Genomic DNA, 130,078 nt, shown 5'->3' with positions numbered 1-130,078 from the left:
CAGGAATGGCTCATTCCATTGTCTGCTGAATATGCTGATCCTGACTGCGATAGCTCAGGGGAGTATGAAATGCCCTAATGCCCTTGCTCTGTGTGTGTGGCCCTCTCCGGGTGGGAGTGGCACACAAGGCTGCCCTTGTCCTTTACCTCAGGGTTGTTGCAGTTATTAGCAGCTAATTGCCTTTCTTCTTAGGACCTCAGTGTATGTTTTTTACTGTGGTTGCCCTCAGCAGGGGAAGAAAAAATAATGGTTGGGATTTAGGAATATCCGGGGCAAAACTGTGAGTGAATCCTCTGAGGAGGAGAGTGAGCCCAGGCAGTATGCTGGCCTCTGTCCTGGAGTATCCTGGAGTATTCTGCCTCTGTCAGCCAAGCCTCCTCCCATGCCATGTGTGCGCTGAAAAGGAAATGACAAAGAAAGAAAAGGCCGATGTGTCCAAAACCCACACCAGAAAAATTTGCAACCCAGCAATGGGCAAGTAAATAGATTCCTCATGCCAGAAATGGGAGGGAAAAGAGTAAAGCAGTGCCTGAGGCTGCATGGAGGAACATCAGAACAATGCTGACGGCCACCAGCTGCTAAAGTGGATGGCAGCAGCCTGATGTGTCTCTCCATCCTTTCTTGGAGGGTGTGCACACAGAGCTGCTCTCCAGAGTGTGAAGGGGGAGGGTTTGATCTCAGCACTGACAGCAGCAGCACAATTTCTGCTAGAGGGAGGCTTCTGGAGGGAGCCAGGCAGCACACCACACACGTGCCTGTGGTAAGGAATGGGGCTCCCTTGCACTGCCCTTTCCCTTCTGAAGAAGGTAATTGCGGGGGAAATGGACACTGTTATCACTGGTGCCTTGTATGCTTGGATTCAGGGTCCCACCCTGGGCTGAGTTCTTGGGCACTAACACAGAACAACTCAGTCACATTATTAAGGTGTGTGTGTGGTTTTCTCCCCTCACCTTTTAACACTGCCTCAAAGACCACTCCAGAAAGGTAATGGGATTTAATGGGTGAGCTTACCCCATCCATCTGTCTCACCTGGGGTTCTTGGGTGTTACAGAGCTGCAAAAACACAACTCAGGCAAGGCCAAAAGTGTTATGCTGAACTGGATCTCAGCCAAAGTATCCAAGAGGTTCCGTGTGTGGAGCATAAATTATTTCTTGTTCTGGTTTGGGAGTTACATGCTCTAGAGCATTCTGTGCTTGGTGGGTTTGAGAGAGATGAAGGAGAGGAGGAGAGGGAAGTTCTGTTTGGAGAGGTGTATCACACCACGGGGACTGCAGCTCAAAGCTGGAGGACAGGGTGGCATCCTTGTCTGGATCTAGAGCAGCTTTCCCTTCTCTCCAGGACATAGTGCCTTGTGGAGTGACTGTGGACAGAAGGTGATCTGTGTGCTTCCTCACCCGAGGAGTTTGCTCTGGAGCTGGGATGGCCACTGTAAAAGAAATGTACTATCTGTCTGAGAAATCTGCTGGAGTGTGGAGTGTGGAATGTGGATCAGTTGCCTTCCCCAGCCTGTAGGCAGCCTGGCACGGTAGCTGGGACAGAGCTGGATGACCTCATTGTATTCCGGATGAGGTGCTAAGAGTGCCTTCAGTTTTTGTCGTTTTGCTGCCCGGTGATTAGAAGAACCTCACTTTTAGTTTGCTGTTTCTCTGGCCTAATAACATTTTTGAGCCTTTCTCAAATGTCCACTGAAGTCTCCAACAGCCCCTTCTGTGCTCCGAAATCCTACAGTTCCTGCTAGAAAATGAGTTTTCAAATTAAAAAAAAAAAAAAAAAGAAACACAAAACAAAAAAGTGTATGGAAAAACTGAGAACAGAACTGTTAAATCCTGTACAGCATTAACCATCAGGATTGTTCACTACACTATTGATTTCTCCATTTGATTGATTAAAGCTTTATTCTGAAATGCGAATTACTGACTCAGCCCTAGTCTGCTGGTTTTGTTATGTACAGAGAATACAGTCAGGCTACCCCTGGATATATTGAAATGAGAATCTGAGATTTTGCACACAAGTTAGTGAGTGAAGTGTTTGCCAGACACGTCACAGTTCATACCAGACTCTGGCTCAAAATTCTTCTTTGCTGCTACCACTTGTTTTCAAGACAGATTTGAGCATTTGGGCTTTTTTTTTCCCCTTAGCTGCTCAGGAGGAAGCTGCTTCCAAATGTAAGGTACTTGCAGAATGTGAGGTACTTTGAAAAATCAACATGCTAGTGCAGTTGCTGCTCCATGAAGGAAAAGCAGAGACCAGCAGCTCCTGTGAAGCCCCTTTTGCACAGGCATTTCACGCGTGGCTCTGCAGCGAGGTCACTTTGGGCACCTGCACAGCGCTGTGCACATGCCCCAGGCTGGCACAGAGATGCAGGGCTGTGACATGGGCTGCCACGCTGGGGCTGCCATGCATGATGGCTTTCACTGGCTAGACTGCAGTTACGCACACGTGCACATACAGAAATATAATTGGGATTACAGAGGATCAAAAGCAGACTGGGAGCCAAAAAGATCAGACAGTTGGGGGAAATTGGAGCGCAGCAAAAAGGAGGAATGGCTTCAGTGTGTGCATGAGCTGTGTGGTAATCAGTGCACTGTAGTTATTGCTTTTGTCGTGTATCAAGCTCAAGGCTGTACTCAGTGCAGTCACACTGCTGCTTCCAGCATTGTGTTCCAGAAATGAAATCGAGGAAAAATGTTACTAGGAGTGATGAGAACTTCAGGGGACTAAAAGGGAACTGAATAATGGGTTGTGTGAGGTAGATAGGTTTGAGGAGGGGATTGCAGACTGCCCCAGTGAATGAACAAGAAGTGAGATTGAATTTTTTGTAACTGTTACCAGCATCGGGAAGAGGAGTTTGAATTGTGGAAGGAGCAGTGGAGGACAGATTTTAAGGGCGTTCTGCTAGAAATAGCGAGGGTCAGGCAGGGCTTGTTCTTGGTAGGTAAAGCCCACGTTAGATAAATCTCTCTGAGTGCTGTGGGTAGGCATGACCCCCTGCTGGAGCTGTGCTGGGACACGGTGGCGTTTCGCTCTCTCAGTGCTCGCGGATAATCCGCTGCTTTGGCATCTGTTTCGGCTTCGGGATAACTAATTCTTGGGGTGCTGCCTGGGAGGAGCACTGGGTAGCCCCTCGGCAGGCGGTGAGGCGGTCCCTGGAAAGATGCAGCCGAGGGGAAGGGCTGATCCAAAGCACGGCGCCGCTGCCCGGTCCGGCCCGGCCCGGCCGCTCGATCGCCCGCCCGCTGCCCGCGACACGTGGGAGCCCGCGCCGGGGGCGCCATGGCCGCGCGCGCCGCCGGCCACTCAGGAGGCGGTATTCAAATCGCTGCCCCGCATCAGCCAATCAGAGGGTAGGGGGCGGGGCCTCGCGCCCCGCGGTTCCCACGGCCCGCTTCATTGAGGGGGGAGCGCGGCGGGCGGCGAGGCGCTGGGAGCCGAGGGGAAGCCGAGGTACTGGGGATACTGGGAGGTACTGGGAGCACCGAGCACGGCCGGCTGCATGCGTGCCAGAGGCCCTGGGGATCGCAGCATTATCCTGATTATCCTGACAGCCGGCCCCAAGGGATGTGGGGAGTAACGATTTGCCCATCAGGCGCTGGGGTACCAGGGGCTCCAGCCACGGGTGGCAGTCCATGGGCAGTGATGGGCAGCGATGTTGGCGAGTTTTGTGCTGCATCCCTGGCAGGGGAGTGATTAGGCTCCTGAAAAGCCTTTTTTGTGAACAAGTCAAGCAAACATGGCCCAGTGTGAGGAAGGATGCTGCAAGGCTGGCACCTAGTGCAACTTGCTGTACCGAAAATGAGTGCACTGGCAAACAAAAATTCTGGCTTTGTTTTGGCATTGACGTTTGGCCTTGGTTGTTTTGGGGAGCAGCAATAGCCTTGATCAGCTGCTCTGACTCAAATGTCCGTGCTTAGGCCACCGGTGGCATGTTCACATCTCAGATGCTGGTCTGATTTCCTGTCCTTCTGTTGGTGCCTCCTCCAGGCAAATTAGGCAGAACCCTCCCAGCTGAGGTCACATTATTAAATCCGAGGACTCACTCTCAAACCCTGCAGGACAGAGGAGGTGATGGTGATGCTTGCAAGAAAACAGAACAGAAATGTGGATCCCAGCTGTTGTGCTAGCAGTGCTTGTCCCCTTCACAGTTTTGCAGTCCACTGTCCTACAGGTCTCAACATTTTAGCAGGATTAACAAGAGTCTCAATTTCCTAAGCTGCTTAGAGCCATCCTTTTATGACCAACATAATTAAGTTTAGTTTTTGTGCCTTTTAAGAGAGAAAGAACATTTCCATCAAACAAAATAGCAGGACATGAGCATCATTCCCTGCTCATAAGGACTCCCAAACTGAGAGGTGTCAGCAGTTGTTTCAGGGTGCAGTACCCCTTCTAAAAGAGGTCTCTGCTAGAGCACATTCTTTCATTACCTGTATTTGCATGCATCCCCTTGTACCTGAGTTCCCTTTGATTCCAGGATTGACAGCTGGGAGCAGCAAACTTCAGCCTGGAAATAGCATTCCTGCTTCCACAGCTTCTTCTGCTGCTGTTCCTTCCTCCTTTTTCTCCTGGCTGGCCCCTGCCAGTAGTCCATCAGCCAAAGATCTTCGTCCCTGCTGTGCACAATGTCTGCTTCAGTGGATGACGTGCCTTGCATGAACTTTGAAGCCAACATCTTTGCAAAGAGCCTGTGCCAGCACTGTTTCCGAGCCGCAGGGGCTCACCAGCATGCTGTCCAGGTGAGCTCCTCCACCCCACCTGCAGCCTATGGATACTTCCTTAAGGACCTCTTTTTTCTATACTGGGACTCTTACCTGCCTTTTTGGAGATAGAAATCCCTAAGACAAAGGCTCGGCCAGGATTTCTAGATTTCTCGGTGGGGAAAACCTCTATGGCATTCCTTTCCAGGCATAGGAATGCTTAATTTAACTGTGTCAGATCAAAGCTGGGAACCAAGCTGAGCAGGGAAGTGCTGGACACTGGATCTGAGGGGCTTGATAGCCTTTCCCTGGAAGGGAAAGCAGGGGTGTCACAGATGCAAAGCTACAAGGAGGGAATTGGAGACTGGCAGAGCAGGGACCCACCCTGTATTAATCTCTGCTTGCCGCTTGCTGGCATTTGCAGCTTTGCCTCACCTTAAACATGGTCCTGGTCGACCCCCTATGGCCTCAGCTGCTGGCTTGGGGCCAGGGCTCACTTCTGTCCCTGAGGCAGCTTCAGCAAGATGTTTCCAGAGGAGAAGGCAGGAGAGGGGTAAACCTCATGGGGTTTTGGGCTCCAGACACCTTGATCCAACACGATCCTTTGGGACAGGACTGGACACACAAGCTGCTTGGCTGTCTCTGACTGGGCAACAGCTGGTTTCATGTTCACAGAGGGTTTCGTGTTGTTTGACGTCCTCCAGGAGCGACTGGCCAGGGATGATGAAATAGTAATGAGCCTCCCTCTCTCTTTCTCACCCTCTCCCCCTCTCCTCCTGGCCTTGGGCCCTCTAAGGTTACCTCAGCCCTTCACCCTCGATCTGCTCAGAGCTGTCAGCTCTGAGTGAATCGTGGTGCAGGCGAGACGCTGGAGGGAAGCGGCGCAGACAGCCGGCTCCCCGGAGCCTCCCCCACTGCTGCTCATAAGCCCCGCAGGTAACGGGGGCCGGGGAGGATGCTGAGACGCCTGCAAGCCCTGACAGAGCGAGGCAGAGGCTGGGACTACAGCCTTTTCTGCAAAAATCTTCCTTCCTCTTGGCTCCACTGCCTCTCCCTGAGCTATCCCGCTGCTGGGGGAGAGCGGCTACCAGCAGCGTTGGTGCCAGCATGGGGGGGCAGTTTCCCTGAACCCTCATCCACACATGCAGTCTCTGGGATGTCTGCAGCATTCAGCATCAAATAGGAGCGTGCTGGGCCTCCCTGGCCTCTTGATGCAGGAGAAAAATCTCAACGGTGGGCTGGGAGAGATATCAAGAGCCCTGGAGGCCGGGCTGCTCTCGGAGGAGGTAGAAGGAGCAGGCATTTCCAAGGGGCAGCCTTCGTCCTGATCCTTGGCACGCTGACAGCACCATTGCACCCCTTCTCCCTCACAGGATCATGGCACGGCAGTCACGGGGCGCGATGCCTGCAGCGACGCGGCCCCGGGAGAGCCCTGGGACTCCCTGCACATCCTAGCCCCGCAGTGCGAGGTATACGTGTGCGTGGGCCCGGCCGAGGGCGCGGAGCGGTGAGTACCAGTCGGGAGCCCTGCTGCTCCCACCAGCCCTTGGCTGGGGAGGCCCAAGGAGGGGGAGCGGGAAGCCAAGCAGGGGGAAACCAGCTCCCTTTTCCCTAGTGCTCTGCACACTGGTGCCCGGGAAAAAGAACTGAGAAACCCCCATGCCATGCCCTCCAACCATTCCTCTGGGCTGTCCCTGGAGAGGTCAGGGAGCCCCTGAAAGAATCTCCTTCGTCCTTCATCCCTCCAGAGCAAGGCTGGTGGTCTCAGGATGGGCTCTGCCAGCCTCTGCCCATCCAGCAGAGAGTGAGTCAGTGTGGCTTGGGCTGCCCGTGCTGTCACTCGCCCCTGAGCTCTGCTGGCTGTGCTGACCACCAGCTGTCCTCTCTCCCTGCCCCACAGCTGGCACGAGAGCAGGCGATATCCCCCACTCAGCCCCGGAGCTGAGGGTGAGCACAGAGAAACTGGCACCGACCCCAGCGCCTGTGCTGAAGCCAACTCCGCGCTCGCCAGGGTGAGATGGGCATCTCTTTGGTTTGGGTTATTTTGGTCTCCCCAGCTCCCTTGGCCCTTCAATGCCACTTTTGCTGGGCCCATCCAGCCGGTTCCTGGGCACACAGACGTGTTGAATTTGCCCCTCTGGCTCTCCTGCCTTGGGCAGATGGAAGAAAGAGCTCATCATGTGCAGGGAGGTGGATTTGATGATCCTTATGGGTCCCTTAAAACTTGAGATATTCTATGATTCCAAGGTCCTGAGATACAAGGGGGGATCAACTGAGACTCTTAGTCCCCACAAAGGAGGCTCTCCCCCTAAAGAGCTCATGAGATTTGCTCTTGGATACTCCCATGTGGCCTTTTCTGTGTTGTTCCTTGCCGTCGTTGATCTGGCATCATCTTATACTCACACAGCTCCTCTTCTGGTTCCTTTTTACCGACAACTTTGAGCTGAACAGGCTGTAAGTTTTCATATGTACTCTTACCTCCTTGCAGCCCACAGAAGCTACTAGTCCCCATTGCAGAGATCTGCCCTATCCTGTCTCCCAGGAAGGGGAAATGACCCGGTTGTGGGACAACACTTTGGGATCGGGCAAACGGGACATGATGAGCTACTTGGGCCGTAAGGAGGAGGTGCGGTCACGAGCCCCACAGGCAGACAGACCCAGGTGGGCTCAGCCTGTTCCCTCTGGATCCTGGGTGAGAACTGAAGCCCAGGACTTTAGGAAAGAAATCTGTCCATCGAAAGCAGGTACTCTTGGTTTGCTCCTGTGTGAGATCCTGGTTCTGGTTTGCTTTCCACACAGGGGTCTCTGAGGTTCCAGGCAGATCTCTCTTTAGATTTAGCATCTCTTTATCTAATTCTGGTCCCAGGAAGTGTTCAACACGTCCGTGGGCACTATGTGAGAGTCCCTCTTTGTGCGTGCTGACTGTGAACCGTGGGCGTCTCGGGTGCTCTCTATCCGCATGGTTTGGCATGCCCTGGGCTCGAAGTGCTGTGTTCCAGCGCTCCCACCCTGCCTCGAGGGAGTCTGGGTTTTATCTCTGCCCTCCTGGCCCATTTCTAGCTCTCCTCCGAAGACCTGCTTTGCCGTGGACGTGGTGGCATCCCGCGTCGCTCGCGCCTCCCCCAGTAACGGCCTTCTCCCCGTCCCAGAGCGCCGTCCCGCCAGCCAGAAGCCTGAGGAGAGCTGGCCAAAGCACCGAAAAACTGACCCTCCCTGGGCATCCACCGTGCCGCGCGCCGCGGCTGGCTCTCCGCCGGCCCGCAGCGACCGGCTGGGTGCCAGCGGGCACCTGTCTGGCGCGCGGGGCCGGGAGTGCCACGGGCAGCCCGGCGGCGGGGCTGCAGAGGCGCGGCACGGGCTGGAGCGGCAGCAGTACACGGTGCTGGCAGACCTGCCCAAGCCCAAGCGCCTCGGGCAGCGGGACGCTGCTGACCGCTACGGCTCCCGGACACTCAGCCCCGGCCGAGTGGAGGTGGACAGGATATTTGGATGCGAACGCAGGTGAGAAGTAACGGGACCCCACGGTGGTCACAGGCAGGGGATTGCCCTTCCATGCTGTTGGGGGGCCCCCTCTGGGTTGCCGTGCTTCGGGAGGAAGGCAGGGCTAGATGGCAGAGCTCAGCTTTCAGCTGTGCTTAAGTTTCCTCAAAGCAAGGACTGGATCTAGGCTCAGAGCCTCCTCCATTGTGGTACACGGGCTGCTGAGGCTATTGGAAAGGTGGAGCTAAGCTGCACTGCTAGAAGAGAGCAGCCCACCTTCCTCATCCTCACAGTCACCTGGAAGCTGCAGGATATGCTGCAAAGCAGGGCTCCTCATAGTTAAATGGCCAGGAAAGAGGTGTTCCCCAATCCCAGCATCAATAGCTCCCCAGGGATTCCACATTCACTGTAGGAGCCACTCAGGAAATGATAGGCCATGCCAAGAAGTACCCAGAAGCTGTTTAGGCTTTAGCTGGAGGAGCAAGAGCAGCTCCAGGAATGGTAGCACAGGGCGGGAGGGGACATAAAGAGGGACTGGAAAAGTATCCTGGACAAGTGGGTGGGATATAAAGATGGAGGGAAGCCTGAGGAATAGTGTGAAGAAGACATGGGTAAGGCAGCATAAGGTGATATGAAAGCTGAGGTGGTGGGTGGGGGACAGGGAGAGGCTACAGCACACACAGTGTCTGGGGCAGGTGGAGGTCTGTGGGGTCAGGCTAAGGTGGAGCAGCGTTTGCAGGGGCTCTGCTTCCAAGCTGAGCAGGGTGGCAGCTGGACCAACTGTGTGTGCCCACAGGAAATCAGAGACGCTGGAGGCCTTCCAGGCTCTGGAGGAGGGCCGTGTGGATCGGCTTGATGGCAAGACGCCAGTGCCACCCAGCAAAGGCCACCTAACTCGGCGGCGGTCCAGCCCCAACCTGCCCAGGGAGGTAAGGCTTGGCTGCACAGCAGGACCTCATCCCAACTCTGCAAGCTGAGTTACTTTTTCCTGTCACATTTTCCTCTTCTTCTGCCACATGCTTCTCCCTTTCATTCCCCTTCTCCCTCTTCCCTTTAATCCCAGCTCTCCTGTCATAGATTGGGACCCTTGGCTCTTAAAATGCAGCAGCCCTTTCACCCTTTGGGTGCAAGAGGCTTCTCTACAGTATGGACTGGCTCCGTGCACAGGCATGCAAGTGCTCTCTGGGGAACCATTTAACCAAATCACCTGCCAGCCCTAATCCCGTCTTGTTCTGCTCGCTGGCACTCTTTTAAGAGCATCCCTGCTCTCTCTCCCCTGTGACCCAGGGTCAGCGACTCTCCTGGCCGTTCGAGCAGCGCAGCAGAGACCCCAAGGAGCCCCGGCGTTCCCCCAGCCCAGCTCGGCTCCCCGAGAAGGCCAGCAGGCCGCGGGGGGACTCCCCACGCCCGGCCAGCCCCGCCTGGCTGCTGGAGAGAGGCAGCCGCAGCCCGCGCTCCGCAAGCCCGGCCCGCAGGTCGGAGAGGAGGGCAGGGCAGCCCGGGAACCCTCCCTGCCACACTGAGAAAAGCTGGAGAAGCCGAGGGGAGCCTGCCCGCCCCCCAGGCTCAGAGAGGGGCCGAGGCACCTGGCAAGCAGGGGGTATACGGCAAGCCCTGGAGAAGAAGAGCCGGGGGGATACCCTGCACCCCGCAGGGGCTGGGAAGGGCTCAGACAACGTCAGGCTGAGCCGGGCAGGGCCACCACCACGGGCCCTCAGTCCCGGGAGACGCACAGAGAGCACAAGGAAAAGCCAAAAGGAGATCTCCCCTCCCAGCTTGGTGCGGGGCGCAGAGAGGCAGCGAGCGAAGCCTGGGGAGCCGCTGCACCTCGCAGGGCCCAGGAAGCCATCGGAATGCAGCTGGCAGAGCCTCCGGGAAAAGGTGACCTCCTCGCAGCCCTCAAAGGGCACCAGCAGTGACTGCAAAGGCCGAGGCAAGCCCCTGCGCCCCACAAGCCCAACACGACCCCTGGAGCAGGACTGGAGGGGCCGGGGCGATGCCCACCGAGCACAGGTGTGGGAGAAGGACTGGAAGCGCCAAGCGATGCCCGTGTGCCATGCAAATGTGATGCGCCAGCTGGAAAGGGACTGGAAAAGCCCTGCTAGATTTCTGGAAGGAGGACTACGGCCAGACGACAGCTGGAGAAGGCCTGAGAGTCCAACAGAGGATCTGGAGGAGGACTGGAAGGGTCCCGAGCCTGCACGAGATGCGCACAGCCCTGAGAAGCCATTGGAAACTGACTGGGGGAACAAGAGTCTTCTCATTTACCATGTGAGTAGGGCAGGGGCCAGAGGTGATAGGGACCCTGCAAGGCCTAAAACTGGCAAGCACAGGCTGGGTGGGTCCACTGGTTTGCAAGTCTGTGCACCCTGATTCCCACAGATCCTCTGCTTCTCCAGGGAAACTGTACTGCCTGCCTGGCACTGGGAGGAGGGAAGATGCTTTCTTCCCTGCCTCACGCCAGGAGACAGATGCTCGGATATGGGAAACTGAGGTGAGGACTAAACCCCAATGGCTTCAGCTCCTGCTTTCTCCCCTGCAGCCCCAGCTGGGTGGAAGCACCTTCCCACCACAAAGCAGCACTGGCTCCTCAGGAAGCCCGCAGCCACATTTGAATGCCAGTAAGAAGCACAACAAGGTAGGGGCCAGGCCCTGGGAATTGTGAGGAAGGGCAGCTGCCCTCCTCTGGGGGTCACTGAGGGCAGGACTAGGTCTCCAGCACTTGACCTGAGCAGGTCCAGCGTGGTGCTGCCTTCCCATGATGTCCTAAATGCCGTGCTCATGAGCACTCCCCTTCTCTTTGTCCTTCACCCATTTCTCAGGTGGGGAAACTGAAGCACAGAGCCTTTTTGTAAAGCCAGAGAAGGGCATACAGTAGAACTGGGACTAAAATCTCAGTACAGCTGCTTTCCTTTGCTTTATTGTTGGCCAGTGCTGTGAAGGCACCGAGGGTTTTACAGGGATGAAGTGAGCTTTAGTGGTGTGAAAGAAGATACAGTGTATTGTGTTGGCATTCCTGCAAAGTGGCATTGCAGCAGCTACGGGGGGCTGCGGAAAGTGTTCCAGGAGCCCACGTAGCTGGCAGCCGCACACAAGTTCCTGCCTCTGTCCCACTGTGTGCACATCGCTCATCTCAGCCAGGTCATCCTCTGCTAGGACCTGCCTTTGTTCTTTATACAAGGACAAACTGCAGCCAGGAAAGAGGTTGTCAAAGGCCTCTGAAACTCGAAACGGGTGACATCCTCTCCCTCACTTCCCTGCATCAGGCCAGAGAGGAGCCCAGAGCCCTGAACTCACCCTGTACAACCGGGCCAGATCGCCCCACCTGTGCCAGGTTTCTTCAGCACTGAGCTCTGGCACCTTCCCTTTGCCTTGCAGCAAGAAGCATCACCTTGGTGTGATTGCAAAGTAGAGCTTGGCATTTTGTGATGCACAGCCCCTCTCCCCTTTTCCTTTGGGACTCTCTCTAGCAATTCCCTTTCCTGAGGCCAGCTTGCATGGCTTTCCAGGGGCACTAGGAGTTTCCCCATGACCTCCTACCACCCCTGCCACAAGCCCAGAGAGGTTCAGTTGGTTGGATAAAACCGAGCAGCTCCAGGATCCAAGGCGAGGACTCCATTGTGTGTGCACTGCTGAAAATCCCTGCCTTCGAAAAATCCCAGCCCGAGAGCAAATCCTGCCTGGATAAGGGCTGGGCTCCTGGCAGTCCCGTCCCGGGGCAGCAGCGGCTGAACCCGTCCCTCCCAGGGCTTCACCTCTCCCGGGCCAGCGGGGCGGGAAAGGGACACGGCTCGGCCCCAGCATCGCCCCCGTCCCGTCCCGTCCCGTCCCCAGCGCCCGGGGCCACCGCCCCTTTCCGTGCGGACCGGCGGCCTCGCCCGCCCCGGCGGCTCCATTGGCTGCGGGCGGTCGGGGCGGCGGCGGCGGCTGCCATTGGCCTGTCCGGGTCCTCCCAGGAAGTTCTTGGGGGAGGAAAGAAAAGTTTTTTGGGGTGGTTTTCTTTTTCCCCCCTCCTTTCCTTTTCCTTTTCTTTTTTTTTTCTCTTTGGAAAAAAAAAAAAAAAAAGAAAGAAGGAAAGCGGCGGGCGGGATCGCGGGCGGGCGGCGGAGCGGGCATGGTGGGGCCGTGGGAGCCGCCCGGGCGCTGAAGCCGCCCCGCCGCCCTGGCTGCGAGCGCCCGGCCCCGCCGCGACCCCGGCCCCGGCCCCGCCGGCCGCGGCGCCCCCGCCATGACGGTGAGTCGGGACTCGGGTTCGGGCTCGGCGGGCCGGGGTCGCGGGGACTCCTCCGGAGCCCGGGGACAGCCGGGGCTGGGAGGGGCGGGGGACCCCGGCTGTCAGCCGCCGCCTCCGAGGGTCCCTGGAGCCGCAGCTCCCTGGGGCACTCTGGCCCCCCGACTCGAGGCTGGCGGCTCTTCCTTGGTTCCCTTCGCCATCACCGCCGGGGTCCCCCTGAGCTCCCCGTGGCCGCTCCGGCCCCGGTGGGCACCACCCCACGGCGATAAGCGTGAGCGTGGACCGGGCTGAGGCCAGGCCAGCCCACCGCACCTTTGGCCGCAGTGGGATGCGATATCGGTGTCCCCCCGGGCGTGGGGAGCTCCGGCTCCCTGTGGGAAGCAGATGCGGTTTGGGGCAGGGAGCATCCATCCCACCCCTGGGGCGAGCTCTGCTTGGCACAGCGGCTGCGGCCGCCAGCGCGGTAATGGAGGTGACAGGCTGGGCTGTGCCCGCGGCGCTTCGCACGGCGGCGGTGGGAAAGGGAGAGCCCGTCGTCCGCTGGCTCTTCTCACCGCACGTGTAGGTTCGTGCTCCAGGAGCATGTGTGCTCCAGGCTGGGAGTGATTTTGCTTTCACCCAGCTGAGCTGGAGCGGTTTTGCTTTGTGTTTTGGCCTGGGGCCCACGCCTTATGAAGTGGGTTCCCTTTTTAGAGGAGAGGAGACATTGTGTTTTCCGGGAGGCTTGAGAGCCCCTTGCACCATCTCCCGGAGGTGGGAGCAAGCAGTGCCTCAGAACCTGCATTGCTGAGGAGATTTTGGGAGAAGCAGGAGGCAAGGTGGTGACAAAGGCTGGTGATGAAAGGACACACCTGACTATCCTGCTTGGACACTGAGCTTTCTCAGCTTCCCGCAGCCTCTTCTCCTCCACTTCTCCATCCTGGCGCCTCAGTACCACCCGGGAGCAATTCCTTTGCTCCCACCCTGTCCCTTTTCCTTCTTTGGTGTTTACATTCTTCGGATACTTACAGACTGTTATCACCTTCCCTGTAGCCCTTCTTCAACCAGAGCAGGCAGCTGCCGCTCCTTAACCTGCTGTTACAAGCCAGTCTTTCCAGAAATCACTTATGTCCCCAGCTACCTGAGACCCCCTCCAGTGCCTTTACCTGGCCAGCTGTGGAGCTGAAAGTAAAACTCTGATGGGTATGGATGCAACTGCGCAAAATCACTGCCACCACCTCCCAAGCCATCCCCAGCCCCGAGTGCAGGGCCGTGTGTTTTGCCGGGGGTGCATCCTGCCACATCATTGCATCTCTGGCACCCGGATCTCTCCCAGCAGCTCGGCTTTCCTGGATGTTTCCTCCTCCCACTGCTGGGCCATTTCCTCTGGATGAGGGGTTCTATTTGAGCCCCACACTCTTCTCTGAGCTTTTTATGCTGGGGGAGGAAACTGGATTTGCTTGTGGGGAAGGGAAGAAAAGTGGCTTTAAGCACTTTGTGTATCAACTGAGGCCTCTACTTATGGTACTGACCCCGCTGTGACAAGAATAGTTCCAAGACAATTCTATAGAGCTGCAGCTTCGTGTCTAAGGCTGGCAGGGAAAGCAGAAACCCTGTGCAGTTTGTCTGCTTGGGAAAAGCCCTCCAGGGGAATTTTCTGGCCCCAGCACTGCACTGAGGGCAGCAGTTTTGGCAGGACTTTGTGGCAATTTTTCCAGCAGCATGCATCCTGTTAATATTAATTATTTTGGCACCTAATGGTTTGGGATTGTAAATCCTCAATAAGATGAGACCCAGCTGATCTGTACAGCAGCCCCACTGTCTCCCTATATTGTTTTTCTGCCTCCATGGAGCCTGCCCATCTCTCTCTCTTCTGTTGAGTGCACGTGCGTCCCAGGAGGGGGGTGGTTGTACTTTGATGTTTTGTCTCCTTTCCTTCCCTCTCACCACTCTGAATTCAGGGCTGGAGCTTAAGTCACCGGACTGGAGGGAATAACGGGAAAAAGGGTGGAGCTGCTGCCGCAGAGAAAGAATTAATTTTTGGGGTGCTTTCTCAGGGCAGCAGCGGAGCCACCACAAATCTGGGTTGATGGGGGTGCATTAATCCCCCTTGTCTCCTAGGTGCCAGCAGTGCCTGTCACCTCAGCAGGAGGTGAGGTTTGGGAGCCCCCCATGTCCTTTCGCTCTGGTTTCCCTCCCTTCCCAGGGAGCCCAGGACTGCCGGATGCTTCTGGCCAGGCCTGAAGCTGAAGCAGGCGGTGACCTCCCCTTGGCAGGACTCCTTGCTCCTGCTTGAGCCAATAGCCAGAGCGCCAGGGTGGGCCGGCACACACTCTGCTCCTGCCGCCCCATAACCTTGGGTGTAACCCACGAGCAGCAGCTCAGGGAGATGAAAGCAGGGACAGGCTGGGCCTGGCTGGACAGCCAGGGAGCTGGGCTTGTGGGGCAGCTGTGGCTGGCCACTGGGCTTGTTCAGGGCGTGTGGAGCGGCCATCGGCTGCTGAGCCACCTCCTTCTCTCCAGCTCCATCTCAGCTGGTGGTTGTGACATGTGGGGACTGCTGGTGGCTTCCACAGGACTGGCAGGTCTGGTGCTGGACCTCTGGGAAGTCCAGCTCTGGTACCATCACTTCTCCAACACTGTCCTTGCCTGCTTCGGCTGTCTGAGAGAGGGCAGGTTGGCAAACTGACTTCCATGGGAGAAGAGGCGTTTGACTGAATTCTTTGATGGTGCAACTTCCTGGGAGCTGGCAGGGGTGGGAGGAGGGACCAGCTCGAGCCTGTTTGGCTGAGGGCAAAGCTAGGGAGAGAGGTTCCCCTGAGTCAGCTCTCTGGTGCTCCACCTTGGGAAGAAGATAAACTGGTTGGGATGCTGCAGCAGCAACGTGAGGTTAGGAGGAGGCAGAGAGTACATGGAAACTTTGTGGCACAGGGTAATCTGGGTGAAATTCTCTTCATCCTTATCTTCTGTAGCTGTGGCTGGGCAGAGGGCAGACTCTGTAGTGGGAGGGAGCAGACAGCTGGGTAAGAGAAAAACTGTCAGAATCTCAGAAAGGGTTGAACATTGGAGGGAGAGGGGAGAGGATCAGGCACTGACTTCATCTCTACCCTGGGGCACATTGTTTAAAGTCAACGTGTTTTCACAGCTGTTGAATTGCCTCCTATAGGTTTTTGGTGAGAGCTGAGCTACTATGTTTTTAATAAATGATTGGTGGTGAAGTTACCAGAGGGACGTAGCTCTGGGGCATGGACAGCCAGGGTTGGGACAAGGCGTGTCTGGTTCTTTGCGGCTTTGTCTCCATCTCTGAGGCAAGCCTCATTGGTGGTGGTGGAGCACTCCCTTCTGCCCACTCTCTTTGTCCCTGCCTCCCCCTCTCTGAATAAATACCTCTGAGGCACCTTGTGGAAACCTCTTTGCTGCATATTTTCCTTTACTTTTTTTAAACCTCTTCCCTTATCTCCTGCTTCCTCTTACAGGACTGACTGCTGCTGAGAGCTATGCCCAGTTTTCTTTTGCCATAGGGTTGCATAGCCCCATGAGTTTCCTAAAAGGCTATTCCCATTTTTGTTCTGCCACAGGAGACTCACCTTCCACCCCTGGCATGGAAAGCCCTTTTGTGGGTCACTCCAAGACAGTAATTCTCTGGTTTTTTTCCAGCCGGATCTTCTCAATTTCAAGAAGGGATGGATGTCCATCCTGGACGAGTCCGGAGAGGTAAGCCTGAGACGAGAGTCTTCCTCTTCCCCTATCCCCTGCTGCTGGAGAGCCCTGGTGAGCCAGCTGATTTCCTTCCTCCTTGTTTACTGAGGTCTCTCCTGCTGGGAAAGGCAGTGGGAAACATTTGGGAGGTGCCTTGCTCGGTGTGTGGACGCAGAGGTTCATCGAGCACCTCTCTCCCAGCTGAGGGTCACGAGGGGGATCTGGGAGGGAGGAGGGGGAAGAGAAGGCCGAGAGGCCATAGTGCAGAGCGTCCCTCCTTGTTCCTACACTTTCCCTGGTAACTGCCTGTCCATTTCCCTCCTGTCTTTTCCCTTCCCTCCCCCTGCCCGACGCCTGCAGTGGAAGAAACACTGGTTTGTGCTGACCGACTCGAGCCTGAGGTATTACCGGGACTCGAACGCAGAGGAGGTAAGCGTGGCCAGCCTTCACCAGCCCTTTCTTCCTTCCTGGCCAGGGGCAGAGGAGCTCAGCTCTGGCATGACCAGGGACAAGCAGCGGCACCATATCCTCCTGAGGGATGGCTGAGGTGCCAAGCTGCTCTTTGCCAAGGGGTGATGAAGAGGATGAAGGCAGGGTGGCAAAGTCTGGGGGATCTGTCAGTGGTGGGAGGTGGGGAGAAGGGCTGGTCCTGTGGCTGGGTATGTGGGATGCTCTCCATCTATCCATGCTGCTGGCAGCCGTTGGGTTAGAACAGGCCATGCTGTGCTGGGGAACTGAGCTGAGCCTGGCTCCCAGGGAGCTGTGGGGTGAAGGCAGAGGTGGCCTTTCTCAAAGCTGCCTGTGCGCTGATGTCCCAGCGGGTGGCTGTGCTTGCAGGCTGATGACCTTGATGGAGAAATCGACCTGCGCTCCTGCACGGATGTGACGGAGTTCGCGGTGCAGCGCAACTACGGCTTCCAGATCCACGTGAGTGCCGGAGCCGCAGCACCCAGGGGCACGGGGGGACGTGTGCTCCTGCCGGTGCCGCCATGCTGAGAGGCAGTTCGTACAGATCCTGTGCCAGCTTGGTGGCCCAAGGTTGTTTTATTGGCTCATGGGTGACAGTGCTCTGGGGCATCAGGGCTGCCTGCCTGCAAAGGAAGGAAGGAGGAGGAGGCGGCTTTGCAGGACTGGCTGAAGGCTGTACTGGAGGCAGTCCAGGAGCCAAGCTCAATGCCAGGAGTGTCTGAGTGACATGGTGGCCAAGGCAACTTTCCCACAGCTGCAGGGGGGTGGTGAGCACTGCAGATCTCGATGTAACCTGGCTGACCATGCTCTAAGTGACAACCCGTACCCTGGATCCAGCCCCAGTACAGTTCTGTCCTTGGATATTTGTTGTAGCAGCAGGAGATGGCTGCTGAGACAGCATGAGAAATTATATCTCTGTGGGTGTGCAGGGATGGGCACTTCATGGTCTGGGTTTCCCTGTGCCCTGCTGCTGTACACCCGTGCTGGCAGCTGAGCATCTATTGTACAAAGTCTCTGGAAGAGCTGGGAGTCTTCAGCTTGGAGAAAGGATCTTGTGTGTATCTCTCTATCTAAAAATACCCAATGTGGGTTGGGCAAAAAAGAAGGAGCCAGACTTTTCTTAGTGGTCCCCAGCGACAGGGCAAAAGGCAATGGACACCAGCTTGAACACAGGAGATTCCACCTCGAAATCTAAAGAACTTTTTTATCTGTGAGGAAGGTAAAACAGTGACCACAGAGATTGTGGAGATCTCCTTAGAGATATAAAACCCCAGCTGAATACAGGCTAAGACCAAGCTGCTGTAGCTGACCCTGCTTGCAGGAGTGTTGGACTGCTTGGTCTGCAGCTGGATTGAACCAGTGCATGTTTGGCCCAGTATAGTAGATATTTTTGCCCATGACGAAAGAGGAAGAATGATGAGGATGATCATTCTTAAGCCCATCTTATCAGAGGGCTAATTAATTACTTTATTATACTATATTATTCTATACTATATTACGCTATATTACATTACATCTAAACTGAATCTGCCAAGCACTTAATTGCACTCCACTGCACTGAATCTCGTGACTGTCAGTTGACAGTCCCGACACACACACCTGGATTCAGTTGGTCAGTGAATCAAAACACTCACGGCAGAATCTAATTATCAATTCCTTTCAGGTAAACAATTTTCTACTTTGTATTCTACTGGTGAACGACACAGGAGTAGTAAATGAGATAAGAATTGTTTTTTCTTTCTCTGAGGTTCAGAGAATGTGAAACCTAGAAATATTCTTGGGAAGAATTGTGTCTTGCTTTTCTTTGTGAAGAGAAATGTAACTACAGCCCAGTGTGCCAGCAATGTTTCTTTTGCCTTTGCTTGGAGATGGTGTCATGAAGGATCCCCCTCAAGCACCCCTCCCAGCTCTCCTCTCCCATCCCTCCACCTCTCCCCAAGAGCCTGAGACAGAGGGTGGCCTTTCTAAGAGCCCAGCACTGCTGTATGCGAGTGGCTGTGGGTCTCAGGGAGCAGGAGGGAGCTGCTGCACATCCACTGGGTGATGAGAGTGCCTCTGTCACCTCCCTGTTGCAGACAAAGGATGCCGTCTTCACCCTGTCAGCGATGACCTCTGGCATCCGGCGCAACTGGATCGAGGCCCTGCGGAAGAATGTGCGCCCAGTCAGTGCTCCAGACGTCACCAAGTAAGAGCTGTCCAGTGCTGCTTGTCCTCTTCTCCCTTGCTGTCCCTCTACCCTGACTGGCAGGGGCAAGGAAGGCCCCTTTGGAAATGTCACTGCTACCAGAGCAGCCCTGCCCTCTGCTCCTTCTGGAAGTGGTTTGGTTACACCAGCCAGTGACAGGGGTTGAGAACCTGATGGCTCCCTTTCTTGTACCTCCTTTTTGCCTCACCACATAAGTTTAGATTGGTTTCTCCACCAGCCTAGCTGGAGCCAGGGTGGATCCTTGCTGCCTGGTGGAGAAATCCATTTTCCTGGGGGATGGGATGCTACAGGCCCAGCTCTGCACTCAGGGTGAGGTTTTGTAAGGATGGGCTGAGTGAGGGTCTGAGCCTTGAGCAGTTGGCAGTGCCTCTGCTGGCATCCTTTCCCACACGGTGCCTCTCCCTCACCAGTTCCCGCTCTGCTTCCAGGCTCCCTGACTGTGACAAGGAGAACTTCCGTAACTGCGTTCCCCAGAAAGGCTCGCTCCGGACGGAGGAGCAGCAGCGGCCGGGCTCGGGCTCCGAGGGGAACTCCAAGGGCAGTCCCTGGAAGGCGGATGGGCAGCGCCATGCCTTTGACTATGTGGAGCTGTCTCCCTTGCCACAAGAGCCTGGAAGTCAGGGGTCCCTGCAGAGGACGAAAGGGAGCCTGAAGATCTCGGAGCGAGCTCCCAGGTATGAGGAGCTGGAGCGGGATCTGGCCATCCGATCGGAGGAGAGGAGGAGGTGGTTCGAGAGCCCCGATGGCAGGGTCCCCAACAGCAATGGCCCGGCAGGAGACCCTGCCCGCAGGGCCGGGGAGCAGGACCTCCCCACCCCCCCGCTTTCGGAGGAACAACGCATCCGTCTGAACGAGGAGATAGAGAAGAAGTGGCTGGAGCTGGAGCACCTGCCCTTGAAGGACTTGCGGCGGGTGCCCTTGACAACACTGCTGAACCAGAGCAAGGAGGGCCAGGGAGACACCAATGAGGCGCTGAAAAAGGAGGTAAGAGCATCCCTCCTCTCTGAAATCTCTGGGATTCTGGTGGCCCCTAATGCGGTACTTGGCTACAGGAGGCTCTGCAGAAGAGCCTCCTGCAGAGGTACAGGGAGATGTCAGTTCTTTCTGGCTCCTCGAGTGCATGGAAGCTTTTGGAACTTGGTAATGCAAGGCTAGAGGCCTGCTCTCAAGACACCTAGAGCATGTTTTAGTCCAGGATAATTTATTTGGTGGCCCTACTTGTGTGGAATCTATGCTTCCTGTGAGTACATTCACAGCCTTTCTTCTCTGGCTATTCCCAAGCCTTCAAGCTCTTCACCTGCCAGCCTTTGAAAGGAGCCCTGCTGTGGTGGTATTCTCCAGCATGGATCCACCTCTGAAAGCTGGGATGTCTCCTCCCTTCCTTACTGGCACTAACCAGGCTGGGGCTGGCTTTGCCAGTGTGGTCTCTTGGCAGGCTGCTGGGGAAGCAGAGGCCTCCACTGACTGTGTGTTGTCCTCCCCATCCCTAAGCCCAGGGTTTGGATGTGGCACGTTGGTCAGGCCATGGCACTTCTCCACCCTTGGCTGAACATCTTTCTCTGTCCTCCCTGGCACAGATCCAGTCACTGCGGGCACAGCTGGAGTCCTGCCGGGCCAGAAACGAGAGCCTTCGGGAGGCAGCAAAATCCCAGGGGGACAGCCAAGTGCCCCGAGGGTACATCTCACAGGTGAGCAGAGTGCCAGACCCGGGGCTCGGGGGGTCACTCCCAGTACCAAACTGGGAAATTCTGGCACACAGCTTACTGCCGAGCAGGTATCGCTAATCATTGGGTTGCCATGGTGACCCTAACTGGGCCCATTTGTAATCAATGTTAATTACATAAAGGCTGGTGCATGTTGCCTGGCCTTAAAGGGGCCAGGGTTATAAAGGGGGAGAAGGATAATTTGGGGAGAGGTGCAGGATCTGTGTCCCTCTTTGCATGTGAGCACAGTGCTGTCCTGGGCCGTGGGGGTGAGCCATCCCCAGCTCAGGAGTGGGTCAGCAGTTTCCTGATGAGCCTCTGGTGGCTGGTGCTCACCACATGTGGTTCTTGCTAACTGGGGCTCCCACGTGTCTCATTAAAAGCCGTCAGTTCAGTCAGTCCCTGGGGACAGCCCGAGCCCTGAAGGTCACTTTGACAGCACAGTCCATTCGTTTGCTGGGGCAGCACGTGGGAGAGCCAGCAAAGCAGAATTTGCTCATGCTTCATCCTCTCACTTCTCTTTGTTTGTTTATTTTCCCCTCTCAGGGGCTGATCCAAAGCAAGCAGGGTCACATCCCGCAGGGATTTCCTGTGTTCAGGCTGCTGTTTGACCATAGAGTGGGATTTTCAGGATGGGCCTTATGTGTTGGAAGATACCGGGGCAGAGGGGATTGGCAGGGCAGGAAACTGGGGCTGGTGAAATCTGTTCCACAGGGTTGGCTGTACCCAACAGAGATAAAGAAACCCAGAAGCCTTGTAGCACCCAGGCCAGACAGCCCTTACCAGTCTCTGTGTTATCATGATTTAATATTTACAGCTTACAGGCCTCTTTATGGTCAAAAAAAAGAGCAAAACCAGTGGGGAGGAATTTCCTTATCTTCCTAATAACTTGGCTCAAAAAGCCAGCATTTCACATCTGAGGCCAAACTTGGCCTTTCCCCAAAGGATTTGCTCTCTGTCTGCCAAGGGTTGCAGCTGGTCCCTGCAGAGATCACCAAATTGATTCCTCACCTTTTCCTCTGTTGTTCTGTGAAGCTTCCTAGCTTCCCTCATCACAGTAGAGAGGAGTAGCCAGGAAGGGTTTGCATTCACACAACACGTTCCAGCGTCTTTTGTATGAGCCTTAGTCCTCAGTGGGGAAGGAATGGGACAGCAAGGAGTTGTTGGGGGATGTGATGATGTCTTAGCTCTCTGCTGATGTCCTTGAGGCCCAGGCTATTAATCATCATGGCACAGTTTGTTGGTGAGCAAACCCTTCCTGAGAGGCTCAGGGAGACATTGCCAGAATCTAGAGGGGGAGTGAAGGCATAGTGCCAAGGTGGGAACCCCTTTGCTTTGCTCTAACCCGAGTTAATCATAGCACTCAGCATAGAAAGGACCATCCCTTTGGTCTCAGAGCCATCAGAAAGGAGGGAGAGCTGTGTGAGGAGGATCCCTAACCATTAGGCTGTGGGGAGGGCTCTTTGACAGCCTCCATCATGTCACAGGGTAGTGCAGGGTGTCACTTTTCAGGAGAGGAGGCTCGGTTTTCATTGATTCCAGGGGATGTGCTTCATTTAAAAGGCAGATACTGAGATGCAGTTCCCACTGTTGATCTCTTCCAGCCAGGCAGTGCAGCCCTGTGTAGGGTTGGGACTGTGGTGTTGGGCATGTTATACCCAGCTCTTGGACCAAGAGGGATGTTGCTCTCTTGCTGCATTAGTTTTAAGAGCTAGAGGAACATTCTTCCTCTATAAAGCACAAAGGGGTGTTGCAAGATGTGTGTCCCTGTAAAATGGTTGTGTTCATGATTAAAGTGCCACCTCACTTTCAGAAGGAAGAGACCCTCCTGGGAAGTAGTCTCACTTCTTTCACAATGTCCCTGGACTTGCAGCCAGGTGCCTGTCCTTGCCCAAGCCCTTCCTCCTTCTCTCCTGGTCTCTCTCACCTCCTTTCCTCCTCACACCAGGAGGCCTGTGAGCGCAGCCTGGCTGAGATGGAGTCATCCCACCAGCAAGTGATGGAGGAGCTGCAGAGGCACCACCAGCGGGAGCTGGAGCGGCTGCGGCAGGAGAAGGAGCGGCTCCTGGCAGAGGAGGCAGCAGCAACAGCAGCAGGTAGGAGCAGACACCAAGCTGTGCCTCTGCTCAGCTGGGTCCCTCCTGCCTCTCCCCAAATGCCTTTTGCCAGAAGCCAGACATCCCAGTCATCTGCAGCCGCACTGCTGACTGTACTGGAGTGAGGCTGGCGCTCCTTGGAGCACGAGCTCTGGTGCTTCTCGCTCCTGTGGCACTGGTGGAGATGGGGTGGTAAAGAACCTGAAGGAGATGGGGTCATGCCTCTGGATGGGTGGGAGGGGACCAGCACTTTATTGTAGATGGGCAAGGCAGAAGTAGTAGAGAGCTCCCAGAGTGCCCTGTGTTAGTCCTCTTGACAGCATGATTATCCTGGAGTGTGGAGATGGTGAGGATAGCCTGAGGGAAGAAGGGAAGAGGAGGAATCTGCAGAGACAGATCTGGGAACCTGCAGTGGAGAGAGCTTAGCCAGTTCTCCAGTGTGTTTTCCATGAGGCTGGCACAGCCTGATCCCCCATTTCTCACTGTCCCCCCCTGCAGCCATTGAGGCACTGAAGAAAGCCCACCGGGAGGAGATGAATAAGGAGCTGGGCAGGACACGGAGCTTCCAGCAGTGCAGCTCGCTCCCAGAAGCCCTCCAGAAGCAGCACCAGTAAGAAAGCATCTCTCTCACTCCCCTTGGCCGATGATGCCGCCTCGTGCCGCTGTCACCACGCTCCATCTGCAGCTCTAGTCCTGAGCTTTTCCTCCTGCCACTTCCCCAGCTCCCTCCTCAGGGCTAGTGGGTGCCCGGTAGTGGCTGCAGCTGTAGGGAAGGGAAGTTTGTCCCCTGCTTGGCTCTTTTCCCTGTATCACCTCCCTCATACCTATAGTTATTTCCCCTCTATTTTCTTTATGGAAAGCTCCTCCATTTCTTCTGCGTGGCTTGGAGTTCCAAGAAGCACCCCGCTCATGTGCAGGAGTGTGGGAATTGAAGCTCAGGTTCACAGGGAACATTGTCCTGTGAATGACTAATGACTGATGTGGGCAGAGGCTGGCCATGGCAGGGGGGACGGCAGTGCCAGGGGCCAGGAGCTGGCAAGGGGTTTGGGGCAGCAATGAGCTGGTGCCTCTTTGGCAGGTTGGACGTGGAGTCGCTGAAGCGGGAACTGCAGGTGCTTTCTGAGCAGTATTCCCAAAAGTGCCTGGAAATCGGGGAGCTCACCCAGAAGGCAGAAGAGCGGGAGCAGATATTGGAGCGCTGTCAGCGGGAGGGGAAGGACCTCCTCCAGAAAAATCAGGCAAGAGAAGGGCTTTCCTGCCAGCAGAGAGAAGCATTGGAGATGTTCCTCCTTCACACAACACAGCCCCTCTGTTAAAACTCCCCTATTTGTTCATATTTCTTCCCTTCTGAGATTTTATCATCAGAAAGAAAAAGATTAAGAGTTAGAGGCCATCTTAACTGTGGCATTAAATATGGCGAGTGTACTCTGCTGGATGTAGATGCTGCCATTGCCTGTGGTTACAACATGGCCTCCAGGCTGAGCAAGGGCTGCCATGGCGATGGAATGGTCAGGACAGCGAGAGTTCTGTGCCATGGCTGCTCTGACGTCTTTTGGCTTTGCCTGCAGGAGCTGCAGACGCGCCTCTCGGATGAGATCGGGAAGCTGCGAAGCTTTATTTCATCGCGGGGCTCTGGGGACCGCGCCTCGCACAACAACGAGCGCAGCTCCTGCGAGCTGGAGGTGCGGGATCCCCTGGCTGCCCCCTGCCTCCATCCCCGCCTGTCCCGGGGCTCTTCTCCTCTTGACGGCTTTGGCTTGGAGCAAGCGGGAGGGGGTGATGGATGGAGCGGTGCAGGAAGCAGAACGTGGGGCTCCCCTCCGCTGCTCTCTCCGGCTGCTTGCGCCGTTTCCTGCCCCAGCCCTTCTGGCCCTTCCTTCCTCTCCCACCGCTGCGCTTGCGCCGGGGCCTGCCGGCCTTTCCGAGGCGGTGGCTCTTGAGTCACCTCTGGTTCCTCTCCCCCCTCTCTGCCCAGGTGCTGCTGCGGGTGAAGGAGAATGAGCTCCAGTACGTCAAGAAGGAGGTGCAGTGCCTCCGGGAGGAGCTGCAGATGATGCAGAAGGTCGGTGTTTTCTGGGAGCAATTGGGAAAGAGCAGGAGAGGGAAGGCAGGGAAGCAGCAGGGCTGCATATCAGCAGGCTCTGGCTGGGTTTGGTGGGATGCTCGAGACAAACTCTCCTGTTGCCTGTGCTGCTTGTTCTTGCTGACCGCAGAGCACAGAGCAGCTCCAATAGCAGAGACTGGCATAGGCTGACCTTGTACGAGGGAGGAGTCACAGAGCTGCTGGTTTTCCCAGATGTATGCACACATGAGCATGGGCAAGACAGGGGGCCGCCTTCGGCAAGTGGGAAACCTGGATGAAGGCTGCCTGGCATTCTGCTTCCCCTAGTTGTCCCTTCTCTGAGTGGATGGGTTCCCTTGGGCACTGTTACTGGGTATGCTGCTCCCTCCACTGGCAGCAGCTCTTTCAGAGGAATTTTCAAAGGCTCCTGCCAGAGGGGAACCTGAAAGAGGCTTTGGACTTCAGTGATGCTCCAGGAGTTTATAACTTACTCACATAAGTTTTTGGCCATATAAGGAGCTGCACCCACCTCTCTCAGTGGTCTGCATTCCTGGTGGGGCTATGTTTCCCATGTGGCTGCCCCACATGCACACAAGCCATGTTAAAGCCCACATTACCTCCTCGACCTGGTGCTGTACATCCCTGCTGCTGTGGGACCAGTGTCTCTGCGTTCTTCCCTGGCCTGGTGTTTGCAAAGTGGTACCTCCATGCTCCTCTTCTGAATGGTTTTTGCCTGGCCCAAATTGGGATGGGCTTCAAACCCAGAGCTAGCTCTCCCCTCCTCACCTGCTGGCTCTTCTGCTGGGCTCACCTTGCTGCCACCCTCCCTAAAATCAGCCCTGCAACCTGCCTGACCCCTCTCCCTCCCCTGGCAGGACAAGAGATTTGCCTCAGGGAAATACCAAGACGTGTATGCAGAGCTGAATCACATTAAGGTGCGCTCGGAGCGCGAGATCGAGCAGCTGAAGGAGCACCTGCGCCTGGCCATGGCGGCTCTGCAGGAGAAGGAGTCGCTGTGCAACAGCAAGTAACGGTGAGCCTGGGCACGCTCTGGGGGCAGGTGGCTGACACTGGCTGCTGCAGGCACGTGGAAGCTGCCAGTTTCTCCTGCTCCACTCACTTTGGAAATTTTAGGCTTAAACTCATCCTTCTCTGCTTCTCGCATCCTCTTGGCCTGCACTGATGGCCCTCCTGCTGTCCCTGATGCTCTCCCGAGGGCTCCAGCCCCCTTTTCATGGTGCTCTTGATGCAGCCAGCACCAATCACTCCTCAACCAGGATGCCTGTGGGAGCCTGGCCAATGCTGGCCTTCGTCCCGTGGCTTGGGTGACAGCGTGGGTGGTTACTGTGCAGGCACTGTGCAGGCAGTGTTTCTGCTCCCTTCACCTTTGAAGTGGTTTCCCTATCGCAGCACGATAGTTGTAGCTCTGCATCAAAGCAGGCCCGACTAGACCCAGCCCTTCTCCCAGACTCACCTGCAGGCATCTCTGCCACAGATGGGGGGAGCAGTGGGACAGGAATGAGGGCATCCTGTTGTCCAGAGTGCTTCTGCTTCCTGCTTGTACTGGGCTCACCCTGCTCCACCAGCGCTTGCTGATGGGTGCTGAGGTGAGTGGGGATGCAGCAGGACACCAGACAGCCGCCTCCCCAGGGAGCTGAAGGGAGGGCATGTCTGCACTCACTGCACTCTTTCTTAACCATGTCTGCTTTTGTCTCTCTCTAGGTCTGCTCTACATTCGTTATCTGTTATTGTTTTGTATTTGCTCCATTCCTCACTCGTGGGGAGAGGGAGGTTGAATCCCCATCCGTTGCCACCTTGGCGAGGAATCCCACACACCCCCAACCTCCTCACTCCCCTCCCAAAGCTTTTTTGATGAACCCTTTTTGCCTGCATACCTGAGCACGTTGTTTGGACTGGCTCCTTACATGCACCTTCCTCAGGATTTTATATGTGAAAATTATATTTTATAGAGGAATTTTTTTCCCCATGGAAAGGAGGGGAGGAGGAGGAGGAAAACTTTTACTACATCACCGGCATTTTTCTAACCTGAAAAAGAGAGCCTGGTTTTTCCCCCTTTCCTAGCTCCATTTCCCCTGGCCACACACAGCCACCTTTGGCACATATTCCCTCTCTTCCAAACGTCTCCACGGTCCCACCGTGCTCCCCCTCCCCGTGCCGCCCCCGGGACCTGCGGAGAAGGCACACAAGCCATAGGGGGAGCCGCTGGGGCTGTCTGCCGCGGGTGTGCTTGCCCGAGGCGGCTGAAAGAGGACACCTTGGCAAGAGTCCACATGACCGAGCTCTCTCTCCGTGGCTGCCCTTTTGGCTCCTGCAAGAACCTGCATTGACAGGAGCCCGGAGCCGCGGGGCTTCTCCTTTCTGGGGAAGAGGAGCTGTGAGGCTGCTACTGCACCCGCCCGAGCCAACCTCCCCAGGGTGACAGCTGCTGCTGCTCCGCTGTGCCCTTCAACTTTTAACTTAATAAAGTCTTCCCCTTTCGCTGAGAAAAATGTGTTCCTTGAGAAGTCTTGCCATGTGGCCCCAATCCAGTGGTGAGGGCTCTGTGTGTGTGTGCGTGTGTGTGTGTAATTTTCTTTGAGGTTTTAGTGTATAGTGACCAGTTGCTTCCTTTCTTCAGGATTTGGTGAGGGAAAGCAACAGGAGCCCCCCTGGCCAGAGAGTGAGAGGAGCCTTGCAATGCTGTTATCCAGCAGTTTGCCCCATCTTTGGCTTTGAGGGAGAAAATAATGTGCTTCACTGCACTGCTCCCAAAATTCCACATGGACCCTGAGCCTCATGGAGTGAGAGCTAAGCCTAGGCTGCATTAGTAAATCCAGCATTGGAAGGGTACATGGCACTGCAATTGCTGGCAGACTAAACAGTATATAGCGATCCTGGGGAGATGACAGAGATCATAAATGCTTTCCTCCTCCTGTTTTTTGTGTGAAGCGTGTTGCTTTTATGTCAGGATGGAGGAGCTGGTGGTGATTACTACTTATTCAGCCCCATCCCAATATAAATAGGAGCTGTTGTTCTACAAAGAGATCTAATTGTGGTCACATGCTGGGGCTGGAGGCAGCATCTGAAGAAGGAAAGACAAAAGGGGTCAGGAAGGATTCTTGGATGGAGGTGACATTGATGTGTTGGCTGAGAGACTGGAGTACTGTGAGACCTGGGGATGGAAGCAGGGTGTAAGAATGCAGTGGCAGCTGAAATGAGGGGTATTAGGGTGGCACTCTTTTGCTCTTGGTATTGGTATCTCCTAGGGCAAAAGGCTGCAGGCCTGCCCTTCCCTTGGGGAGGGCTGCAGGGACTACTTTCCCTAGGAAAGGCAGATCACTTTGTTAGTCACAAATTCTGGTAAAATTGGGTTGCAGATTTTAGTCATGTGCACAAGACCCTTGGGCAACCCAGTGGATGGTGCAAGAGTCCAAGCAATGAGCTCAGCTCCCTGCTACGCCTGTCAAGCACCAGGGCTTGCTGTTGATGGTTTTTGGCTTCCTGTCTCTGGCCTAGAAACCCTTCTGTCCCTGTGCTGCCCACGGTCCAGGCTTTTCCCTCTGCCTCCCAGCAGGACATGGCCATTGTCATCGAGTTTGGAAAGGGGCGAGCATTTAGGGGATTTGTCCATGGGATGGCAAGAGGTGAACGAACAGCTCAGGGCAGCTGTTTTCAGGCTGCAGAGCTTGGTCTTGCCATGGAGATTTATAGGAGCCAAAAGAGGAGGAGAAAAAAGGGTTCAGGACACAGTGTGTTTTTTAGAAAAAATAGCCACTCAAACAACAGTCTGTGTAGTTGTACCTACTCCTGGGGGAGGAAACTCCCAAAAGTGGGGACTGGGGGCAAGCAGAGGGTAAGCAAGGGGTGAACTGCACACTGCTCTTTGCACAGTGCTCAGCAGCCTGCTGACCCCTCTCTTCCCCGAAGAGTTTGGTATCTTGTGTTTGGGTTGGTTTGTTGGGGTGTTGTGTTGTTTTTTTCTGCCTTTCAGACGAGGGCTGCTCAGCCCGATAAGCGCGTGGCGCAAGCACGGGCGAAATGTGCGTGCCCCTGACATGTGCTGGAGCTGCCCCTCCTTGAGGCTCTGTGGCTGCAGATCAGCCCCAGCAGGGCAGAGCCAGCCCCTCATCCCGGGGCCATGGGGACGCGCCTCCGAAATTGGCATGGCGCTAATCGGGCAGAGCCTGTGTCGCCTGCGTCGGGGCGATACGCTCACCCGGCGTCTCCACAGCCTTATCTCCTGGCAGCAGGGACCTGGCACGGGAAGAGTGGCCAGGAGAGGAGATGACCAACATGCCCGTGGGTGACAGGCATGATGGCTGACAGAGCCCAAACACATCCCAAAGCGATGGCTGTGCCCCTTCCGCTCGCCTGCAGCCGGGCTGTGGCTGTGAGGAACATCCCAGCCTCGAGCACAGGGAAACCCACAGCTGTGCAGCACCGTGGTGGCATGAGAGCCAGCACCCCAGCTCACATAAGGAGCTTGGCCTTAAAAAACAGCCCATAGATCTTTTAAAACAGTAATCAGTCCAGCAGGCAGGGGTGATGCCCCTTTGCCATTTATTTGTGTCCTTCAAGCCCGCTCTGCCCCTAGCAATGGCCAGGCTGAGTGGCTTCATGCTGGGCTGGCCACACTGCATTGCACACCGGGGGCTCAGAGCTGAAACTCTTATGGGCACAGCTGGAACTTCGGCTAGTTTCCCCGTTATGCTCTTAAAAAAGCACAGAATCACTTGGATCTGACTACCACCAAGACCAAGTTCCACTGCTGGGGATTTAGAGTCTCTCTGAAATGGAAACTGGGTAAAATGAAATGTTATCTCTGACATTAATTGCCAGAAGCCCTGGTGCTCCCAAAAGCCTATGAACAGCTGCCCTGCCCCTACAAGGCAGGGGCTATTACCCCATGGATCTGTAGCACAGCCACAGTGGACATGGTTTGACCATTTAAGACGAAATCTGCAGCTGGAAATGTGTAAATCCCCATGAGGTCTGGTTGAACTCAGTGCAGGCAGGGAGGAGAAGGTAAACAGGATTACAGAGAGGATTCTTCTGCCAGGCTCTGTCCTCTGGGATTTGTTGGAGATGTGGGATTTCCCAATTTTTGCAGAATAATGCCAGAAAGGGAAGGCTTGGGAAGTTTGGAGTGGTTGGGTAGCAACCCCTGAGGAGAAAAGAGGATGCAGGGGGTAACCCACCCCATCCTGGTCATGGTGGAAGGTTCCTGTGGCCAAAAATACAGGCATGAGCCCAAGATGGCCTTGGTGGCATGTGTGCCTATGGGAAAAACTCTTCCTTCTGGATGAGTCCCCTGTGCTGCCTGCAGTGGGGTGCCAAAAGCACTGTACCCACTTCCCAGAGGCATCAGGGCTTGCATTGCTTGGCATCTGCCTTCAACCTCCAGGCCTGACATCCTGCCAGGGGCTGGAGAACCCTCTCATCCTCTCAGTCCCAACCAGTTCGTGTTAAAGATGCATTGTCAAAACAGTGCCAAGTTCAAGGGGTGCATTCCAGTATCAGCTGGGGTGCTTGGGGGTTTGCCTTGACCAGGTTACCCCCGTGTGCAAAGCCAGCAGCAGCCTGATGAGCTGTGACCCCCTGTGTGCCTTCCCTCCAGCGAGTTGCCTGGGGGCACGGGATCTTCCCCTTAGTTTGACTGACTGAAAATAGGGATCTAGAGAGTACTAAAGAGCCAGAAGCTCCCTGCACAGGGGAGAGCATGTTTGTTTGCCAGCAGCGGCACCCGCTGGAGGAGGACGAGCAGCCCGGATCAGCAGCAGGAGCTGCCCAGGTGAGCCAGTGAGATTAGACCCCTAAGGTGCCAAAGTTAGGTAAAGCATCTGCCCTGTCCCTCCCCATCCCTGCACTGGATTGATAATTGCTGCCTGGCTTTTAGGGCTGGAGGCTCTGCAGGCAGCCCGTGGTGCTGTGCCAACCCTGGGGCCAGTTCCTAACCCTCCCTAAGCCTCCTGGTATCCCCTCAGATCCTGGCGCGGGCGAGCCACGCGCGACGGTTGCAAACTTGGATGCAAATAAAAGCAGATGTGCCTTATCTGTGTGCCTGGGTTTGCCTACGTGCAGCAGCCAGCGCCCACAGCTCATTCCCAGATAGGAAAAATGAGAGGTCCCTCGGACGGTCAAAGTTTTGCACAGAGGCCACCAGAGCTTCTGCGCTCCATATGGGATGGAAAGCCATTTATTTATTGCATCCTAAACACAAACAAACCCCAAGGGAGGCAGGAGGGTGGTTATTCCTCTCCACAATTAGGAGCAGTTTGCTCCTAATTAAATCAAAAAGGTTGCAGGTGCTGAGAACCTTTCCCACTCCCCACATGGAATAGAGCATGTGAAGAAACTCCATCAGGGAGGAAGGCTCAAGGAGATGCACTTGGTCCTTCCATCTGTGGGAAAGCATCAGGGGCCTGAGTGTCTTCTGCCAGGCTAGGTCTTCACATCAAAGATTCCTATTTCTGTTTAAATGTAGTGATGGGACAAGGGAGAATGGCTCTAAACTGAAAGAGGGCAAGTTTAGATTAGATATTAGGAAGAAATTCTTTACTGTGAGTGTGATGAGGCACTGCAACAGGTTGCCCAGAGAAGTTGTGGATGCTTGAAAATGTTTAAGGCCAGCTTTGATGGGGCTCTGAGCAACTTGGTCTAGTGGAAGGTGTCCTCGCCCATGGCAGGGAAATTGGAACTGGATGATCTTTAAGGTCCCTTCCAACCCAAACAATCCTATGATTCTATAGTTCTATTTCTATTATCTTAATTTCTACTATTTCTATTATTTGAATTTCTGTATTTATATTTGTGTATATATATATATATATATATATATATATGTATTGATGTTTTATTGATGCACACTTCTGTGGAAGTGTGGTGGTGGTTTCCATGGACCTGGACACCCAAGGCACTCAGAGGCTGTTGAGAGGTGTTCACTGTGTATTTTAATGCTAAACTGAAGCACTGGGAGGTTTGGCTCAACTCTGAGCCCAGCATGGCATGTTGGTGGGCACCAGGTGGCTGCACCCGCATGTTTTTAAAAAATAAGGGGAAAACATCATCTAAATCCTACAGGCAAGATGAAGATAGTGGCTATATTTAATCTCCCAGGAACAGCCGACCGCTCACCCAGCGGGGAAAGGATGTCTGGCTGATTGCCACTATGTCCCTGCTCTGTCCCCACACTAGGAGTTGTGTGGGTCTTCCAAAACAAGGAGACAGCCTGTTATTTGTGACCCCTCACCATCCACATGCAAGGGCTGAGCTGGTGTTCCTAAAGCACCTGGTGGAGAGAAAAGGGGCAAAAGAGGGAGTAGTGGCACTTGGCCATGGGGTATTGCTGCTGAGCTGACTTGTGCCCAGTGCTCCCTGTTTTCTCCTTGGTGCTATGTCCAGTGTCTTCTCTAGTGTCCCTTCTTGCTCCCTTAATATGTTCCATAGTGTATTTCCTTGTCTCCTGATATTTTTCCAGCACATCCCTTGTGTTGCCCCTAAATGTCCCTGTGTCTACCCTAAGTGTCCCTCTGCATCTCTTGATGTTGCTCTGAATATCCCTGACATACCAGTGTCCCCAATGTCCCCCCAGTGTGCTTCTATGTCCCTACACGATATCCTTCCAAATGCACCTTGTACCTGAGTGCCCCACTAAATGTCCCTTACAAGTCCTTGTTCATCTCTGTCCCCCGCTGATCCCACCGTTGTCCCTCCTGGTCCCCACCACGTATTCCCCCAAATACTGATGTTTACTGCACCGTGTCCCCGCACTGTCCCTGCGGTGGCTCGGGTCAGGGCGTGGCAGGGGACACGCGGGGACACGGGCGGCGCGCGCGGGGCAGTCCTCCCCGCGGTCCGCACCGCGGCTTTAAAGGGAGCCCGCGGCGGGCGCGGCCGCAGAGGCACCGGCGGGGGCACCGGCGGGGGCAGAGCGGCACCGGCTCTGCTGCGGCTTCGCGCACCCACCGCTCCCTTCCAGCCTCTCCCCGCCAAGGGGCGGGGGTCCCAGGCCGTGCGGGCGTAGCGGGGCATCGCGGGACGAAGCACTCGCCATGAGCGACAGCCCGATCCCACTGCCACCGGCTCCGGCCACCAAGCCCAAGCGGGCTCGCTCAGCCCGGAGGCCAGCAGCCCACCCTGCGTACTCGGACATGATCAAGGCGGCCATCCGGGCCGACAAGAGCCGCGGCGGCGCGTCCCGGCAGTCCATCCAGAAGTACGTGAAGAGCAACTACAAGGTGGGCCAGAACGCCGACGTCCAGATCAGGCTGGCCATTCGGCGCCTGCTGGCCACCGGAGTCCTCAAGCAGACCAAAGGAGTTGGTGCCTCCGGCTCTTTCCGCCTAGCCAAGCGGAAGAGGTCTCCGTCCAGGAAGAGGTCTCCTTCCAGGAAGAGGTCTCCTTCCAGGAAGAGGTCTCCTTCCAGGAAGAGGAAGAAGACAGCCAGGAGATCCACTTCGCCCCGGAAGCCGGCTAGGTCCAGGAAAGCCAGGTCCCCGGCCAAGAAGCCCAAGTCTGGCGCCAGGAAGGCCAGGAAGAAGTCAAGGAGCCCGAAGAAAGCCAAGAAGCCAAAGACTGTTAAGGCCAAGTCCCTGAAGACGTCCAAGCCCAAGAAGGCAAGGCGGTCGAAGTCCAGAGCCAAGTCCGGTGCCCGCAAGTCGCCCAAGAAGAAGTGAGAAGTCTGGAGGCGTTTCGGTACTCTCCCCATTGGTTCTGTAAATAGCTGTTGCCTTTCTCCTGCATTTTATAAAGAATTGCTCTATTCATTAATTAAAATAGCTGAAACAAGGCAGTTGATGAATGAAAAAAAGCAATTTTAAAGTGTTACTGGTCTGGGTTTTTATTCTGCTATCTCAGAAATTTCTTGTGTGTGTCTGTTGGTTTTATTAACGCTGGACTGCTTCTTGTGCGTTGGGAGTGATGGTGACTCTGTGTGCCTGTTGGGGTTGTGCAGGATTTCAATTCCTGGTCCTGCCCCAGCTCCTGGGGGGTTATGTGTTTGTTGGGGCAGGGTGAAGACACGGGTGGGGAAGCCAGAAAAAATGGCTACGAAAGCCCTGGCCTTCCCCGGAGGAGGAAGAGGGGTCTCTGTTCCCTCATCCAGTGCTGCAGCTCCCCACCGTGGGGATGAGGTGAGGAATGTTGGGCTGCTGGGTATGAGGTCAAGCTGGCGCTGGAGATAACCGGGCTGCCTGCCAGCCTGTGGAGCTGCTCAGCACAGCTGGGTGGTGGCAGGGACTTTTGGGGCAGGGATGGGACAGAGGAAATGGAGCGGGGACAGAGTCTGTCCACATTGGCTTTCAAGGAGTTGAAGGTATCCATGAAGTGGGAAGTGGGATCACCGTGGGGAGCAAGGACAAACACAGCCATAACCATCTTTGCTCCCCATGGAGGAGCACCCTGAGGCAGTGGACAGCTCTGCAGGTGGGATGTGGTGGGCAGCCAGGGCAGGGTGAGGCAGAGCTGCTGGGCTCAGCCCTGCTGTGGCCCGAGGGCTCTGGCTTTGTGCCCAGTGGGGGCTGGCACGACTCCAGGGCCTGCCTGTCCCCTGCCAGAGCCCCTCCCTGAGCTGGGCTGGTGATCCTGACAGCCAGGGCTGGCAGGGAGCCTGTGGGCTGGCCTCGCTGCGCAGCGAGGCTCAGGCAGGGGCTGCCTAATCCCTCTTGGCTAGAGACAGATAGACTTGTTGATCATCAGGATCCCAAACCACCTGGACCAGGAAATCCCTGGGGCTCTGGGTGCCCAGGGCCCTTGGACTTGCTGTGCCTAACTCTCATAAGCCCAGGGTCTTCACCCTCTCCTGATGGCTCCCAAATCCTTCAGCCTGTTCTTCCTAAATCACCTGGGCAAATGGTGCCTGAGTCCTTTCGCCATTAAGGATTCAGTACTTCAGGATACTGAAATCGTTGGCCTGGATGCACCTAATCCCTGTGGGCTCTTGCTCCTAAGACCCTTGGATCAAAGGCTACCAGAACACCTAGACTGAAGACCCTGAACACTTTTCAAGAGCCTGGTACCTTAGACCCCTGGAATGAGTGGTCTGGCCACAGAATTCCCCAGTCAGCTGTAGTAGAGGGAGGAGATACCTAATCCAGACAGAAAGGAGAAGTTGTGGATACCCTATCCCTAAAAATACTCAGGCTGAGTTTTGATAGGGCTCTGACCACCTTGGTCTAGTGAAGGTGTCCCAGCCCACGGCACAAGCTTGGAACTAGATGATTTTTAAGGTGCCTTTGAACCCAAACCATTCTATCATTCTATGACCCTTTGTGTCTAAAGCCATTGAGCCTATAGTTGGCAAACACATTTGGCCAGAGGTGCTCAAATCCCTTGGGTCTGGGTATTCTAATTTTCACCTGGTAAATCCTAAACCTTACTGTCCAATGGATTGTTGGTCACCTCAACTGGATACACCCGCATACCACAGACCCGTGGCTCATTATCCCCAGTGGTGGGCACACACAAACCACCTATCTGCAAGGATCCAAGTCAGCTGTGCTGAGGACCCCAAATCCCTAGGCAGAGGCACCTAATGCTCCTGGGCTTGTTGATCCTTGAAGTCCGTGATGCCCGGTTGGTAGGAAATCCCTCAGACCCTAGTATGCGACCCCATTACAGTTCCTAAATCTCACGGATGGCGTTCTCCCAAAATCCCTCAGACTCCGGGCATCACATATCTGACTCTGCGGTGCCTAAACCCCTTGGGACAGATCCTCTTCTCCAAAGAAGACGCCGAACGCCTCCTAGAGAAGGCGCCCAAGCGCTCCGAGCCGCTGCAGCACGGGCGGCGCTCGCCCCGCCCGCGGGGGGCGGTGCCCCGGCGGCCAATGGGCATTGGTCAGTAATTAACCCGTGGTTAATTAGCGGCGGTGGGGCGCGGGGTCCGCCCCTGGGCGTGCGGGGCGGAGCGCCGGGATGTGGCGGGCGGCGGCGGTGCGGGCGCTGCGCGCGCTGCGCGGGGCCGGGGCCCCGGCCCCGGCCCCCCGGGCCGCGTCGGGAGCGGCGGCGGCGCAGCTGCGGCGGCGGCTGGAGAGCGAGCTGGAGGAGATCCGCGGCGCCGGCACCTGGAAGAGCGAGCGCGTCATCGCCTCCCGGCAGGGTCCCCACCTCCGCCTGGCGGGCGGCGGCGCCGGTGCGTGCGGGGGGCGCGGAGGGGAGGAGGAGGCTCCCGGTCCCTTCCCTCGGTGCCATGCCCTTGCTTTCTCTTCTGCTCCCGCAGGGATCATCAACTTCTGCGCCAATAACTACCTGGGGCTCTCCAGCCATCCCGAGGTGATCCGTGCCGCTGTGGAAGCCCTGGAGAAGTTCGGCGCCGGGCTCAGCTCCGTCCGCTTTATCTGCGGTACCCAGGTAGCGGGCAGCATCCCTTCCCCTGCCCCGCGGGCCTTTCGCAGGGTGTCCACGTAGACTCCCCTCTCGGCACGCGTGCGCAGCGCTAACTTACACATGGCCCCGTCAGAAAAGGACCCTGCCAAATCCCCACTAGCCAAGCATCTGGAAATACGCCAATTTAAACCATTACAACACCTGAGAGCAAAGAAACTGAACATCCCTCTGAATTCAGAAAATAAATGTCTTTTTCTCTCTCTTTCGGGTCAAAATTACAGTGAACCTGATTTGAAGGGGCTCCATCAGCCCAGTTTATCCCTGCTGGAGCCTTTTTTGAGTGCTGCGTGGTTAAGCGCAAAGAACAAGCAGAGCTTCTCCCTTGTGCATGGGGAGTTTGGAGTCTCCCTGCTGAGCTTTGGCATCCAAACCCATAATTATACTTTAGGGCTGCATTTGCTGAACACAATTATCTTCTCCCACGCACACACACCTTTTCTGGATAAAACCTGTCTGTGTCCTCCCCTTTCAAGTCAGCATTTAACAGCAGTGGGCAAGCAAGAACTTGTGCTGGCCCGCTGTTGACTCCTGCTCCTCTCTTCTCTTTAGAGCATACACAAGGACCTGGAGGAGAAGATTGCACGTTTCCACCAGCGGGAAGATGCCATTCTCTATGCCAGCTGCTTTGATGCCAATGCTGGTATCTTTGAGGTTCATGAGGCTTCCCTTGTGTTGTGCATGGAGGAGGGAGGTGACAGCAATGTGGCTGCCATGCCTCCAGAGGCTCTGCTGTGAGCTCTGTGCACCAGAAAGGATGGCAGTGGCTGGTTGTGAGGAGCCTGCCTCGGGGCCCTTGCACCAGGGAAGCCATGCAGAGGCATTTAACCACCCTCCCCTCTGCTGGCTCCAGCCTGCTCCAGCTCTTGGGGAGGGCTCCCATTTCTGATGAGGTCTGTACTCCCCATGAAAGTGTAGATGAGGGGCAGGGGTGATCTCACATGTTAGGAAAGGGGGAGGGAGATTTTGAGCTCAGAAGCCACAAGCAAGAGCCTGGCATAAAGAAATATGGATAAGGTGACTAGGGGGGAAATATAAAGTCTAGCAGTGTCAGGAGGGACGTGGCCACTGGAATCAATCACAGCCTTGTTCTCTGTACTGAGGAAGGCTGGGAGATGTCAGTGTGGTGACATCCAGAGCAAAGGATGATCCTTTCTGTTTGGCTCGGCCAGGCCCTGCTGACCCCAGAGGATGCAGTGCTGTCAGATGAGCTGAACCATGCTTCCATCATCGATGGGATCCGCCTGTGCAAGGCCAACAAGTACCGCTACAAGCACATGGACATGCAGGACCTGGAGGCCAAGCTGAAGGAAGCTCAGGTATGGAGTTCTGCTTCCACCCCAGCACCAGGACACTTGTTTAGCTGTGCTGCCTGTGCAGCAGCCAGTCCTGGTGGTGAGCTCTGCCCTTTCCCATGCCATAGGCATTGTTTTTGCCAACAGGCATGGATGGGCAAGGTGGCAAAGCAGCTGGTTGTGATGTCAGTCCCCTCCATCTCAGTTAGGTACATCCTCTCCAAACAGGAGTGCGAGCATGTCCCTTTGCCAGCCCCTCTCCTCAGGGTGACATCTTCACTCCTGGGGATGCCTTTTTCCCTCCAACAGAAGCATCGGCTGCGGCTGGTGGCCACTGACGGAGCCTTCTCCATGGACGGTGACATCGCGCCGCTGAGGGAGATCTGCCAGCTGGCCCACAAGTACGATGCCCTGGTCTTCATCGATGAGTGCCACGCCACGGGGTTCCTGGGACCCAACGGGCGGTGAGTGACTGCCCTGGTTCTTCCTCCTACCCTGACTAGTTCTGAAGCAAGGACCAAGGTGCTGATGGCCAGCATGTTTTTGTGTGGGGACTCCTTGAAGGCTTTGCACCTCACCTTTGGACTGAAAGGAGATCCTTCAGCAGTGATCTATCCCCAAGTGACAGCTGCTTCTCAGTGTGTAACAGATGGTGTGACCATCTCATCTGGGCACCACCTCTCCTGGCAGGTGCTTTGCTTGGATTATTAAACTTCTGTGTGGGAAGTTTGAGCACTTTCCCATCTCTAAGGGATGAAGAACCCATGCTCTTACTTGATGAGGTCCCAGCTTAGGCTTTCTGCAGGAGAGGAAGGTCAACACTTGGGTTGAACTATTCAAGGGGCTGTTCCTCCTTGTCTAGAACGAGGGATGCCAGAGACCTGGCTGGCAGTGCTTTGTTTTCCTTGAGGTATCCAGCAGCTTCCCTGGTGCGTGCTGGCATAGCTGATAATGTGATGTTTCTTTTCCTCCAGGGGTACTGATGAGCTCCTGGGAGTGATGGACAAAGTCACCATCATCAATTCTACCCTGGGAAAAGCTCTTGGAGGAGCTGCAGGTGAAGACATTTTCTTGTCCAACATCCTGCATGCCCTAAAGAGCTCTACAGCATCAGTCTTACATTTCCTTCCTCTGCCTAATGATAGAGTAACAAATGCACGTTATCCTTTTCCACTGGTGGCATAAGGCTTGGTTTGTGATGTTGCTGCAGGATTAAGGGAGATCCTGCCATGTGCCCCTTACACTTTCATCTTTTGCATGCATTTGCCTTTGGTGTCAAGGTGGAAGCTCTTGGTCAAAAGCATCAGCTGTGGTGTTTAGATCTGGTTTGTACCTAAATTCCTGCTATAGGTGTCAGGTTGGCTTTATCAAGAAGCCTCACTCTAAACAGGTCACCCTGGGGTGCCTTGTCCATTTCTCTCTCCTCTGTCTGCAGGTGGGTACACAACAGGTCCCAAACCCCTCATCGATCTGCTCCGCCAGCGCTCCCGCCCGTACCTGTTCTCCAACAGCCTGCCCCCTGCCGTGGTGGGCTGTGCATCCAAGGCCCTGGACCTGCTCATGGAGAGCAATGCCATTGCACAGTCTATGGCTGCCAAAACCCAACGGTGAGGGGGCCATGTGGGGGTGGGAGCAGGGGCAGCTTTGTTAGGCGTGAGCTGTCTGTGATTTATTCACCCCTCCTTTCCCAGTGATTACTGTGAAGACGGTTGGCAAATCAGGGCTCAGGGAAAGCTGCAGGATGTGCCTGCCTGTGTCAGGTAGATGTGTCACATCTGGATGCTCTGTGAGCTGGGGCACGTTGTCCACTCAAGGCTCTTAAGTCCCATTTTGCTGAGCAGGACACAGTAGGTGGTCACTCCAAGAGGAGAGATCTCTTCCCTGCACAGAAGATGAAGAGTGGAGCAAACCTTACCCAGTTCTCAGTGGGCAGGGCTCCCAGGGGAAAGAAAGGCAGGGGTCTCCAAGGACAGGGTTGTTGAGATTTTTACTCATCCTGTTGTTCCCTTCACCAGGTTCAGAAGTAAGATGACGGCGGCTGGCTTCACCATCTCGGGGAAAGACCACCCCATCTGTCCAGTCATGCTGGGGGATGCTCGGCTGGCCTCAGTGATGGCAGAGGACATGCTCAACAGAGGTGATCTGGGGAGGGAGCTCAGTATGCAGACACATTCCCTGAGGAAAGGGGCTGTTGGTGGTGGTGCCCTCCTTCAGAGGATGTTTCTGCGTGAAATCCAGTACTCCTCCACCTTCCAGCTGCAAATGTCCTCATGGTCTCCCCCAGATATTGCTGGCTGCACCTTTTTTCTCTGTTAGGAAGGGGATTTACATTAATGCTCTATGCTGGACTCCATCCCCATTGCTGGCCCTTAGCCTCATTTCCATGCTTGGGAGCAGATGGCACTTGAAAGCCCTGACGGCTGGCAGTGGTCATTGGGAGGGGAGCCTTTCTGTCACCCCGTGCACCTCAGCCTACCTCCATCCCAGCCAGCTCTGACTCTGCCTGCGCTTCCTCCCCAGGCATTTACGTGATTGGCTTCAGCTACCCTGTGGTGCCCAAGGGCAAGGCGCGCATCCGGGTGCAGATCTCGGCCGTGCACAGCGACGAGGACATCGACCGCTGCGTGGAAGCCTTCACCCAGGTGGGACGGAAGCACGGAGCGCTGCCCTGAGGGGCCAGAACCAGGAAACACCTCTTCAGCACCATCCCTGCCCACAACCAAGTGCCTCTGATGGGGAAAAAGGCCTGAGCAGCACACTGCCAACAGCAGGACCGTTCCTCAAGGCATCACAGCCTGCACCATGAGTCAGCCAGCTGCTGTTGCAGTGTGCTGGCAGTAGCACTGGCAACCAGCACGTGAAAGTGTCATTAAAGGTGTCCTGCAGTGCAGCAGATATTTGTCTGGCTCCTATTTCCTCATCCAGGAGCTGCACCCCATCCCCATCGTCTCACTCTCTGCTATGCCTTCTCTGAAGCCTCAGTCCCGATGCTGAAGCGCTGCAGTTCCTGCTGTCTCCTGCTGATGGAAATAACAGCATTGCTGATGTTGCCTGCTTCTTCTGTGCTGTCCTGTGGGTCCAGCAGCATCACCCTGGCAGATCTGACTGCTGCAGTTCCCCACTGAGGCAGGCAGGGGTGTTTCCCAAGCCCTTTGCAACCTGTGCCACCAACAGCTGGTTAGGGGAAGAGGACATGGGCCCACCAAAGCTCCGGTGCTCCTTTCTCTCCTTCTTGCTCTTAGGTGTTAGATGTGAAGCTTGCTTGGTCCCCAGCTACAAGGCTTTGCCAGTTGCTTCAGTGGTCCCAAACCTGTCCTGGAAAAGATATTCTTGCCCCAGAAAGGCCATCAGGCAGTGGGCAAGCTGAGGTGGCAGAGGCTACAGCAGCATGGTGAGAGAATCTGCATCTGACTAAGGCCAGGGGCAGAGTAGGTGACAGAAACCTTTAATTTTCCTCCATATGGTAGGAATCTCTGGAATTGTTCCTCCAAGCTGTGCTGTAGTATTTCAGCCTTCAAAAAGACACAAGTGGCACCTGGGCATCTCTTAGGATTACTTTGCATCGGTTTTGTTCCAGATCAGAAACTGTGTGTCATGCCAGCTGCCCATGTGCTGAATGAGTAGCTGCAGCCAGGGACAGATTCTAGCTGAAATGGAGTGTGCTGTGCCTGAGTGCTGGAGCACTGGGTTGTATCAGCAAAGACCTGCTCTCAAGTCCTTATGTGTCACTGGGTTGTCAGGGAGCAAACCACAGGACAATAATGTCTGACCTGAGCCAGAGCAACTGCAGAAGAATACAGGTGTTAATCCAGGATTGCAGGGCTTTACAAGGATGCAAAGGACAGAGGAGAAGTGTGTCTTGTAGGTTCAACAGGAGTACAACCAAACCATTTTAGAACAGCTGGTAGTGTAACTATGTGCTGATTTTGTTTAATTTTCCATCCCCACAGGCCCTGAGCTCAACCTGCTGATAAACTATGGTATGGAGTTCCCTTTCTGTGGCACCAGGCCCTCACAGTGCTGCAAACCCTTTTCAACAGTAGTATTCAGGCAGTATTTCAGGCAGTATTTTGGCATGGGGAAGGCGGGGAGATTGCTTTCAGGCCTCTTGTGCAACCTGGAAGAGATGAAAGTTCAGCCAGATGGGCTCAGGGAGGTTTGAGACCCTAAACTGAATAATTGCTGGTTTGAGCCCAATGCATGTGCACCCCTTGCTCCCCCTACCTGCACAGCTCCATTGCACACCTGTACCACCCTCCCTCACATTTCTCTCCTGCTGGTCCCCAGCCCTGGTCTCCCTCTCTCCCCTGGCCCTCTGCAGGCATCCCTGCTGATGCCTCTGCTCTACTCAGGGCAGACAACCCAAGCAGTTTAACCCTGCTCCAGCTTTCAAGTCCTCCTCACTGGCAGAGCAGCCCTACAGATGTGTCTCTGCTCATCTGCAGGCTGGAGCAGCAGGAGCAGCCTCCCTCCTGTGATGCTCATTGTTTTTGCATGCATGTGTGGGCTTGCCCTTCTGCTCCTTTTCTTGCCAGAGGCACTGACCTCCCTCTCCCCTCCGTATCTCCCGGGTGCCTCAGCAGCCAGCTCCCTGCTCTCTGCCTGCCTCAAGGCCAAGCTCAGCAGCAGGCTGGGGAGCTGTCTGGGGAGCAGACTGTGTAGTGCTGGAATCCCAGGAAGGCAGGAGTGTCAGATGATGGCACTCTGGTAATGAATAATGCCATACTCATTGACTTGGAGGCATCATGTTAATGTTGAATTGAGGCACGTCCTCCTGCTCTTTATTGCTTCAAGGCCTTCCAGCCTAGGTCTGATCTACAGCTTTTAGCCCAGAAAGCAGAGGATTGTTTTGCTGAGTGGAATGTAGAGGCAGGTGTCACTTTTTGAGGATGCAGTTCCCACCCTGGGCTCCCTGACCTACCCCATATCCTGTATGCTGCTCAGGCAGTCCTGAGTCTGGAGCTGTCAGCCTCTGCACTGTGGGATAGGTGGGGGATCCACATATTTCACCCATTTTACCTCAAAGTAGGGGACTATCCTATCCCATCCCATTTTCATACACACCTAGCCCCAGAAATGCTTCCAGCCCTGGATCGTGTCCCACCTCCCACTTCTACTCTCACTAGGCTGCCTTGTTGCAGTCCCAAAATACCCCACTGCCCCATGATTCCCTCCAGCCCCTCTCCACATTGTTGTTTCCACCCCGAGCAGTCACCCACCTCTATCTTTTGCTGGAATTCTCTGGCCCTGGCTCCCTGCCTGCATCCCCATCCAGGCAGGCAGGGGAGCCCCAGCTTGGACTGAGCCAGCTGGGGTGGTGCAAACGGGGTCTGAACCTGCCGTTCAGTGCCATAATTTCTCCATCCCTCGTCCTTTGCTGGAGATAAAAGCCGCACGAGGGCCTCCGCTGGTGCTAATGCCTCACGGCACTGGTGGGTGAGGGGCGAAGCAGCCGCACCCCCACCCAGGGGTTTTGGTGAGACACAGCAACGACCACAGCCATCCCCGCTTCCTTTCTGGAGGTTTATTTCTGTTTGGGGGATTTTCCCCCAGCTCCGAGGGCTGGTCCAGGCAGATGTTTGCCTTTTCAGGCCTGCAAGAGCAGGCCCCGGGAGGCACCTCCGCGGCCCCCTCAGCGGCAGGAGCACTTGCAGGCGGCCACCACGGGGTAGGGGATGTGCCGCCAGGTGCAGCTGGGGGCCGCGGGGGGCTGCGGGCTCCAGCAGTGCCAGGCCAGCAGCTTGATGCGGGTGAGCTGTGCGGGCCGGCAGGCCATGCCGGGGGGCCAGGAGCAGCCGGCCGGGCCGCTCTCGCACGTGGTGTGCCGCACCCAGCGGGGCCAGAACACGGGGCCCAGGTCCACCCAGGCGGAGGTGAGGCGGCAGGCGGCCCGTTCCACCAGCCAGTGCCGCAGGCCGCGGGCCAGGGCCCCCGCCAGCTCGGGGGGCAGCGCTGGGCCGGGGGGCAGCAGCGCGGGCAGCTCCAGCTCCTCCGCCTCTCGCCACAGCTTGCGGCGATACCGCCCGGCGCTCTCGGCCAGGTCCCTGCTCATGGACTCCAGGTTCTCCTCGAGGATGCTCCCGTTGCGACCGCGGGGCTGCTCGGTCGCCATCCAGAAGGGGTCGAAGGCCGAGCCCAGGAGGCGGCGCAGCCGCCCGGGGCGCAGGTGCCGGGGCCTGGGGGCGTAGCGGTAATCCTCGGGGGACAGCGACAGGCTGTAGGGCCGCACCGGCGCCGAGGGCTGCCCGCGCAGCAGGTGCGCGGCGGGGTCCGCGGGGCTGGACGGCGGCGGCGGCGGCTCCCGAGGCTCCTCCAGAGGCGGCGGTGGGCCTGGGGCGCCCGGCGGTGGGAGCAGGAAGAGGAGGAGGAGGAGGAGGCAGCTGCGGTGTGCTCCCTCCATGGCGAGCAGCGCTGTGACAGGCTGTGCCTGGCTGCAGGCTTGCACTCTGCCGCATCCCCTGGGTTATCACCGCGTCCCGAGGCATGGCCTTCCCCTTTTCCCTGGTTACAGCGGCTGATAGGGAGCTGGCGGGGACACCTCGCTCCTTCCCACCAGAGGGGCAGGTGGGGGGGAGAAACCACATGGTTTCCTCCTGCCACTGAGCCAGTGGGGATAATTTGGGCTGCCGTGGGGGAGAAGGGGCCAGTGCCTCCTTCTCCAAATCCTGCACGTTCTTTGGAAGAGGTACCCACAACATTCCCAATGAAGGGAAGGTGGTGGCCTTTGATCCTTTCTCAGCAAGACTCACCAAGCTGTACGCAGTGCAGCTGGAAGTCCTCAGGGCACGGGTCCTGTCACCAGGATGGACGTGGCAGTAGGACTGCGTGGGTCACTGTCCTCTCCTGGCACCTCAGCCAGCCCCCATGTGTCTCCAGGCAGCTGTGATGAAGCTGGACCTCTGGAGGTGGTCATCCTGGAGGTTTTGTCCTCCCTCCCATACTGTACCACTGATGGAGTGGAGACTGGACTGGATGGAATCCAAAACCGGCTTTCTCCTCCTTCCCTAGGTCAGACATTGTGGGAGAGGCTCAATCTGCTCAGTGCTACTAACAATGAATTAATAAAATCTAGTGAGAGCAATTAATTGCTCATCCTCCAGAGGGTTTATGACCCTATATTGAGTGACAGGGCAGGGGTGAGGCTCACAGTTGTGGGATATTTACGTTCCCTGGAGGTGTTGAAAAACACACCCTGAACACCCAGCACTGAGAGGTGGCTGCTGAGGTCCAAGGGACCCTTTCCCCCTCCAGCCTCCCTTTTCCACTAGAGAGTGGTGAGATTTCTTTCTGCCACCCCCTTCTCAGCAGGAGGAGCTGGGAGCAGCTGAGCCTGCAGGAAAGCTGGGCAGAGAGGAGTTAACTCCAAACCCAACCTCAGGGAGAGGGAAAAAAAACCAACAGAGAACTATGGATCAGCAGCAAGAGCAGAGGGAGGGAAAAGGGGGAGTCAGAGAGAGAGGAGAGGAGCTCCAGAAGCAGAGAGAGCAGAGCTGGTGGCGGGCAGGGGGAGGCAGTGGAGCACCAGGAGGAGTGAGTGGGATAACTGGGCTGCCCAGATAAACTCCTCCGTGGTCTGCGTCCTCCCGCTTCTGCTGCGTGGGCTGCACTGGACGTCTCTCCCTAAGCGTGTGGCAAAGCTGCAGGCCCTTCCTCAAAAAGGTGAGTACCGGCTTCCAAAGCTGAAAGGTGGCCTGAGCAGAGACACCCTGGTGCATTTGGCATGCCCAGAGGAGACTGGGCTCCTCTGCCTCAGTGAGGAGATCCATCCCCCATGGGGCCAGATGGATAAGCGGGAGGGTGGCTATCAGTGGGACAGAGGGGACCAAAGACACAGAGAGGCAGGGACACTCTCTTGGTGTGGTACACAAAGAAGCTGGGAAGCAGAAGTAGCATGAGCTGAGGGATGGGGGAGCATGGAGTGAAGGAGCTTGCATGACCCAAAACCGAGTTAATTGCTTGTCAACAGTAGCTAGATAACAGTGTCTTTCCTTCTCTGTTTTTGCTCACAGAAGGACAATTTGTTCTAATGATAGCATAACAAGGAGAAGGCTTATTCAGAGATAGGCTGTTGGTGTTCCCTGCCTGAGCACAGTGTTACTCAGGGCTGGAGGAAGTTTTGCAGCAAATCACAACACCTTGAGCTGTGATAATAACAGGCTCATCATGTTGTATTTCAGGCAGCTCCAGGGTCTCCTCCCCATCCTCACCTACCTGCCACCATCCAGCCCTTGATCACTTCTCAGCATCAGGAAAAGCTGCATTTAGTTGCCTTTCATCTGTGGAGTGTAGCTACTGCACAGGGAGCAAGGAGCAGCCAGCTCCGGGGTGGAGGGGTCCCAGCTTAAGGAGTTCCCTTGGGGTGGGAATGTGTTGGGGTGCAGTTGCTGTGGGGTGTGATCCAGGCATCAATTCCCTGCTGCAGGAGGTGGCACAGCCCTGGGCTGAGTGTGCTGGCACCACTTAGAGCCCATGGGAGCCTCCTTCCCCCTGGCCCTGTGGCCAGACCCTGTTGAGCACTAGCCAGGGTTTAGACTTGCCAAAGCAAGCAATCCCTAGGGGTTTAGCAGATTTGGAAATGTAGGAGGAAGGTGGGTGAGGCCAGGTGGCAGGGCAGGAGGGCTCCTTTGGGTGCTGGGGGCACAGATGTTCTGATGGCAATGTGAATCTGGGCAGGAGAAAGAGGCTTCAGCTCTGCTCAAGCCAGGCAGATGTGGGCTGACTGACCACAACAGCATTCTTGCCAGTGATGTCACGAGGGTCTTGGTGGCACATTTAACCAGCTGGTTGGGACTGGCATCTCTGGGAGAAATGGGAGTATCAAAGGCTGGGGTCAGGCACCTTGTGGCCTATTATCCCTTTGTCCCAATGCAGGTCCCTGCAGTCTGACAGGAAGATGCCAGGGGGATTGAACATCTCTTCTGACAGCCCGGAGCTACGAGCAGCAGGGATTATTGTGCCCATCGTTTTCTCCCTCATCTTCCTTGTGGGTACGGTGGGAAATGGGCTGGTGCTGGCAGTGCTGCTGTGGAATGGCCAAGTCAAGTATTCCACCACCAACCTCTTCATCCTCAACCTGGCTGTGGCCGACCTGTGCTTCATCATCTGCTGTGTCCCTTTCCAGGCCACCATTTACACCCTGGACGGGTGGCTCTTTGGGGCCTTTGCCTGCAAGGCTGTGCATTTCCTGATCTACCTCACCATGTATGCCAGCAGCTTTACCCTGGCTGCTGTCTCTGTAGACAGGTAAGTGTCCCCTTCCCTTTGAGTTCTGCAGCTCAGGGACACTGTGTTTGTCCCTCTTGAGCTAAGGGTGGGAGAAAGGCCACTACTTACCCTGTTGGGTGTCCTGTAAGAAGCAGGTTGGGTCTCCCCAGAGGTAGGGCCAGCAGAGCCAGTCTCCGCAGCTCCCCATGCCCTCCCCCTCTAACAAGCCAAGCTCTCAGCCTAATTACACAGTGCTCACTTGGGAAGGAGGGGAGTCCACCATGCATAAGCAAGAACAGCAAAACCCCAGGGCAGCAACACAACTCAGAAGGAACAGGAGAGTCCTGTCCTGCTCCTATCCTTCTCTTACCTGGTTCAAAAGATGCACTGCTTGCCCTTCCTGAGGTAGCACAGTAGAGTGGATGATAGAGATCTCAGGCACACAGTTGGAATGACCCTGATAGTTTTGTGAATTCACTGTAACCCTCCCTCCCAAAAGATTTGGGAGGGAAGAGATGGGTGGCTGCATGGGAAGGGGTATGCAGATGGCAGCTCCACAGGGCAGGAGGAATACCTCATCTCATCCATGTTGTGCTTTGTCTCTCCTTCTCCTTCCCCTCCTTGCCAGGTACTTGGCCATTCGCTATCCCCTGAAGTCCCGGGATCTCCGCACATCCCGAAATGCAGGAGTGGCCATTGTGGTGATCTGGTCACTGTCGATGCTCTTCGCAGGGCCTTACCTCAGTTACTACCAGATAATCCATTACCATGGTGTGCCCATCTGTGTCCCCATCTGGGAGGACCAGCGCAGAAAGGTTCTGGACATCCTCACATTTGTGTTTGGGTACCTGCTGCCTGTGACTGTGGTGAGCCTGGCATACTCTAGGACCATCAAGTTCTTGTGGACTTCTGTAGACCCCATAGAAAGAATCTCAGAGTCTCGGAAAGCCAAGCGTAAGGTCACCAAGATGATTGTCACAGTGGCCATCCTGTTCTGCCTCTGCTGGCTGCCCCACCACCTGGTCATCCTCTGCTTCTGGTTTGGCCACTTTCCCTTCAACCGGGCCACTTACGCTTTCCGCCTGGCTTCCCACTGCCTCTCCTACACCAACTCCTGCCTCAACCCCATTGTCTACGCCCTCATCTCCAAGCATTTCCGCAAGCGTTTCAAGCAGGCCTTCACCTGCCTCTTCTTCCAGAACAAGATCAGGAAAAAGAAGAAGAAGAGAGTTGGAAGGAAAGTCCATATGGTCAATGTGGAAGGAGGTTTTGCCAACAGGACAGGAGATTTCTATGGACGCAACACTGAGGTTACCCAAGCCCCAGAAGGGAGCACCAGGAAGAGGGACCATGAAGGTGCCAGTTGTGCCAGAGCATGGACTCAGCAGGTACAAGATGCCATGATCTCTGTTCAGAAGGAGCTACTGGAGGAGGAAATTTTGGCAACAGCTGGCCATTCCCTAGATGTGACCCCTCTAAGAGAAACTGCTGGACAAGACCAAGAAGAAGCCCTAGAAAAGGGCTAGAGATGCAAGAAAGAAGTCGCTATTTGCATCACATTTTCTGACCACATCACAGTGGTTTTGCTTTCCTCTAGGATTCTAGGATCATCATGCCCACGCATTATCCCCGCTGAGATGGTTTTATGTTAGCAGTAAGAGATGAGCTCACACATTCAGACCCATTAAGTCTGAGTTCAAGTCCCCCAGAACTCCTCAAACACCTCCTCCATCATCCTGTAGTCATGTCTGAGACCTGCCATCATCCCAGCTCAATATTCACAGTAAACTTTAAGTGACTGCAACAGCTGTCCTTTTCTTTAATTATGTATGGTGTTTTATTAATGTTGTATGGATCCTGAATATGTAACCCTTAATGTGAGGCAGGTCTGCACCTGTAATTTCTTAACAGGAGGTGAAAATTGGGAAGCTTAGGAGAAAGGGGAAAGCTGTGACGTTGTGGGACAGCCAGACTTCCACACTGAAGCTGGGAAACAATTACAGGCGGTCATGGCACTTATAGGTGTCCTGAGCCCTGTGTGGGCTACAAAATCCTCTGGTGTCCTCACTTGTCCCCATGTATGGTGCTGGAAGTTGTGTCAAAAGTAAAGGAGTTTTGGCCTCATCCAGTGCTGTAGGCATTGTACAGTGGGGCTGGTTGATATCAGGCAGCTTGCAGAGCTGTGATGTGCATGAGCAGAGCCATGATCTCCCCCTTATTTCTCTTTTTCTGTTCCCTACTTCTGTTTGCGTAAATCTTTCCTTTTTGCTTTGTCCTGCCCACTCTTAATTCCCAGCTGACATGGTATTTCTTATGCTCACTGAAGCTGTTGTTCACCTCACTAGAGCTCAGCTCCAAGGACATCCCTTTTTCTGTGTGGAGGCTAACTGAAGAGAAAGGCCAACAGTGCTGGGAATTAGTTTTCTTTTTCCATTCAAGTGCTTGATGTTGCTTTCTGCACTTTGAGCCTCCCTTGCCTCTCTCCCTGTTTCTGATTTTTCCACCTCTCTCCTTTTGTGGTAGCTGCCACTCCTCCATGGTGGATCTCTTTCAGAAACGTGTCCAATGTGCCTTCCTGGGAACAGTGAGTTCTGCAGCCACCCTCTGCACATTGTGCCATGGCTGGTGGCCAGCCCACATAGTCTCATCATTTCTTCAGGTGAAGATCACTCCACAGCCCAAAGTGTTGGAGGGAGAAGGGAACAGCAGTCAGGAGCAATGACGTGGCACAGCTGGACACTGCCTATTCTTGCCTAGAAGCAGCTGGGCTGTTGCTCACCCCTGATCCTGTTCCTCCTGGTCTCAGATTGCAAATGGGGCAGATCAGATCAAGACTGACTGCTGCACATTGAGGTGAAGCCTAAATGAAACAGGACAGAGAGGACAGGGAAGATCTTGGGGAGAAGGTGCATTTAGCATGACAAGTGGCTGCAAGCCCTGGGCCCCTTCACTATGTTCTGCTTGATGCTAAGCCCCAATTTTGGGGAGCACATGAGCAGGAAGGGCAAGTGCTGAGCCTGGGTTGAGAAGGCTCTGGAGCCAGAAGGGAATTCTTGTCTATCCAGTACCAGTTTATGTGCTCCAACTGGCTTCTCAGCTCAAAAGCAGAGGTTAAACAAAGATGTCACATCCTTGATAGAGAGACGGGTTTAATTAAAACTGAAGGAGTTTGATTGCTGCTTTCCACACAGCCTTCCCTCCAGACTGATTGGCATTCTGCAGTCTCTGCTCCCAGCTTCTTGCCTTAATTAATTACTCTTTTCTCTTATTTTCTATCCTACTTTTCATCACTCAGGCTGACAAGCTTGTCTTTAACCCTGCAGGGACTGGTTTGCCACATCAGTAGAGTGCAGCTGTTCCAAGATCTGGAACAGGGTAGATGAAATGGGAGAGGTGTGAGCAGGTCAGGGTTTTGCATCTAGTGGTAAGCATCAGCTCTTCTCTGTGGAGTAACTTAGTCCTGCCAACTGTGTGCTGATTCTGGTGTCTGGCATCTCCCTGGCATGTGTGACAGGAGCCTGACATACTGGGAAGTGCCAGACTCAGTGCCAAGAAGCTCATCCTGCTTATGACCCTGTGTGTAAATCTGGCAGCCCTGGGAGGGAAATTCTTGTTATTTGCTTTTGGGTTTAGCTGCTGGTTGCTAATCTATGACCAGCACTAGCAAGTTGCCAGGTGATTATTTTAATTCTTCCATGTGCTCTCTTCCCCTCTGAGAGATTTCATAAAAAAACCCCAGAGGAACGCTGTTTGCCATACCTCCTTTATTATCTTCCTAATCAAAACTTGCTGATTCCTCCTCTTAGTCACCCCATGGGCCCTGGCCTGCTCAGGGCTGCTCCCCAGGCTGGCCAGGGACAATGCATGAAGAAGGCATCTTTTTGTAACTATATTTTTCTGTGATGGAAGAGACCTTTGCTCACAGAGTGAAAAAAGGAAGTGCATGAAAGGGTGAGAAGTTTGCCAAAGACGCTTCATGGCGCTTCCTTAGCAGCACAGATAATTGCTGTGCTGAATTTGAAGTCTGCTAGAAAGGCAAAGGGGGAGAAAGTAAATGAGTTTAGCTGTTGGAGATTAATTATTTTGGCTGCTGAAGAGCTGAACAAATTCTTGATGTTCACAGACATTGCAGTGTGTGCTTTGCACTCGATTGTGTGGGTGAAGTGACTGCTCCAGAGAAAGGTCATTTGCTTAGTAACATCCATGCAGCTTTGCTGGGAGGCCTTGTCAGAGCTGCTGCTTCTGCTATGGCTCCTCTGTGAGACACAAGCAGGTTCTCAGCTGTTTGCTTGCTCGAGGCAGATCCTCAGTCTGGCTGGTTTTGGCTGCATCTTACAGTACAGCAGCAGCCATAGAGCCAGGGAAGTTGCTGCTGGGTTCAATGGCTGGGAATTCTGCAGATCCCATGCTCTGAATCAGGAGAGGAGATAGAATGTATTTGGAGGTCAGGTAGTGGTGAGGGGGAACTAAAGCCTAAAGCCCCAGTTGATATCATGGTCCTGAGATGGGGACTAATCATTGCCCAGGAAGGGATCTGGGGGATGCATTTGATGGTGTAGCACAAAGAAAATGAGGAGTTTGGACTGATTCTAATGGCAAAAAAAAAAAAAAAAATAGCAGAGCGAAACCTCTGCTGTTGTTTCTATTCTCCATTACTGCAGCAGACATCTCCGAGAGACACAGAGAATTGTCACCAGCCTCACGGGTTGTGCAGGGAAATCTGTGGCACAGGGTGCACGGACAGAGAAAAGCTGCTGGGAGAAGCAGAAGCCTCTACGCCAGAAGCAGAAAGAAAACCAGGCAGTGCCAGTCAACAGCTGCCAGCACAGTGGGAAGCCATGTTTTCTCCTTCCCTGGAACAGCTTCTTTCCTGCCCAGCACCTAATTCTCATTCTGGATACAGCTGCTGAGCATGACAGGGTAGTTAAGGCTCTGGGTATGACTGGCTGATGCAAAGAAACCTAAAACTTTTCTCTATCCAGTGCCAAACACATGATAGGGCTCAGGGCAGCCCACAGCTTCAAGCCCTGAGGCAGGAAAGCAGAACTAACTGTGGTGATTCATAGAACACAATTCCTACGTGATACATTTTTTTTCTCCACTGAAAACCAGATGTGCTTTTCTCTTTCTTACCTGGTGTTACCGCTAAAGCAGTGGCAAAACTTCCTATAGCCATTTGGTTTTTATTGCCTCTCCTGCCATGGTGGGAGCAGTGTGGCAAAAGCAGCAAGACAAATGCTCCTGGCTGGCTGCAGCACCCCCACCTTTCCCCTCTGTCAGGAGCTGTTAAGAAAAAACCCATCACTAGGCAAGAAAAAAAAATGAAGACCTGTCGACAACATCACGTGTGCCGAGACTAAAAGCTTCACTCAGAGTCTCAGCTAGATGTGTTCCTGGGTTTGAGGAAAGCTTGCAAGAGTGTCTACTTAGAGACAACATCAGCAACTGAAGTAACTGCAGGGATAAAGAGCATTTTAGCCACGTGCTCTTCAGGCACCTTAATGGTCTCCTCAGCAACAAGGCTGCTGAGGGCAGAAGCGCTGGCAGCTGGGTGTATGTGGACATCAAGGCTGGGCTGTAAAGATGGGAAGAGACAAGGTCAGTAAAGACTGGGCATGAAGGTCACCTGCTCCTCACACAGGGGCCACGCTGGAAGTTCTCTACCCTGCCCAGATGTCCCTCCCCAGCCCCTCATCCTCGCTGTCTCTTCACAGCACAGCCATTTTATTCAGCACGGGGCAAGGCATGACTTCTGCCACTGGGCAAGGCTGCTTTTCCTCTCTGCAAAATATCTCATCTTGCAGCTTGAAGCACCCCTGCTGAGATTCCCTCTCCTCTGTTTGTACGGTTTCACAGCAACTACCTAGATTTTAAATTTGGATTTCTTGGCTGTGGAAGTCAGGATCAGAAAAGGTCAGCCAGCAACCCTGTACTTCGATCTGCAAACAGAGTGGTGATTGAACTCAAACAACTTTGTGTTGTCACTTCTGATTTGAGGACCAGGTATGACAGTAGCATTTATCAAGTCCAGTGCTGTGCATGGGGCCTGGAACAGACGTAAAGAAAGAGAAATGGGTCGCTTTGGAAAAGAGAACTTGGCCGAGGAGTCACAAAAGGATGACAGGATTTTATTGAAGTTGAAAATACAAAAAGGTCAGATTGTCTCCCACTCTCACGGCATCCTTCCCATCCAGCACATCGTAATGAATATGCACAGTGACAGCTCCAGCCCAGCCATGGGACTGCTGCTCCCAGCTGTGTTCTCCAGCAGCCCACAGATGAACCCATCTAAAAGCCATGCCTATTTCTGGTATCTCAGCTTTGAACAGAAGTCCACTCAGCCTCTTCCTGGACAAGAGGCAGGTATCAGAGAGCATGCTGACCTAAAGATCTCTGAAGAACTCTCCAAACTGTGGTTGCTGCGTATTTAAGGTGAATCTTAATAATAACCTCTTTCAAACCAGTGACTCCCAAGCTGTGGGCTAGGTGTGGCTACCAGCACACCATGGTGTGGTACACAGGTGGGAACTCAGATCACTACTGACATGTTCCTATCACCCTGTTGCTGTTGGTGCCCTATCAACAAGATTTCCTGAATGTCTGCTCCACAACAAAGCAACCTAAATCTTCATTGCTAACCACAGTGGGCAGAAGCCAGAGAGCAGAAGGAGCATCTCCCTGCATCCTTTATAGCTGCATCACTTCAGGCTCCCAGCATAAACCATAATTCGTTTCTCACACTGCACTTAAGGTTCTCCATGACAAGCAAGAGATGCAGAATGGCTGAGCAATGGGTTTGGTGCTGCTGAGGCAGAGGTAAATCCACCTCCATCCTCCTGTCACAACTGGACTCTTGCCTGAGACTGCCAGTAGCAGGAAATGTTAGTTAGGTGGGCCTTTTTTGCAAGACGTAGGTGTCTGACTAGAACTGCGTTAAGATTGTCACCCTCCTGTCCCTATTCTCGCCAACAGGGCAACTCTGACCTGCAAGCTGGGTACTTTTTGGAAGTGTTACACTGTAATATTTTACCACTAACTTGGCAGCAGACTTAAAAAATGGGTCCAGTGAAAGGTGTTAGTCTAGCCATGAAAAACTTTGTATCTTATTTGCAACCAGATACATTCTCTGCTCTCTGATAGCAGGCTCTGGGGAAGGTGAGGATTAAGCCTCAGTGCATGTTTCTTAAGGCAGAATGTTTGCTCAGCTTCTAGCATGCAGAATTAAATGTGTGTTCTTCTCACAGCACAAAGCCTTCTGCTGTTCAAGGCATTCACTTTCTCCCTCATGCAATTGAGCAGTGTGGAGGGGGCAAAAGATGCCTTTTCCAAGCAGGAATGTTCCAAGCTTTTCTGTGATGCTGGCCAGCTGCTGAGTGCACTAGTAAGAGCTGGTAACTGCACATGGCATTGGTCACCACCTACATTGAGCTGATGTACTTAGGAGAAGGCAAAATATCTCTGGAAAGGGTACCCTATTCATTGCCAGCCCCTCTGGTAAAAAGCAGAGCAGCTCTTTTACCCCAAAGTCACAGCTGCAGCATTCTTGTCTGTTGCCTTTGTTGTGCAAAGCCTGCTGCCTTCCTGTGGGGCAGCTGTGGCAGCACTGAACAGTCTGAGCACCACTGGAGAGTCAGTCTGGGCAGGAATGGCTGCTGGCAGCTATGTTTAGTCAGTGATCTGAGAAGCAAACTTCAGCTTCCTTTTCTCTCAGCAGGCTTCTCCTGCTGCTGCAGGAAGATGATTTGGCAGCCCATTACCTGTTGTCCATCTTCTGCATCTGCAGGCTGAGTGACGTGAAGCTGGCCAGGAGGTCTGTAACCTCATCCACCTGACAGAATACAGATGGCCATCAGGGAGGGGAATGCAGCTGTGCAGCCACCCAGCCCCACACAAGAAACCCCCATGCAGCAGGGACCACCCTTGCACTAGAATTGCCAGTAATGCTCATGCTGAACTTATACTAGGACAGGATGCTTTTGGTGCCAAGAATCATGCAGAAGGGCTACTTTCCTCATCATCAAACAAGCCCTAATCTAAGGCAATAGGAGTTTCTCCCCATTCTTCAAGAGGTGATGCTTGATTTCCCTTCTGTATGATTTAGCCAGTCCCTAAAATACCAGCATGTTGCTACATTACCCAAAACTCAAATATGATATCAGGGCTATTTCCTCTAAGCCTGTTTCTAGGGGCCAGTCTTTTGTAGGAAAAAATCCCCAGGCCCTGCAACCCTGTGCAGTTGTGCTGATCCTGGCCTTAAACTGACTGTCCTCAGCCCATCTGATCCTCAGCTTCCCTGCTGCTTGGCACTGTGATGCTTTCTGCATTTTGAAGTTTCACCTAAAGGAGTACCATGAGTCATCATGTAACTTGACCACTTGCCCCAATGTGAGCAATAACCATGTCTGCAATGCCCCATTGCTCATGCAGTCGCATTCTCCCAAATGCAGGAGCCCCAGTGCAAGGAGGTGAGTGAGAGCAGCTCAATGCTGCCTACCTGCTCCTTTGTGCTAGTCATCTGTAGCCTGGAGCAGAGGTCATCCAGCTGTTCCTTTTGCTCGTGCCTCCCCAGACGGTCCAGGTATTCCCGCAACATCTGGATAATCTGAAACAAACAGGCATAAGAGGCAAACATCAGAGAGCTGCACCGGGCTGGAGTGTCTCTACAGGAAAAATTAAATTGCCAAGCACACAGCCTTGAAGCTGCAGAACATGACAGAGTACACGACCCCTAGAGACAAACCCAGGCAAAGCAACTACATGGCACTAATGGCAGCATCAGAGTCCAATGAGTCACCAGTCACAGATGGACTAGCTGTGATCCTTGTGCCTGGTTAAGAACAGGGAAGAGAGATAAGCCCAGCTGAAGCAGCAAAAGGTCTAGCCCTGAAAGCACCAAACTTTTCTTTATGGCTAGTCAGCTCTCCTCACTGTGAGGAGCAGGGACTTCTAATTCCAGCAGGATCTGCTCATGCACAGAGGATAAAAATCCTTGTGTCTATGTGGCTCCTGAAGTGAGGCCCAGGCCCCATGCATTTGCAGGCCCAGGAGTGCTTTCCTATTCCATGCCTCTACATACTAGAGCAGGATAGATTGCGTTAGGAATACAGAGAATGTGTACAGCACAGCTACAGCCTCATGCCTCGTCCCTCTCCTGCCACAAGGCCTCTCTTACATCATGGTGGAAGAAAAGACTATGCTTCATACAGCCCAAGAATCCACTCAATGCATCCTTAGCTTACCAGAGCCAAGGGAGGCCCTGGAAAAAATTAAAGTAGAGGCTGGAAAAAAGGAAGGTCTCTGAAAGTGGAAGTCAAACTCTTCCCACAGCAGTTAAGAGCCTACAGACAGGCATTTAAGTAAAGGGGGCAGGAGGCTGCCAGGGGCTGCACCCCATTACCAGAACATGGGGCTGTTTCTTTTACCTGTTTCACTTCAAGGCGTACAGCCTCCAGGCTGTGGGAGAATCCTTCCTGCAGGATATTCAGCTTTGACTTAGCCAGGTGCAGTGGGGTTCTGCCAGCTCGATCCAAGGCATCAACTCTGGCCCCTGCAAGGTGCACGAGCAGGGACAGTGAGGTCTGTCACCAGGATTTGGTGTCCCTGGAGAGTTTCAACAGGGCAGGAAGGGAACAGGCTGTAACTGTTATAGAGGAAATGTTACCTCCGCGCAGCAGCGTGGTGATGACAGGAACGTGGTTCGTGCAGGCAGCTGGGGAGGGAAAACACAGGACACACAACTCAGAGGTACAAACAAAAATGAGTTTCTGCTCCAGCAAAGAGCTTGCTGCTTCCCAAAGGGCTTCTCTGCCAGAGGAAAGAGGAACGGCCCAAATGCTAAGGTACCCACCCACTCAAGCCTGAGTACTCTATCTGGAACAGACCTTGCACTCCTTGGGGCTGGCAAAGGGAGGGAAATCAATTTTTTCAAACCTTTTCTTTGACTTTAAATCCTTGTGAGGAGTGAATCTAATGAAATGCAGAGTCCCTCCTAGGTCCTTAAATTTGGGGATGCATTCTGTGAGGCACAGGCAAGAGGAAGGTGGAGAGGAAAGGAACAGTAAGGAGGTTCTCACCTCACTTTTCTGCATGCAAAGCTCATCTGTGTGGCACTTACCCAAGTGTAAGGGAGTATTGCCCAGCCCATCTCTCTGGTTTGGGTCAGCCCCATGGTCCAGAAGCAGTTGGACTAGAAACAAGGAAACAGAGACACATCAGTCCCTTCCCTTTGCCCCACAGGTCCACGTGGCAGCCACCAGGCTGCCCTACAGGTGCTTCTGTTCAGCTCATCAGCTTCCTTACTGAGACAGGGACAGAGCTTTGCACAGCAATGCAGAAGGACCCAGCACAAGGCCATGCAGTGCCACTGCTCCTGGGCTCCCTGATGCCAAGAAATGGGAGGAAGGACACCCTTCCCTCTGCACCAGTACAGTCCTAGAACTGGGACTGCTCCCCTTCCAAATCCTGAGTCCAGAGTTGGCAACTTTGACACAAAACGAACAGAAAAGAGCAACCTCTGACAGGTGCTGAAGCAAAATAAAGAGCACCCTTCCAAATTCCCAGCACAGAGAGGCTGGAAGACAGAACTACCCCTCCACTCACCAATGTGATCGTTGCCATTGCAGGAGGCAAAGTGCAGGGCTGTCCGGCCTTTGTCGTCCGCAGCACAGGGGTCAGCTCCATCCTCCAGGAGTTGCTGCACTGACAGAACCAAGGAGAACAAAGCAGGTAAGCTGGAGGGGCACCTGATCAGAGGGGTGATGCTGTCTGCTCTTTTGGGGGTAGAGAAACGTGCTGCCAGCTGCTAAGTCAACTGGACTTGAACCAGTTCCCACCAGTATCCTAGCTCAGCAGAACCAGCAGAACCTCCACCCTCTGATTCAGCCTTCACCACCTTCCACACGTTGCCATGAAAGATAAGCCAACAGCTCTAACGGCTAAAGATCCACCTAGCCACATTTTCAAGCTCCAAGGACAATCAGCAGCAAACACCTAGAGAAGAATACAAAAGGATAGGAAGGACATGGGGCTAACTCTTGGCTTTAGTCAGCTGCCTTTCAGGCACTTCCCAAGCTGGAATTAGCATCCTGTGCTTACTGCTATCCCTCCAAGGGCTTTCCCTGTGGGTTTTCACAGTAATTTTCTGCACCTGTGTAAACTTTTGACGTCAACGTGGAGCAGTGGTCAGAAGTTTCACAGTGTAAACACAGGCAGTGAGAAAAGCCACTTCTTCACACCTGTTGTGATTATGCCCTTTCCTAACCAATGGGGGCTACAGTTTGGGAAGCAGGAAGGGGAATCACCGGCCTGCCAAGAGCTGAGCAAAGAGATCAGTAAAGGGTGGAAAGATTAGGGGCATAAAAATAGCACCTACACAACATGTGTTAGGGGCATCTGTAAGGGCTGTTACTTCTGCTGTTTTGAGATCACCCTGATATACTACCTGGTGTGTACGATAGAGCTCATTCCATAGCTGTTAAAAATGCTGACAGGTTCTCTACATTTTGAGATCTTTAAACAGCATATTCTAGAACAGTCGAGACTGTTTCAGGCCCCTGAAAGTCACCATTCACCTCAGCTTCCAGAAAGTGAATTATAGCGACCTTTGAATCTCTTCCTGTACACATCCTACTTCAAGTGGGGTACAGAACTGAAAAGGACACCTAAAAACATGGAAGTGGTGTTAACATGGAATGTTTGATACTTCAGAAGAAAGAATGGGAAACTGACAGTGCCCCAGTGAGAACCATATAGGAAAAATTTAGCTACTCTTCCCCTGAACCAAGTAGGAATGACATAACCTCTCCACCCAGTGCCACCACAGGAAACAGCAAAGATGTTTACTTGTTGATGAAAAATAAATTAACCATAGCACACTTCCTCAAGTTGCAGAGTAAACAAGAGACAAGAGGACTGCAAACATGGGAACCTGTCTATCAAATCCCATGTAGATTGAAACCAAGACTTCCATAAAACTGCATTCTTTCATCTTCCTGTTGGAAATTATATAACTTTTTAATAATTTTAGTTAGTGATTTTAATTAACTTTTAAATTAATTTATTTAGTTAATCATAATCTATATATGCAAGTATAAAGTGTGTGTGATTCCTAAATTATTCTTAGCCAGTACTTAGCAAAGGTGTCATAACGTACTTTTGTAGGAACACAGCCTGGGGAAACTACCAACTTTAACTTTTGATAAACTGATTCTGATATGCTTCAATGAAAAAAACCAGAGAAAGATGTATGGTTGAGGCCGGACATGTAGAATGTAGAATTCATGGACCACAAGGACTTTGCAGAAACCAGAAGATAAAGAAGGGACTAACAAAGACTCAGTGTATGTGTTGGAAAATCCCTACCAGAGGAAAAAGATAATAAAACAACTGAAAATATGGACTAACTAGCATGAGAAGTGAGAAGTCAATAACCTACAGAGGACAGAGTACTAATTAATAAGAGAGAATTGTGTAATTTATAACCAACAAACGTTAATTTCTTTGTTTGCTAAAAAGTATAAATAAGTGAAGTAGTTTTATATCTGTGTCTAAGTAGATGCCAGAATTTGTGAGCCACACAAATCCCTCCTGGCCAACAACAAAGTAACATCTTACACAGTAACACTAAAAAGAAAGTGTTAGAGGGGTTTATTTACCCCCACAATTTTGAAGGACTGGGTAACAATTTACTGGTGACCCAGGTGAGAACACATTTGATGTTCCACACACTTATAGGAACAAGGACTTTGGTGCACACTGACAGACTTTTTTCAGGGAAATTTTTCAATCCTCTGATCCAGGTGAGTTCAAAGCAAAAAGCCCTGGGACTTTATTAAGACATTACTGAAGGTTTTAAAAAGTATACCTAATCATAAGCTTGCACTCTCTAGCATATTAAGAGTTAAGAAAGTGATGATGTAATTGGCTATTTCCTATTAAAAGTACTCTGTAAATGAATATTAATGGAATTGTGTTTGATCCCCACTGCCTAGCTGGAAAACTGTATTTGTAAAACTATGTAAGTGACTACCAAAAGGTGTGGTTTGAGTCTTCACCCTCTGCTTTGCCCACAAATTAGTCAGACAGTGCTGCTTGCACAAAGAGCCACGCTGTGGAAGGGCTTTGCCCAGATATTGCTGTGTTTGTTGAAGCCTATGGCATCTGTTAGTGCTGGAAAATGCACGTGTGTGGTAATGTGAGTGTGTCATAAATATAAATTGAGTTTGTATGAAAATTCGTTGGCTGTAAGAGTGTTGAACCATTGTATGTGAATTGTAGGATATTTGGTGAGTATTAGGTGTTTGGGAAATGTAAATCGTCAAAGCAAGGATCGTTTGCTCAGAGCCCTCTGCTGGCGCTCCAGTGACCGGAATTGTTTTGGTGTGCACAGAGCGCTCTCTCGTGTCCGTTTCAGTCATTGCTGGAATCCCTATTTACTGTGGGCTTCCCTTCTCCTTCTCGAGCCCAGGAAGAGGGGAATACCCAAATGTTTGCCTTTAGGTTGTACTTTGCAGCACTGGAAAGAATTTAAAAGCAATTCTTTAACTTGGACACAGGTAATAGAATATTGTATTATTTGGTGGCTAGATTATCTATTATATAATCAAGAAAAATGGCCAGTTCATGGTATTTTACACCAAAATGGCATTTTAGAGTTGATGTTATGTTGCCAAAAGAAAGAGAAATGGAATGACATACCACACATAGTACTTTAAGCAGTGATGAGACAAGTAGCCAAAGGTAAACACAGAGAAACACATTGGGGAGCAGAAGCTATTAGAGATAACTTAAAACATCAAGTAATTACTGTGAAAACACCAGGAATCTAAAGTGTAGTCAGCAAGTGTAAAATATGTTTGCAACACAATCCACAGCCCTACACAAGACATCCTTGAGGGACTACAAAAAGAGGAAACCGTCCTGGAGTTTACAGACAAACAGATTTTTTTGAGTTACCTCAACAAGAGGGATACTGATACCTATTGGCTTTAGCTGACACATTTTTTGGATAGCTGCTTGCGCCAACAAAGCAAGAGAAGTTACCAAGGTATTGTTAAAAGAGATAATACCCCAATTTGGAATGAATGATCTGTGATATCTTATTACAAAACACAAATAAAATTTTTCTATTTTAATGGCTTAAGTTTTGCTAGATGCTCAATGATTTAAGTGGAAGTAATCTTAAAGGAAAATTAAGGTCACTTCCAAAGGGGGGAATTGTCAGAAATGTCAGAACTTTTTAGTAATTTTAGTTAATGGTTTTAATTACCTTTTAAGCTGATTTTTTTAGTCATAATCAATAAATATTTATTAATTATAAATAGTGTGTTATTCTTTTATTACTCTTAGCCAGCACCTAGCAAAGTTGTCATTAAGTTATTTTTGTAGGAACACAGATTGCAAAAACTACTAAAACTTTTAAGTTTTGATAAACTAACTCTGATATGTTTCAATTACCGAAGCCTGAGAGAGAAAGGTGTAGTGTTGAGGTTGGACATCAGGAAAGCAGAATTTATGGACCACAAGGGAATTTTACAAAAACCAGAAGAGTCCAGCTCTGGCCCTTGTTCTAATCTACTGGGTCATGCTGCCTCATTATACAGGGTATGGCTTAGATAATTGTAACTTTTCCATCTAAATCAAAACATTATTCTCTTGCTGCTAACAACTGGGCAAAAGAACGTACCAAAACAGCTGGGACAGAGCAGTGCTGGCTTAGCTCCAGGCAGATGGAAAACTAACACCATGAACCAGGCACAGTGAAAAAGTGAACACCATAATCAGCCCCACTCTGCTCAGAGAACAAAAGCTGGGCTTTAAAAAAGCATTTTCTAGATCTGAAGCATCTAAAGCATCCACAAACCATCTGCACTCACTTCCTCCTCTCCAAAAGTAAGAGCCCTAGAGACACTGCCCTTCCAAGAAGAGGTCCCAGGTGGGGCTGACAGAAGCCTTACCTGTGTCCAAATCATTGCTATTGGCAGCTTCCCGCAGCCTTTTCAGAGCTACGGAGGAAAAAAAGCAATTACTGGAAAGCACCGAGGGAAAAGGCACGTTTCCCTACTGAAACATTCCATCCCGCAGGACAAGTGCGGGGCCAAATCCCGCTGCTACCGGCTCCGGAGAACGGGAAGCAGATCAAGGCACCAGGTAAGGATGGCTCTCCCCGTCTCCTCCCGAAGCCGCCCGCTCCTGACGGGCACCCTCCCCTGGCAGCGCCGGGGGGTTCCCCAGCCGCGCACCGAACAGAGCCCGCCTCCCTCCCGCAGCCCGTGCGGAGCCGGCCGCAGCAGGGGCCGTTCCGCCGCTCACCGTGCGCCTCCTTGCCCGTGGGCCCCAGCCGGCGGTGGAGGCGGGCGGCCCTGCGCAGGCGGCGGGCCGGGATCTTGCCCGCGGGCTCCTCCCGCTGCCACAGGACGTGCAGGTAACCGAGGGGTGCGCCCGGTCCCAGTGGCGGCAGCGCGATGCGCGGCTGTGGCTCCGACTCCGGCCCCGGCTCTGACTCCGGTCCCGGTCCCGGTTCGGGCCCCGCGCCGGGCGCCCCGTCAGCCCCATCGCCGCCCTCCATCCCGTCACGGCCCGGGCCGCGGAGAGAGGCGGGGCATCGCCATAGCAACGGGGCGGGCAGCGTCCTCTCGACCAATGAAAGGCGACACAACCCGTGCATGCAGCCAATGGGGAGGAAGGGGATAGGAGTGAGGCGGAGCGGGAAGTGGAGGCTGTGGGCAGGAGAGCCTGACGGGCAGTTGTATTCTCCAATCAGAAAGAGAAGGAGGTCACGGCCGGCCCGTGGCGGCTGAGCAGGCTGAAGACAGGCAGTTGCTTTAGCCAATAGAGAGGCTCATCCTCCTCCCCGCCCGCCCCGCCCCTGTGCCCGCGCCGCGCCAGTCCCGCGTTTCCGGCCGGAGCCCTTTCCGTGCCGCGCCGCCGCCATGGCCTACCCAGGGGAGGACTACGACAACGAGGTGCGGCCGGGGCGCCGGGGGCGCGGGGGTCGGGTCTGGGTCTGGGTCTGGGTCCGGCTGTTCGCGGGGACTCACTGCCGCCCTCTCCCCACAGGCTGCCTACGACCCCTACGCGTACTCCAACGACTATGATATGCACACGGGTGAGTGTGAGGGCCCCACGCGCGTCCCGGGCCCGCCGGCGCCCCCCCGGGTCTGTGGGGCCGGGCCGGGCCGTGCGGCCGCTGCCTCACTGCACCTCCTTCTCCGCAGGAGACCCCAAGCAGGACCTGGCCTACGAGCGCCAGTACGAACAGCAGACCTACCAGGTGATCCCCGAAGTGATCAAAAACTTCATCCAGTATTTTCACAAGACGGTGTCAGATCTCATTGACCAGAAGGTGTACGAGCTCCAGGCCAGCCGTGTTTCCAGTGATGTTATTGACCAGAAGGTGTACGAGATCCAGGACATTTATGAGAACAGGTACAATACTATTCTTCAGCAGATGGAAATCACTATTTTAACTGTGATGCTGTTAAAAGGAAGGGCTCACTACCTTTGCTGTTCCAAACTTGGGCTTTCCCTGAAACAGGTTTGGTTTGGTTACTGGGGGAAAAAAACTCCTAGGTATTTCCAGTCCATGAGGCTAATGTGAGTATACAGGAGTTGTGGTCTGTCTGAAGGGAGATGTCAGGCCTGGCCTAACAGGAAGGGAGGCTGCAGAGAGGGCTCTCAGAGAGGGCTAGTCAGGCAGTTTGCAGAAAGCTGTCAGGTGTAACTTTTGTGTCCCTTCCCAACAGCTACTTGCATTCCTGCTTGTAGCTGTGTCAGCTCGACATAAAGGGAATGTGGAAGTAACATTCATGTCTGTTTTGTGCCTGGGAGATAAATTACAGTCTCACTGCTTAGTTTGTGATTCTCATAATTTGCTTCAACATTGGACCTACTGTCAGGGGTATGTCATGCCTTCAGCTTTCATCAAGTCCAATGCCTTTTTCTGTTGTTATCTCTGACTCCAGCACTGTCATACTGAGTGAGACGTGGCTTTTCATACCACATGTGTGTCTGTTTTTCAGCTGGACAAAACTGACAGAAAGGTTTTTTAAGAACACTCCCTGGCCAGAGGCTGAGGCCATTGCTCCTCAGGTTGGAAATGGTGAGTCTTCCACTTTCCCTCGGGTTCTCAGGGAGAGAAGGAGCTGAATCCCTCCTGATCCTGAGTTAGCAGGTGCACACAGTTGTTGCTGTCTGAGTCAGTCACCTTTGTTCACTCTGGCAGCTCCTTCAGCAGATGCCTGGCAAGAAGTCAGACTTGAGCAAAGTGTCTTTTTGTGCCCCCTTTCATTGTTGTGGCAGGAGGCTCTCAGGCCTTGTGGCTTGCTAATGTGCTCCTCTGTGGTCTTTTCCAGATGCAGTTTTCCTGATCCTATACAAGGAGCTGTACTACAGGCACATCTACGCCAAAGTCAGCGTGAGTGTTGGCCCTGTGTCTTCTTGTGGGTGTCATGCTGCCTTCTCTGTGCCAGCAAACTTGACAAGTCTTGCTGCCACTACAGTATCAGTGGTCCCCTAATCTTTGCAAGGCAAAATTGGATGGGTTAATGAGCTTTAAGTCACCTTGATTTTAGGGAAGCTTAAATTTTTTGCTTTTGTTTAGTAAGGATTCACTGATTGCTGAAAAGCAAGAAAGACTTGACTGTCTATTTGAGGCTCATTAGCTGTCCAAGCTTGGTGGTGGTGAGTGTGCAGGTTTCTCTGCTAGCTCAGATGAATCAGGAGACTGGATCTGAGTGTTCAGGAGGCTCTTTGTTGCTAACAGCAAATGTGATGGTTAGTGAGTAAGGGAAGAAGGGGGTGTTGGAAGGTAACTGAATTTTCCTTTTTATTGCTTATGTGTGGTTCTTTGTGGCTCCTCTTCAAATGAGCAGGCAGTGAGAAGGGGTGTCACAAGAGGAAGGTGCATTATTTGTCATGAAAAACCTCACATGGAATCGGAGTGCCTTGTGAAAAGGGAAATGTGGATACCATAAAGGATGGAGGAGAAGGAAATGAAAGGAATAATGCTCTGTGAAGGAAAACAAACTGCCTTTTTTAAAGCCTCTTCGATCAGTGTGAAAGTCATAGTATTTAGTTCTTAAAGAAAAAAATCTCAATACGTGCATGACTTATGGGTAAATAAGTAATACCTGCAGTTTTACTGTGGACCAGGGGGTGGAGAAATGGGCACTGTTAAAAGGCTGCTGTGTTAGCCCAAGCCAGGCTTCAACAGGAGAAACTGGTTTCTCAGGCTGTGCTGTTCATGGTTCTCAGACTCAGTGTCTCCAGCTGAAACAAGAACCAGTAGGTCAAGTGCTTAGAAATGATGTCCAGAAACAGAATTGTTGATCTATTAGGAATTCTCATGAGCACAGAAGGAAGGAAAGCTGGTGAAGGTAATGGGAAGCTCTTAATCTGAGCAGTAGAGGGGAACAGGGAAGGTTAATGCAGAACATTCACAGGAGGTTTGACATCCTGGGAGAAGCTGTCTGCATAGGAAAAGTCATCCCTGTTTTGTGGGACAACAGTGCTACAATTTCTGGTTTTCTGGGTGATGTTGGTGGGTGTGCTGGTTGAATACTGCCTCTAGCACTCCTGAACTAGATCCTCTACTACTGTGACTGTCCTTCTTATGCTGTTGCCCATGAACTCCCTCCTGCCCTGCTTGATTTGAAGCAGACTCTGCTGACTTCTCTTTGCAGGGGGGGCCCACGCTGGAGCAGAGATTTGAGTCCTATTACAATTACTGCAATCTCTTCAACTACATCCTCAGTGAGTTGCTGCAATTAATTTCTGGTTTGTGACTTTTGGAGAGAAAGATCAGCTGGAGAGGGAAGAGCTGAAGAAAGGGTCAAAAGAACTGCAACGTGTTTGTTTATAAATAATAGAGGGAAAGGTAGTCTGTAAGCTCTCTGCATGTTTGTTGAATGAAGAGCAATTTACATCCATGGATTTAAAATCACAAAAAGCAGAAATAGTTTACAGTGCTTTCTGAAATACTGTAAAGAATAAAACTTACTTAGCTTTCTGTCTTGCTGAGAACTGCTTCACCTATCTTTATTAAAAAGTAAAATGAAACAGTAAGGTAAAGAAAACCTGCAGTGTTTCATGACTGTTAACTGTTGTTCACTCCCCTTGGAGCAAATGTTAATGTTTGTGACTCCCTGCCAAGCCTCATGTGGAGAATGGATCAGTTAGGATAAACCCCTGCAGTCTCTGTGCAGCTTCTGAGAGCTGATGCTGCTGAGCAGTCACACTCCAGAGATTAACCCTGTGCATGTTCATAGTCTTTGAAAGTGAAGGCACTTGAGGTAGTCAAAGCTGCATCTCAGCCCTGCTGAAAGCTTCATTCATCTGCTGCTCCATCTCCCATTTCAGGGAAATTCTGTGTTCTTTAATTTAAAGGGTATTAACCCTCTCATCTGTTCTCCTGCAGATGCTGATGGCCCCGCTCCTCTGGAACTGCCCAACCAGTGGCTCTGGGATATCATTGATGAGTTCATATACCAGGTATGTGATTATAACACTGGGCTATTTTGAGGTGGCCTTGCCTTTATTAGTTGTAGAAATTTTCCATCCCTTCCTTTGGTGTGATTTCCATAGCAAGGGTACCATTGCAGGTGGAAAATCTTTGGAAATCACTGTTACTCTTTTGTTACCAGGTGGATGAAGTAGTTGTAAACATACAGATTTTTAAGTTACAGGATGCTCTTTGGGGAGTCCTGAACTTTTGGGCCTATTTCTCTTTCAGAACAAAATTTCTGTCTTTCTTAGTCAGTAGGGCCTTTATGTGTGCACTGAGAGATTGATGACCTGATTTGGAGTAATTGTCTGAGATCTTGACATTAAGAAATATTTTTCCACTTACTGTTCTGAGTGCAGCAGTACAGATCTCAAATGCTATTGGTTTTTGTCTTTAGAGAATATATTCTCTTCTCTGTAACTTTTTATTGTAGAGCTGCCTGGAATTCCTCAAGTGTTGTCTGGTCAATCTTGAGAACAAAAAGGATGTGTGCATATAAGGGGAAAAGATGCGTGTATGCAAACACGTCTTATAATTTGGTCATTCTCCTTTCTACCAGACAGCAAATTTGTGTTTAGTTGCCTTTCCTAATTGCTTAGGAGATCCTTTTCTGCTTCAGTCTGTCTCCTGGCCTTTACCCTCTGTGCTGTATAATTCTTTTAGGTGCTTTAAAGGTGATATAATCTGCCGTTTTGATTTCCATGTGATCTCATGTGAAACTTCTTTTTTTCCATGCAACTTGTAGTTTCTTGTAATGCATTTGTGTGAGCAATTGTAAGCTTAGTGCACTTACCTGAGCATCTCTAGACAAGCTGCTCATCACTGAATATCTGCTTTTTCCTGTAGTTCCAGTCTTTCAGCCAGTACCGTTGTAAAACAGCCAAGAAGTCTGAAGAGGAAATTGATTTCCTTCGTTCCAACCCCAAGATCTGGAATGTCCACAGTGTCCTTAATGTGCTGCACTCTCTGGTTGACAAATCCAACATTAACCGACAGCTGGAGGTCTATACAAGTGGAGGTGAGCTTTGGGAGGTGCCAAGCAGCATTGGTGTCTGTGCTGCCTTACTTTGATTTGACCCAAGCTGCTTAACTTTGGGAGCTGGATCAAACCCATAATCAGTGGATGGATTGGCTGGGAACTGGTTCTGTTGGCCTTAGGTGTGAAGTACCAGTGATTACATTTCAGGCCTTGCTCCCTTTGTTTTAAACAGAAAATACTGAAAGGGAAGCTTGCTTCCTTGGAGGATGGCATTGTGGTTCCTTTTTTCCCTAGGTGACCCTGAAAGTGTGGCTGGTGAATATGGGCGCCACTCCCTGTACAAGATGCTGGGCTACTTCAGCCTGGTTGGGCTGCTGCGTCTGCACTCTCTGCTGGGAGATTACTACCAAGCCATCAAGGTGCTGGAGAACATTGAGCTCAACAAGAAGGTAATACTACATGTTTTAACTCTTCTTTTACAGTCTTCCAAATGCCTCTGTTGAAGCATGCTGGTGAAAAATTGCTGTACTGAAACTTCTAGCCGAGGAACTGTTTGTATCTGCTGTAGTTGTCAGGAGTTTGTGGCTGGGCAGAGCTAAAGCTTTGGCATTAAATCAAGCCATATGATAATGCCTGATGCTCTTGCAGCACAGTTGCCCAGTTTTTTAGGAGGTTTGCTGTGTTGTGCAATGCAGTGTTGCTACAGAGAATACTGCTGGAACTGCAAGTGGTAGTGTAGTGGTAACTACCTGAACACACCATTCTTACTTTTGCCAGTGACTCTTTCTTGTATTTTTGACTTCTGTTCTCACTGTGCCTGCTCCCACCTGGGCTGTTTTTGCCTTAGAATTGAATGCTGCTTGTGGCTAAGAAAAGTTCAGCTGCAATGGGTTTGGGCCAAGGCTTGGCACAGATCTACGTATGTGCTGTCTGGCACAGGATGTGGAGTGAAACAGGGGGAAAGGGAACTGAGCAGAGCAATGTTAGGCACAAAGCAAGAGTCCTCTCCTTGCAGGAAGCTGAAACTGGAAAACATAGGAAATGGGATGATCTAATAAAACAGTGAGGAAACTGCTGCAGGGATGGGTGGGAGGTGAAGTATACTGAATTAACCCTTTCTTTTCTGTATTTGGGATGGGATTGAAAGCAGAGGTGGCTGAATTGTGGCTAACAAGCAGTGTGGATTGCTTCCCCTAACATAGCATGTTATTTCTTCCTTCTCAGAGCATGTACTCCCGGGTGCCTGAGTGCCAGGTGACCACCTATTACTATGTGGGCTTCGCTTACCTCATGATGCGGCGTTACCAGGATGCCATCCGTGTCTTTGCCAACATCCTCCTCTACATCCAGAGGACAAAGAGCATGTTTCAGAGGACAACCTACAAGTATGAGATGGTAAGAGATAAAATAGACTACACTTCCCCAAAGGAAAAACCACTGTCTTCTTTCCTGTCCCTCCTCTATCACCTGGTAGCTTGTGTCTAACAGTTCAGCTTTATTATCCTGGACTTTGCTGGTGATGATGACTGGGGATCCTCTGAACTCCTTTGCCATGGGTGACAATATTTTCTCTTAGCTATGTTACTTACTTTGGGTGTTTCCTATACTGTTGTCCCAGGTCCATCTGCACTCTAGCTCTAGGCAGCATTGTTAATGAGTATGAGCTGCTGATGATACTCTTGTCGATGCTTCCTTCTTCAGACTTAGTTGTGTTCCTAGTCCAGTGCTGCACTTCAGGTTGCTGCCATTGTCAGATGAATTTCCATTATCTGATAGTCATAAAGATTTGGCTGTAGCAAAGCTCCTTTCTCTTTATCTAAGCTATCTTACCTCCTGATTTTGGTGCCTGTTTTACCTGCTGTCTCCTTTTTATCCTTATGATTAATTCCTAACTCTTTATTTAGCCAAATCCCGACAGTCTTAATTCCACAACACTTCAAAAAGTTGGTTATGTCTGTTTCAGCCACACAGCTGTCCATTTCATCCCACACTCATATAAATCTTCTTTCTCAGTCTTTCCTTCACTGACCTCCCTGACAACTGTCCCTTGCCAAAAGATGGTTGTTAAACTATCTGCCTTCCCTTCTCTGCATGTTCTTGTACCAAAGCAGTCAAACGTATTTCTGGCCCTCTGGGTGCTGTGTGGCTCTGGATGCATTTACTCTGCACCTTCCTCTTGCCCACCCTCTCTTTTATTTCTAAGAGCCTTGGTGTGTCGTTCATCCATTTGCTTTGCCCAGAGGCACTGCTTCTTTGTGCTGTCCCCCTTGAGCATTAGAGCCATCAGTGCTTTGTGTAAAGGATCTTCCTGTACAAAGTGCAGCTGCCAGCTCCCTTGGGCACCCTAAAGCCTGAGCACGCCGTGGCGCTGACAGGGTGTCTCTCCTGTCTGTGTCAGATCAACAAGCAGAACGAGCAGATGCACGCGCTGCTGGCCATCGCGCTCACCATGTACCCCATGCGCATCGATGAGAGCATCCACCTGCAGCTGCGCGAGAAGTACGGGGACAAGATGCTGCGCATGCAGAAGGGCGACGCCCAGGTCTACGAGGAGCTCTTCAGTTACGCTTGCCCCAAGTTCCTCTCCCCTGTGGTGCCCAATTATGACAACGTGCACCCCAACTACCACAAGGAGCCCTTCCTGCAGCAGCTCAAGGTCTTCGCTGATGAAGTTCAGCAGCAGGCCCAGCTCTCAACCATCCGTAGCTTCCTCAAGCTCTACACCACCATGCCTGTGGCGAAGCTGGCCGGCTTCTTAGACCTCACAGAGCAGGAGTTCCGTATCCAGCTGCTCGTCTTCAAGCACAAGATGAAGAACCTGGTATGGACCAGTGGCATATCTGCCCTGGATGGAGAGTTCCAGTCTGCCTCTGAGGTTGACTTCTATATTGACAAGGTTGGTATCTGCCACTTACTGCCTGCAAAATTCTTTGACCCAGGAAATTTTGGAATAGGCAGCACCTAGTTTTGTTCCATTCTGTGGGAGACATTCTTTCATCCTTTGCCATTTATAGAGCTTGCCTGCCCACGATGAAGTTCTAGCCCCGCACGAAAAGAGTGTCAGTGGAAGAAGAGTGATAGAATATCACAGGCAGCTTTGTCAGTCAACATACCTAGAAAACAAACACTTCCCCAGGACACAGGGAGCTGCTTGTCAGTGTTCTGGGAGGTGATAATTGAGTGACAGATAGTGCTGCTATTTGTGTGTCAGGTGGGATTGTCCTTTTGGTGTCCCCCCCATCTCTCCTTTGTTTGACAAAGCAGAGATGTTGCTTGGTCATGTTACAGGTCTGCTTTGCACTGGAACAGCATTTAGTTGTGGCTGCTCTAGGAGGAATCTAAACACAAGGTGTGGAGCTGTTGCCATCTGCCCTGGAGCTCCAGCAGCAGGAGGCATAGCAAGGAGTCTTGTAGGACTGTAGTCAAAGAAGACAGCAGTAACCATTAGGTTTCTTGCTAGGAAGGAGATCAGGTTACTCTGTGTTCTTGGTCCTTGTAGCAGACCTCCTCTTGCAAGGTCTCATGCCGTGTCTCAGCCGAGCTGTCGTGGGCATATAGCATGACTGAAAAGAGGGAAGCATGAACTGGGGTTGGAACTGTCAAACTGCTGGAAGGAAGACAAAACCAGTTTGTAAGAATGTGGGAAGCAAATACAACGTGAATGGGGGACCCATCCCAGACAAAGGTATGAGGGAAGGCAGCCCAAGGAGAGCTGGATGGGTGCTGTGGGACTAGCACAGGTCAGGTATGTGTGGTGCTGAACCATGGCTGGGGTGAAGACCCTTAGGTTGATCTTTTATGTTTGGCAGTTCTTGCTGTCTCCCTGCTAGTAACATGGTCCTTTTCCTAATCTCATCCTGTTCTCTTCCCAGGACATGATCCATATTGCAGACACAAAGGTCGCCCGACGCTACGGGGACTTCTTCATCCGCCAGATCCACAAGTTTGAGGAGGTGAGGCCTGGGCAGGAGAAGCTGTGTGGCTCTGTAGGAAACATGGGGCAGCCACTGGGCTGTGCAGGCCCTCGAGGGTCCACACTTGTGTAAGACAGCTGTGTAATTCCATGCTGGACTTAGCTCTGGCTCTACAAGGCACTAGGCAAAGGCAGGTGTTCCAAGCAGCAGCTGCTGACCTTTGAGGAATGGTATGTTTTTGTGAGAAGTACTCAGTTGAGCCACAGTGGAAAAGGAGGACAGTTTTACTATTCAGGAATGCTGATTCCATTGTCTCTAGATAAATGTGTCCCTGTAAGTAACACAACCAAAACCATATCTCTAACTTCATAACTATAGCTCTAGAAAATGGCCTCAGAGATTTCTGGAGCATAGATGGCTTCAGCACTGAGCTTGGCCAAGAGGTGACATTCTGTCTCCACTCTCCCAGGGGAGGTTGTTCTGCACTGGAAACTCAGAGGGCAAAATTCTGAGATTTGGGGACTTAATAGAGGGTTGTGATACTGCTGCTACAAGTTTGCATCCTCTCTTCTCCCCACATCTTCCTCTGCTAGCTTGGAAAGGAGAGAGTTCTACTCATTCCCCTTTTGCTTGACACACTGTGAGAGCTCGAGAGCTCTCTTGTCAGACAGTTGGAGGGGAAGGAGTTAAGAGCCTTGGATAAGGTCTGCTGAGGGGAGCAGCAATGTGTATCAATCACTGTGTATTTTTCTGACCTTGGCTTTCTCTAATTCCAGCTGAACCGAACATTGAAGAAGATGGGCCAGAGACCCTAATGTGGATGCTCTGCAGGCCTGGGCAGAGAAGTGGGTGGGAGAGATTATTCTCTATGTTGAGGGAGGGGAGCTCAGAGTTCTGGCATTTCTGGAATCTCCTGTGACTCAGAAGGTATTTTGTATTTAAATATGCAGACTTGTTTGGCTCAAACTATCCTACAAAGGACAAGGCATCTAATAAATTAGTGGAATTTTCCTGATGAGCATTTGTACTCATTTATTTTTCCTCTGTATAAGAATATAACTGCATCTAGAGACATGGGCAGCTGCTCTTGGCTTGATGCTCTTGTTGGTCCATGTTGCAGGTAACAATAGAGAGCAGATCTGTTTAGGTGCTCTGTACATTCACCCTGCACAGCAAATGGGAAAGGCTGCAGAACTGATTGACAGGAAAAAATGAGCTGTTCTACAGTGTCTTCACAGGATTTTGGAAAGAGATGTAAGCTAATGCTGTTCCTTCAGCTTTTACCCCATACAGTGAATAGACCTGAGTTGTAGTTACATTCTTAGAAGGTTACTTTTTTGCCTTTCCTCCCCTCTATTTTATTTTAGTTGCTATGGAGTAGAAATGCTCCAAAGTGAATTGTCATGTTTTTAAAGGAGAGGGGAGAATTTTTGTAAACATTGAACCAATATTAACTAGCCATCTGATGAAATGTCCTTGCTGGAGGATGTGTTTTATTTCAGCAGAAGTGATGCCCGAGACCTGGCCCTTAATTTAATTGAGTTCAGTTTCTCTGGAAAACTCCCTAAGGGCCTTTAATTTATTAAAACCCTTTAAATGCAAATTTTCCCTGCTCTCCAGCTGCAAATTTGTAGTGCCTTGAAAAATGGGGAAAAAAGTTGAAAACAAGTCATGTAAAAGGGAATCAAGGACCTGCAAGTATTGTGTAAGAGAATGCAAAGAATGAATCACATCCCTCCCCAGCCTCTCTCCTTTTGCCATCTTTAAATAGTTTGCTGTTTGAGTGGTAGAAACAGGTGCAAGAGGAAAACCTGCATGTGTAATAGAAAGCTACACAAAGTGTGTTTCAGATGCACCATCTGCCTCTTTGTACCTCTCTCTCTCATTCCTTTCCAGAGAGGTGTCCTAGCTGTCCAGTTTGGCTCTGTGTGTGATTCTGTTTAAACAAAGGGAATAATTAGCCTTTGTTGCATTATATTCTGTGTTTGAATGAGGGTCAGGTTTCCAGTGTCCTAGATACTGCTCAAAAGTAAACTCTGTTTCCCATCACAAAGTAACTCGGGCAGTACAGGCAGCACAGTGAGATTAAAAGAGCAATTCCTGTTGGCTGCCTAGCTGCTGGCGTTGGTGTTATGGATGCTAGGAGCTCACTGTCTCCAGTTCTGGAGGATTTGAGGCAGCCATATCATTAAGAAATTAAAGGATTGAGATGCCACTGCATTGCAGCAGCCCATGGGGAGCTGTGTTCATATCAAGCAGAATCTGCTCCTTTTTGATTTTAGGGCTGGCACTTTTCCTTCTGTGTATTTGCTAACAGCAGCACAGTAAGCATATCAGTCAACAGCAACTGCCCTACTTTCTTTCTATCCAAAGCCCAAATCTTTCCCAGGAAGTGCTCAGGTGGATGTGATACACAACATGAGAACCCTGGCAGGTATCTCCATGATCAATTCTAGTTCATAGCATAGCAAAAAAATCCAGCGTGTTGCTGGTATTTTAATATCTGCTTGGCATGTCAGAATTACAGATTTTTTAATGCATATCTGTATCATCTGAAACACTCCAGTGGTTACAGGCTGTTCTCAGGTCTGTGAATATGCTGCTGCTTTGTTTCCATCTGCCAGAGCAGTTTCCAGAGGGTGCACAGAGCCCTTGCACTGATGTCCCTGGCTCGCCTCCCCTGCGGGACTGCCGAAGGTTAACTGAGCAGGACTGGCACTTGGTGGAATGAAGCCAGGAGGAGCTTGCAGCTCTCGCTGGGTGGAAAGATGGGCTCAGTGAGCTGCGGTGCCTGGCACTGCTGGAGGCTGGAGGAATGCAGGGTGTTCAGCAGCATCAACACAGCTCCACTGGTGCGGGGAAGGCATTCCAGAGGGAGGTGGGGGTGGCTAGAGCTCCAGCCTCGCCTGCTGCAGCAGTGTTTGGTGAGTGGAAGTGGTTGTGGACAAAATGGTTTTATCAGAGGGAACCACAGTACAGGGGCATGTGCTCTGTGTCTCTGTTTCTGACCTACAGTTGTGAAGGGGTGAGTGTAATTATGGAACCTGGAAAATTCAAGAAAATCTACCTCATCCTGCTGTCCGTTAGGATACATCAGGAAGATGCTGTCGGGTGGCTTGGGGGATGCTGAATAGCCAGCAGAGTAATTACAAGACTGACACAATGTTTCATTTCCTTTTTTGCTTACAGAGTAGTTTTTATTGTGATTTATGCCACAGCTTATCTTGGGCTGTGGGGAGATTGTACAAACCAGTCAGAGAATTTATTTTTCACTTGTTACAGTTCTGGGACCATAGAATGATAGAATGAACAGCGGAGTAGAAGAAAGAGGGTAGGTACTACTGATGAAATCTGAGTGAAGGAAGGAGTGTAGAGCCAATACAAAATAATTGCAGAGATCGTACTCTTAAAGATTTGGAACTGGCAGCAATAAGCTCAACATCAGTGTGATGGTTTGGTCTTCCACAGAGGTAGCTGTTGGAGGTGAAAAGAAGGCTAAGCCCAATAAAGTAGCCTTTAATAGTGTGCTTCCCCCCCTTGCCAAGCCATCGCCCCGAGCGTGCACACCAGCTCTCGTGACAATCCATCGCCTCGATGTTGTTCCTGAGATTGTATCGCACTCTTCCTCCGCGTCTTCCAGGGCTTCCTGTGAAGCGCTGCCTGTGACTCCAAGTGTCTTGATCTTCAAAGCTCTCCTTGGCCCTGAGCCTACCCTGGGAGCCATCTACGTCCCAGATGTACTCCACTGCTTGTGCCCCTAGGACTGCTGAGAGCTGCTTCTGCCTGGAGCAGCCTCTGTCTAAGCCTGAGAGGGTTTCAGAAATCAGGCTGCCGAGTGGTTTTTAATCTAGCTGAATTTAAGTTGTGTTCAGGCCCAGCTCTTTCCCCGAGGTGGCAGAGGGAGCTCCCCCCCGCAGGCCGCCCTGCTCCCCGGGAAGCGCCGAGCCCGGGGCCGCGGGAGCTTCCGCGGCGTGCCCGGGCCCCGCCCCCGAGCCCCGCCCCGGGAGGCCCCGCCCGGCCCGGGCTGGCGGCGGCGGCGGCGCTGGGAGCGGCCGCCCCGATGTCGGGTCCGCGGGGCGCCCTGCAAGCCTGGTGCCGCCGGCAGTGCGAGGGCTACCGCGGCGTGGAGATCCGCGACCTCAGCACCTCGTTCCGCGACGGACTGGCCTTCTGCGCCATCCTGCACCGCCACCGGCCCGACCTCCTGTGAGTGCAGGCCGCGCCTCGCCGCCGCTCGGACGGGGCGCCGCGGGGCCACGGCTGCCGCCCGCGGGCGCTGCTGGCAGGAGGAGCGGGGGGCGCGGAGGTTTGGGGCGCGGGGCCCCGGGACCCCCCTTTCTGAAGGGGTTAGGCCGCCTGTGCTCAGCAGCGATCACGGGGGGACTCACAGGGGTTTGGGGGGATGGAGGAGCTGTGGGAAGCGGCTCCAGGCTGGCTGGCAGGGAAGCTCCCTGAGCGAGGGGACGTGAGGGGCTCGGGGAGCGGATGTGTCTCTGTTGCGCTGATGTGCTGGTGGGGGATGCACTGAAGAAGATGCTGTCGAGAAATAGTTGGGTACTGGGAATGAAGAATTCCATATTCCCAGGCAGTGCTCAAAGCCAGATTGTATGGAGCTCTGAGCATCTTGGTCCAGTGGAAGGTTTCCCTGCCCATGGCAGCAGGGGTGATCATTCAGGTCCCTTGCAAGCCAAACTATTCTATCACTCTGTGTTTCAGCAAACGACCTTCTGACCTGGTCCTGAAGACCTGTCAAGGTCAGGGTTAGCAGAAGTCGTGCATTATAAGGGTGGTGAGAGCACGGAGGTGGACTAGGTCCATGTGCCCTAATGGGAGCGGTGCCTACCGGAGAAGAGACGTGGTGTTGGTATCTGGGTGTGGGGGTGTTTTGCTTCAGCAAGAGGTGAGCTTTCACACTTCAGGAGGGCCAGAGGCCTGTCCTGCACAGGGACATTCCCACAGGCAGCCACCCTGAAATCTGTAGAGGCCTGGACCAGGTTGCTGCTTGCATTTACTTCTAGCTTGTTTTCTCTGGATGCCACGGTGAAAGCAGGAGGCAGCAAAAGCCAGCAGGGGTGTTGAGCCTCTCTAGCCTCCCCCAGCTTGGGTATCTCTGGGGGGGGAAAGTGATTTTCAGGAGGCAGACAGTGAGTTTGGGATTGCTTGGGGGCGCCGTGTCAGACTGGAGAAACTGGCTGGGCCGCTGGCAGGAATCTGCCCCGACCTGCGCTGTAACCCTGTGTGCCGGCGGTGCTGGTGCTGGGAATGCGGCGCCCATCTGCTCTGATCCCTGCAGGAGCCTTGCAGGGCAGGTAGGCATCGCCCCAGCTCGCTGCGCCTGCGGCGTGCACGCGCTCCTTGGCCTGCCCTAAAGCCGGCCGGGGTGGTGTGTCCTGTCACGTTCTGCTCTGGGGTTGGTGGTTCTTCCTCTGAGGCTGCCCATACTGGCCAAGTTCTCTTTCCTGAGCTGGCCTCAGGAAGGCCTTTTGCCATGACAGCAACCTCTGTCAGGCAGAGGGTTGGCTGTGAGTCCTGTGGAGCTGTGGTGTCCATGAGAGAGTGGAACAGGCCGGTGTCCTTTACGAGCTAAGGCTGAGCAGGTAGGCTGGAAACTGAACTGCTGCCTGCTGTGTTTCAGGTGGTTGCCCCAAAACCCTCAGCATGGTGTTCTGGAATGAGTGAGAGCCAAGACATACGGTGTCTTTGCATCAATCTCTGGGTCTTGAAGGAGCTGTGTGGTCTTGTGTCCTGCAGCTCTTGGATGGTATGGCTCACTCTGACTAGCTAGAATGGAGCCTCTGAAAATGGTCCCAGTGACAAGGCTGTTGGGTGGGAAGAGGCAAATTAAGGACTAGAACACGTGCAATTATTATATTTTTTTGTAAATGGCACAGCAGCTGGGAACTGAAAAGCAGAGGTTCAGTAATAGCTTATGATAAGCACCACTAAAACCACCTGATGGTTTCCCATTAACCACATTTGCCATCCCATTAAGGCAGAGGCTGGTGCTCTTAAGTTGTCAGTGGGCTTAAATCTGCTCCTGGCAGATGTCCTAACTACGTGCTTCACAGGTCCTCTGCACGAGCTGCATTGTGGAGACAAGGCCCAGGGCCTTACAAGGACATGGCATGTTGTGGAAGGATTTTCAGACCGTCAGGAGAGCAGCATCATTTCATCTGATTCCAGCTTCTTCAGCCTGTCCCAATTTGGAAGTGGGAAGATTGGATCAGAGGCAGTAAATCTCCTGACGGCAGAGGAAAAGTGGTTGCCCTTCTTTTCTTCTAAAGTGCTTTCAGTCAGTGCAGTAATGGGACTTGGCAGGGATCTGCAGTGCCTTTCTGACCTGTGTGGAGCCCCCTTTGTGCGGGGCTCTCCTGGCCCGTACAGACAGCTGTGCTGCTCCCCAAGGCTGGGGTTCCTCTGAGCTCCACAGAACTGCCAGTTCCTCTGCTTCCCTGCTTCCTGCTGCCTTCCCCTGGGATTGCAGAGAGGAGCAATGGGCACATCCATAGGAGAGCTGAGCTGAAGCTCTTCTCTGCCTGTGTGACACCACTCCTCTGCCACCCTGATCCCCTGGGCAACGCTGCTGTGGTGGCTGTCAGCCTATCCCTGTTTTCTGACCTTGCCTGGATGCACCCCTGTTGTGCTGCTGTGCTGGGAGGGAGCACATGAGGAAGGGGCTGTCATGAAGGACCACATGGGTAAGTGAGACTGAGGACAGTTTTCTGCATGACTCCTGGTTTGAACACAATTATTGTGGAATAAGGCAAATTGGTGCTGCCCTGGAGAGCTTTGGAGCAGCTACTGCAGAGCTCTTGGAAACACTATAAATTTGGGCTTTTTGAAAGAAGTAGACTGGAATTCCTCAGTGTCTACTGAATAAAGGTATCTTGAAGTGACCAAGAACGAGGTGCACACCTCCAGGACCTGTGTGTTGAACCATGCAGATAAAAATCCCTGACTCCATTGTTGTAGGCACTTCACTTGGCTTTGTTACCTCGCTGTCCCAGTCAGGGAAATGGGAAACTTGGATTTAGCCTCTGACTGTGCTGCTGGCTGTGTGATCTGGAGATGAGACATTTAATCTCTTCTCTTCCCTTTTCAGTTAAGCTGTCAACAGCCAGACCAACTTGACGGTGGACTGTGAGGATTAATGAGTTTGTTTGCTCAGTGCTCTAGAAATCTGAAGCATGAAATTAGTGTTTACAAGGCATTTGCTACAGATTAATGAAGCAAAGAGCATCTTTCAGCATCTCAAGCTGTACAGCCTCCCTGCCATGCAGGGAAGGATCTTGGCATTCGGGGGTTAGAAGAATAAAGGAGTATGGCACATGCCTTTGGAGTGTGGGGAGAGATGGAGGCTTGAGGATAACAGGAGATGAGAGCTGTTTTAGAAACACTGTTTTGTGTCCCTGGAGCCGTGGCTTTGGTTACAGGCAGGATCACAAATCTTGTTTGTTCCTTCCCATGTACTGCCTGCATTTCCCTGACAAGACCTGGAAAGCTGAATGGCTTATTATGTGGCACAGCCTTAAAGTGCTCATGATTTATATTTGAGGAATCCAGGAATTTGCTCTGGTTTTAGCTGTACAGCACACCCTCCCCCCTTCCCTGGATCTGCTGTTCTCCCTGGCAGCTGCCCTAAACCCTGGAGTGCTTAGTGGCTCTGCATGTATCTAATTAGGTAAGTGCTTGGGATGTTATTTGCATAGAAATATTACTCTGGGATATGGTACAACACTGGGGTTTGCTGAGTCAAGGCAGTTGTTCAGCTGGGATAGCCAGAGTCTTGCCTGTTCTTACATCCAGTCCCCTGGATGGGTATGTTGGCAGGAGAGGAGCCTGAGCAGAGCTGGATGAAAGACTGCTGAGATCAGGGCAAGGTGACATGCAGCCACATGTCACAGAGCTGCGAGATGGCAAGTTCTGGGCTCTCTGCAGAGGAGTCAGTTTATAGAGGGGAAAGGGGTGTGTCTGGAGTGACTTTTCCCCATTCCTGAGAGGCCATGCTCCTTGCACATTGGTGCTGGGAGCTTGCCTGGAGCCACAGGGATGGCACGTGACCAAATGGCATACGGGAGTGCTCATGTCAGGAGCAACCCAGGGCAGTGTGGTCCTGCTTGGCTTCTCAGAGAGGGAGCTGGAAAATGCAGTGGAGGGGAACGGAATAAACTGATCCCTGGGGCCATGTACTGATGGACTTCAACGTCTCAGATAAAGCTGAGTCTGCAATCCTACAGTAATGGAAAAGAATCTTCTATTCCCTTGCTGCTTGGTAACCCCTTGATACCTCTTGAGCTTCACATCCTCTCTGCTGGCATCTGCTTTTCCTAATGGAGTTGCCTTGGTATACTAAAACAGCTTTGGTTTGCTGGGGCAGAGTGGAATGGACACGATGTTTTGTCTGTCAGAAAATACTCTCCCAGCCCAGCCCACCAAGGAGTCTTTGAGCTTCCAGCTACACCACTCCCATATCCTGAAAGTGAAGGCATTCAAAATGGAGGTCATGAACGTTTAGAGGGCAGTTGATATATAACTTTGCTGTCATTGCTTCTCCTCTGTTCCAAGTTGACATTTTCTTTAAAAAGAAAAAAAAATACTGCAAGGTTAAAGGACTTCTCTTGGCAAAAACAAAACAAAAACTTAGGGAAAAAACATCTCCCAGTGGAGACTAGTTATAATTACAAAAATGGCAGTGGTTTTGACATTAAAGCATAGGCTGCAGCTGAAACTTTTGCTGACCAGCATGTAGAGAAGAAAAAGTTGTGGTATTTTGAGCAGCCTGAGCTGTGTACATGTATTTGCATGAGCTTTCAGGAAGGTACCAGAGCTGGACATCCAGCTCACCTTTCTGTGTCTCTGCTGCATTTGCTCCTGCAGCAGTGCGTGGCTGCAGCTTCGTTTGTCTGTGAGGAAACGGCACCAGCAGCCTCTTGCTTTTGAAGGGAGGAAGTGTAAGTTTCTGGTGGGGTAGGCAGCCTGGAAAACCTTCCTGAGCTCATCGCACACTTCCTCTGCAGCTTTGGGAAAGCTGCATGAGGGGCTTTGAGCAGGGGCTGGCTGCCCTGCTGTGGGGCACCAGGACAGGTTGTGTTCCAGGAAAAGGCAGTAAAATCCAGAGGAGGATGGAGAAAGGAGGTTCATGCAGCCCCTCTCTGCAGGTGCGTGGTGCCGCCTCACCTGGATCCTGCACACCACCTTCGGGGTGGGGAATGCATTCCCTCCTCTAGTCTGAATTGTCCTTCTGTGTCGGTCTCCCAAGCTTTGGTCTTTGTGGTCCATTGGGGTGGCTTTGCTTGACCCTAGACCTCTCTGGAGTGCATCCTCCCGTGAATCCAGCTAGCAGGCACACCAGGCTGCTGCAGGAGGAGTTTTTTTGTATCAAAGCTGAGGTCCTTGGCAGGAAGGAGCTGTAAGCAGTGCAGCATGATGCTGTTTTCACACATTGTACCCACACACGCACATGCAAAAGGCATAACTAACTCCTTCCTGCATTTCTCCCCCTCTTTTGAAAGCCTGCAGACTGCTTTAACTTTTTGTCCCTCTGCCTCCCTGGTGAAGGCAGCTAATCAGTCCCTATGGCCATGCTGCACCCCCAAAGGGCTCCAGGGGAACAAGTGAAATGGGTTGGAGCAAATGGATCCCCTGGGTTGGAGACTTCTGGGATTCCTCTGTGTGCCCTGAACACCTTGCATTCAGCTCCAAGGGCTGCAGCTGAGGACTGTTTGTTGTGCACTGTGAATGTTTGGGGAAAAGCAAGGACAGAAGTGCAGTTGAAGATCTTCTGTGTCACCCCAGATTCCTTAAGGTGGTGCAGGGAGGTTTATGTAAGGATCCTCATAGAGCCACCTGTATCTGTCCCTTCTTTCTCTTGAGGTGAGGGATCTGTGTCCCCATCCACCACTGTTGTGCCAGTGGCCTTGGAAAAGCAAGTTTGGGGTCATGTCGTGCAGTGTTTGGTGCAGCAGTGTGTGGTGCTAATTGAGACACGGCCCTGGTGTTTCTGCAGCCTTTAATCTCAAGGGCAGAAGTGGGTAACGAGAGACAAGAATGACATTTTAGTTTCCTGGTCACCACCCATTTGGGACTCGCTTTCTTTTTTTAATTGCAATTTCCCTTTGGTTTCCTTGTCCTGTTACAACCTGAAATCTGCTTTGCCAAGGTTTTGTTTATCTAGGATCTTAGGTGTTGAGTTGTTGTAAAGTTGACTGTCCTTGGAATCTACGTGTGATGGCATAGGGGCACTTTTCCTCTGCACTTCATGTGGCTATTTTGTGCTTTCTCATTTCAGAGACTTTGATTCTCTCTCCAAGGATGACGTCTATGAGAATAATCGCTTGGTAAGTTCCTGTTCTGCAGTGCACAGAAGGAAGAAATTATGTGAGAATGACTTGATGGAGGTCATGTAGTGTGGGAGGAATTTGTGACAGTGCTGAGGGTATAAGAAAAATCTGTGTTTGTAAGTAATAGGCAGGAGCTTCTCTGAAAACAAGGGAATCTGAAACATCAGCTTCCAGCCTGTTTATCCTAATAGTTGCCAAGACAACATCTCAGGTGAAGATTTAAATGGTGCAACATCTTGATTTCACTTGTTCCAGATTTGTAAGCAGTGGAAGCAGGAAGCTAGTTTTACTTCAGGCATCAGCAGAGAGAAAGGTCATGCTAGACCCTGGTCTGCAGTGTTCCCTTCCTGCTTGGGACGGCTGGAGCCCATAGCAGGAGCAGGCAGTGTGGAATGGGGAGGTGCCCAGCCCCAGGGGCTAGTGGTAGGACAGAGCAGCAATAGCCCTGCCTTTTTTAAATGACAGAAAGACCTAGTTGCTCCATCTGATAGTCTGTGGAAAGGCATGGCCCATCACCTGCCCAAGATGGGTTATGCTACATACAAATATCTCAAGGGTGGATGTCAAGGATGAGGCCAGACTCTTCAGTGGTGCCCAGCAACAGCAGAAGGGGCAATGGGTACAAACTGAATTACAGGAATTTCTCAGCTGAATTTGAGGAAAAACATTTTTTACTGTGAGGGGGACAGAGCACTGGACTAGGCTGTCCAGAGAGGAGGTGGAGTCTCTTGCTCTGGGGATGTTTAAACCCCAGCTGGATGTGATTTTGTGTCACCTTCTTTAGCAGGGGTTTGGACTGGATGATGTCTGAGGTCTCTTTCAACCCCGGCCATTCTGTAATTCTGTGATTTGGGATTTACAGGATTAGGGCTGTCCAGCTGTGTCCTGGCACGTCCTTTCCTACACCAGTTGGCCCCTTTCAGTCATTAGCAGCTTTTTCCATTCAAGACCCATACAATGGGTATCTTGTCCTATTAGAGACCTCTCAGGTGGGGTCTGTCTTCTCTCCTTGCTCCTTGCTGCCTTGTGTTGAGTAAGACTCAGTCTGGACAACTGACTTAAAGCCAGGCTGAGCAAAGCAGGATGTCCATGGGGGGGCACTTTTATGCCCCTAGTTACTGCAAATATCTATTTTCTTTTGTTTCTCCATTACTTTCCTTTATAACTCACACCCTGCACAGCACCTCATGCCCCAGAGACTAGGCACCTTCAGTCTTTACCCACACCCAGTACCTTTACCTGTGCACCTGGTACCTCATCATTCAGTGCCCAAACCACTCTCATCTCTTCCTGACTTATTTTTCTTCAGTCCCTACCACAGTCTTGCACCCCAGTCCCTAGGAGATCACTGTGGGTACTCTGCCCTTGGCTCGGCAGAGGGATGGTCAGTGTAGAGACAGTAATCCACACACACTGACAAGTGGGAAACTCTCCAAAGCTTTTTTTTCTCTTCCATTCCTTCCTTTTGTAGCTGTGTGTGCAGTTGGAGGAGATGGGTGCTTCTTATCACAGTGTCCTTGTTTCTGCTTGCTCAGACACAGAAAAGTACTGGAAGTATTGGCTTGTGCACGGCAGGGTACTGGATGTTGAGCTGGGATGGCTCTGCTGATCGTGGGAGGGGAAGGTGGGGCACCCCAGAGCATGAAAGGATGGGCAGTCAGTGTTTCTGTGGGGTGAGCATTTGGGGTGGCTGGGGACACTGCTCAGTAGAGCTCAGTGTCACTGCAAGTACCTGCCAGCCCTTGGCCCTTTGTGGTGCCAGCCAAGACTCTGCCAGGCTCTTGCATGAGGGCACTGCTGGTTGAGCTGGAAAAACACTGGGTTTTTTCCGTGAAAACTTGAAGGGAACCTTGCTTCTGTTGCTACTTTCTCTAGTCAGGCAGCATGTCTGGAAGCCTCTGTCCATAAGGGATGGCATAGGCTCAGTATTTAACCTTCCCTGGGGCCCTTCCAATTTGATATTTCTGTTACTTTTCATGAAGCATCAGTTTTCTTCCCTTAGTGCCTCTGTTGTTCCTGCAGGCCTTTGAGCTGGCAGAGCGGGAGCTGGGCATCCCAGCCCTGCTGGATCCCAATGACATGGTCTCCATGAAGGTGCCCGACTGCCTCAGCATCATGACTTATGTGTCTCAGTACTACAACCATTTCAACAGCCCCAGCCAAGGTGAGTGTCCTCCCAACCCTCCAGTTTGCCCCTGTTTGAGTGCGGGAAACCCAGCACAGCCTTGTGCTGCCTCCTTCCTGTGGCAACGGGGAGCTGTGTTTGTGGGGAAGGGGAGAGGAGCAGGTAGTACCTGCCTCTCCTGCATCTTGCTGGTGCCCCTGAGGAGGGCCTGGAAGAGAGAGTGCACTGGGGTGAGGTTTCACAGGAGGTGTGGGGTGATGTAATAGCTCAGGCTGTGGAAAAAGCAACGCCTTTCTCCTCCCTCTGCACTGCATTCCTGCCAACTTGGGTTGGGCCACCACCCCTGGTGCTCGTCAAAACCCTTTGTGATCTGCTCTAACCTACTAAAATAGGAGAAAACGAAGTAGGAGCCCATCTCCCACAGCTAATCTTTATGACATGAGTACGTGTGAAATGACTGGAGAACAGAGGGAGTGGAGCCAGGCTGGAATGTTTCAAATCAGCTCATCTGTCCCTACAACTGCACCCTGAGCTGAGTGCTTTGAGACAGCTCTTCCCAGGCATCCTTTGGCTGGGTGGAGATGAGAGCTCCAGGTCTCCCCTGTTTCAGTCTGTAGCCACAACATCAGATAAATCTCTTCCACTTGTATATGCTTCTCCAGGGATGCTGGTCTCCCAGACAAGGAATCCTGCTGGGGACTGGTGTGTGAGCTCCAGCCCCAACAGCAAGAGATGCTTCACAGACCTGCTGACAGCCTGGGAGCCCTGGGGCCCAGTGGGTCACCACAGTACATCAGCAGCTGCCCCAGCTGCTCTGGCCTTTGAGTGTTGCTTAGGGAGTCAATTACAAGGAAGCCAAGTAGCATGTGATGAGTAAATAAAATCACAGTGAGAGGCTGGCATCCCTGGGCCACAGAAGGGGATCCACAGCAGGCCAGGATCTCTGGCAGCCTCACAGCTGACCCATTATTAGACTGTGTTTGTCTCTTCCACCTAAAATAAGCACTGAAGTTTTGGGAGAGGCAGGTCTCATCCTATGTCACAAGGCTGGATGATTTTATTTTTTTTCCCCTCCCCTTCCCGCACACGGGTGGTGTGAGTCACCGCTGCTCTCCACGCCTGATCCTCCTTCCCTCTTGCCTCCAGCCAGCGTCCCTCCGCCTATGAAGCGACCAAGTGCTGCCTCCTCTCCTCCTCTGCTGTCCCACAAGACCCCTGTGGCTGCCGCTGAGAGTCCTTCAGCACCACAGGTACCTGATTTCTTGGTAAAGTTTCCAAGACAGCCTGAGGCAGTGGTACCCCCTGTGCTGTGGGTGAGGAGATGGGGAAAAGCCTGTCACAGAGCCATGTAGGGGCCTGCCTGTGTATTTTGGGAGGGGTGTTTGGGATTTTGTTTCCTTGTGAGATCTGACTCGGACTGATTTTTCTCAGAGTCTGTGGACACTAGTTTGTCCATAGCAGGCAAGAGGTTGGGCAGATTGGTGCTGGGTGTCCTTCCTATGTGGGGATAACCCTGTAGATGAGGAAAGAGCAGGAATGTAGGACTAGAAGGGCAGAAAAGATGCCTTTTTTTCAGTTTTTAGCAGTTGTCTGGGATGGGACCTTTTTCAATGTTTCGCAGGACCCTGGTACATGGGGTGTAGATTAGTCCCTTCCACAGCGCTTCAGCTGTAGATAGGGCCAAGGCACCTTTGGAAGTGGCCCCTTCTAATTTGGGAAGAGGCAGCCTGCCTGTGCCTGGGCTTGAGGGCAGCTGTTGTGTGCATTGTCAGCCCCTGAGGTCAGCCCCTGAGGCGCGGGCCGTGCCCAGAGAGCAGCTGCTGTGGGGAGCAGGCCGTGGCCCCGCGCTGAGCCCTGTGCTGTGTCCCAGGAGGAAGGCCCCTCGGAGCAGCGGCCCCAGCGCAGCGCACCCAGCAGCACCTGCGCAGCCTGCCAGCAGCACGTCCACCTGGTGCAGCGCTACCTGGCCGAGGGCAAGCTCTACCACCGCCAGTGCTTCAGGTAGGTCGTGGCCAGGCCTGCCGGGGCAGCCTCGCCTCGGCACACGGGGGGTCTGGGGCCTGCTGCACCCCATCTTCGAGTGTCTGCGTCCCTGGGCACCATGGAACATGAACAACAGTGCTTGAAATGAGAGTGAAGGTGTTCCATTTGCCTGCCAGCCCCATGTCTCAGTGCTCTGACTGGCCCCTTGTGTCCCTTTGCTCCATTCCTATCCTGCTCCCTGCCTCCCTTGTTGACTTGTGCTCTCCCACTTCATTTACTTGGAATCCCAGCCTCTTGAGCTTCTCCCACCTCCATAAAAAAGGATGCTCTACCTCTTTGCCACCTCTCTACTCAGGACCACCCCCCATCCCCTTCAATTGAGGTCTGAGCCATGACATCATCCTACAGACCTCCTTCCACCTACACTCCACATCCTCAACTGGATATACAGGCTTCCATGCTGCCTGGGTGGTGCTGAGCTCCCAGGGAGTATGTGGAGAGCTGCAGACTCTTAACAAACTGAGCAGTGAGCAGCTCTCTGGTTACTCCCTGAGTACAGGTTCTTACCTGCAGCACCTGTGAAATAATTTCACTTTGCTTTCCCTGCTGTGATGATGAAGAAATGAGATCTCTCCCATGGGCCACAGGACAGGGGTTGGCATGTGGTCAGAAACATGGAGCCACTGGGTAGATGTGGGAGGCCTCATTCACCTGCCTAAGCCAGTTGGCAATGTGCTGTAGAAACAGTGTCACAGGAGGGCAGCTGAGCTGAGGTCCATCAGGCTTCCCATCTGCAGCTGGGACAAAAGCAGGAGTTTTGGGGTGCAGGTGCAACCTGCACTGTCCTTATGGGCCAGGAAGAGGAGAGGTGCCATGTCTGCCGTGGCACAGCTCATAGCCCTTCAGACTGAGCAGGGAGATCCCTGTAATTTAATCCCAAATATTTTGCCTCCTGATTGTTTTCTTGTCTATTTTCTGTTTTGTTTTGTTTTGTTTTGTTTTGTTTTTTTTTTTCTTCCTGTGCTGATTCATGGACAGTATTTGGTCAGAAATGTCCTGTGGCAGTGGTTCCTGTGGGCTGATGGAGATAAACCCAAAGCAAAGCACTTTCTCCCCTTGTCTGAGCTTTCCACCTCCTCATTTCATCCTACCCCTTCTCTCTAGAGTCCCTATGTCCTCACACTTCTGCTCTCCATTTTAAAGGAAATCCCTGTCAACTGGATGCCCAGAGCAGAATTCCATGCCACAATTATCTGCTGGCAGCGTAGGGCAGCCAGCTGCTGCAAGCACCAGGCATTCAGACAAGAAGGAACAAGCTTGGTTTTCATGGGAGTGCTTGATCAGCCCCTTGCCTTTGGCTGTCTTTCATGTATGCTATCCACCTCCCTTCCCAGGTGGAGGACTCACTTGGTTGCCAGTGCTTTGTATCACGCTTGTGCCTGGAGGGATTCATTAGGAAGCATTCAGAGGCTCAGTGGGGGAAGAGTGGATGATCCAGGGAGATGTGGCAGACAGCAAAGGACAGGGAAGCTACTAGCCCAATTTCAACAGGCAAGGCAGAGTGTAAGAATGGCCCTGCTGCCTAAGGCCCTTGTCCTTCTAGGCAAATGCTGTGGCCCAGCTGGATGCCATGGTCAGCATTACTGAGGCTGAGCATGAGACCAGGCCAGGCTTGTGTGTTCCTTCTCCTGAATGCTCTGGAAGCCTCCAATGCAGGAATTTCCCGAGTAGAAATTGATGTAATTTTATTTAATAATCAGCATTGAGGAGCAGTTGTTTTACAAACAAATGTGGCTGATGGCTCTTTAATGTGCCAGGACCCTTGGGCCCTGCAAGGCAGCCTGTAGCCTCCCTGTGCCAGTTCTGAACCAGTTGCTCCCTAATTCCAGTTGATATTCACTGTTTCATGTCTGAATGGTTGATCCCTCTCCCCATTCCATGTGTGGAAACCACACCATATCCCAATACCAACTGTCACCCTTCCACATCTGTTAAATCCTTTCTGAGATGAAGGAAGAACCCAAATGTGTGCAGCATTTGAGTTGTGAACTTGCCATGGGTTCCTACAGTGGCCCTGGTTACATTTCTCTACTTATTTTCTGAGTTACTTCCCCAAGGGCACTCTAGGATTTAATAGCAGGGGTAAGAACTAACTCCATGTCCCTACAAGGGTCTTCCAGGTGTGTTTCCTTCTGTGAAGGGCAGGATGGCATCCCCATCTCATGGTGCTCTCTCTTCTCCTTGGCAGGTGTAAGGAATGCTCCAGCACGCTGCTCCCGGGGTCATACAAGCCTGGGTCAGAGGCAGGGACTTTTGTCTGCACGCAGCATCGTGGTAAATTGGCCGTGAGCGGGAAGGCAGAGAGGAGACCCAGCCTGGACCGACAGTCACCAGAGCTAAGAACTGAGACTGGGGCTGACAGCATGGGAGAGAATGCCCTCCAGGCAGGAGCAGAGGTGGGGAAGGATGATGCTGTCTCCCAGGAGAGTGTGGCAGAGACCTCTACGCGTGCAGAGGGCCTTGCTGGCCCAGCAGAGAAGGACAGCACAGCCAGTAAAGCAGAGACACCGACAGCCCCTGCTCATGCTAGCAGTGGGGCACCTGTCTCCCAAACTCCCCCCAGGCCTCCAATCCCCAGCAAGCCTGCAGGGCTCACCCAGGACAAAGACAGCTCGCTGGATGGACGGCTCAGAGACTCACGTCCCACCCCAGCCCCAAGGAAGGCCACCGATGCGTCTGCCCTGTCCCTTCCAGCCTCCCACCCTGTCCCCCGGCCCAGGTCCACCCTGCAGGGCGAGGGCAGCGAGTGTGGGCCTGGCATGGTGAACGGTAAGAGGGCAGGGTGGTGCCAGGAGTTACCCTCCACATCTCAGTGCCTGAGGTGCTTGACTGCAGGTTGGCTGAGTTCCCTTACTTCTCTGCACCCTGACACTCTTCTGCCTCCCAATAAATCTTGGGCTCAGACACCAGGTCTTTGATTGTCAACAATTGCCAGCCATCCCCATAGCAAGGAGAGCAGAACTAATTTTCCTGCCTGTCTGCTCCCTTTTACTTCTCCAGAGTTCTCCAAAGGCAGCAAGCCAGAGTGGAGGGAAGTTGGTAGAGCTGGAGGAGTTTGCAGGTGTGGGAACAGAGGGGCATGTCAGTTCTCCAGGTGCAGCTCCCAGGGAGAAGTGGGGAGAAAAAGGCAAAGGGGATGTTTGGGGTTAGCTGGCTACATCAACTGTGGGAGAAATGACATGGGGTCTTTTGGGAATGGGAATAGCCACCTTCCTGTGGGAAGGTATCTAAGGTGCATCCTGTTGGTTTAACCTCTTTCTTCATGTCCTTTTGGTGTTGTGACAGTCTGACTCTTATGTCTTTCTAGGTCGGGTACCTGAAACCAGCCCCCCTGTCCCAAAACCTCGAGGGAGACCCTGCTCCTCTGATCGGTACGTCCCTCTGCTTGCAGGTCACCTGAGAGCTCCATAGCAAGGTGGGGCTGTGGGGACAGCACAGCTGTGCTTTTCTCTCTCACCTCCATCAGCTCCTGCTCTTAGGAGCATGTAGGGTTTGACCAGGTTCCTTTTCCAATAGGAGCTAGCCCAGCATGGCCAGGCTGACAGTGTTCATCCTTACCTCCCAGGCATTCTTCTCTTATTGTAAGGAGTTTGAGAGCTTAGAAAGGTGTTTCTGTGGCACAGGCAGATTGCCAAATGCCTTCTGAAATGGCCCTGCTTGTGGGTGCTGAGAAGGGGACATTTTCTGCTTTGTGGAGAGTTTGTCCTGGGAAAGGTGGGAAGACCAGCTATGCTCATAAAGCTCAGCCTTTACCACTGCTTAGCAGATGGAGACTGTAATATTCAGACACCAAAACACTGGGCCCAGCAGGCAAGTCAGGCAGGCTGTGTTTCCCTAAGGCCTGTGGGTTTGCCCACAGGGAGTGAGACACTGTATCTGGGAAAGCCTAGGGACGTCCTTGGGTGAGAAAGCTGCTTCTGCATGGGAGACATCCTGCTCCATTTTTCCTTTCCCCCAAGGGCAAAGTCTCTCTCCAGTGCCTTGCCACCCCACCTTGTCTCTGCCATGTTGATTTCTCTTTCTCTTCTACTAGTGGTGGAGCTACTGCAAGAGCCAAGGACCCGCCGTGGATGGCCTTGGTGCAAGCAGAGCCCAAGAAGAAGCCAGCTCCCCCTCCTCCCCCAGGCAACAGCCATGAGACTCCAAGTAGGACTTCAGAGGAAGAGGATGGGGAGGAGGTGGGCAAAGCCAGGAGTGAGGAGAGCAGGTCTGATACCACAGAGCCCAAACCCTACAACCCCTTTGAGGAAGAGGATGAGGAGGAAGTGGAAAGTGCTGACACCAAAAAGAGCACACCTGAGCAGGAGCAGAGCGAGACAGCCGCCAAACCTCTCCACCCCTGGTATGGCATCACTCCTACCAGCAGTCCAAAGGCAAAGAAGCGGCCAGCTCCACGGGCCCCCAATGCTTCCCCGCTAGGTGAGCTTCCTCCCACTCCTTTATCCCTCCTCTGCAGCCCCTGTGCATCCCCTTGGAGGTTCCCCCTTCCCAGGTGCCTCTGCATCACCCTGGCAGGCCAGGCCTTTATGCAGTGATGGTTGCATTAGTTTGCATTAGCCATGTCCTCTCTACCCAGTGGAGCACAGCATCTGCAGGCAAGATTTTACGCTGACCCTTGTGTCCAGTGTATGCCACCCTCCCCTTGTGTCCTGGCTGTCCCTTCACTCCTCCCTGAGCTCTCCCTTTGCTTTGCAGCCCACCACCCCATCTCCAGGCTGTCACACTCTGAGCCATCATCCTCCACCCCCTCTCCAGCCCTCAGCCTCGAGAGCATCGACTCTGAGAGTTCAGCCAAGGTGCTGGGAGACACCGAAGAGGCCTCAGTGCCCAAAAGCTCCTCCGAGCCCACTGTGCACATGCCAGCCGCCGCCAAGAGTTCCAGCGCTGAGGCACCGCTGGCCAGCGTCTCCTCCGGGGAAAGCCCTGCTGTCCCAGCCAGCCTCTCCACCAGCTCCCCCTTCTCCTCCTCCAGCGAGCTGGCCAGCCTCAGTGGGGAGACGCAGCCCAGCACCCTGCACAGCAGCAGGAGCATCTCCGCTGGCAGCCTAAAGACCAGCCCCAGCCGGCTGCCCCCCAAGCCTCCAGCTGGGGCTAGCCCTACACCCATCCTCTTGGCTTCAGATGGGGGTGCTGGGAGCCCCAAGACATCTTCCTCACCCAAACCACAGCTGAAGGTGAGATGATGACCTTCTCCCCATCCAGATCACAAGGCTTTTCTTCCCCATCCATCACTCGGTCACAGGGGATCTGTGGGGCCGGGCTTGCCCCTTTGCTTGATGTGTCACCCCCTGAATGCAAGCTTCAGATCTGTGTTAAATGGTGGCTCTGCTTGTACTCTGCCTATCCCATGTGCTAGAGAAGAGGCAGAATGTCATGTAGTCTGAGCAAATAGGAAGGAAAATATTTCAGCATGCTTGTGAGAGAGAGGCTGGGAAACTGATGTCAAACAGGAGCACAGCTATTTTTTTGAGTAGGTGCTTGTGGAGATGAGTGCTGTGTTCCTCCTTTAGGAGGCTGTGGGGCAGGACAAATGCTAGCACTGCCCTGTCTGCTCATTCCCACCTCTTGGGATCCCTTCCCTTCCCTGGATGCTCATGTATCTGCTTTTGTCTGCCCTCTCCAGTCTTCCTGCAAAGAGAACCCCTTCAATCGGAAGCCATCGCCTGCTGCCTCCCCCTCAGCAAAGAAACCTTCCAAGGGCTCCAAGCCTGTGCGTCCTCCTGCGCCAGGCCACGGCTTCCCACTGATCAAACGCAAGGTAAAAGGGCCCTGGGGAGCGAGGAGGGAAAAGCTGGCTCTGTGCTATCCGCCAGGGCTGCAGCAGTCTGCAGGCACCCTGCTGAGGCATGTGTGGGCCGGGATTACAGCAGGTGGCTGGGGCTGGGGAGGAGGGTACACCTTGTTCATGAAAGCACCATCATCTTCCTTTGCTCCAGAGCAGGGTGGGGATTTCAGATCCACACTTGGATGGAATATTCTGTTGTCCCTCTGCCCTTGCTAGTGTTGACCAACCTCTGGATTACCCCTGGAAACTGGAGTCTGGTGGTAATGAAAGTGTCTGATTTATGGTTTGGCAGGTGCAGACAGATCAGTACATCCCTGAGGAAGACATCTATGGAGAGATGGATGCCATTGAGCATCAGCTGGATGAGCTGGAGCACCGTGGGGTGGCCTTGGAGGAAAAACTGCGCAGTGCTGAGAATGGTATGTGGGTTGGGCTGTCTGTGGGTGTGGGGCAGGAGAGATCCTAGGGCTGCCCTCTCTCCAGTCGAGGAAATAGCAACAGTGACTTCTTCCCTGCTGATGCTGGGGTTGAAAGAGCACAAGAGGCTGTGCTGGCCTCCAGGATTGGTCACAACCTTACCCTGAACATGGAGATGTCCCTAGAATGGAAACAGGTAGGAGAAGAGATAGGGTCTCTCTGGGCCTCAGAAATACGCTGAGGTTGGGTTGGCTCCAGCCCAGTGCCTCTTCCCTGTCTAGGCAGAGCCCAGCCTGTTGCAGGGTGATGGGATTCACCAGGGCTGGGAATGGCTCTGAACTGCTCTTTTGCTTGGCAGACAACCCTGAGGACAACCTGCTTGTGGACTGGTTCAAACTCATCCATGAGAAGCACATGCTGGTGCGCCACGAGTCAGAGCTCATCTACATGTAAGTGTGTGCAGGCATGTGGAGAGGCACTGACACTCCCTTGGGGAGCCCTTTCTCAGCCCTCCTGAAATGGTGCTTCCAGGGGAGATCCTGACCTGGCCTTGCCTAAAAAGGGAGGGAGTAAGGGCAAGCAAATCTGTCCAGATGTGCTGAGACCTGACCCACAGTGTGTCACCAGAGCCTCTGCAGCAGCTACCCCTGGAAGACCTTGAGCAGTCAGGGCTGGTCCTTACTGGTCCTTGGTTCCCTGGCTATACAGAACAAGATCAGCATCTTGATGGTTCTTTCGAAGCTCACCCTGTATGTTGGGATGATGTTCCACCTCTCTGGAGCCTTGCAGCGCTTCCCAACATTTCCCCTTTCCTTTGCAGCTTCAAGCAGCAGAACCTGGAGCAGCGGCAGTCAGACGTGGAGTATGAGCTGCGGTGCCTCCTCAACAAGCCAGGTAAAGCTTAAAGCACATACTCTGGGTGTGCTTGCCCCTTTTTCATAGAATCATAGACTATATTGAGTTGGAAGGGACCCACAAGGATCATTTTCCCCCTGGGCATCATCTTCCCTCTCTCTAGGTGGATCTCAGGTGAAGAGAGGCAGATCTGTAGGGATGCCAGTGAAATCAGCTGTCTCTAGATGCTCTGTCCCATCTCAATATATATCCCAGTCTTGTGCAGGGATGTGCTCTTGTTGTCCCCAGGGAATGCTACATGCTCTGTCCCCATAGCACTGCTAGCCCAACTGGCCCCTGTAACATGGCAGGGTAGAGGGGATTGTGCTGAGATCTGTGCCCCAAAGCCCTGAATTTCAGTGCTCCTTCAGCCATGTAACTGCCTGTCCTTCCCTGGGGTTTGGCTGGGTAGAGAAGGACTGGACTGATGAGGACCGAGGGAGGGAGAAGGTGCTGATGCAGGAGCTGGTGACCATCATTGAGCAGAGGAATGCCATTGTGAACTGCCTGGATGAGGACCGGCAGAGGTGAGTGAGGAATGGGGTGAGCTGGGGGAGAGGGGAGAAGCACAGCCTGTCTGATTCAGTGCCACATGAGTGCTGCCTTGTGGGGGTGTCTCAAGATGTCCATGCTGCTCATGTCCTTCCCAGGCTTCCCAATCCTTGTCTCTTTGAATGCTTTGTGTGGGAAAGACAGGACAGCACGTGCAGCCTGTGGGATTTATCCTGCTGGTTGCAAATGCTCACAAGACAGTGACGGATCTGCCCCTCTATGGCTTCTAAGTAGGAAGCTCTCTAGCCTTAAACAATACAGCAGCTGTTTTCAGGGCTGAATTCCTGACCTCTTTCCCATTCTTTCTTTCAGAGAAGAGGAGGAGGATAAAATGTTGGAAGCCATGATTAAAAGGAAAGGTAAGAAACAAATGGAAAGCTTTTTGGAGTGATGTTTTCACTGCTGACCCCAGTAAGGGGCAGCACGAGCCATTTGTGACACTGCGTGCAGGAGAGATTGAATCTATTCTGTGTAGATTGGAGAGACTTTCCTGTAGGGCCAGTAAAGTTAGAGGCTCAGTTGTGCTGCACACCTCTGTTATCAGAGAAAGTGTGCATGCAGTGGAGGGCTTTGATTCATGGCTGTCACCCTTGCTTATTGTCATGAGTGTGTCTGTACAACTGTTGACGTCCCACAGTAACAACCTCCCTTTGCAACCCCAGAATTTCACAAGGAGACGGAGACAGAGAGCAAGAAGAAAGGCAAATTCAAGCCCATGAAGGTGCTTAAGCTGCTGGGCAACAAGCACGACTCCAAGAGCAAGTCACCCAAGGAGAAAAGCTAGAGCAGGGGAACACCAGCAGCTGGGAGGGAACCCCGACTTGCCTCTCCCTGGCCCTGGCTCGCCTCTCCCCCTGCTCCCTCCCCAGGCACCCGAGCTGCTGCCCCAGGGAGATGCCAGCCCTCAGCCCAGGGCGGGTGAGAATGACCAAAGCCCTCCCCTTCCCAGGCTGTAGGGGAGCATGGCCATACCCTCTGTGAAGCCTTGTTAACAAAGTGGGGAGAAGACGGATTTGCTTTTCAGATACGTTACCCAATTGTGTGCTCCTGTCAATAACTGAGATCAAGCAGAGGAGTTTCGTATTTGAGGGTAAATTTGCACTAACTGCACCCCGTCCCTTTTCCCGCTCTAACTGTGACAGTTCCACGTGCCTCTGACTTCTGCCAGGAGGGGACTGGGCCTCCCTGTCCCTCCCTGCCTGACCATTCTTGTCCCTTTTCTGTTCCATTTTTAACTTCAGGAAAAAACTGACATTAGAATCAGGATCCTTTGGGTTTTACTGGCCTAAACTAAAAGGTTAAGAAAATACTCCTGCATCACAAGGCTTTAGAGCCATAGCCAAAAAAACAACTGGTGCCCTATTTATTTGGAGCCATCCCCTCCCTTGAGTGCCAGGGTGGGTGGCTCTGTCCCAAGGCTGAGAGGACCCAAGGGGACGGTGTACAGCTGCTACGATGTAGCTCACGTGCCCTACTCAGGAACCCCACTGCTGCTAAACACTGCTGACTCTGCTGCCTTCCTGGGGAGGGAGGACCTGTTCCTTTTCCAGGCAAGGGCAGAAAAGCTCAAGACAGACTGAGTGCTGGTGAGGGGCACCAAGCTTGTGTCCCTGCTCACCAGTGCCACCCTTGAGCAGCAGGGGAGAGAGGCGCGGTCACAACTGACCTTTACCCAGCTTCAGCTGTGTATACTTTAAAAGTGTGCAGATGTGGCTGGTTGTTTTTTACACCTCCTTTACTAGATGAATTCAAACCTATCCTAAAACTTTAAACCTCTTATTTTATTTGTCGTGTGTGTGCGTGTGTGTACATCAGAGGAGGGAATGTGGGGGGCAGTGTTCTTCCAACCATCCCTTCTTCCTTCCATTTTTGTTTCTTGCCTTCACTTCCAAGATGATAAGTTATTTATTGAATTATTGGATCAGTCTCAATGAGAGTTTAATGGGTGTTTGGTTGGTCAGCTGTTCATCATGCCTTCTCATTAGCAAATTAGACATAACCAGCCCTGAGCCATCTGCTGCAGTCTCTTCTAAAAACCCAACAGGCTTTAGCCAAAATGCTCTTGGAGCAGTGCCTTGCAAGGTGGCTGGTGTAGCATTCTGGAGAGGGATCCTCATTTCCCAAAATCAGAGGGACCTGAGCCCCTCCTCAATCCCAGCATGCCCCCATGGCTGGGAGCTGGCCAGTTCAGCCCTGTGCTGGCAATGCCATCTCACCCTTGCCATACCCAGCAGGCTGATGAGGAACAGTGGTAGGGGAGGGGAGATCCCAAAGCACAACTCTTCTCCAAGGAGAAACAAATCTGCTTTAGAGCCTGCTGTCACATCACTGTTGCCAAAGGCCACTGGGATCACTGCAGCCTGACACCCCTTGGCCCTGTGCCCAGTCAGAAGTTTGATTTGTAAATTATACTGTACTAACCCCATGACTTCCATTCACCTGAACAGAAATAAAAGAAACATTGGATTAAAAAAATGATTGTGGATTAGGTGTCTGATTCCTTTGTGCACTCGTGCTGTCCCAGGGCCAAGGCATGCTGCCTGGCTTTGGAAAGTGACTGAGTATTGCTAAGAAGCAGAGGATGAGATCTTAAGGAAATTGGAAACTGGAGGTTATGCTGGGATTTCCACAGGAAAAGTTGGACATCATGCTTCAGCCTGCTGGAGGACAGAGGGGTGGGTATTTATGAGGTGAGCAAACAACCATTTCCAGTCTCTGTGGGAATAGAGTGGCTATTCTGCATATCATGCTTTCAGCAACCAAAAAAATCACAGCAAAGAGCAGCAGGCACTAGGGTGAAATGCCCTGTCCCTGCTTGGCACAGCTGTGTTCTGAGCCCCTGCCCAGTGGGCTGCCACCAGAGGTTTGCTGACGCTGCAGGTCACAGTCACAGTGACATGCAGCAATGCCAAGGGCTTGTGATTGCACAAGGCTGTGCAGCTGCATTTCCTCCAGAGGCATTCCCAGAGTCACAGGGCCAGGAGCCAGCAGGTTACAGGTGTGCTGGCAGTGTGTGTTACCATCATGCTGTCACAAGAAACCTCCATCTCTGGGTAGATGGGTAGGAATAACATTTCTATGGATGGATTGCTCTACTCTGAGGCACTGCAGAAGAAAAAGAAGGCCCTGCTTTGTCATGTTTTGGGAGCCATTGCTCTGTGTTTTCATGTCTTTAATATTATTGAGCAAGAAGGGATCCAGTGTGTGGGAAGGATTTTACAACTTCTGTCGCTGTGTATGTACAAATTGGTCCTGCCTTCTAGTTTCAGGCAACAGATGGTGCTGCCCCCTCTTTGGAAACAGACAGGGACCAGCCTCCGATGCCCAGTCTGGGAAGAATAGGTGGGAACAAATTGCACCTGTGTTTTGCCCTTGGCTTAGTCTTGGAGACTGGATTTGTTCCCGACAGGGAAGGCTTTTGTCATATTTCTCATTTCCTCACTTCTTTTCTTGTCAATGATCTCCATCTCATGCAATTTCTGCAAAGTAGAAAGGGGGAGAGCTGAGCAGGGAGAAAGCCATCAGCTTTTTTTTTTTTCTCTTGCCAATCTCAAGAATAAAAACTCTGTTTGCCTGATTAAGTTAAATGCAGAAATGGAAAGAAAGCTGGAAAACAGCTATCCACCATTCCCCAAATTCATGCCTGAGCTGTGCCATGAAGGGAAGCAGCTCTTTGCCCCCTTCCCTGCTCAGATACTGGAAAAGACACTGCTTTATGATCCCTGACACACAGGATTCCCTCCATGCACTGTTCAGCCAAGGCCCTTGCATACCTGTGAGATTTCAGTGAGGACGATCCCTTGATACTTCTTGCCCTGTCCTAGAGCTTCCATCTCTGCCAGGAATTCCCTCCTCTCTTGAATTTCATTCATCACTGGTGGATAAGAGAAAAAACTGTGGGCACAGCATCCAGCCAAAAGGCAAGAAACCATGTTTCTGTCTAGATCTGAACCCCCAATTTCCTGGTTCTGCTTGAACAGCAGTCCCATCAAGGCAGGGTGATATCTGCTGTAACACTCACCTTGCACAACATGTCATCACAATACCTCAGCAGTCCCTTACATACTGGGAAATGTTCCCTCTGCCCAACTTCTTACCACTCCCTGACTCCCAGGAACACTAGTTTTGTAGTTTTCTTTATGTAGACAATTCTCTTTTCCTTGTGGGTAATTTAACCAGTCTGTGGATGGAGACAGAACCTGCTGGTGAGGTTCATTAGTTGATATGCATCACCCAGTGACTGCAACCATCCAAGACCAGGCATGGATCATCAGCTACTGCTTTGCAGCACAAACCTGCAGCCAGCTGATCCAAATCCTGTCACAGATGTGTCAAGGACAACATTCAGCCTGTGACAAGTGTTGGAGGCTACCAAACACGTGTAAACTCAGCTGCCCTGGCTCCCTGTAGCACGGCATACCCCTTCTGTACACATAATTCTAGCAATGCCCATCTTTGTGCTGCCCTGGCTGGCAAAGGGCTGGCAGGGCTGTACACAGACACTGAAGATTCAAGCACAGAGAGGTATTAGGCAGGGTTTTGCTATCCCAGTATACACTGCAGGCCAAAGTCTTTCATTGCTTCAAATTCTGCTCAATATTCAGGTTTTGCTAGTATAACAGCTGTGATCCTGGAGTGGAACAGCCCAAACTGTGGTCAGGCTAACAAGTGATCTGGTCTGTGTTGAGTCATGCTTGCTGGGAAAAGGACCAGCAGTACCTGAGCATGCTTCCCAGGTATCCCTGCACATCCCATGGCCATTCCACTGCCAGCAGGGTGCATTTTGTGTGGGCAGCCCAGAGAGCCATCTGCCAGCAAACCTGAGCAGTATAAGCTCTGTGAGGATGGCTGGATCAGAGTGTCACAGCACCGAGTCCTTTCTCTTGGAAACTGGCCTTTGTGGCTCCTCCTGCCATGGCTTCAGGTTACTGGCAACACAGCCTGCCACCCCAGCCCTAGGAGGGAGCTGGCTTCCCAGGAGGCTGCCTGCCACCCCAGCCCCAGGAGGGAGCTGGCTTCCCAGGCTTTCTGGCTGCCTCTCTCCTGGGGATGTGCACACGTACACTCCTCAAACCGGTCAGGCTCAGCTATCTCCTCTTCCTTTTTCTGAACAAACACCTGCTCCACCTTGTCCTCCACCTCCTCCTTCCCTAATGCTAAGATCTTCTGAAGTCGTCTCTTCTCCTTTTCCAAATCTCCTGTGAATGCCAAAGGAAAAAAACATTATTATCAGCATGTCTCCTCATGGAGGAGCCTGACCACACTGCTTCCCTGCTAAGTGTGCCAGAGGAAGTGTTTCATTAATGTCAGTCCGTCCCTGGCCTGTGTGCAAGCACCTTGTACACAGGTGTACAGAGCCCACCAAACCAACACCAGAGGTGTGGTTCACATTTATGTGCTAGAAAATGATGTAGTGCTCCATTCTTACTCAAGGACTGTGCAGGTCCCTATCACCTGTCACCCCAAGCTGGCAGGCAGCAGTCAGCGAGCAGCACTTGCAGCAGATGTTCCCTCAGAGATCCATTTCTGAAGCGTCTGTGCAGACTGAGGGCGTGAGGATGTGGAGCAATTCGGATACACTGCCACTGCTGGGATTGAGGCAGGCGAGGGACAGAAGGGGAAGAGAGGCTCCAGGCATCACCGTGCATTTGTTAGCAATGTTTGCTGACTCACTTGTGGGCTGTGGCTTGAATTTCTCTCGGCTGTAGGCATCTCCTGCCTGGCAGACCTTGGCAGGTCGGAGAAGTGGTCTAGCTGGAAGCCTGCCTGGCTGACAGGCTGCTGCGTGGGGAACGGGCACTGGCTGTTGGCTGGATGGGGGGAATCTCTGAAGGGGCAGGGCATCTCCGCCTGGGGGACGAACCAAAAATAACAGCAAATCAGGCAGAGGGGACTCTGAATGGATGGCTCCGGGCCATTGCCAGCAGATCTACCTGTTCATCACAAACGAAGACCCCAGTGCCCCAGATGTCTCACCCTGGTCATTGGGCACGGCAGACTGCGGTTCAAGTCACACCGTGTCGCCTTGTTTGCTGGCTGACCCGTGGGGACAGCTCACCCCGTTTGTCCCCATGTGTCAGCAGCTGCTGTGCTGCTGCTTTAAAGCACTCGCCCATCCGAGCAGGCTGTGGGCGAATGCCGAGATGCTAAAGCTCCTCCCCAGAGCCCAGCAGCGGGCAGGAGAGCCAGGGGGCCTCACTCACGTGTCACATACGCCATCAGGTATCGCTTCTGGGAATGCGTCATCTGCAACTCCTCCATCATCCCTGAAAAACACAACGTGCCGATGCAGAGGCACCCGAGCCGGGCTGGGGAGCCCGCCCGAGGGTCACCTCCCCTCACAACCCCAGCCCGAAGGGGAAGATGCGGGTTTGGGAGATTCCAGGCGGGGCGGGACCGCGGTGGGACGCTCGGCCTCGGGGCGAGGCACGGTGCGCGGGACCCCGGCGTCCCGAGCAGCTGAGCCCGGCCCCGGCCCGCTCCGCCGTTACCTCTCACTAACTCCCGCGTGCCTGTGCTGTACCGGGCCGGCCTGCCCGCCGCCGAGACCCCGCCGCGGCCCGGGATCCCCGCCGCCTCCATCGCGACGGCGGCGACCGGGCGGGCCGGGGGCGCGGGCCGGGGGAAGCGGCGGCGGTCGCCACGGCAACGGCGCAGGACCAGTTCCGGTGGCGTCACGGCAACGGCCGGAAGTTGCTGCAGGAAGTGCCGGTCAGGAGGCGCCGCCGGGCAACAATGTCCGACAACGAGGACAAGTGAGAGAGAGCGAGAGAGGGAGAGAGGGAGAGAGAGGGAGGGAGAGGGAGGGAGGGGGGCGGCCGAGGGCAGGCAGGGAGGGAAGGCGGCGGCGTGCGGCGCCCCGAGGCGGGTGGGGGCGATCCGGCCACAGGTGCGACGCGTGTGTCTCTCCCGCAGCTTTGACGGGGATGACTTCGATGATGTGGAGGAGGATGAGGGCCTGGAGGACCTGGAGAACGCGGAGGAGGTGGGTGCCCCGTGCGCAGCCTGGCCGGGCGGCTGCTGGGGCTGCGGAGGCCTCAGTGGCGGCTGAGCAGCGGCGCGGGTCTGTTTCCACCAGGAGGGACAGGAGAACGTGGAGATTCTGCCCTCGGGAGAGCGGCAGCAGGCAAACCAGAAGCGCATCACGACCCCCTACATGACCAAGTACGAGCGAGCCAGAGTCCTGGGCACTCGTGCCCTGCAGATAGCGTGAGTATTGGCCGCTGTGCCCCAGCCTTGCTGCAGCCGTGCCTCCCTTTACACTGATTAGTGCTTCCCTCTTCCCTTAGAAACTCCCGGGTCTTCTGAATGCTTTGCATGACTGCTGAGCTTGTGTGTCACCTCCTGGTCAGCCTGAACCGACTCTATTGCACCTGAAGTCTGTGTGTCTCTCCTTGCCTGAAACTGTGCTACTTGTGCATAAAGAGGCAGCTTTTAGTAGCCACAATGAGTTTTCCTAGATCACAGACAAAATTAGGGAATGAGACAAGACAGTTCTGGTTTCTGTCTTTCCTAAGAGAGCCAGCATGGACTTGGATGTTCATAACTGGTTTGTGAAAGGTAATGTTGGAGGGAGAGATGCTTCAAATCAGCTTTAGTTGATACCAGAGGGCTGTAGGAATTGGGAGTGAAGAAACCAACCTGAAATTCATTCTAAATGCAGTTGCACTGTGGGAAGCTATAAGTTTTAAAAAGTATTTGCAATAATAAGGCCTTATTTTTGCTAGACAATAACATTTTGAACTTACTTTAAGTGCTGTCAAGGCTGGCTGCTCTTAATTCATTTGCCTTTTTGGACTTGTTTTAATAATAAATATTAAAAAGTATTGTGCTTTTTGAAAAACTACCTTCTGAGAGAGATTGTTAGACAGTGGCAAGGGTTTGAGTTTCGTCTTGGTTAAATCCATTTTCATAATGAGGCTTCTCTTGTGCATCATTTAGAAGCTCACAGGCAGGCAAGCTGTTCTTTGCACAGCCTGTGAAGATGTTTTGTGCATGTTCTTTCAGCTGGTGAGAGACAAGAAAAATGGGGGTGATGAGAGGGGCCCGTGCCAGGCCTCTGATCCAAAACATTCTGGTTCTGCCTCACTTGCATCTTCTACTTCCAGTGCTGAAGCCAGGCCAGCAGCAGCTCCCATGGCCTCACCCACACACAGTGTGAGCTTTCTGTGCCACCACTGTCCACTGGGTGGGTGTAGTCACAATCCTTGGCAAAATGCTGAATTCTTTTTTCTGAGAGGTAAAATGCTCTGTAAATCCAGCCCCTCTCTTCCCCTGATCAAGGCCTGGAAGAATGAGCAAGTCAGAATGTAAGAGATGTGTTGGAGTTGTAGGAGGCCTGCTTATTTTACAGCAGTTGCACCCTTTTCATTGGATTAATGTAGAACCATTCTTTTTTGCATGTTTAAGTACAGCAGAGGGTGACCAGGAGAGTGTGGATGTGACCAGTCCTTGAGCACCAGCTGGTTAGCAGAGCCCTAGGGATGGGACAAGAAGAGCATTGAAGTAAAAGTTTGGTCTGTAACCATCTGGGGGAATTTTCTTCTTGAAGTGCACAACAGAGCAAATCAGTTTTGCCAGGGTGGTGTCCCACCCTCCTGCTTTGCTGGCTGTTGCAGAGGTGACACAGGTAGGCAGGTGGTGAGCTCTTCCCCCTCTGTGTGTTTGCTCAAGTGGCTGTTGATGTTTTTCCTAGGATGTGTGCCCCTGTGATGGTGGAGCTGGAAGGAGAGACAGACCCCTTGCTCATTGCCATGAAAGAGCTCAAGTAAGTCACAGATTTTGTACTGATTTCCCTAAAGCCAGCAGCCCCCTCCTCATCCCAGCATTTAGCAGTTTGTTCTAACACAGCCTTGTTTTCCCTCAATAACACTGAGCACTACAGTTGCCTTTTCCTTTTTTCACCTTGGAGTTTCTCCACAGCTGCTCTCTCCCAAACTAATTGCTCCTGCAAGTGCTGATGATTAGGAGTGCTCTGGACCTCTTCTACTTCTCATTCCCAGTATTCTTTGTTTCTACGATGGGATCCCAAGGTCCTCCTCTTTCAGAAATTGATTTAATTCCCCAAATGGAATTGTTTCAAAGCAGCCATCTGAACACACCTGTGTTCAAATGAAGTGCTGGCAAAAATTAAAATAAGGGTCAGGCTGGTAAGAATGTTTGTTTCCTGCACCCTTGCATGCTTGGCTTCTTGTGCTTTCCCCTGCTTACAGAAAGGTAAGTCCTTTCTGACAGCAGCAGAGGCAGCTTTTGGATGAGCACTTGCAGACCCACCTTTCCACAGCAGAGCTCCCTGCTGTCCCACAGTTTTCCTGCACAGTCCAGGTCACATGCAGATATCCTTCAAGCAGCTGGACTCTATTACTGATTAAGTCCCTGTCTTTGAACAAAATTGTCCCCCTGCTTCCCCGGTTTCTCAGTGCACAGAAGCTGCTCTTGCAGATTTTTTATCTGTGACAGCTGCCTTTGCCATTGCTGAAAGCTATTTAGGGGATATTCCTGTCAGATCTCCAGGCTCAGACTGAATTGCTTCTGGTCACTGCCTGTGTGTGAGCTCTGGAAACTAAGTCAGGGTGGTGTGTCCTGTTCTGTGCCAAAATTCAGTTGTAGTTCTTGGCATCAGGGAGTTACTTTACTACTGGAAAAACAACCTCCCTGAATGTAAAGAAGTTGTGTTACTTTTCAAGTCTGATACAGTTAAAACCTGATTCCCTGGCTAGATTCCAGACTGTCTGATTATGCTTTGCTGACTTCAATCTACGTTCACGGAGTTAAATTGTATTCAGCATTTTATTGCTCTCTATTCAGAAGCACTGTGAGCAGGTGCTGTGCTCCACCCCAGCTGTAACAGGTTTTGGTACCCGAATAGTCACTGTTGCATGTATCCTTCTTAAAATGTAACTGATGCTCTCAGGGTGCAAATTTCTCTGTAAATACCAGTTTGCCCTGGAAGTTCTCAGAATTCTGCCACCTTTTTAGTATCTTGTGGGGAAAAACCTTCTGTCAAACAAAGAGTGGATTTGTTGTTCAGGTCCCTTGATTTATATTTTCCCCCTATATCAGGGTTAGGTGCTTGGTGTTGTCTCTTAGTGGGTTCAGACTGCCAGGCTCTATTCCTGCAGGAGCATCAGAGGTCTGAGAGTTCTTTGGTGTTTGTAGTCTGAGGGTGCTGAGTGCTTTGCATCTACAAATGAGGAAAGGTTGTTGGGACTTTGCTACATGATATCAAATCACTGGTGCTGCCCTCAGTTAAATCTGATGAGCCTTTTGAAGCCGCCAAGCCCCTCACTTCCATGGCCTACTGAAGTGATACAGTGCAGATTCTGACAATTCTGTTCATCTGTCTCTTCCCTTCAGAGCACGCAAGATCCCCATAATCATCCGTCGTTACCTTCCAGATGGGAGCTATGAAGACTGGGGTGTGGATGAGTTAATTATCACAGACTGATCAGATTCCAGCCATTGGTTTTGGTTTTGCATTTCCAGGGATGTTTCTAATTTTGGTTAGTGTTTGTGTAAATAAATTCTAGATCTCCCTATTTTAAATTAAATGTATTTGGGGTTTTTTGCCCTCTTATTTTCTCTTTGAGTCCTGTATGTCTGAGAGATTACTTTCTTAGCTGTCTCCACTGGTTTGGGTATTATTTTTTTCTCTGTGTGTCATGTACTATATTAGCAAGATTATGGAGCTAAGTGCAATGCTGTCTTTTCAGCTTTCTTGCACTGTTGAAGGCCTCATCTTTTAGCTAGGCCGAAGTCTGCAGTAACTCCCTCCTCTAGCACTGCTCCTCCCTCATTACAGGACTGATACCCAATTAAACTCCTGCTGTACAGAAATGCTCTGGCAGGTACTTTGGCTTCAGAAAGACTCCAGCCTTCCACCACTGTCCCTTCTTAAAGAGGGAGTGCTGAGACACCTCCATTGCTTCCCCCTAGACAGTTGGGCCTTTGTGCCCTGAACAGGTTGCTGTGGAAACCCCCAATTTCCTCTTTGGCCAGTGCTGGCTGTGGGGCTTCTCAGGAGTATCGTAGAGCAGCTCTCATCAAGCCACCTATTGTTTCCCTGCTCCCTTGCTGCTTATCAGAAGTGGGGATCCCCTTTCAGTGGCACTGCCCCAGCCGGAAGCGTGGCCGCCCCTCGCTGTCCCAGCAGCTCGGCAGGTGTGGGTTGTTGTTGCACTTGCTCCTGGTACAGCTGTTCTCTGACACAGTGGAACTGAGGTCCTGGGGATGGACAAGCCATCTCAGGACTGGTGATTCTTACAGTGGCACAACTGCAGCTAAATCCTAGAGTTCCTTTGATCTGTATTGTGGTGAAAGATCAGTCATCTGTCCCCTTCAGGTACCTGCACTCTCACCTCTGGTGTGCTGGGAGGTAATGTGCTCAAGTCAGGAGTTGGGTGGATGCCTTACAATCTGCAAAGGCTTCCAGCCAACTGCAGGTTTTCATCAGTTCACCTAGTTTTTGTTTCTTGATCTGTGTACTTCAAAGTTCTTTCTCTGCATGTGGAAGATCCGAGCTTGGGCAGAACACACCAAATCTTTCTCAATTATCTTACTAAAAAGAACTGTCAGAGGTTTTGGTTTCTATTTTTAAAGAGAAGAAGGAGGAAAGCACACCTCACCTATGGTTTCTGCCTTATATTTTTTTGTGGTCTGGTCCAGAAAGAATATTTCTGGTTAGTTTGTGTTAAAGCTTGCGCTTATATATTAACCGATCATTCTCCATGCTGTATGTGTGGTCGGTGCCTGCACGTGAGCATCCGTGTCACAAAGGGAGTTTGTACCCACCTGCCTGGGAACTTGGCTCATGTAACAGCCATGAATGTCATTCTCTTACTGCTCCCTGTAAAAGCACTAGTCTGTCCTTCCTCTCTTGGTGTGCACAGGGGGGGCTGGTTTTGCAGGCAATAATGCAAGAGCTGAATGGGTCTCTGGGTGAAATGACAGGTCAAAGGGGATGTGGAGATGTTTGCAGGTGCATGGAGGGGGTTGACTGTGAAGAACCCAAATGCTTCCTGGTCCAGGCCATCCTTCCCAAGAAAAGGTTAATTTGCAGCAGTGTGGCCTTCAGCCTTCTCCCCCCACCCTCCATGGAATCCTTTAATCACGTTGGTGCGGTGAAATTTCAGCCCTGAAATGGTGCCTTTGTGCAATCGTTTTGGCGTCTGCCATGGAGCGCGGGGTCGTTTTCTTGTCCTTTTTTTTATTTTTTTTAAATGGCTTCTTTGTTCCCTGCCGGACTCCCCTCCCCAGCCTTGTATCTGTATCAGATACGATTAAAGGGATAGGGAAGGATGCCGGGCCAGCTCCTGCTAGGCTGCAGGAGGAGTGGTTAACCCCTCTGTTACCAGTGGTATTCTCAGTACTGTCTTACTTGCAACAACCCCCCTCTGTGAGAGGCAGAGGCCACTCACTTTCCTAATTTGCTTCTTGAAGGGCTGGAGTACTTATGTAAGATTAAGAATTTTCTTTTCCCACTCTTTTGTTCATCCAAGCTGTGTCACTTCTCTTTCCCACCCATGTGGTCAGCTGTCATATCTCTAATTCCACCATGGCTTCCCTTCCTCCCTACCTGTGCTCCTGATTTGCTCAGCAGTGCCCTTTTGGGCTCTTCCCACAGCCTGTGATCTGAGGTATAGGTTTCTCCTCCTCTCCATGAGTGGTCAGTCCTATTTTGCATGGAGCTCTTTAGCTGGCATCACAATTATTAGATTAATTAGGCCATCCTGCTGTGGATGCTCTTGGCCCTATACAGAACTATAGTGCTGTGCTTTTTAAAAAGCTTTGAACATTCCACAGTTCCTAGATGTTCTGCTTACTCTACTCACCCATAAAGTGTTTAGTGAACAGGAGGAACTCACTGCATCTGCTCACATGCACCAGCATTGAAGCCCTTTGGAATCAACCTGTAATTGTTGGGAGTGTCTGTGGTAAATGGGCTCCTACTGTTCTGCCTTGAGAGATGTTCTTAAGCAGAGTGATACCCACTGCACTTTTTCTTTCCAGGCAAGTTCAGATACCCTCCCAGGACCTGACTATATACAGAATATCTTCTTCAACAAGTGAAGAAGTGTATACATGTGTTCTGGAATATACTCTGTGTGTATGAGTGTTTATGTTTGGGTTCTTGCTTGTGGAAGGCAAGAGGGTGAGGGGTTGAGTTTTTACCAAGAAATTAATGGCTGCTTCCAAAATACACAAATTTGTGTATGTGGGGAAGGTTTTTTTTGAAGGTATGTCGCCTGCTATCTGGTCATGAGGACCCAAGACGAGAAACCCCGCACTTCTATCCTAGAGAGCATTAGCAATCACACTAAAAATTTTTTGGGTGAGACAGGTGCAAAATAGTGCTCTTGATTGCATCTGCTCTACCTCAGATGAAGCAGTGTTAGTGCTTTTCTCATGGAAGAAATGGCTGCAGGTGAGGTGTAAACAGAAGGTGAGCCTCATCTCCATGAAGAGTCTGGCCAGCCAGTCAGAATTGTACCCGTGTCCTCTTCCTGAGAGGCAGAGGAAGGCTGTGCACAGGATCTGTGTGGTGGTGTGTGTGACCCATCATACATGTACTGGGGGAAAAAACAGACTTGCAGGGAAGAGGTCAAAGAAACCCAGACATGTGAAAATGAAACTTATAAGTTTATTATTCCATATGTTTAATGCAAAGTTAATGGTGCTAGGATGGCACAGAGACTGAGGAAAGGGAGGTAGGGGAGGAAGGTGCTACTTGCATAAATAAGGGGACAGGGCTGGAAGAGGTTACATGTGTACAGGGAGCAAACATTCTACATGATCTTTTCAAACACCACAAGGATAAGTCATCTCATGTAGCTAAGGGAGGCAGGAAGGGCATCTGACAGTCATATCAACAGAGGGATACAGCAGCACCCATCACAGTCCACATTTGGTTAAAGTCTCTTTCTAGACTAGCATATGCGTTGGGAAGTCCCACAGCATGTCTCTGTAATCACCTGTCAGGAATCATCTTTTCCTGTGGCAGTTTTTTTGTCAGTTCACTCCCTGGCATGACAAACCACCCCAGTCCTGGAGGTGACGAAGGAGAAGCAAGCAGACTGTCCTCAGATGTTGGGCTGAAAAAGAGGTTGATCTCTAAGACATGGTTGCTTCCAGTTTGAAACTCAAAGGCAAAGAAGATTACTTTGCACCTAAATAGGCTTCTTTCATCATCCAAGATTGGGTCTGTATCTACCTTGCATAAAGCCACAGGAGTATCTTTCCATTCTCAGCATAGATGGGAGGGAGATGTTGGCTGATTGGGAGACATGATGGACGAATGAGTTCAGCCTGGATTTGGAGTGGGAGCTCAGAGAGTACTGGAATCAACTCGGGGTGTTGGCAAGTGCATCGTAGCTTTCTTGGTGCCTCTTCATTTCATGCAGGCACTGTCAAATGTGGAAGAGCAAGGGCCAGGTTTGCTCAGAGGTCGTTTGGAGTTCTGAAGAGATTAGAAGAGATTGGGAGGCCAGAAATGCCAGACATAAATGAATGATACAGAGTAATTTAAAAAAAGGAGGATTCACCCCTAGCACCGTAATGATTCATTGGTCCTTCCCCACCTCTCCTCCGCCTCCATAGATGAACACGTGTGTGCACATAGGCTGTGATACAAGTAATGCTAAGGCTGGCCATGCTGTTCCCAAATCCCATGTACTGTTCAGGCAAGCCTTCAAACCTCCATGCTGGGAAGAGTGTGGGATTAAACAGAGACAGGAGGGTAGGGAGAGGTGGGGAGAAAAGCTAGGGTGCAGCTGTGGAAATCGGCAGGGAAGCAAGCGTAGGTTGGTCTTCCAAGGGGTTCAAGATTCATGCATGTATGAATCTTAGGCAGGACTGCTGCACGATGCTGATTGCAAGGAAGCTGACCATGCCATCCTCCTTACTGCTCCTCCTTGGACGTGTCCACTGAGGCTGAGCAGCCACCCAACACCTGCAGCAGGTGACAAAATGTTGGCCATTGTGGCCTGTTGGAAAAACTTGCAAACTCCCTGGAGCAGTGTGGGAGGAGAAGGAAAGGACAGTCTCTCTCATTGTACAGTCCAGGGTGTGCACAACAAAACCCACCACAGACCAGTCACTCCATGTCTAGAATCCTCCTCATCTAGAAGGCCAAAAAGGCATTGCAAGCCAGTCGTGTGGCCTGTGTGAAATTGGTAAAGGGCGAAAGGACGACAAACCTTCCTCTAGGTGGGTATGCCAGCGAGAGCTGGGATCAAGAAAGGCACTTCTGTATGCTTGGTGGGTTCTGGTGGCTGGATGGCACTGAGTGACCTTGGAGTTCGGAGGCTCTTCTGCCAGTGCTGATTCTTCGGAGCCTTTCCGTCGCTGCTTCGGTCACTGTTCCCCATTCCCTATGGTCTGGAGAGAGTTGTGTACACGGGCTGTTCCCAATGTGTGGGGCTATGGGACTGTGGCACGGAGGGTGCAGGGTCAGAGATGGCAGTGTAAAGGGGACGTTGGGAAGGTCCCATATAGGAAAAGGCAGAGTAGAGGCCGGAGGCTTGGGTGGAATGGCTGTAGTAGGGTCCCGAGGGCTGGTGGTCCGGGTAGTCAAACTGTGGCCTGGAGATGGAGGGGAAGGCCGAGCCGTAGTGGGGCAGACTCAGGGATGTGTAAGCAATCTGGGAAGTGGAGGGCTGGTCAGTGTAATGGCCTCCAGGGGTGGACCCCTCCGTTTTCACCTGGGCCTTTGAGTCCACCACCGATGAGGTGGCAGTGGACAAGGAGACTCCGTGCTGCTTGGAGATCCAGGCAGAGTGTCCGCTGGCCGCAGCCAGGGCGCTCCCGAGGCCGTAGCCAGCAGCAGCCGCTGCCGCATAGCCCCCGACGTGGCCTGGGTGGCCGGCGTGTCCGTTGGGCGGCAGGTACTGATCGAATTCATTGACATCAAAGGTCTCCATGTTGGACATCACCTCATGGCTGATCTCCCCAATGTCCACATTTCCAAAGTCGATGTGTGGCTTTCCCCCTTCCCCCAGGGAACGCCCTTCTCGTTTGGAATCGGCTTTGCCTGCCTGCATCTCGGTCTTAGGGGTGGTAGGAGGTGTGGGGGGCCCATGGCTCTGACCTGCAATGTGAAGGATATTTTGAAAAGGAAAAAGAGAGAAGAGGTGAGTTACAGCTTTATGACTTGCTCAGTACACAACCCATCTCTGTTCTTCCCAGTATGCCAGCAGCTGTCTAGCTGGTGGCCTTGGTGGAGGTAGAAAGAAATAGACGAAACCAAATCTCTTTGTATCGTTTTGTGGAAAAAAGGGAGGATGCAACCATACCTTGCCTGACCAGAGAAATGCAAGTGCCTCTGAAACTCAGGCATGTCCCTGTACTGCTGACACCAGCAGTCTGCTGTGTCGTGAGTAAGGTGTGAGCCCCATCACTAAGGCTTTCACCACGATGACTTGTCTTTTTTGAACCTCTGGCTTGACTGTAGTCTGTCAAGAGATTCACTGAGACCCGAGACTCACCTGAGGAGTGTTCCGGATGACTGTCGGACATGGGCGACCCTTCGCCGGGATGCCTGTGATCCAGATGGGCATTCTTGTAGTGGGCCTGGATGGCAGCAGCCCCACCAGCCTCGCCTTCTACCTGTCCTTCACCCTCGCCCTGTGTGGCCTTGCCATTTTTCCGCCGGCGGGGCTGGTACTTGTAATCGGGATGGTCCTTCTTGTGCTGCATCCTCAGCCGCTCCGCCTCTTCGATAAAGGGCCGCTTGTCGCTTTCGTTCAGTAACCTGCAGAGACCAAGGCGGGAAAGAGGAGAAGAGGGAAAGAGTGGGGTAGGTCCATCAGAAAAAAACACCTATGCTCAATATTGTGGGACAGGGTGTGTAAATCCAAATGCCAGGATGTTGCCCCATGGAGGGTACTCCCACTCCCCAAAACAATAGGAAGATCTTGGAGCATTTCCATGGAGACAGCAATGCTTTCCTTCTTCTCCTTAGACATTAAGCCCTGCCACTGGTTGGTGCCAGTGCTGGGTCCCCCTTCCCCACTTGTGTGACGCTTCTCACCTCAGTAAGTTCCATTGCCAAAGGGCGAAGTGCACCCTTTTGTAGCTGTGTTAAATATGGGTGGATGAGTTGCTTTTAAAAACTTCGGGCAAATTAAGGGCAGTTGCAATTGTCCTTTGGACAAAGGTAGTGTACTACTTGTAGTGCTGCCTGCCCCATGTCTCTTGCTCTTCCCCAGACTGTATTTGTTAACCTCCCCCCTTCTATAGGCTTTGATCCTAGTTTGAGGCTGTATGGAGCACCAATAGGAGCAATTGATATTGGCTCCACAGGAACCATGTAAAGCAACCTTTAGTCATTTTGCAGTATTCTAAAAGGGAATTTGGAAGTTTGGAAAGGGCTAGAAACCTTAGCAGAAAGAAAATTTGGAAGAGCTAGAAGCTGTATTCTACTATTCCTGGAGCTCCTGCTCACCTCAGACATGGATAATGCAAAACGCTGAAGCACAAAGGACCAGCCTTCCTTGAACTTGGCCTTCCTTGAACTTGTCCAAGCATGCTGCTGTTTTGCTAGCTTTGTAGAAGTGGATGAACCTTGGTTTCTAGATGAAAGGCACTGCAGAAATGTAAGCTCCTTGTCTGTATTCCTGCCAGATCATGGGATGCTCTAGTTAAGGCTCTCTGAGGAAATGGTGAAATGCACAGGCAGGATGCCTCAGAGCACTCGAAGATAAGATCAAACTCATTGCTCAAGCCTTTTGCAGCATTTCAGCTGGTAGCACTTCAATTTCATATTATGATTTTCCTCCTCATATGCTTGTGACTCAACGTCATCCTGCCTTCAATCAAAACCCAGGACTGTCAGAAGGGACCAGTCTTCTCATGACTGGGAACTCAAAACAGCCATTATGGATGGCAGGGCTCACAAAGAGCCAAAAAAAAATTATGTTACGTCCCCACCTTTTTCTCCCCAGCAAAAAAACTACATGGGGATGGGACTGTGCCAGCACCTTGCCACCCCTGAAGCCCTTAGCACTAAAATGTGACCAATTCTGTTTAGCTGTAGGCTCTGGGGAAGATATAAAGGCCTGAACTGATCTGAAAAACTGAAGATCAAGTGGAGGTATGGCTGAAGGAATACACAGGTAAATCTGGTGGGCAATCAGATTGGTCACCAGCAAGTAATGGGTTGGTCCCTAAACACCCTTTCCCCCCCTGCTCCTTGTGCGTTGCCTCAGCTGGTAGATGGAAGGTGTGTGACATGGTGCTGACCTGGGTTCACTCCAGTCAGCCTGAGCAGGTTGTAGCCACACACCACATTCCTCCACTGCCTTAATCCTGGAGATTAAAGCAACTGAACCACCATGAATCCAGCACCAGCTTTCCTGTCTCCCTCCCGCCACTGTATACCACGCTCACAAGTCCCAGAGGGTTCTAATCCCTCAGCCTGTGCTGCTCCAGACAGCCCTCTAAGGGTCAGCCCTCGTAGGCCTTGTGGACTGGGGGCAACTTTACCTTGGCAAAAATCTTCATCTTTATGGAATGTGGGATATGGAGAATAGAAGCAAAACCTGCAAAGCTCAGCCTCTGAGATCTGTCTTGTGAATCATGGAGCCATTGGAGGCTACACAGGTGTAAGATCCCTGCCCTCTGAGCTATGCTGAAGTGCCTCACCTCCTCTCCCCTTGACAGCAGCCCGTGGGTAGTGCCACCAACAGGACAGAAGCAAGTCCACTCCCCACATCTTCTCTCCAAGGCTGCCTGCTCCCTCCTCCCTCCCACTGGGATCAGAATTCAAATCAGCTTTAGCAAAGTGAAACTGGTGCGAGCAGGCAAAGGCCAGGAGATTTGGGGGGATTTGGATTTCACTTGCTTCCTGCCCTCCCCCTCCTGCCCCCCACGCTCTCCAGGCCATAATGCAAAGGAATCTCGCACGAGCAGAGAAGTTACGGATCACAGAGCAAAGCCCTTCATGGGGCTTATCCAAGCCCAACACCAAATGCTCACCCCTGAGTCAAGGGGAGAGCAGCAAGCACCCAGCCCCGCACTCTGGGATGAGAAAGGAGGGCTAAAACCTTCCTGGTCGCCTCTCGGAGCCTCTCCTTCTGCCCCTGGCATGGCACTGCTCCGTGTGCTGGGTGCCTGGCTCAGCAGCCAGAGGCCTGACCCTGGCTGGGGCTCAGCTGCCAATGGCTCAGTGCGGTGATGGGCTTGGGCACTGGGGCTGATGCAAGGTGAGAGCTGGCTAGGAGCAGAAAGCAGCCATCCTACACGTCCATGGCCCTAGATTTTGTGGGCATGAACCAATTCCCTGGGTGTTGCCACCCTCATGCAAAGATCCCTCCATCGGGGCCCTTTGCTCCTCCCTACCAAGCCTTCCTCCCCTTCTTCCTGTGCCTCCCTTGTTTTCAGCCCTGGAGGTGGTGCTGGCATTTTGGCTGGGAGTCATGCTGACATTTTCAGCAGCCAACCTCCATTTGAGAGCTGCTCCCTGTCCCACCCTGGGAAAGGAAAGCATTCAACAGATTTCGTGACCGTCAAGCACAAAAATTCTCCCTTCTTTTTTAGTATGTCCTGTTTGTTGACTGCGCCCATCACACACCCTAATGGGTACAGACTGGGGGAGGTGGATGGGGCCATAAGCCCCCTGGCACTGTGTTTGGGGTCAGGCAGGTAAAGTGGCCATCAGAGCATATCCTGCAGCCCCTTCCAATGAGGACTGGTGCCTGTGGAGGACATGGCGGTGCAAATTCTGGGCTTAAAAATAAATCCTGCACTGTTGCGTCCTGTTCTGCAGGTGCCTCTCAAGATTTCCATCCTCTTCCATCCCCACCCAGTGCCGTTTGCTGGAGATATGCTTGTTTTAATTGTGGTCTGCAGGGAGTCCCTGTGGTCACCAGCCTTTGCCTCTAACCCACCCTTTGTCTGTATAAGCTCAGAACAGCCAATATTTTCCCAAGCAACAAGCTATGGCAGTAGGGTTCCAGTGGCCACCTTTGCAAGGACATTCACCAAAAGTTTGAGGCTAAGCCGTGCAGAAAAAATCCTGTCTGCTTGCAGCTGTACCCATGTGTAGGAGCTGTACATGGGGGACAGTGTAGATAAGGCAGTGGGAACCTCAGCAGAGGAAGCCCAGCCATACTGTGGCTGGAAGGCACGGGCTACTATCCTGGTAACATTTGGGCCACCTCCCCTGGAGTTTTGTGGTTGATATTTCTCCCCAGCCTCACAGAAATACACACATATATGGCCAGAGACTGACTGTAGCCATAACCCAGCTTGCTGCGTTGTGTGATCCCCATAGGGGCTGGCACAGCTCGGAGATCCTCAGCATGCACGAGGAGAGGAGACGTTCAAGAGAAGCACCAGGTGGCAAACTCAGCAGCTTACAACAACCCCAGGCCTGACCCCGTAAGCTTCTCATCTGAGCAATGCTTCCTGGCTGTGTTGTGCCCTAAGAAACACACAGGGACCTTGACCATTGTCTGGTAGCAGTGGCCTGTTGCTCTGGGTGCCGTGTGGCCAGCAGCGGGAGCCATGTCCTGGGAGCAGGGAGGCATTTGGGTGTGTGACTATGGCTGTGGGCTGGGGACTCCGTCTCCCTGTGCTCTGAATGCAATTCCTGTGGAGGTTTCACTGCTCTGCTATTTTTTCAAGGAAAATACAGTGCCTGGTGAGAGACACCCTTGCTCTAAAATCTGGCAACATTTTGCAGTAAAGCAATGATATTTGAAATCAACATTTTGGGAACAAAAAGGGTAGGTCCCCCCCACACACCCCTTTTCAACACAGCTTCACAATCCAGAGGCTGGCAGCAGAGTCCCAGGTGAAAGCAAGTGCTATGGTAAAGTAGAGGAGATCCAAGCAGGAAAGAAGATCAGATGAGACATTCACAATCAATGCTCTGCCTTTGACTTCCCAAGGAAATCCCTTTGCTGGGGCTACGTTAGACACTCAGGAGTCATGGTAAACAGGCTGACATAGCAGAGGGAGAATCTAATGCCCAAGGGGTTCGTTCCTTGCGAGCTAGGCTGTTTGAAGCTAGGAATGAATAGCTGCTACAGAGAGGGTGTTTTGAAGTTTCTGCTTCAAAAAACATGTCTTGGCTCACCCAAAACTGAGGGCTTCCTCTATGAAAGATGTCAAGATGTGAGAATGAGAGGCTGTTTGCATGAGCCTCGGTTTGCCTTGATTGGCGTGAGGCAGGGGACTGTGCTGGGGACTTGTGGCAGAAAGTAACAGGTTGGTGGGGTTATCAGCAGAGAGCGTCCGACGGGAAGGGTGTGGCACAGCCAGCCTGACACGTTTGGCTTTGGCACAATGGCTCTCTGCACACTCCTGGGCTGGCTGCACCCAGAGAGCAGCCTATGGATCTGCTGGAGGAAGGAGGGGAGGCTGCTCAAAGGACCCAGGATCCGCACAAAGTGAAAATAGCTGCTCAAACTGGTGGTGCCAAAGGACAAGTTAATGTGTGCTAGTGAGAAGGGAGGGCAGCTCTCTGCAAAGGAAGATGGGGTTTGTTTGAGCCAGCATATTCCAAGAGAGCCTGCTAAGGCTGGAACTCTTGCAGGTCTCTTCCTCTCTGCTAAGCCTCCATCCCTATTTCTGCCTGTGTCTCTCCTTGTCCATCTTACTGCACCTGCATGGCCTGCCAAAAGTGGGCCCATCCTAGGAAGGATGGGTGTCAGGCTCTGACTGCCTGTCTCCTTTCCCCTGACCTTCCTCCTCAGCTGTAAATCCCTCTGCTTTGTGGCACTGCCCGGAAAAGAAACCCTGTTGGTGCTAGGATCTGAGTGCAGACAGGCTTGAGGCAGCCACCTGTGACTTAGCTCTTAAGTCTTGAGCTCAGCCAGTTTACTGCTACTGCACAACTGAGCCCTACAGGGAGGGTGAGCCAAGAAAAAAAGATCTCCCCAGGCAGTCAGGCAGGGAGGACCAGAATGAGAGTGTCTTCATCAGAAACAACAGGGAAACTTAGTAGGAAACAAATGGAAAGGGCTGCTGCTCAGGACAGAGGTGAGCTCTGCTGAGGAAACCTTCCCTACATCCAACCGCCACTCTTGCTCCAGTCAACAGCTGCGCCTCCTGTGAGGGGGCTCACTGTACAGAAGTCCCCTCGAGGGACACCCCTTCCATCCTTCCACATGACCACACAGTCCTCCAGAGGACACCTGCAGACCTCAGCCCTCCCACCCCACATTCACCGCTCTCCCTTACCTCCAGAGCTTCCCCAAGGTCTTACTGAGCTCGGCGTTGTGCAGGTGCGGGTACTGGTCAGCCAGTTTCCTCCGGGCAGCCTGTGCCCACACCATGAAGGCATTCATGGGCCTCTTGACGTGGGGTTTGCTCTTGTTACTTCCATTGACCCGGACCGGCATGGGAACCAGGGTCCAGTCGTAGCCGCTGAGCACCTGGCTGACTGCCTCGCGGATGCACACCGGGAACTTGTCATCGTCCGCCTCCGAGTCCTGCTGCTCCTTCTTCACCTTCCCCATCTCACCATTCCCAGAGCCAGTGAGGTGCGGGGAGTTGTCTGATGCCATGGAGGGTCCTGGGGAGAGGCAGTGGTGGTCTTCAGAGCCCACTGGGCTCATCTCCACCTCCGAAAGGTCTTGGTCGTCAGCCATCGTTGCTCTCAAGCTTTCCCTCTTCCTTCTTGCTGTCCTTCTTCTCACTGGGGAGGGAAGGGAGGAAGACAAAAACAAAGGAAAGAAAGGAAAAAAAGGGGAAAAGAGAGAAAATGAGAAGCAACCACCAAATCTGAAAGGGACTCCAAGGTCCCTGAAGAACTGACCACGAGACAGGGGCTGCTCAATTAAAGTGCAAGCAACGCAATTGCCGTGCACACCACAGAACCCGTGATCAGTGGGGGTGGGGATGGGTCGGGGCCCCTGATTAATTGGGATATTGCTCCCTATCTCTGCTATCGTGTGGAGCTGGCATGTGGGGAAGGACCTGCAGCAAGAGGTATAATGAAAGTTGAGGACCTGAAAGAGGAGAGGCATGCACCATTCTGCCTGGGCACAGCATCCCACAGAGGAGTGGAATGTGGAAGAGAGCCATCAAACTTGGGGACGAAATGCCCCTTTATTTCAAAGACATACAGTGAAATGTCTGGAGGGAGGCACGGGAGGGGAAGCACCAGCAGTCTGTCTATAATCCAGAAGGGACTGATACCCCAGGTGCCAGGGAGCCTGAGCGGGTGGCACCACAATGCAGAGAACCAGCCCAGGCCCGGGCTCCACACCCAGAGACACCAATCCCAGCTGTGAGAAAGTGCTTCTGTGGGGACATCTCTTCCCTCACTCTCCTCTCACTGCTGATAATCCAAAGGCTTAAAATACATCTACGCTTCATCCACACACACCCTCCAGTATATGTGTGTATGCATATGCATGCTCACAGTCGTGTATTTGTATCTGTATCTGTATCTGTATCTTATCTGTATCTGTATCTTATCTGTATCTGTATCTGTAACTATCCAGACAAAAACACAACCAAATTTAACTTTGAGACAAGTCATAGCTTTGGGTTGCCTGTCCCACACACTCTGCCTTTCTCCTTCCGTCTGCAGTCACCTCTAAAAGTCCCTGCTGCTGTGCAGCAGTTCCCCCCTAAGAGAAAAAAAACACTCTAAAAATAAAGGCCTCTCTATCCTCCCCATCTAGAAATTAAAAAAAAAAAAGTAGAAGAAGAAAGAAATTTAAAAAAAAAAAGTGATGGAAAAGCATGCCTCTGGCTTATGTGGAAAAAAGAAAAAAGCCAGTGCATAGCAAGAGCTGCTGTCCCTCTAGTTTCAGAGGGCAACACAGACTCTTGTTTGGAAAAATGAAGAAAGTAAGAGAAAGTAGAGGGGAAAAAAGCACGAACAAAAGCGTGCGCTTGTGCAAGCGAGCTCAGGTAGGAAAACTTACATTGCTGGCCGGTGTGCCGGGCAAATCCTGCAGGGCTGTGATCCCAATAGCCCCCCTGCTCTCTCTCCAGCCCCAGCGGTGTCGGGGCGCGCAGCACGGAGAGGCTCTCAAGCGAGTGCCATTCCTGGAGGGAGGCTTGGTTTTTACTAATACCCCGGCTGGATGTCTCTAGCTGGCTTTGCTGCTTAGCACCGGGGGAGGGAAGGGCGGAAGGTGGAGCCAAGCACTCCTCAGAGCCAGAGCACGGTCGGCCAGGGACGGCGGGGAGGGGACACAGGCCGCCCCCCACCCCACCTCTGCCACAAGTACATTCCCTATTTTCCATGGTGCCAGCTTCTTCATGGGAATTGTTGGCATTGCTGCTCTCAGTGGCATGGCCACCCCAGAGTTGGTGCTGGAGGATTCAACCCTGGCAGGTTGGGGTGGTGGGATGCTGGAAGGGGTGTGGGTGGTTTGGGGAGAAGGGTGTGCATCCTCAGGATGAGGGTCCCTTCTCCTTCTCCCTGATATCATGGTTACTCCTGAATGATCTAGCACTCCCCATGTGCTAAATGAGTCCCTAGTCCTCATCACAGAGTCGCATGAGGATTCCTCTATGCTGAAACAAGTTGTCCTGGGACCCTGGGGTCAAGGCACTGTGAAAAGGGCGTCATTCAGACCTCTATCTGCAAGGTAAGGAAGGGGATGCAGGGGATCCGAGGTGTTCTGAGGGTGGAGAACATCAGGTCCAGGGAAAATGCCATGCTAATGGACAGTAGATACCAGTTTGAGCTTTCTTAAAATTTTTTTACTCTAGGGGTGGGCTCTGTGGGATCTTGCCAAGATAAGCAGGCTCTGCTTCCTCCAGCAAGCTGAGCTGCTCCTATAGGCAAACATGGTCTCACAAGGAAAGTGGGATTTCCTAATGAGAAGGACTCTCACACTCACCCTCATTCTTGCTGCTTGTGCACTGGGACACGTAATAGATCTCAGCTCTCAATGGTTTAGAATGTTCTCCCTCACATCTTCATTTTCCGGCTCACTTTCCTTCCCACATGACTCTGGTTGTTGGTTTCTTCAATTTCTTTTGTTACCAGGGCTCATATAGACCAACACCAACTCTGTAACCATGAGAAGTCACCCACAAAATTTCTGATGATCTCCTATGGTGGCAATGAGATTAATGAGCTCCTGCCCCAGCTCCCTGCTGCAGACCCAACCTAAAGACATTTCAGTGCTAAGTCAGAAAATACAAAGAGATTAATGCCTATGACCCAGGCAAACAGCTTGGAGGGATTTCAAGAATATTTTCAACTCCTATAACAGATATTCACTCTCCAGAAGCTTTGTGTTAGAAAGACCCAGAAAACCACTGGCTGGCACCACAGGAACTGGAACCACTGGAACTGTGAGGTGCCGCAGGAAACCCCTGCAAACTGGCTGACAGCTTAGGGCTGTTTCCCTGCATGCCTGGTGTTGCCTGGAGTAAATAAAGCTCTGAAACCATAGGGGGCTGGAGGGAAAACCTCACTAAATCCGAGTGAGAAGCCTTTACTGAACAGAGCTGGAAGGGGGAAATGGCTACATGCCATTGGGATCAAGCAGGCATCTCTGCTTAAACAGGCTGCTTGCACCCCACAGAAAAAAAAAACTGTCAAGGAATCATCTCCTACCTTTCCTCTCTTCAACATTACCTACTCTGGAAAAGAAGATGGATTCAAATACTTTTCTTCACATGATGCCTTTTTCCCTTTGGAAGAGAGGAATGTGAGTGTCTTTTGGATGACAAGGAAACCCAATGGAGAGTCTCACAAAGCAACATCAAGGCCCTGCTTTCCTGGCCAAAATAGCAGCTGGTCAACCTCAAGTCTTGCCATTTGGGATGAGTTCTCTCACCAACAGACACCCCAGTTGTGGCTGGCACAAGAAGAGGACTCACAGCATAGACAGGCAATTTGGCAGCTCACCCTCTGTCTGGCATGCAGATGACCGGCAAAAACAAGTGAGGCAAGGTCAGCTCCTGCACAGTTGTCTGTGGCCCGCTGGATCCAGAGTCAGTGGCACTGCAGAGCTCATGGCACCTTCCCCAGCCACCAAGGGGTCATCCTTAGTCTACAGGGGCTCTGCATAGGAGTGTGGGAGAACTGGAACTGGAAGTCTGGTCTCCTGCCCCTCAAGAAGGCAGCCTCTGCTGAGAAACACTGCCCTGCTTGTTTCCCTGTCTGCAGCCAACCTCCAACCTGGAGCAGGGAGGAAGAATGACAGAGAAAATAGCCAGAAAATAGTGTTTATTTGCTCTCCTTTCAGGTGGCTAGATCCTGTGGATTCCATGGGAAAAAGGGGGTGTGGGTGAGATTTCTTGTTTTCCTCTGGAGTGGGGATACAGGGTGCAGAGCTTCACATGGTACGTAACAAGAGGCCAGGGGTCCTCTAGTGCTTTTCTGGAGAGGATCCTCAGTCAGGAGACAAAAACAGGAGCCCCACAAGGCACTGAGTGAAGTTTACAACCTGCTCAGCTCACACCCCGAGTGCAACAGGTAAACTCTGCAGGGAGAACAGCTCACACCTGGGCAAGAAAGGAATCAGACCCAGAAGGGATTTCAGTAACCTCCAGGGCACTGGACCAGTGTTTTTCCCACTGCTCACCATCCCTCTCAGAGCCTGCTGCCACCAGCCAACTCAGCCAGGAGCCGAGTCCAATTTGTGCCTTATTGCAGAGCTATGGGTGGCTCAGCTGCAGAGAGGGATGTCCTCAAAGGAATGTGTACCAGCCACACAGTCTCTGCTATCTCAGTGTCTGCTCGCATTTAAATGTTGAGGAAGGGGCTTTTTCCCTCCATTCTGCTTTTCTCCAGTTCTTGTATTTTGTCTGCTTTGGTCCTGCCTCCACTTTTTGAATTCTCTTTTATTTTGTAGTCTGTTTACTGCTTTTTTCAGCACCCTCTCAAAGGACTGAGTGTTTGTATATCCTTGTCCAAGCCTCTTCTGTCCACATGTCCTATGTCCATAGCACACCCAAGGATGATAGGGAAGACACCCTGCTCCAGGCTGGCTGCTCGGTGCACAAGGAGCATCATTGCAGCGGCACTTGCTTGGTAGGGTTTCAGCAAGGGGACCACGCTGATGGGACAACTCCACCAAGGTGGGATCACGGAGGTTTTGGGGGAGGGGTTTTGCTAGGTGACACCTATCCCCTGCACCTGTGGCGAGGGAGGAGTCACAGGGAGAGCCTGTCCACAGCAGAGGAGCAGCAGGATCCCCAGCACGAGAGCCAGCTTTTGTCCCCTGCCCAGCTCGGGGGCACAGCCCTGGTATTGTCCCAGGACTGCCTGGGAAAATGGGAGGGGTTCCCTGTGAAATCTTTCCATACAGTAAAACAGCGTCACAGCTGGGGAGCAAGGAGGGGACGATACAGACATTCGAAAAAATACACATACACACCCCCCAGCCAAACAATACCCACAGTGTGCTGAGGGAAAGGGAGACCCATGAATTGGGAGTTTGATAAGGATTTTCTCCAGCGCGCGCCTGCTCTCTCAACGGCCCCTTCAGTTTTCCCAACAACCCCCCCTCCTTCCCTTTCTGGCTTTCTTGTTTGGGCCTTAAACAGTGCACAGTCTTTGTTCAGGATACAGGTGAATGACAATCATGTGATTAACACACACTCGCACACACACACGCACGCACATAAAAAGCTTTTTAAGAGCGTCCAGCTTGCTCCAGACCCAAAGACGGGAGAGGAAGCCCGGGCTAGGAGGAGCTGAGGCGGCGGCAGTGGCCGGGATGGGGACAGCCACTGGGATGGATGAGCGGGCACACCTCCTCTTTGCAAAATCCCCTTCATGTGGAAGTGGGCACGTGAGACAATGAGGGGCAGGTGGTTGGGGGGTGGGGGCATGGTCTGGGATTTGGGGGTGGGAGGAGGTCTTGCCCCTGCTGCCTTCTTGCCTGTGCCAGGCAGGTTGGTGTGGATTTGCTGTGGCTCTATCCCCTCTGTGATGCTGTGGAAGGGACAAGGAATGGGCATACCAATATCATGTTAGGGAGGGAAACTAGATTTCTCACACCAATGCCAAACCCTTGTCCTACCCTACCTCCAAAGTGGGATTTGCATCTTTGACAGTATGAAACTTGCTGCTGTTGCCTGACATGGCTAGTGGGCATGGCTTGGTGAGGAAGAGGAGGGGGACAGCCCTCCTACTGGAAAGGGGGTCTGTCTCCCTGCCCATGAGGGAGAAAGAGGGAGGCAGAGGACCAGGCAACCCAGATGGTTGTGGGAGGGTTGAAGATGTCAGGTCCTGCTGACTCACATTGGAAGTCCCACTATGCCAGTCAGAAATAGTATACCAAACATCCACAGTGCATGTCCCCTTCGGTGTGAAGATGCCACTGGGCCTATCACACCTCATCATCATGGCCATGGGATAGCTGGGAAGCTCATTACTCAGCCCTAGGGGCCAGTGGAAGCTAATGGCCAGGTAGCCATTTGACCCCTGGTCAATTTTGACGCAGAGGAAGTCATGAGAAAATTGGAAAAACTAGAAAGGTTTCAAAGTGTTACCCTTTTTATTTGATGATTGCATAAATGTGATGCTCTGAGAAAAAGCAGGGAGGAGCAAAGGGAAAGACCACTATAATGTCTGGAAAACCTGTGAGTCTGCAGATGGTCTGACTCGTGAGACATCATGGGACGTGACTGATGACAGCCTGAGAGAGATCAGGACCAGGTCGTACCCTTTGCTGGAGCACCCAAGCCCAGCCCTGTCTCCACCACTTCCTCATGCCCTTCTCTCCAAATTCCTCTCCCATCCAGTGTCATGACTGCTCTCCCAGGCTCCCAGAGTGTGGGTCATTTTCAAGGCTTGTCCGTGAACGAGAGGAAGCAGAGGGTCCCTGAAGGCCATGTTTGTGTCACCCTCCTCAATTCTATGTCTGCCGCAATCTCCAAAGCGCCCTTTGATTTGCCTTCTGCCATAGGCAGCCTTCCAACTGAGAGCTGGGCACAGAAACCCCTGCTGGGCTCTGAGCTTCATCATCCCTCACTGTTCTTGGCTGAAGCTCCCACTGTTTGTCCTAGACCCCTCCAGGTGCCTCTGAGCTTCCAGTCGTGGGCATTGATGAACTGGTTGTTTGCAATGCGGCCTGAGGAGAAAGGAAGCAGTGTGGGTCAGTCAGGAAATGCAAAGAGTTGCCTGCAGCCCTGCCTGGGTTTTGGCAGCACCATACAGCATCCATGTGGTTACAGGACAGCAGCAGGAACTGTGCAGGAAGTTTTGCCATGGGATATGAGGGGAAACACAAGGCAAGCAGTGCCTGGAGTTGTTTACTGGTGGACTGGGCTGTTTTGACAGTCCAGTGTCCTGTGCAGGCAGCTAAAGAAATGTGGCAGTGGCTGCCCTCCTCCAGGATTATCATTCTGCAACATGGGCAACAAAGCCTGGATGCTGCTGGCTGCTGCATAACCCTGCACTCCCATCACCTCAGGAGGGGGTGGGAGTCCTCGGGAAGCTCTCTGGCGACTGGGTCTGGGATGTGGTTGTAGAGTCCTGCCTGGCTCCAGAGCAGGAGTAAAACTTGTTCTCTCTCCAAGGGATGGTGCAGGATGCCACAGGTGCAGGATACCACAATGTTGCTGCCACTCGTGCATGGCCTTGATGTGGCCAAGCAGACTTTGCTCAGCTGCATTTTTTGTTCTAAAGCAGTGGATTACAGTGCCAGCTGCTCCAGAGGGGAGGTGCAGGGAAAACCTTGTGGAAAGTAGGGAGGAGAATAATTTCTGAACATTGCAAAGACCCTAGGCAGCTCCTGGCCTGTCATCTTGGCCAGTCTAATGTTTCATTGGCATGGCAAGGACCTGTGATGGCTAAACGGGACAATTTTCCTGCATTACTCAGGTCTGGGAAGATCAAAGAGGAGTGGGGCAAGCATGTCTGTCTGCTACCTGCTTTGATAGATGGCACAGAGCCTGCCTGGCTGTTAACCCCTGCATCTCCTGCTGGAGAGGACAGGTGCACTTCCAAAAAGCTAACCCCAAAAAAGCATGCACTGAAGGGGCAGAGCTGGGGGAGAAAGACCAGATTGGTTGTTTTGGATGAAGCCTGGCATATCCAGTGTTATGTAATGGAGGGAGGTGGATGCTCTCGGTCTGCACACCACGTGAGAGATGCCTAGAGGGGAAAAGAAGGGAATTGTACAAGATTGGGCAGAACAACCAGAAAAAGGGATCCTTCCAATGGGACCAGTGTCTGTAGCAGTGCTGAGTGACCCCAGTGGGCTCACTCTGTGGTGGTCAAGGTGGCTCCAGGGTGATCTTCACCTCTGCTAGTCCCCTGGATGCAGGGAGGCTCCTGGGGAGCCGGGGGAAGGGTTAAGTCGGGAAGGCTTCAGCCTGCTGCCTTGGCCCCTGTAATTCCTCCAGAGAGTAGGACTGGGAGAACAAGGAGCCCTTTCTGTTCACAGGAATTAATAGCAAAGAGTCATCTGGGGTGTCATTCAAGCCCTGATCAGCTCCCAGAGGAATGTGAGGGAGAATGAGTGAGGGAGCATGGCCTCAAGGCACCACAGCTAGGGCAGGAGCAGTTTGGCTGGTAACCAGAGTTACAGACAGCATTTGGGCAGTGGGGCCGTCTTCCTCTTTACCCCAGGCTCCATGTCCCCTCTGCCCTGTGCAGGGGCTCACCCTGACACCCATATTCAAAGGGCTCCCAAGCTTGTCCCTTGTTACCCATCCCTTCATCCTGGGGAGGGGTGAGATATCCCAGCCCACCAACACAGCCTGCCCTCTGCTGAGCCTCGAGGGATGGCCCAGGCAATCAGGGGCCAGCACAGCCCCACTGCTCTTACAGTGGACATGAACTCTAGCAGGCATCACCTTTCCAGGGCTGTCTCACCACCCCCAGCCTGTGATGGCAATGTTGTTGTCCTCCCAAGCAAGCTTGCCCATGGAGAGGGTCTCCAGGGAACACTCAAGCACAGCCAGGGATATGGGGCTGTACCTCAGGGTTCAAAGTTCACTGCTGAAGCCTTTGCCACTGCAATGGTTCACTCAAACTCACCAGGTCACTGCAATTTCAGGAGAAAAAGATCAGCCTAAGGATTTGTTATGCTGCTGTTTCACGATGCTGCTTCATGGCATGGCTACACAGGAAGGCTTGAAAATATTGCATGATGACACTGCAGCTTTGCCTGTAATGGCAACCAGCTCTGGTGAGCCAAGGAGAGATTTTGGGCACAGCTCTACTTTCCTGAGAAGGAGACCTTGGAGTGATCCTCTGCCATGACCCCCACCTCCTCTGCATCATTGGCAGCCCATGTGACAACACCTGGTAGCACAGGGTGACTTAAGGCTCCGGTGGTGCAACGTGGTCAGCTCTGCCATGTGAAATACAGAAACTCCCGGTCAGCTCTCAGTGTGTGCATGGACACAGCATGGACAGCAACCTGAGCTCACCAGCCTGGCAGCAAGTGCAGGTGGGGCAGAGGGTGACCTGCGTGCAGTGCAAACTGAGCTGTGCTGGAGTCATGAGTTGCTTTTGCTGGCCAGAACATATCTCACCAAAGCCTCCCCTCCTCCCCCCAGCACCAGGTGAGAGTAAAACAAGGCTTAAGCACCAGCCTGCATCTCAGCATCCTCTGGGAGATGCATGGTGCCACTGGGATGGACTCCGCCTGTGCCCCGCTCCCTGTGCCACCACCACTGCCACAATGAGCGCGCCTTGTCATAGAGGGGTTAATAAATGATGCAAGAAAGAAGCCCTTTAATGCACAGTGACCTTTGGCCTTTCATAAATCACAGTGTTGGGCTGCAAGTACGCGGGGGGCACGAGGCGTTTGGGGGAGAGGATGGGAGGGGGTCCATGCAGCTGCGCCACGGAGTTGACATTGTTCCCACCATCACTAAAGTGCAACAAATCCCTCTATTGTGTTCCTGGTTTATCTGGTTCCTCTTGTTTATTAGCAGAGGTTGTTTGGCTCTGGCTCCAGCCCTGGGCGGGTGGAAAGAGTGTTGGCACGCACCAGAGAAGGGGAGGGAGGGAGTGGGGGGGATCGGGACTGGAGGACGAGAGCAGTTCATCAATGGCTGTATTGTCCCATCTTTTTTGTTGCTCCTGTAATGATATGTTCGAAAAAAGGGGATTAAAAAAAAAAAAAGGCGGGGGTGGGGGGAGACGAGAGAGGGAGAGAAAGACAAACTGCACAGAAGGACTGGATAAGAATGGCCGGTCTGGGCCCAGCGGATGCTGTTGCAGCTGGGGAGGATGGGTCGGGACAGAGCCGCGACGGGGCTGCTCTGTGCCTTTATGCTGCTTATTCAGGTCGGGAGCCGTGAGCCCCAGCGGCTCAGGCTGGACCCACCCGTGCCAACTCTATTCATGGCCAGCAGGCCCACGTGCGCATGGCAGGAAGGCTGGGGCAGCGGGAGTGAGGAGCTGGGGCTGCCCAGGAAGGGGGAGGAAGGCTAAGCCTCACGTCCCTCGAGACTGAACCTGGCTTTGTGCAGAAGTGGCAGTTGGGGGGCACAGCATCTTCTCACAACACTCTCAGTGGCCTTCATCCTGCTTGGTTGCTGTCCCCCAACATACCCACCCATTATAAGAAGGAGTAGGGCCACTTCCCAAATTAGCAGGGATTTTCTTGCACCCAGACTTTGCCTATGCTTTCTTTTTTTCCCTGGAGGTGCCTGTGGGCACATGCCCATGAAGAGCTCCACTGGTTTGCATGTAGATCAGTGGGACGGTGCTCCCAGAGACTGAAGGAAAATGGTAACGCTTTGGTTGCCACTTTGCTTAAAGGTCACTGCCAGTAGAGTAAAACTGCCATAGGCACAGAGGCTTTGCTCATCAGTGCTCTGCCTGTTGCTACCAATGGAGCTGAAGGAATGCAAACATCCCTAAGAGGAGCACATCCCTCCGTAAAGAGCCTCCTTGAGATCAAAGTGAAATTTATTGATAGAAGAGTGAAATTCTGTCCAGGATGCATAAGGGCATTTTTTAGTCTATTTCAGGCCACTACTGGCTGGTTTTATCTTAACCAAACTGTCTATTTCTGCTCCAGTGACTCCACCACTTCAGAGGTATCACCTACAGCCATGTTGATCTGAACATGCATAGGAGCTCTGTGGTGATTTTTAATTTTTATTTCAAATGGCATAACTCAGAGATTGAAACATTATTCTGAACTTTAAATAGCAAGTTTTATTTCATTGTTTTAGGGTCTTGTGACTGACCTCTCATCTTTCAGCCTGGGTCAAGTTTTAAATGCAAAATGCTGGCTTGAAACAAAATGTCAGAAATCCACTTTGAAAATGTCCATTCACAGCATTTTGGCATTTAGAAAAGAATAATTCAGGAAGATTGCCTTGAAATGAAATGTTTTGATATTTTAAAAATCTGTCTCCCACACTCACTTTGCACTCAAAAGTGCTTGCTGAATTATGTCTGAATTTGCAACTTCATTCTCTTGAACTCCCATTTCTTAGCAAATTATTTACCAATAAATGATTCCCTGGTACCAGTCATTCCCACCCAATGATGCCAGATCCTTGCTGTAACTGAGGGTCTCCACAAAGTGGTGGAGCGTGCTTGGTTTACTGGTTTCCCTGAGGCCCACCTTGGCACAAATGATCTCAGAACTCACAGCAGGCCTGCCATCAGTCTGTGTCACCCACTCCATGAAGGTCAGCCATGAAACCCAGCACTGGCACTGCCCTTTGTGGCCTTGTGGCCTTAAAAATGTAGGGTAAATTCATGGAACGTGGTCACAGAAGTTTGTGTGGTGGCAGCTCAGGGTGTTTCTGTAGAGACATATGAGGAGTGGCGGGGATGAGAAGGTCTGAGAGGATGGAACAGGACAGATCCCCCTCATCACAGGGACATACGTCAGTGCATGCAGAAGAACCTCTTTCACCTGAGTGGAAAGTGAAGTATGTCAAAGCCAAGAAGGATTGCTGACTTGATTAAAGTTAACATTTTTCATCCTCCCTTCTCCCATGCAAACATAAAATGAGAGAGTGAGTGGCCATAAAGAAATGTGCAACATAGTGATGATAGGATTATACTAGCTGCCCAGCAGCTTCCCAACCCTTCATTGAAAGGGTGGTTCAGCTCCCCACCCCCTCCTCTGCTCATCACACCTCTTCAAGAAAAGTTTGATGAGCTTCTCCACTATAAACTGGATTCTGGCTTCCCTCATCAGATCCGGCTCTGTATCCAGCAGTTACTTCCATATTCAGTGTTAACTAAAGCATTTTCATGAAACCTCTGAAAAGAAAAAATGAATAAGCAGGATTCAAAGCATGAATAGGCAGTTGTCCAAGCAACTGGACCAGAGGGAAGGGCAGAAAACTTATGCACAGGAAGTTCCACCTGAATATGAGGGAGAATTTCTTTACTGTGCAGGTGACTGTGCACTGGAACTGGCTGCCAAGGGAGGCTGTGGAGTTTCCTCACATTCCAGAACTGTCTGGACACAATCCTGTGCCATGTGCTCTGGGATGAGCCTGTGTGAGCAGGGAGGTTGGTGCAGATGATCCACTGTGGTCCCTTCCATCCTGACTCATTGCGTGAATCTGTGAATAATTCTCAGCAGCAGTGGATATCACTTCTTGTTCAGATAAATCATCCAGGTCCACTTGTCCTTCCCGTCCTCCAGTCCAGGGAGAAGGGACTTTGCAGGACTTCTGGATTACAAACTCGAAGAGTTACAGGGTTTTCCTTGAAAACATTTGGTCACATGATGAGTGTTAGAATGCCTTGGAAATAGTTCTCCTGGACCAACCCGAACTGGTGGCAACACCAATCCTACACCTGAGCTGGACAGTTGTGGGAATGTATTGAAACCAAATCCCATCTGACATTCTCAAGTCTCTCTTTTCTCATGGGCAGTCTAAGCTTGGCCGAATCTAAGGTTACCTCCCAGTCTCACCAGCCCTCTCAGCAGGTGGCACCGGCAACTTTGAAGAAGTTAGTGTCTGCCCAAAATAGGCCATGACACGTGGCAGAAAGGACAGAGCACTGGGACCTGGATTGATGCAGGCAAGTGCCCCCCTGAGTGTCCTCAAAGGCAAAGCCTACCTGAGCTGCTTCCTCTGCAGGCAGCATCTCCATCACTCTGCAGATGTGCCCAGGAGCATTCAGTCAGCAGTGGTGAGGACAAGTCAGGCTGCCTCAAGGCAGTACCTGCAAAGTGCTGTAGTTTGCAGCAGGGACCACCTCTCTGTTCACATCAGCAGGTAATGGAAAACAAAATAAATGCATGCACGTGAAGAGGATGTCTCATCCCAGACGATGTGGAAGACACTCCCTGGACTCTGAGGTCTCAGCTCAGGGTAGGCCTGACTACTTTCAGTGGCATCCCTTGGGGCAGGGACAAGATTGTGGCACTCACCATGAACTTCACAGTCCAAGCTGTCAATCTTATCACTATGTTTTGCTTCCCAAACTCCAGGGAAATTCAAGGAATCACTTTCCTGCCAGCAATGGTCTGGGAGTTTTTAAAAGGGTATCAGCATGAAGCTGGAAATTCTTAACAAGCCCAGATCAATCTCCTAATCAAGAGGTACATTTGGGAAGTTTTAAAGCTAAGTGCCACCTCTTGGGAAGAGCACAGGCTCTGCTCCTCACAGACAGTCGAGCCCTGTGCACTTTGCTGGGGAGCAGGAGAGGAGTCCCAGCCCCGGCACGCATGACACGGTGACTAGAGGAGCATGGCACTGCTGGCACCCCGGCCCAGATGGCCCAGCTGAACCTGCGGGTGGCACGGGTGGCAGGGCTCCCCGGCACCAGCGCCTGCTCCCACGCTGTTCCCAGCACAGCTGTGGGCTCCCCTCTTCTCCCTGCCCCCCAGGAGACACCGTGGTACCCTGACCACCAACGTGGCCCCTCTCTCAGGAGTCCCCTGGCTCACTGGTCAGCTCTGTTTGAATGGTGGCATAAGAATTTCTCCCTCATTCGCACAATCATCTTGCCTTGCTCCCCCCTCCGCCCCCAGCCATCAATATCCTCCTTCCCTGCCTCCCTCCTCCTTCCCCGCCGCCTCCCCCTTCTCTCCCTGGAACTTCCCTGCAGCTGCAGAGCTGGCCAGACAATCGGGTGTTTTAGAGAAATACATTTTTGGGCTAATTTGCCATGCATAAGTGTTTCTCTTACCCTTTAAAGGCAGGGAACAAAGAGCACATTCTCTGGGAGCTCTGCCCTGTTGTGAGCAGCCCTGCAGCTGTACAGCACTGTGCTACCCTCCTCTCTCCTGCTCCACTCCCTGCTAGCTGTGTAAGGAGATGGGGCTCTGCTTCTCCCTGGGACCACAACATCTCCTACCCATCACTACACATTTCTTTCTGCTTTGGTTACTTTTTTTTTTTTTTTTTTTTTTAAAGCAGAGGTAGAACAAGTGCAGAGGGAAAGGATTTGGCAGCACTGTGACCCAGACTAATTTGCCAGACCCTCCAGGTAGAAGCTTTCATGTTGAGACATCATTTCATTTATTTGGAAACACTCTTAATTTTCTTTTATTTGGGGTTTAATTCTATGTCAAAATATTTTACTCCCTTGATAGGTAACACTGTGGGAACGTCTTACACACACTATATTAGACTGGATGAAATTTTGTTCTATTCAGGAAACCTAGTCAAAGTATAAATCCTGTGAGTGGTTTTCAGGGCCTGTTTTCTCACTTTAAACACTGTTTGCCATCCCTGCCCATCCCTGGAATTGTTTATGGTCAGGTTAAGTGGACTTTGAGCAACATGGTCTAGTGGGTGGCATCCCTGCCCATGGCAGGGGAGGTGGAACTAGATGATCTTTAATGTCTCTTCCCGACCACAACATTCTATGATTTCATGATTCTATTATTCCTGGCTAGGGAATTTCTCAGACAGCATGATTTTCCTTTTTAGGGCTTGTAATTAACAGATTTGGCCTTGTGGATCAAATTGGGAAGAAGATGCAGATGTTCTGCTATGAATCCCTCACAGGTTATGGAGAAGGAGATAGGCTGGAGCAGCTGGACACTGAGGAACTGATTTTTGTCAGCTTTTTGGGAAGCCCATTTCAGCACTTGCTGAATAATCTTTTTCCTGTCCATGGAAAGCTGGTCCAGCAAACAGCTTGCCAAGTGGCAAGAAAGCTCTGGTATCAGAGAAACAGGGCTTTTAAACCAGGCATAGTGAAATTA

At 52.3% G+C, this 130,078-nt stretch overlaps 11 protein-coding genes across 14 annotated transcripts; 7 read left to right on the top strand and 4 right to left on the bottom strand.

Moving 5' to 3' along the window:
- The first annotated feature begins 12,370 nt into the window (after window positions 1-12,370).
- Window positions 12,371-26,761, top strand: TRIOBP (TRIO and F-actin binding protein). The gene is made up of 14 exons (XM_054275823.1): window positions 12,371-12,406; window positions 16,043-16,099; window positions 16,445-16,513; window positions 16,922-17,011; window positions 18,628-18,737; window positions 19,187-19,742; window positions 20,336-20,446; window positions 22,410-22,557; window positions 23,056-23,167; window positions 23,636-23,795; window positions 24,126-24,239; window positions 24,533-24,619; window positions 25,495-25,652; window positions 26,342-26,761. The coding sequence occupies exons 1-13, from the start codon at window positions 12,401-12,403 to the stop codon at window positions 25,648-25,650; spliced, it is 1,776 nt and encodes a 591-aa protein (XP_054131798.1). The 5' UTR covers window positions 12,371-12,400; the 3' UTR covers window positions 25,651-25,652; window positions 26,342-26,761.
- A 5,770-nt stretch (window positions 26,762-32,531) lies between these two features.
- LOC128937887 (histone H5) lies at window positions 32,532-33,445 on the top strand. Its single transcript, XM_054277757.1, has one exon. It carries the CDS (start codon window positions 32,671-32,673, stop codon window positions 33,292-33,294), a length of 624 nt encoding a protein of 207 aa, XP_054133732.1. The 5' UTR covers window positions 32,532-32,670; the 3' UTR covers window positions 33,295-33,445.
- A 2,088-nt stretch (window positions 33,446-35,533) lies between these two features.
- On the top strand, window positions 35,534-40,186 carry GCAT (glycine C-acetyltransferase). The gene is made up of 9 exons (XM_054275225.1): window positions 35,534-35,750; window positions 35,838-35,968; window positions 36,554-36,655; window positions 37,174-37,320; window positions 37,606-37,760; window positions 38,271-38,353; window positions 38,732-38,903; window positions 39,312-39,433; window positions 39,817-40,186. Exons 1-9 carry the CDS (start codon window positions 35,534-35,536, stop codon window positions 39,966-39,968), a joined length of 1,281 nt encoding a protein of 426 aa, XP_054131200.1. The 3' UTR covers window positions 39,969-40,186.
- Window positions 40,187-42,928: 2,742 nt separating this feature from the next.
- LOC128938812 (noggin-like) lies at window positions 42,929-43,735 on the bottom strand. The gene has a single exon (XM_054279347.1). The coding sequence runs from the start codon at window positions 43,694-43,696 to the stop codon at window positions 42,929-42,931; it is 768 nt and encodes a 255-aa protein (XP_054135322.1). The 5' UTR covers window positions 43,697-43,735.
- A 1,277-nt stretch (window positions 43,736-45,012) lies between these two features.
- Window positions 45,013-48,749, top strand: GALR3 (galanin receptor 3). The gene is made up of 2 exons (XM_054276470.1): window positions 45,013-46,539; window positions 47,129-48,749. The coding sequence occupies exons 1-2, from the start codon at window positions 46,190-46,192 to the stop codon at window positions 48,024-48,026; spliced, it is 1,248 nt and encodes a 415-aa protein (XP_054132445.1). The 5' UTR covers window positions 45,013-46,189; the 3' UTR covers window positions 48,027-48,749.
- Window positions 48,750-52,331: 3,582 nt separating this feature from the next.
- On the bottom strand, window positions 52,332-62,065 carry ANKRD54 (ankyrin repeat domain 54). 2 transcript variants are annotated; one of them, XM_054275065.1, is made up of 8 exons: window positions 61,810-62,065; window positions 61,455-61,502; window positions 57,100-57,198; window positions 56,615-56,686; window positions 56,162-56,209; window positions 55,923-56,047; window positions 54,995-55,102; window positions 52,332-54,328 (listed from the first exon to the last, which is right to left on the bottom strand). In XM_054275065.1, exons 1-8 carry the CDS (start codon window positions 62,063-62,065, stop codon window positions 54,254-54,256), a joined length of 831 nt encoding a protein of 276 aa, XP_054131040.1. In that variant the 3' UTR covers window positions 52,332-54,253. The 2 variants fall into 2 exon arrangements, with proteins under 2 accessions (XP_054131040.1, XP_054131049.1); XM_054275074.1 differs by having other exon boundaries at window positions 52,335-54,328; window positions 57,100-57,193; window positions 61,810-61,898.
- Window positions 62,066-62,380: 315 nt separating this feature from the next.
- On the top strand, window positions 62,381-71,910 carry EIF3L (eukaryotic translation initiation factor 3 subunit L). Its single transcript, XM_054273120.1, has 13 exons — window positions 62,381-62,462; window positions 62,557-62,605; window positions 62,715-62,925; window positions 63,519-63,598; window positions 63,852-63,913; window positions 65,181-65,250; window positions 65,915-65,988; window positions 66,848-67,019; window positions 67,275-67,429; window positions 68,205-68,375; window positions 69,379-69,876; window positions 70,853-70,933; window positions 71,671-71,910. The coding sequence occupies exons 1-13, from the start codon at window positions 62,430-62,432 to the stop codon at window positions 71,707-71,709; spliced, it is 1,695 nt and encodes a 564-aa protein (XP_054129095.1). The 5' UTR covers window positions 62,381-62,429; the 3' UTR covers window positions 71,710-71,910.
- A 3,024-nt stretch (window positions 71,911-74,934) lies between these two features.
- Window positions 74,935-94,401, top strand: MICALL1 (MICAL like 1). Of its 2 annotated transcripts, none has more exons than XM_054272340.1 (16): window positions 74,935-75,100; window positions 81,183-81,231; window positions 83,257-83,398; window positions 84,506-84,609; window positions 85,230-85,360; window positions 87,591-88,171; window positions 88,710-88,773; window positions 89,436-89,821; window positions 90,158-90,576; window positions 91,026-91,160; window positions 91,480-91,606; window positions 91,963-92,053; window positions 92,425-92,498; window positions 92,911-93,025; window positions 93,363-93,409; window positions 93,713-94,401. In XM_054272340.1, exons 1-16 carry the CDS (start codon window positions 74,955-74,957, stop codon window positions 93,832-93,834), a joined length of 2,733 nt encoding a protein of 910 aa, XP_054128315.1. In that variant the 5' UTR covers window positions 74,935-74,954; the 3' UTR covers window positions 93,835-94,401. The 2 variants fall into 2 exon arrangements, with proteins under 2 accessions (XP_054128315.1, XP_054128308.1); XM_054272333.1 differs by having other exon boundaries at window positions 90,098-90,576.
- A 1,221-nt stretch (window positions 94,402-95,622) lies between these two features.
- On the bottom strand, window positions 95,623-99,645 carry CUNH22orf23 (chromosome unknown C22orf23 homolog). The gene is made up of 6 exons (XM_054272355.1): window positions 99,542-99,645; window positions 99,254-99,316; window positions 98,724-98,900; window positions 98,114-98,248; window positions 96,824-96,924; window positions 95,623-96,529 (listed from the first exon to the last, which is right to left on the bottom strand). The coding sequence occupies exons 1-6, from the start codon at window positions 99,630-99,632 to the stop codon at window positions 96,428-96,430; spliced, it is 669 nt and encodes a 222-aa protein (XP_054128330.1). The 5' UTR covers window positions 99,633-99,645; the 3' UTR covers window positions 95,623-96,427.
- A 62-nt stretch (window positions 99,646-99,707) lies between these two features.
- POLR2F (RNA polymerase II, I and III subunit F) lies at window positions 99,708-103,638 on the top strand. Its single transcript, XM_054272367.1, has 5 exons — window positions 99,708-99,805; window positions 99,966-100,035; window positions 100,129-100,259; window positions 101,746-101,817; window positions 103,407-103,638. The coding sequence occupies exons 1-5, from the start codon at window positions 99,786-99,788 to the stop codon at window positions 103,495-103,497; spliced, it is 384 nt and encodes a 127-aa protein (XP_054128342.1). The 5' UTR covers window positions 99,708-99,785; the 3' UTR covers window positions 103,498-103,638.
- Window positions 103,639-106,709: 3,071 nt separating this feature from the next.
- On the bottom strand, window positions 106,710-117,051 carry SOX10 (SRY-box transcription factor 10). 2 transcript variants are annotated; one of them, XM_054274379.1, is made up of 4 exons: window positions 116,930-117,051; window positions 115,233-115,689; window positions 109,532-109,797; window positions 106,710-109,134 (listed from the first exon to the last, which is right to left on the bottom strand). In XM_054274379.1, exons 2-4 carry the CDS (start codon window positions 115,640-115,642, stop codon window positions 108,419-108,421), a joined length of 1,392 nt encoding a protein of 463 aa, XP_054130354.1. In that variant the 5' UTR covers window positions 115,643-115,689; window positions 116,930-117,051; the 3' UTR covers window positions 106,710-108,418. The 2 variants fall into 2 exon arrangements, with proteins under 2 accessions (XP_054130354.1, XP_054130344.1); XM_054274369.1 differs by lacking the exon at window positions 116,930-117,051 and having other exon boundaries at window positions 115,233-116,020.
- Window positions 117,052-130,078: the final 13,027 nt, after the last annotated feature.

Source organism: Melozone crissalis, unplaced genomic scaffold (genome assembly GCF_028551555.1).
Source record: "Melozone crissalis strain CALT ecotype California unplaced genomic scaffold, PUWL_Pcris_2 ptg000004l_1, whole genome shotgun sequence".
Classification (NCBI taxonomy): Eukaryota; Metazoa; Chordata; class Aves; order Passeriformes; family Passerellidae; genus Melozone; species Melozone crissalis.
This window is presented reverse-complemented; position numbering and strand designations above follow the sequence as displayed.

Bases quoted from the DNA above. Each gene is read 5' to 3' on its own strand.
- TRIOBP (XM_054275823.1), top strand. The intron at 17,012-18,627 runs GTGAGTGCCGGA...TCCCTGTTGCAG, and splicing joins ACTACGGCTTCCAGATCCAC to ACAAAGGATGCCGTCTTCAC. The intron at 20,447-22,409 runs GTGAGCAGAGTG...TCCTCACACCAG, and splicing joins CCCGAGGGTACATCTCACAG to GAGGCCTGTGAGCGCAGCCT.
- LOC128937887 (XM_054277757.1), top strand. From the start codon at position 32,671: ATGAGCGACAGCCCGATCCCACTGCCACCGGCTCCGGCCACCAAGCCC.
- GCAT (XM_054275225.1), top strand. From the start codon at position 35,534: ATGTGGCGGGCGGCGGCGGTGCGGGCGCTGCGCGCGCTGCGCGGGGCC. The intron at 38,354-38,731 runs GTGAAGACATTT...CTCTGTCTGCAG, and splicing joins AGCTCTTGGAGGAGCTGCAG to GTGGGTACACAACAGGTCCC. The intron at 39,434-39,816 runs GTGATCTGGGGA...CTTCCTCCCCAG, and splicing joins AGAGGACATGCTCAACAGAG to GCATTTACGTGATTGGCTTC.
- LOC128938812 (XM_054279347.1), bottom strand. From the start codon at position 43,696: ATGGAGGGAGCACACCGCAGCTGCCTCCTCCTCCTCCTCCTCTTCCTG.
- GALR3 (XM_054276470.1), top strand. From the start codon at position 46,190: ATGCCAGGGGGATTGAACATCTCTTCTGACAGCCCGGAGCTACGAGCA. The intron at 46,540-47,128 runs GTAAGTGTCCCC...CCTCCTTGCCAG, and splicing joins GCTGCTGTCTCTGTAGACAG to GTACTTGGCCATTCGCTATC.
- ANKRD54 (XM_054275065.1), bottom strand. From the start codon at position 62,065: ATGGAGGGCGGCGATGGGGCTGACGGGGCGCCCGGCGCGGGGCCCGAA. The intron at 61,503-61,809 runs GTGAGCGGCGGA...TTTCCTCCGTAG, and splicing joins CACGGGCAAGGAGGCGCACG to CTCTGAAAAGGCTGCGGGAA. The intron at 56,048-56,161 runs GTAACATTTCCT...TGCACCTTGCAG, and splicing joins CACCACGCTGCTGCGCGGAG to GGGCCAGAGTTGATGCCTTG.
- EIF3L (XM_054273120.1), top strand. From the start codon at position 62,430: ATGGCCTACCCAGGGGAGGACTACGACAACGAG. The intron at 63,599-63,851 runs GTGAGTCTTCCA...GGTCTTTTCCAG, and splicing joins TGCTCCTCAGGTTGGAAATG to ATGCAGTTTTCCTGATCCTA. The intron at 70,934-71,670 runs GTGAGGCCTGGG...CTCTAATTCCAG, and splicing joins AGATCCACAAGTTTGAGGAG to CTGAACCGAACATTGAAGAA.
- MICALL1 (XM_054272333.1), top strand. From the start codon at position 74,955: ATGTCGGGTCCGCGGGGCGCCCTGCAAGCCTGGTGCCGCCGGCAGTGC. The intron at 90,577-91,025 runs GTGAGATGATGA...TGCCCTCTCCAG, and splicing joins CACCCAAACCACAGCTGAAG to TCTTCCTGCAAAGAGAACCC. The intron at 92,054-92,424 runs GTAAGTGTGTGC...TTTCCTTTGCAG, and splicing joins GAGTCAGAGCTCATCTACAT to CTTCAAGCAGCAGAACCTGG.
- CUNH22orf23 (XM_054272355.1), bottom strand. From the start codon at position 99,632: ATGGAGGCGGCGGGGATCCCGGGCCGCGGCGGGGTCTCGGCGGCGGGC. The intron at 98,901-99,253 runs GTGAGTGAGGCC...TTCGTCCCCCAG, and splicing joins CCTGATGGCGTATGTGACAC to GCGGAGATGCCCTGCCCCTT. The intron at 96,530-96,823 runs GTATGCAAGGGC...TCTACTTTGCAG, and splicing joins TCCTCACTGAAATCTCACAG to AAATTGCATGAGATGGAGAT.
- POLR2F (XM_054272367.1), top strand. From the start codon at position 99,786: ATGTCCGACAACGAGGACAA. The intron at 100,036-100,128 runs GTGGGTGCCCCG...TGTTTCCACCAG, and splicing joins ACCTGGAGAACGCGGAGGAG to GAGGGACAGGAGAACGTGGA. The intron at 100,260-101,745 runs GTGAGTATTGGC...TGTTTTTCCTAG, and splicing joins ACTCGTGCCCTGCAGATAGC to GATGTGTGCCCCTGTGATGG.
- SOX10 (XM_054274369.1), bottom strand. From the start codon at position 116,020: ATGCCTCTCCTCTTTCAGGTCCTCAACTTTCATTATACCTCTTGCTGC. The intron at 109,798-115,232 runs GTAAGGGAGAGC...TGGTCTCTGCAG, and splicing joins ACCTTGGGGAAGCTCTGGAG to GTTACTGAACGAAAGCGACA. The intron at 109,135-109,531 runs GTGAGTCTCGGG...TTCACATTGCAG, and splicing joins TCATCCGGAACACTCCTCAG to GTCAGAGCCATGGGCCCCCC.